The sequence below is a fragment of the Uloborus diversus genome, chromosome 5, assembly GCF_026930045.1.
Source record: "Uloborus diversus isolate 005 chromosome 5, Udiv.v.3.1, whole genome shotgun sequence".
NCBI classification, from domain to species: Eukaryota; Metazoa; Arthropoda; class Arachnida; order Araneae; family Uloboridae; genus Uloborus; species Uloborus diversus.
The window spans coordinates 98924677-99068855 of NC_072735.1; the positions used below are offsets into that span (position 1 = coordinate 98924677).

A 144179-nucleotide genomic window follows, 5' to 3' on the forward strand; every position below is an offset into this window, starting at 1 on the left:
GGTGCAGCAACTGATAACGTTTCGTGGTTTGCATAAACTTGATCTGGAATTGTAATATTTTGTATTCTTAAAATGATACTTTACTTGATTTTTGTTATTGCAAAGAACTTTTTGAGCCTCCCAAAAAAATAAAAAAAGATGAAGAAAAATGAAATGAAGACTCGCAAGAGAGTTATCAAGATAAATACATTTGAAAGAAATGAATAGTTTGGTTACCGTTCCTTAGATTAAAAAAATGATCTAATAAATTCAAAATTTATCTTCATCTTTATAAATAACAGCATTTCTGAGAAACCACATTTTTTGATTCGCTGAGACGGTGTTTTCATCTTCAAAAATATTTTTATTACAACAACGAATTCTAAAACCGTTTGTATGCTTCTTCGCATACAAAATATACCTTATAAATAATTACATTACATACTTGTAAAAAAGGTTATTAATATTAAAGTTACTTTATTTAATGCGTTTAGAAAATATCATTCAAGGTTTATTTTCTTTTAATAAAAATAATTTCAAACGTAATACATGGACGAAGAATTTTTATGCGGTAAATTTGCCTCTGCAATGCAATGCATTAATCTTGTATTCTATTTTTCAAACCATTATTTTAGAATTAACCTGTTATAAAGCTTTTTTTCAACGCAGGTAGGTTTTGTTTTGTAAACTGGTCAAAAGTAAAAAAAAAAAAATCAACTTCTTACCTTAATTACACGTAAATAATGTATTAAAATGAATGTAGCATTCTTTCTTACATGAGCTAATTTTACCCGCTTAAGCTATATATTCTACGAAAAATGTTTAAAAATTATCTTTAAAACAAAGTGGAGGAAAATCCTTCAAACAGACGTCATGATAAAATCTACTAAAAATACTCCGGCATTTGCTTCCAAAACATATTATTGAAAGAAAAATTCAGAAACTTAAAAATAATTCCGAGTAAGAAATTTCGCATGAACGTGGCAATAGTGTTGTTTACTGTAACAGGTGTTCCTAACTTCCTTTTCGTGACAGAATTCTCTCGCCGGGCAATAAAGTCGCCATTTCCCCGTCAAAACAAAATGCTGACAGAGTGGAATCGATTTTCTAGCAGCGAGTCATTGTCATAAAATGATAGATATCTATTGTTTGTTTAGGTCTGGGCACGCAATCACCCCGAGCCGCTTCAACTTCTTTTTCTCAAATTAGATTATCTCTGGAAAATTCGGATGAAGGGAAAAAAACTAGCGTTCTGAAGATTGGAATATTGCATTGTTTTGTTTTCCGCCTAATTTAATTTGCGTTTTTCCATTTTCATTCTAATTGATTTTTTGCACTAATTTTTGATTTCTACTTAAATGCAATTCACAGACTTTCATTCTATTATTTTTTTATTTCACATTCCTAAACTATTTATTGTATTTTGCTTACTCCGAATAAGAACTTATCGTTGTACAGTTGCGTAAGAAATCTTTCTGGAACCTAGGATTTTCTTAAATGAAATTTAATCGTTTCTCCTAAGCATAAATTTTTAATTGCAAAAAGTGCACAGGTTTTATAGAGGATGTGTTAGATAAATTCACACAAAAAATTATTTTGCTTTGAGTAATTTCAATTTTTTTTGAAGTATTTTTTTTATATATTCCTTTAAAGAAAAAAAAAAAGATCTTAAGTACCATTTTAAAAAGTCAAAGAATTCACTTCAGAGTATCAGCATAGAATGTAATCAAAATGGTAAAAGATTTTGCTTTTATAGTTGGTGGAATTGTTTTCATTGCTGTGGTACCTACTTCACCACTTTCTTCAGAATTCCAAGAAATATAAAGCTGAGAAAACTCCCAAAATTACTACTCTGTAAATTGGTCAAGAAAGGGGACCAATAATCGGTAAAAACATTAACTTTACTTCACAATTCTTGCATCTGGTAAACAAAGATTTCACGTTCAGAGCATTTTCAAATCAGAAATGTAAAGACAATGACTGGGTACTGAAAAAGGAAAAATGCACATCTTTGATATGCTAGTATCTTTTCCAGAAAGCATAAAGAAAACGAAAGCGTGAATACATATTTTTTATATGTTTGTGCTTTTAAGCACTCAGTACTGAGTTATAGTATGGCTAAGTTAACACGTAGCAAAAACTTTTGAAGATTAAATTTTCTTTTCTTTTAAAGTTACAGTTAAAAACAGACGTTACATCGCATTTAGGTAGGTTTTTGTATGTTGCAAACTTTACGCAAAAACAATATCCTTTAATTATTTTGGTTAGAGAGACATAGTGTTCAAACTTAAATTTGACACTTCTTGTTTTTTTAATAAAAAATATGGGAAGACTTTAACGCTTGTTTTGCGGTACTAATTTGCGAAACCATTCCTCGAACACTGTTAAATCCTTCATAAATCGCGTGAAAGAGAGTAAACATAATGTAAGTGTGGTTATTGCTCTACGCAGTACTTCTATTTATTGCTTATTTACCTATTTACATTAATGATAATGTATAAAAAAGTGTTTTTATTAAAATATCATTATAGCTCTAGTTTTTCATATTTTGGTCGCTTTAACATTGAGATTTAACAGCATCTATCTTATCAGTTACTGTTCTGGTGAGTGCAGTAATAGTTGCAAAAGATTTACAGTGCCTTTTACTTTTAACCCTCGAGCAGCCTAAAATTACATAAAGCTAGGTAATAGATCACATTGTAGTTCATATTTGGCTTTCTGTAGTATTCAGTTCATCTTCGCATTTTATTTCCTTGCATAGTGCGCAATTTGTTGATATGAATTAACAAACTGTAGTCGCATGGGCCCAAAATACTTTCTGAAAGCAACTCAGAATTGTATAAAGTAGTTAAGGAAGTATTTTTGCATATGTTATCGTGAGTTTATGCAAGCAATAAGGATGTTCATGAGTAGGTTCAACTTATCTGCACCGGGAAATCACATTGTATTATTTGCATTAGGTGTATGTTAAATCACACTTGACGAGGTTTTTATGTAACTCGTCTTGGAAATATATGTAGGACTGAAATGTCACTTCATTCAATACATTCCCCATGTTTAACAATTTACAATACGGAAACATGAAAATGTCTTCTCACTTTCGGTACGAGTCTTGATGCTTCACTCAATAGGAAATAAAAGAGCATCAATATTATACAAGAGCAAAGTAACCAGACAAGTAACAAGAATGAGTAACTACGGAGTAGGTGCTATGACATCTGGAACTTCCGCTTCGTCATCACCTTCTGCTTCTTCCTCTGGAATACCAGAACCCTCGACGAGTTCCTCAACCAATCCATCCATTCGATAACAAGAAGATTCAAAGTGCTTATTGAGGTAGGACTTAAGCGCGAAAGACTTATTGCACTTGTGGCACCTGTAGTGCTTGAACGAGGAGTGGGTCTGCATGTGGGCTCTGAGGTTTGACCTGTCCGCAAAGGCTTTCCCGCACTGCGCACAACCGAATGGTTTTTCACCAGTGTGCGAACGCATGTGTCCCTGTAGAAGCCATGGTCTGGAGAAGGCTTTGCCACAAACGTTACACTTGTGACTCAGAGAATGCGTCAACACGTGCATCGAGAGGGCTGGCATGCTGACGTAGACTTTGCCACACGTTGGGCACTTCTTCGCAAGTTGGGAGTCCGGACTGCGGTGGGTTTGCTTGTGCCTAGAGAGGTTTGAAGAGGTGGCGTACTGCTTACCACATTCGGAACACGTGTAGCGAGACCTGTCTCTTCGGGGGGCAGCCGGATCTTTCCTTCTTCTTGCCCGACCGTCGCCAATCACCAGAAAAGATGTGGCATCACCTCTTCCACAAGAAGTGTTTGAGATGGAAGAACCACAACCGGTGCTGTTGTTGGATTCGTCGGAACTTGTGGCTCCTGACGAGGAGTCTCCGGCCGGGTCCTGAAAACCTTCCGGAAGACTTTTCTTGAAAGAATCTGAAGAGCAGCTTCCTTCGTGGTCTTCTTCATCCTCCTCTTCATCTTCATCGAAGGCTATCCAAGGAGTGTCTGTCTTTTCGTTATGATGGTGGTGGAAATGGTGGTGATGATTGCAGCTTTCTACAACTGCCGGTGATTTAGGTCCTGTCTCTGCCGCATAGTCTCCAGTTGTGGTGACGTCGTACAAATAACCTTAAAAATAAAATATTTCTTTGTTAATATAGAGGATTTTCTAAAAAACACAACATCCAAATGAATACTTTTTTGCCATTAAATGAAAATATTTTTTCAGTACTAACTCTTTTTCAATTCAGAGCTAATTTATCTTATTCTTTTAAGGCATACATTGACACTTTAAGAAAATCCCAACAAGATATTTCAGTTTTCAAATACTTAAAATTTATCCCAGGAAGTCACTAGACTATGAGCACAATAGGGAGATTGAAGTAATGTATGATTTTTTTTGTCCAGCTTTCATGTCAGAGTACGCACATTAAATCAACACAAGATAAATTTTATTAGTTTCATCAAAGCTTTGTCAGTATTTTACTAAAAGTTCTTCAATTTCATCTTTGTTTTGAGTTGGAAAAAAAAGGGCACTCCTGAAGTTCCGACAGAAGTGAAAACTTAAACAATTACGTGTTTTTTTTTTTATCACCAGGAAATATTATTTGAACCTTCAGGAAAGATTTTATTGTGCAGGAAATACTTTCAAATTAATTGTTTTTTTATTCATCATTATAAACTACTACTACAGAAATTATACTACAATTTTCATGTGATACGCTATTATGCATGAAAAATAATGTATATTATTTCACATAAAAAACTGCAATCAATTGCTTAAAATATAAATTTACAAATACATGAAATATGAAATTAAATCAACTGGTATTCTTTGAAATGAATACTAATTAAAGTTATGAATTTTCATCCAAAATTTCAACAACTCTTCCATCATCATCATTAATATCATTATGTTTCAAAACTGATATCATAGGTTTATGGTAACTAAAATGAGAAACAAACAATTTTGATTCGAATCTATAATATCTTGTAAAGACTGCATCAACTGTAGTTTTATATCTCGTTACGTTAAGATTGCGATCATTGGACATCGTTGAATCAAATTCTCTATTTAAAAATTCAATTAACGGTAAATATTTATCATCTGCAAAGTTAATGTTGAAATTCCCACTCAAAATCCTTGGCAAATCATCAAACCTCTTCCCATTACATATTTTGAAATTTTCTACATTTTTTGAGAAGGGCTTTGGAAAGGAAAAGAAGAATGATTGAATGTCTGAATCTTAGGCCCGAACTCACAGTCTTAGGCCAGAACTCACAGTTAGGCCCGAACTCACAGACCGAACACACAGTCAGTACGCAGGCCCGCGCCTTAGCCATTCGACTAACTGAGCGCTCGCTTGAAGCTGTCCAACCTGCACAAAAACGTTTGCTGTTCAAAACCTGCATGCGTTGCATTCGTGGTGTTGATAACAGTGTCGCAATTGTTTTTTCCCATCTCAAAAAAGCATAACACGCCTAAGCAAATTATCACTTCAATAAAAATAATATCACTCATGATATATATGCATCTGGTAAAAAGCTTTTTAGACATGCATTATTTATTTCAATTACAAGATATTTTATAAATAATATAGCAACACATTGTTCGTAGGGACAAATAGACTAAAAATGGCGGGCTAGGTAGTAGTTATTTTCTTAACTCTAGGGGAGGGTGGCCCAAAGCGAGTAGATTTTCGAAAAATGCGCGAAAATTGTAGTTTTTGGATTTTAATCGCAACAATTTCTGTTTTATTTCCTAGCATGGTTCTTGAACTTCAAAATAAAAAGTGATTCTTGTATTAGTTCAAACCCATTATTTATTTATTATCAAACTTAACAAATATGTGATAAAACTGCTTTGCCCTACCCTTGAGCCCAAAGCGGGTAAGCTTAACTAATTGTGGTTTGGTACATTTTCCAATCAAATATGGAATATGTAATAAATTTTTCCAACCAAATCAAATATCCAACCAAATGATTAAAATAGTTGACTAGCTACCTGCCATTATATAAAACAATATAAAACAGTTGTACTTATCCAATTTAAAGTCAGTACATTTGAAATAACTGAGTTAATTAATAGACTAATTAACTGCACCATCCTAAAATATAACTTTTTAAAGTTAAACTTATCCTATTGAAAGAGAAAATCTAAGTCACCACACGAGTCAAGAAATTTTAAATAAATATATGATTAAATCCTATATCTGCCTTGCCCAAAGGAACGTTTCTTATTTCAATAATTATGACCTTAAATTAATAATTAAAAGAAACGGAATGACCATCGTAGTTTATATGTGGATAGTGTCAGAATAAGTTGATATTATTGACAGTAAAAAAATAAGCTGGTCTTCGACTAATCACAAGTTATAAAACTTCATTTTTTTTAGAAATGTATCATTTTTTTATTTTAAGTCTGGTTGCACCATGCTGCTTCGCTGCAACTGATAATAACTCGGTGGTGTTCGGGTAAACACGACATACGTATTCGTCGCCGCTAACATACTATGGGGGGGGGGGCATACGAAGGCCTACCGGCTTTGAGCGACCTACCCGCTTTGGGCGACCCTCCCTTAAGTGTTAAACTATCTTCTTTTTTCAATTTGTTGAAATTAATGCTCTTATTAAATACGTTAGTTAACTTTGGCAATACCCTATTAATAAATTGGTTCACAAAAGGATCATTTTTAATTAAAAAAATTAAAGGCGTCATTCTTTTCATGAAGCCGCTATGTGACCGGTGGCGACTCAGCAATTTTGCTTTTTTTTAATCGGATAAAAACCACTGTTTAATTAGTGAGTCTTTATAAAATCTGCGAATGAATAAGTTTCGTCAAATGAATGTCGGAAGCAACATCTGCAAGTTTTTAAAAACAGAAACATAAATCATAAATTTTTAAGCCATGTTGTTTTCTTTACTTTTCTCTAAAAAAATCATATTTCGAGAAAGAAATTTGACCTCAAAACACTGAATTCCAGAGCTCATTCATATTGAATAAAAATCTATGAGACGTCAAATCCGACGGGACATTTAAGCTCCAAAATGTAGGGGTTGCCGATGTCATTCTTTGAGAGGGGTTTGTAAAACTGTGACAGTTTGTGACAAGGGCTGGGAAGGTGAGAAATGAGGCATCACACATTGGATGAAATAATCAGTTTTTTTTTTTTTTTTTGTAACTATATGTTTATGTAATATAGCGTGACACGGGGAGGGAGGGAAGGGTTAAGGTGACGTGTAACACTTTCTGACAAGACTAATAAGGATCAAATGTGTTTAAAAAGTGTGACATCATTTATATATATGGACATCCCCACATCAATATTTTTCAAAACTAACGAGAGTTCTAAGCTAAGATACTGCTGATATGAACTGATATAAAAGTTTAATGTCTCTCTACGAGTAAAAGAAAATTTTCCCTCTAGACGCAATAATGATTCTCTTATTATAGATTGTAGATATGCTTAAATGTTTCATTAAACAAAAAAAATTAAAAAATAGGACGAACAATTTTACACACTATTTTTATCACCATAATTCCTCCCACTCCCTTTTTTTTCATCCTTTTCTTCTTATTCCTTTTTTTCCCTTTATTTTATTTTTTTACTTCATTATTCAACTCCTCTAAAAAGGCAGCTGTTATCATTTTAAAAATCTCCATTTATTAGATTGCTGGGACGTAGAAATCCGCAATTGAAAATCGTTATGAATGTCATTAGTAGAGAGAAAATCGAACCTTTTCCTTCACAACACCCATCGTACCTTAAAGCCTGTTGATGCAGGCTGAGAAATTCTTGCATTTTCAAGAAAGGAAAAAATCGCATGATACAGACGACGCATTTATTGCATTCTATTCTTTTAGGGTGTGTGTTTTTTAAATTAAAAAAGCGCGCGTTTTCCAATGCCTTTTATCTTGCATTTTATGCAAGAATTATTTCTTCCTTTCTTGCCATTTAATCACATCTGGAATATTCTATCTACAGCGCTCTAAATTTAACGAGCTGTGGAATAAAAGGGAAAGTCTTTTTAAAAACAGAAAACAATATATTTGTTTCATTTTTTCCGGCGTTTTCGGTGCTGCTGAAAACTTAAAAAATAAATAAATAAATAAAAAGATTACACAGAAATCCGAATTTACGTTGAAATGTATTCTTTCATCCAGTTTAGCAAATATTTGGAAGATGGCCACCCGGTGCCTTTTATTATTGGAGGTGTAAAAAACAAAAAAATAATAAAATGACTATTCAATTTCATTTCCAGATATTTCAAAGCTACTGAAGGAGAAAATAAAGTTAATACAGGATTCTTTCTTTTCGATGTATCTTACTCAGAAAATGCGTTATGAATATTTATTTTAAGAATGGAATAAAATTTTGTTATTAAATGAGTTCATAACGTGCTTTAAAGTGAAAAGGAAAATTAGTTGCTAAGTTTTAATTTAGTAATTTCAACTTTATAGCAATAACTTTTTTTTTAAATGTATACTTGAAATTATATTTTTTCTCCAAAGAAAAATTGAGACTGCCTAGTTGTTACGAATATTTTAATTATTTTTTTTATAGCTATGAAAGTTTTTGACGAAGAGTTACATAATTACTATATATATGTATATATAAAAATACACACACACACACACACACACACACATATATACATATATATATATATATATATATATATATATATATATATATATATATATATATATATATATATATATATATATATATATATATATATATATATATATATATATATATATATATATATATATATATATATATATATATATATATATATATATATACACATAGAGAGAGAGAGAGAGAGAGAGATGGATACATTAAATAGATATTTGCAACGAAAGTAGTTGTGTTTGAAGCTAAAAAAAGATGTAATAATCTCACATTTTCTGAAATGAAAAAGAAGTTCCTTGTAACTCCAAAAACGTGTGGCAGTAATTTACAATTAGTGTACTCCTATACCGTTTTTTATTCAAATAATCATTGTCAGAAAGTTTTACCATTGTTTATTTTTGCAGCGATTTTTGGAACATTTCACCATTGGTGATTCATCAAACCATTACTAGAAATTTTTACCGTTGCTGAATGATCTAATTATTATTCGAACGTTTTTACTGTTATTGATTCACCTTACCATTACGACAAAACTTTACCGTTGTTGGCTCATCTAACCATTATTAGAATAGTTCAACGTTGCTGAATCATATCTTAGAAAGTTTTACCGTTATTGATTCATCTATCCATAATGATAAAACTTTTGTTGATTCATCTAACCATTAGAAAGTTTTACCATTGTCGATTTATTTAACCATTATTAGAAAGTTTTACCACTGTAGGTTCATCTAACCATTGTTAGATAGTTTTAACAAGCGAATATTTCAATTAAAAAATTTGATTAAATTTGCATCGGTTGGAATGGCATTAATATATTTTTAAGGAAGAAACAGCGTCGGAATTTGAAGGGTTCGCCTTTTTATTAATTCATAGGAAAAATCTTTACGGCAGAAATATCTTTGCAATGAACAACATCAGTTGTTTTTAACTCTATTAAGGAAACACCCATTGATTGCTCTTTTTCACTCCCTAAATTGAATGCCTCGTATTTACTGTTTTCTAAACAATCTTTCTTCCAAAGAATAAAATTCAGACTACGAAGTGGGAGCGACAACTGCACGTTGATTGGCGAAGCAGCGTTGTTTTTGCGCAGCTTTAAAAGCGTGTTCTAAAACACTACCAACTTGTTGCCAGCGCCCAAATTGAATTTGCCAGTTCCTTTTTTTAGAACTCCTTTTTTCTTGCTCCTTTTATCGCTTTATTTACTCCGAGTTTAAAGTTTATCTAAAACATCAAGACAACACAACACGCCATTTCTGGGCAACAAGGAAAGTACATTTAAAATAATGCGCTAAAGTGCTTCTAAAATGGCGACGATGGAACTACTACTAAAGAGATATTAGCTACTTTTCGGTGTTGTGTGTTCTTGGGGGCTATAAGCTATTCGGATAATGGTCTCTAAGCAAATCAGCTGATAAATATTATACACGATTGTTTTATACACATACCTCTTAAAGACAAATTTGAATGAGATACATAAAAATAGGTAGTTGTTTCAAATATTGTTTTCAACATTTAGCCTAAAAAAGTTTTAAATATAAAATAATAGTGTAACTCAAGTTTACCATTAAAATCTTAAGCGAATACCAGTTAAAATAAAATATACGAGTAATATAGAACTCACTGTATTTAGAAGAAAGTTGTAGAACAAATGACACTTACTTATAAAAGTAAAATCGCTGAAAATATCAACAAAATCTGTTAGAGGATTACAAAAGCTTGAACCCAATTCAAATGTCAATAAATTTATACTTTTATAGTGTTTTAAGCTCCAGTTTTAGTGTTTTAAGGTCCAGTGTTTTATTCCCTAAAAGATTCATTTTTCCACAATGAAGTTGATTATTGTTTATATCGTAAGAGAAAAATGTGTTAATACATTAAATATAGCATCTAACTACTCATATGTCTTGCATCTGTCAACAGAGTAGTGTATAGGTTAGGTTTTGACCTTTTACGCCGAAAGGCGCAGGTTTCAACTTGGCTCCAACCGATGGACTTTCAACACACAGAAGTTGTCAACTACTACATTGTAAAGCTGTAACAGGTAAAAGACACCTTGAGTACTTGTTTGGTTTTAAGCATTCTATGCAAAGTTCTTAGGGCAGTTTCGCATCGAAACAAACCCAGGTGCCTCCATCTGTTGTGGAAACTGACGCTCAAAATTATCGTAACAATAGTATCCGCAGATAATGGTACCTCATATAAAAACGGATGCTCAATCGGGGGATCACACCAGATCTCCAAAAGGTAAAGAATCTGATGTAGTCCCATTAAAAAGAAAAAAAAAATGTTTAAGGGGGGGGGGTGAATCGGTTTTCGGCACTAAGTCAATTTTGGAAATGTTTTCCAACTGCAAAAAACTATTTTTGTTACTAACTGTTAATACCTACGTTAAAAAAAAAAAAAAAAAAAACCCACAAATAAATCGCAAAATTTCTCAAACAAAATTTCATTACTAATTGCTAAAACAATTCTGCTCGTGACCCAGAGTGGTCATAAAATGCTGAGTCAACTTTAAAGAAAGTTGGAATAAATGGTGGTTTAAAATGTCAGTCACCCAAGGTGGTTTTCTACGTTTTCATTCCCAATACCGCGCTCCTTTTTCTGCGCTGTTTTTGATTCTATTTCTTGGAAGAAAAGCAGCTCGCAATCACACAGGTTTACTAGGTGAGCAAATGGAAAGAAAGAGAGGATAAGAAGAATACAGTAAATTGTGGACATTCAGGTCCCCCTAAGAAGAAATAAATTTCAGATGTAATGTTCTTAGAATCATTACCTAGATCCATCGCTTTGTTTCCACAGGCGATTACGAGCAAAACAGAAGTCTGTTTGTTTATTACTAAACTGAAGTTTTTTTACGTTAGTCATTACACAACGCGTTAGGTGAAATATGACGGAAAAAATCATATGATATGCTGCATACTGAATGAAAAAAGAACATTTTTGAAAACATTACAAAAAATCTTTTTAAATTAAGAAGTTTTTTTTTTTAAGTTTAAAAAAACACCGAAAATCATCATTATTTATTTATTTATTTGATTTGCAAGCTTGATCGTTAACAAGCTCTCAATTTTTAAGTTTGTTTCCAATGTTACCAATACATAATTTCTCTTCCAAAAGTAAAATACCTTTCCGTTCCACTTTCCTTCTAATTAGCAGATCTCTATTAACAAAGTTGATCAGACGTTACTGAGCGTACACAATACACGCATAAACTTTTTTAATATTGGAGATTTATGTTGCCAAATATTGCACTATTTTACTGAAAAACTATTATTTATTGTGACTAAAGTACACCCGCTAAAATTACCAATATATATTTTTTCTTCCCAATATATAATACCTTTCCGCTCCACTTTCCTTATTATAAGCAGGATTCTACTAACAATGGGTTTCGGACGTTACAGAACATATACAATCCATGCATAAAGTTTTTGAATATCCTGGTATGTATAATAGCCAATGATCGAGTAACTCGAGAGTTTCAACAATGAAACTCGCGCCACGGCATGATAATTTGATAATATATTTTGGCAATGTTCAACATGCAGGAAAATGCTTTATTCGTGACAAGGCTGAACTCGATCCGGGCACTTAACTGTTTTACTGGTAAGACTCATTTCAGGGAAATGGAAAAACGAAAAAATGGTCAACAATGAACGCTACCTACTGGAGTTCAGGGTTCATACACTGGAGTTAGGGTTACAATTTCAACCACTAAAATATCACCAAACAGACAATGGCTTCATTGAAATGTAGAAGCAATTTTCACCCATCATACCTTGACGGGCGATTTTCTAGTTACCAAATGCAATATTTTTCAGAAAAACAATTGCTTAATGCAACGAAAGTACGCATGTTAATACTATATTTTTTTCTTCGAAATGCCCCGCATACCATTTTCCTGATCGTGAGTAGAAAAGTATCAACATTGTGGATCAGCCGTTGTTACATACAATCCACGGATAAAATCTTTTAAATTTCTGATTGTTATTTGAAATTAGGTTCTGAAATGTGCGATATTTGAAATGAAGTACGATTCAAGAGAACGTCTGCGTGATTACAAAAGGAAGGGCTTTTTTGAAAGCACTCATTGAGCCTTAAGTAAGCGTGTCATAACAACGGAAGAGTTAATCCCAAACATATTGAAACGTATCATTCTGAAATCTGAAATTGATTTTCCAATGAAACACTTTTCCTTGAGCACAGCTGCAAACAGGAAGATAACAGAACTGTTCGACTCTGCTTATTCATTGATTGCGTTCCCTCTCAGACTGCTATGGTGTTCTTGCACCAGAACAGCGAGGATTCGGCCGAACAGAAGTTCAATTTGTTTGAAACATGCCGATAAAGTATGGAATTCATAAATGAAATTGCCATAATCACTTTAAAAGCACTTTCGGTTGCAAAGGCACAAATCTGCGCCTTATGAAACCCTTATCTAAATGCTACGTTCTAATGAATGCTAGTTAAATACAAATTTTAAATCATTTTGAGGTGTACGTAACATTTTGAAATGACATGAATTAAGTTCTTTGACGTAATTAATTTTTCTATATCATTCTTGGGTCAGTTAGGATTCTAAGAAACGTTAGAAACGGTTTGATACAGAAAAATGAGCTACTTCTTTTCCTTTTTGCTTCAAAATACAGTATTTCTCTTTCAAATATATATTTTTTTGACGAAATGATTTAATTAAAGCAGTAGAGTAAATACTAGAACCTGAAAATATATTAGTACAACTCGAATTTATATTAAGCAGTATTTCATTAGCATATGTGCATTAGTGGAAGATTTAAACTTACAAACAACATGAGTGTTAAATTTAATCACTCGAAATTGTGTCAACCAAATTCGAAAATTAGAAAATAAGCTGGTAACACACCAGCCAGTATGTATTTCACACGAACTATTTCGGGGTTTTTTCGACTCCTCAGATTCTCCAAAAGTATTAGATCTGCATCTTTTAAATTTTGTATGTCTGATAGAGGTTCCTAAAACGAATAACTGAAAAGTGTCGCTAATTTCAGTGACATATAGACTGACATCAGAAACCAGAAGCACTTCCAAGTAACTGACATAAATGAAATTTGGCATTAAGACAGATTTTCATGCATGTATGAAGAAAAAATTTAAAAAGTTAAAACACTAAATTAATATAACAGAAAACTATTATATTTTCTTGAGCATCACACTTCACGGTACAATTTCAAAATATTTTGCCAGACAAATGAAAATAAAACGGCTATGAACTAGTCAAACATTTTTCAAAAAAAGTAGTTCAAACTTAAAATTAACTGTTTAGTTTTTAAGAAAAACAAGCCTTTAAACAAGACAAAAAGTTCAATTAAAATGAAAAGTAATCTGTCAAATTATTAAATTTGCCAATTTAGAACTTGCATATGCCATCTTGCGGTGATTTAAGAATTTACCCCAATAAGTTAAACATTCCATTCCTGTCTTGGGGTAACACATTGGCTTTAAACAGTTGGTAATGTTTAATGAAATTTCAAAGGGATAAAAAGAAAGAAAGGAAAAAAAAAAACGAATAGAGAGAGAGACACACAAAGAAAAATTTACTGTCATTCACTAAGCTTATAATGAGGTTATGAGATGTTATATTTGTTTGCTTTACCTCTTTCAACCGCCATTAACCAGATATTGCAGAGCATCCTTTAGTTAGTTTGAACTGCGAGTAGGGCCATTAAAATGGAAGGAATTCCGACAATAAATTTGTCAAGTCATTTAAAAACTTTTGAGTTCTTTTAAAATGTAAAATATGATGAACAAAAATAGCAACAACAGTTTCAGCAGTGGGGATATTTTTCTCCCTAGGGGAGGGTGGCTGAAAGCGGGTAGGTTTTCAAAGAACGCTCGAGAATTGTAGTTTTTGGATTTTAATCGCAACAATTTCGGTTTTATTTCCTAGCAGGGTTCTTGAACTTCAAAATGAAAAGTAATTTTTGTATTATTTTAAATCCAATATTAATTTATTATCAAACTTAACAATTATGTGAAAAACCCACTTTGCTCTACCATTGAGCCCAAAGGGGGTAAGCTTAACTAATTGTGGTTTGGTACATTTACCAATCAAATATGAAGTTATGAATGATTAAAATAGTTGACTAGCTACCTGCCATTTTTTAAAAAAATGTAAAACAGTTGTACTTATCCAATTTGAAATCAGCATGTTTGTTTATAAAACATAAAGAAATAACTGATTAAATCAATAGACTAATTAATTGCCATCCTAAAAAATAACTTTTTAAAGTCATACTTATCCTATTGAATTAGGAAATCTAAGTCAGCAAACGATTCAAGAAATTATAAATAAATATATGATTAAATCCTATATCCGCTTTGCCCGACCCGCATTTCTCGAAGGCATGTTTTTTAGTTCAATAATTATAACCTAAAATTTAAAAAAGAAACAAACGAAATGACTATTGTAGTTTGTAGGTGGATGGTGTCAGAACTATTGACGATCAAAAATATAAGCTGGTCTTCGACTAATCACAAATTACAAAACTTCATTTTTTTTAGAAATGTATATAATTTTTTTTATTTTAAGCTTGTTTGCGCCATGCTGCTTCGCTGGGACGGATTAAAACTCGGGGGTGTTCATGTAAGCACGACATACGTATGCATCGCTGCTTACGCACCATGGGACCACGGGGGGGGGGGGCATACGAAGGCTTACCTGCTATGGGCCGTCCTCCCCTATCTGGAATATCCTACGATATGATACTTCCCACACAGAAATTTCACCGTAAAAGCAAGGGAAAAAAAAGGAAATTAAATCTCAGTGCTTGCATTTCCATTTAAGTGTCTAAATGATACTATAACTTTTTGAAAAAATAATAATATCCCCTTCAAAACAGAAGTGTAAAAAAGGTACCTAGATTCATAGGGATCAAGGTACCAAGATCAAAAGGACCAGAGATTCATAGTATTCGGTGTCACCGAAAAAGGAGTTCAGATCTAACGGGTACCAAGTTCGTAGCTGTTGCATTGTTTAATGTTCTTCAGTTTATTTAGAAAACAATTTTACTATTTTTTTTGAAAAAATCGGATTTTATACTTGGTGAGTTATTTCATAGTTGGAGTAGTCAAATGTTTTGAATTTCAGATTATTGACGATTAAAACTTGCTGGAAGTTAAAAATCCGATATCAAAGAAAGTAAAAAATAGCTTTCTAAATGATTCGAAGAATACTAGACAATGCAACACCTAAGAGGAACTGCTACAGAATTTTGTACCTGTTTGATTTGAATTCTTATCGGTGACAAAGAATGCCCCAAATCTCATTTCGACTGAACTTAGTGCCTTTTTCCCATTCATGTTTTGTTGGGATATAATTCAGCAATTTCTTCTTAAAGCTTGCCAAATTAATGCTAAAATTCTAATTACATAGGTAGTGTTTTTTTTTTTTTTTTTGCTTTTTTGAAAGTTCAGACTTAACATAGATAATAGTTATTGTTTTCAGTTTTTCTTGATTTTTTTTTTCATAAACGTTTTGTAATATGAAAATGCAAATAATGCAAATAACGAAATATATGTCGATGTATTAAATTTCTACCCATGTAAATAAATTAACAGTTTAATTCAAATATTTAAAATGTTATACCTGGAGGTACTTTGATACATGGAGAGGGTTTTAGACGGATGAAAAATGTGTCATCTGAATCTCAATTCAAGTTAAGGAATTTGATAAAATGTCACTTTTCTATACGAAAAACTAAACGTATGGTTCCGATACCACTGGAAAGTTCGTACAAAACTGCACTGGATGAAGTTTCTCATAACACTGTATAAATATTAGAACAATTATAACAATCAGTTTTAATAAAATTAAAGGCTTTTCTCGATTTCGTTCAGGCATGTTCTAATCATCTGCGACGATTATAAACAGCTAAATGAGCTAAGTAAATTAAAGGGAGATGAATTTGAAATAATTTCTCACTTAAATTCGTTTTGGTTAAGTTAAAAAACATATATATAAATCATTCAAATTTCAATTCAAACGTTTTTCCAAAATTGAAATTAACATCGGGGAAAGTCAAAATAATTAAAAACTTAGCGGTTTATATGCTCTAACGTGCATTTGTACGCTGTGTCCAGGGGAACTATTTGCAGGGAATTGTTTAAAATTCATGAATATTAATTCTTTTGCTTCGTACAAGAAAATAATAAAAAATTGATAAAATCATGAAATATACCTTGACAGAGAATATGTTTTGCTTTTATTTCCGGTACAAAATTTATATTAAGCCAAATTAAAAAAAAAATCCTTACCCGTATGGAAAAAAAAAAAGGTTCTATCTGAATATTCTTTTTCGTAGAGTTGTACAATTTCATTAGTACATTCCTAATACAACTAAACTTTATTACTTTTTGCAGCTTTACCTTACTCGAATAGCTAAATGCAAAATGGTTAATGGCCAACAAAAAGAGCAAATACGCATAGGATCGAAAAGTTCAAAAACGAGATTGAACTAAATACGCCCACTGAAATTCCATGCAAATATGTTTCCTTCTTTTGCACTTCAAAAATTCTCAGAATTCAATTATTATTTTAGGAACATTTGAATAGTTCGTTAAAAAGTTGTTCTGGAATTAAAAGAAGCTAGGAAGATTTTAAATTCAAATTGGAGTCTGCTCTAACAAGAATTAATTGCTTCCTAACTTGACTCCCACACGCCTAAGCACGATTATTAAGAAATTCTCCCGAAAATATTTTTACTTGACTAAAATGTCAATAAATGAAATCCATTGAAATAATCCCAACATATCCAACTTGAGTGGCACTGTGTACCACTAAGAAATTTAGTAAGCTAAAACGATTTTAAAAATTCAATTATTTCTCCTAAAACAAAATCTTTATTCAAAAGCAATAGTTGCTTTGTGGTCGAATTTCAAACGAGATGAACAAAAAAACAATCTTAAAGCGCTGCAAGACGACACACAATTTGCGAAACCAATGAAGCGAAGTATTCCATTGATTGCCTCTAGATGAGATAAAGGATTTTTCTCATACATGCGAAATGCACTTATTTTTGAAAGTGGAAGCCATCATCAATTGATGAAGACTAACTTTGTTTATTCTAAAACTTAGTTTGTGCTTCGCGATATTGGATTTCCAATTTCGCCATTTTTTTATCCCTCTGATTCCATCTACTAAATATCTAGCTAGCAACATAAACAATTGGTTTTCATTCATTTTTTTCCTCCCCATAGCTGAAATTGAAGTTTATTCCACCCCCCTCCTCCTTCTCTTACCCATTCTTTTTACCCAGCAAACACAAAAACGGCAGCCGTATCGCCTTCCTATTGATTGCTGTGAGCGAAGTAAAAAAAAAAAAAAAAAAAGGGCGAAAGGAAACAAAAACAGAAAGAAATACAGATCCAACTTGTTGCCACTGAAAACTAATGGGATTGAATTCGTAATTTTTTTGTTGGCCTGCTTCTTTCCGTCATTTATCTGTATTTTTTCGATTTCACTGGTATCAGATTCCTCAGAAAAGCGTTTTTCATGCAGCCAGCGAGTTCGCATTTTTTGCCGAATGTCTGAAAAAATAATACATGGCGCACGCAACGGATATATATATATATATATATATATATATATATATATATATATATATATATATATATAACAGAACAGTAATAGAAAACGCTCCGGTATGAGATGCCACCGGAAAAAAATGTAACAAATATAAATGTATATTGCTCTTGGTTTCCTCTAGAGGCTTGTATATCAACTAGGAGATTTATATTTTGAGTTACGTAGTTATTTTCTTTCTGCTTCAATATATCTGATGGATTTGCTTTTTCGAAGCGGATATCATCTCGTTGGGGGCTACTGTCTTGACTGATCGGCTATTGAGCTTATTAGAATCACGTCCGGAGAGCACCGGTTTTAAATAAAACGCCCGTGATTTATGGTTTTATGTGACGGGACTGGATTGTTTCGGAAAATATCGGGAAACGAGGAATACGTACGATATCTTTATGCGAAGGGCCCCGTCTAGAAAGATGAGAGAAACGCTTTTGGACATTGAAGAGGTTTTCGTTTTCTTTGTCGCGCCAGAGAGCTGTTGCTTAGAAGAGAGAGTCTTGCGAAATGGATTTGAAATGAATTCTTGCAGGAAATTTCTGAAGAGATAGTCAAGTTACTTTTAGTTTAAACGGACAGATGTTTCTTCCTAGAGAAGATTTCAAAATCAATCATGCACTTATTTCAAAGTATGCCCCGTTACGCTTTGTAGGGATAAACCTGACTATTGATTTTCACTAAAAATAACGTTGCAGTCAGTTCTTTGACTTTCAGTTTAGAACGTAACTTCATTGAATTTACTAACCTTCTGATAATTTACTTTATATAAAATAAATAAATTTCTTAGAGGCCGTTATCAGTACACGTTATTTTCTGAATGACTCAACTAATCTGCTTTTAGGGGGAAAAAGCCTTTAAAAGCAAAACGAACTGAAATAAAGAAAAAAAGAAACTGGGACTACGACATCCAAACTTGATGACGTTTTAAGATGCGATAAAAAAAGATGTAAACAGTCAAAAATAACTTCCATTTTCAAAGAATCTTAATAAAATTTCTTCTCTGTAAGGATATTTTTACTTAGTACTAATAATCAATTTTATCCAGACTTTGAGTGTTAGAGTCTACCTATTATGAGTTATTTCCGAAAAAGGAAAAAAGAAAGTAAGTATGTTCTTGTGAAGGCTAAGAAAAAAACTTCCAATAACACGAACTACCGATTACTCGAAGATTTTAGCCAATATCTTGGGAATTCGAGTTATCGAGTTGACTGTATTAAGGGTCCCCACTGCCAGGTCGTCCTAATAATGATCCATTCCGTATTTATTAATAGGTGTACATTACATGGCTTTTTTATTGAATTTGTTTAATCCCCCCTTTCAGTCCCCCAAGCAGTATTTCTATACTATTCCCTATCACTCCTCGTGTGTGTGGGTGGGAGGGGAGCATGATCTTAGCCAAATATTTTTTCCGTTTACAGAAAAATAAAAATTAACCAATATTATTTGACATTAGTGCTGATTTCTAAGAATGAAACTGCGCAATAATTTTGAGCGAGTATCGAGGGAGTACCAGAAGCAGTTTGTAAGTAGGATTTCTCCCTCACTTTATTTTCATTGTATCAATTCCTCTCGGCTCTAAATAGGGCTTAAAAACAGTTTACAACTTCCCTAAATACTAATATCGCGCAGAATTTCAAGCGTCAATGCGCACAGAATCCCTTCCCCTTTCTCCAGCACAGATACGCGTATGAATTTATGCGGAAAGAGCCAGGGAGAACCTAAGCGGCAAGAAAGCATTAACAAAAACATTTGGATGAAACAGAATTTGTTTCCTGTTGATAATAAACAACACTTGCGCTGGGAGTTATAAAGAAAGCGAGAGTAAGGCATTGAGAGAGGCGAGTGCTCCAAGTGCTTTAAATCCAGGATTCGACGTTTAATAAGATGCGAAACTCTCGTCGAATTTATCATTCCCAGTGATTAACTGTAGCGTTACGCGGCTCCGCACTTCGAAACGGTGCTTATTCACGGCTTTCTGCATTCACCGCTGTAGCTATTTATTTTCCGAGGCTGTGCTCACTTTCTTTTTCGTTATTAAAGGAAGAAGCTGGATGGTGAGAGGACAGCCAGCTTCAGCCATGCGAGGATCTTCGCTGATGACTAGGGACAAGCGATCAAAAATTGCATTCTACCATGACAATTATTTTCCGGCTCAAGCTTAGCTTAGGTCTGATACAGAAAAAGGCGAAGAACTTTCTTGATATTCGAGTAAATGAAGATTAAGTACGTGTTTTTAGTGATGGCTAACGAAATAATTACTTGAAAAGTTGATCAACTCTTGAATTTGGAAAACCATTCGTATTTTATTTGTTTTAGTATTCAACAAATAACAAATAAGCAACAAAATAAGCAAAATGTTTTCATTCATTATATGTTATATCGATACAATTCTAAGTAATCGATTATCAAAAAAGGGTAAACATATTTTTTTTTTAATATCATATGGCAACAAACATGTTCGATGCTATTTAATGCGTTTTTAAAAAGGAATTTCAGCAACAGATGCATTAAAAGACGTACATCCTGACCGCAGAGCGGTAAATATTCGTGATGCTTTTAGCAACTTTGCAAAACAAAAGACATATTTAATGTCTTTCAGAAAATGTCAAAAGTTAAACCTAAACAATTAGAACGAGCGTCTTAAAATTTAAAAAAATAATAATAAATAGAGTAGAATTTATATTTTATATTGACTAAGTTAGAAACCGACCAATATATCTAAAGTTTTTAGTAGCTTAACGAAACTTCTGATGATTTAATTATTTGTTTATTTTAGTGTAAAAGATACTTTTAATGTGTTACTGGTCCGAATTAAAAAATTCCTTTTGTGTTTAATAGTCCATTTATTGAGAAAAGCTTTAGGCTATGTAACAACACGCTCTGACAAATAGGAGTGTAGCAGCAATAAACTAAAATTAAATCAATAATAATAATGATGCATTTTTTGATACATCAATAGCTCGAACTATTTTTGCCCGAATAGCTCAGTCAGTAAGGCGCTGAGTCAGCAGTCCTAGGGTCTCGGGTTCGACTCCGGCTGCGGGCGGAAGATTATCAGCTTTTATTACCCGGCTCATTAAAAAAATTAATTAATTTAGCAATAAAGGGTTTTCAATTATTTTTTATTGATTTCTTGCGATTTTCTTATTTAACGGAAAGCATCGTTGTAGATAAAGGTGTGGTGTAATTTTTTACCATACATATATCATATATATATATCATAGCGTGAAGTACTTAAAACAGTTTAATACATTGTTTTGTTAATGCGGATGAAAATGCAAAGAACAACTAAAAATAAATAAATGAAAGTATGAATTGTTTCTCATCAATATTATTACTGACCCAGGCAACGTTGGGTATGTTTGCTAGTTATATATATATATATATATATATATATATATATATATATATATATATATATATATATATATATATATATATATATATATATATATATATATAAAACATTATTCCAGATAATATTTAAACTTTTCACACATAACTGAGAAATTAAGAACGCATATGGCAAAAAGCCTTTCAAAATCTGTAAAAATCTAGAACACCATTATATATTTGGGAAAAATTTTAATTAATTTTCCTACTTAAATATTGCTATCCGCATTCTTTCAGTTTACAAGATTAAACTTTTGTACGAGAACAAGCAAAAAAGAACTTAAGCAATCGTTGCACAAGTTTTCTTTCCATATTCATCTGTGTTTTCTTTGTCTTTTATTAACTTTCTTTGAAGTTCATGAATTTTCAAGACAAAAGATTGATTAATTAAGGAAGAACTGTGTTATCTGATTAGTCCTGCATCCCACCCCATCCCTCTTTGTAGAGAATTTTCTTATTCAAACATGCAATTCATTTATTTATGAAATAATGTTATTTCATTAATGAAACTTGAAAATAACAAAAAACTATTTCGAAAAGTTTTCTTTTTTCATTCTTGTACTTTTAAAACCTTTTTACGCATTGATTATAAATTTAGGAACAAACATTATTCTTATTTCTTTTTTCAACATGTTGCAGTTTTGCCACACCAGTTGCATCTCAATTATCGGCGCTTGTCCCTGCGTACATTTTGCATATATTATTTATGGTTGAGCTTTTAAATGTTACTTTAGTTGCAGTTTATGCCTTTTTTTTCAAAAACTATTTTGCAGTCTAATAAATTATTTCATTGTGTTGTGTACAATAGTTGTTAATATTATTGCAGATAAGGTATTAAAGTAATTAAAACAGAACATCATAGTACTTTCATGCCTTAGATTTATATTAAGCCTTTCACATTCTCCGAGATTTACTCAAGAGGAAAGGTTTATCAATATTTCTTGGAAAAAACATTCGATACGTACATGACATTGCAGTACTTCTCTCCCACTCACCCACCTCTTAGTGTATAACTTATGGATATACACTATGAGGTGTGTGTACCACACGAAGGGTTCGCTAAGCGCACCAACCGCACCAGGGTTAGGCCAGTGGTACGCGGACGTGGTGCGTTGATGTGCTGGAGAAGGACCCACACTGATTTGCCCTATTAGGAAATTACCACACGGTTGCTGTAGTGCAGTTATTTTCAAAATTACGAGGAAGGACCAAACTACGTAGGCTTGGTTGATCTATAGCCATTTAAAGAATTTCAGATTCTCAAGTGGCACAAAATATTCCTCAACTTGTACAAAGTGTGACAGCAGCAATGATACAACACAACATCTTAGTTGTGTTGCCTTAAATATAGAGGATCTACTGAAAAGATCTAATTTTGCGTTGAAGGTCATGAAGACAAAGTAACTTATGTACTATACGATTTAGGTAAAAAGGATAAATAAGAAGAAGGAAAAGTGAAAAAAAGTTCATTGCAAGACAGCAATGCATAGACGTTCCCTGGATGTAGAATTAGCATACTTTACACTGATAAAAAGCTAAAAGAGTTACACTTGCGAAGACTATTAACTTTACATAGTTTCCCTGTGCTTTTTTTTTTAGCTTAATGCAAGAAGGACGACATTTCTCACAAAATAAAAATGATTCCATCAAATTTAGAAATTCATCTTTAGTGCATACAAACACTTGTATGCATTATATGCATAAAAAATCTACGCGCATGATAAAAGGTCTTCTAGTTCAAGTAAAACCTAGTGTTTTGCTTCTAGTTTTGCCTATAGTTTTCACTTTTAATATCAATAATCCGTTGCATAGTTACATGCAAGGAAACTAAGTTGTTTAGTTATTGTGCATCTTGTGCATTTTTTAATGCGTGGCAGACACAGTACTTCAGACCTTTGTCTTTTGGACTATTTGAAAGAGACAAAGTAAACGTCGATAGTAAATACACTACAGACCCAACCTTAGTGCCCAAACAAAATTGGCAATAAAGTCCGTGATGTAACCCATAAAATTTTTTTGTAAAAATTCATGCGACATGCAGTGGAAATAGCACGTTTTTGTAAAGAGTAAAATAGGCGACACCTGCGTAACGTACCTTTTCATGTATATCTTAAAATTATTCTCCATTCATGTGCTAAATTTTGATTAAATAATGTAAACAAGTTATTCAAAATTTTTTTAAAAAGTTATAACAGTTTAAACCGTAACGTTCTCCACCTTGTACACTGCTTTTGCGTCTACAGATATTTTAAAACTAATAGGCACCTTTATATAATCATTTTCAATTTTTTATTCAAAAATTTATTTAAAGAGTTAAAATTCTTATAAATGTTCTTGCATAAGGAATGTTGTAAAATTTTCCAGAGCAATGGCAAAATATAACAATCTACGATGGGTAAACTTTTTTTTTTTTGAGTTTCAGATGTCGGTAAATACCGTCAAATTATTTCAGAACAAATCATAGCAGAATGTTTTGTAGTAAGTTAGGATTGAATAACTGAGCTAACGGTGTATTTTAAGCATAGCAGAATGTATTTTAAGTTAGCTAAGTTAATCGACTACATTGATTAACAATTTGTGTTACATTGATACGTCTTCATTTAATTTTAAATACCCGTGTTACTGAACCCATTAATCAAAAATTTATCTTTCGGATTAAATTTTCGGCTGGGTTTTTCGAACATCTGGTTTTTTCCTAAAAGGAAACTAAAACAAAAATATACTTAAAATACTTCAAAAAATACAATAAAATATCAAACAGGTTAGAATTTGAGAGCAACTTTCATATACAGAAAAGAATCATAAATTTAAAGAATAAAACATCTCACGAAGTGTTTTTTACGTTTTTTCTTACTTCCCACTCTTTTTGTATGCTCATTCTTACGCACTTAGCATATAAAGAAGAGGTGTTGCCGCATTAGCATAATGCTGTTTGCGTATTTAAACATTCATGAAGCAGCGTACGCCATTTGAGCGCACTTTGGCCGTCCTTTCTTCTTTTCCCTTCTTCAGATTTTTTCACTTTTGCCTATGAGAAGAAAAAAATCCATATTCGATTTGAACTTGCATTTGCTTCTCCAAACTTCATTGGAAGTCTTTTTTTTCTCTTTTTGACTCATTCTGTATAATTTTAACGGCGCTAAAAGTTCCATATTGCAATTCAATTTTTAGAAACAAATTATACGTATATTTTAAACGTAGAAACTGCAGAGAGAATGTTTTAAGTGGCAATCATTTTGGTTATTGTAAAACGTACGTTAATATGTGGAAGTTAGGAGTTTGCATTTGTACCAGAGAAAACAATGCAGGAAATATATATGTATGTCAGGACCAACTCACAGTTGTAAAATTTGCTACACAAGTTGAAATTAGTTTCTAATAAAAACTTTTCATGTGTTTTTCGGTTCAGATCAGGGATTAACTGCTATATATTAGTCAATGATTAAAAAAAAAAATCTTCGGTTTTTTGTCCATCCGAATTAAATAAAATTTATCACCATTTTATTTATGACAAATTCATCATCAAAAATAGGGAAATTAATATATTTTTTCTGAGCGGATTTAAATTTTTTCTTCGAGTACTTCAATTTTTCTCGAAGTATGTTGATAATTTCGCTGAATATGAATTCAATGAGTAAATATTACTTATTATATTATTTCTGTACCTCAGAGCCAGAAGGACGTAAGTCAAGTTGTGGTTATTTTTAAGGAGTCAGGAAGAACTTTTTTCTGGCGATTGCAAAGGATGGGACGCGCACTCTTTTAACTTTGATTAAAATTGAAAAGGATTTTTTAAAAAGGAATTACGTTCACATGGCTCGCTGTGGAATAAGTTTCTACATATATATACAATAAACGAAAAATCGCAGTTTTTGGCTATCTGCCTTTTCTAGACAGCCTTTTCTAGAGACAGAAAGGTCCTGGTTCAAATACCGGCACGGGCATTAGAGGGATCCTCTCTCTTGTCCCTGTCCTCTCTTTGTGTGAATGTGTTGTTATACTGTGAATGGTTGCCTACCCTATAGACGGGTACTGATGGCATGTACTGTAGAAATCGGACTTCACACCAAATTACGGTACAGTTGAAAAAGTGAAGCAGCGCACCCTAGATTGCCTGCCTAGCTGGAACACGACAACAACAACAACATCGCAGTTTTTGGACTTACGTTATTCTGGCTCTGAGACACAAATTTAATTACTCTGTTTTTTACCGTACTTATAATCTATGTAATAGCATCGTCATGTAATCATATGCCTTTTTTTTTTTGGAAGATTTCTTTCCCTTTTTAATTCAACTACATTTTATATGTAGAATAAAAGAGTAGATACATAACGCAAGATTGAGTCAGATGTAATTTTTGTAATGTAGACCTCAAAAATTTCCATTTTTACCAGATTATTCAAGCTGAAAACTTAAAGCAAGACTAACTAACAATTGTAAACATCGCACTACTAATTCTACTTATTTTTTGGAAAGCTTTTATCAGAAACTCTCAGCTCAGATTTGGGAATTTCCGTTCCATTACGCTATTTGTTGAATTATTACTGTTTATTAATGTACTATTTCTTACAGAAAATATTTTTATTTTTTTTAAAGAACACTTAGAATGAAGTAACTTTTTAAACTAAGCACTAAAAAATGTATTTCAAAAATTAAAGTAGATAAAGAAGAAACATATATTTTATCGTAAAACTTGCATGGCATGTATTACATACATTTGCTTGTTGATGTATTACAAGCATTTACTGTAAATATATTATGGAAATGAACTGAATATATTGTGCACCTTTACTTTTAATTCTAATTTAAACAAAAACTTTTTTTAAAGAATAAGCAAGCCTGAACAAATAAAATTACTTCTTCTTAAATGACATGTAATATCGTTTTTGTTGAAAAAGATAGTAAAGTACACAGTAAAATATAAGGATAATTCAAAGTTTGGTAGAGCAAGTATAAGGAAATAATTAATTCTTAAAAAGAGTCTGTAAATATTGCTTCATTTATTAAATTCGCAATATTTGAAGTGGAAACTACTTAAAAAAATATATTTAATATATAACTTGCGCTATTACATCAAGAAGTTCTTTAGAAAAGCTTTTAGGCGAAAATCTTATGCAAACATTACTTTTTGCGAATAATTATTAATCGAGTAAAATTTTCGAGAAATTGTTTTTCTTCAAACTTATTTTAAATTTGAGCTGAATAAACTAAAAGGAACATCCTCGTATGAATAATCTAAAAACTTTTCTTTTTTTCCGAAAAACTAATTAATTGTCAAGCAATTGGATTCAAAAATTTTAAGTATATGAATTGAAATCAAATGCAAGAAAAACATGTGAAACTGGAAATGGCATTGAATGTTTTTATTTAAGAAACAAAACGCAAAAAGTGACCTATTATTTGGTGAAATATAGCCTTTCAGAAATACTTTAGTTTGTTTATGCATTTCCGCTGCCAAAGAGAATCCTTCTGAAATGAATATTGCCCCGATAATATCGTCGCCTCACAAGCAGTAGGACATATTATGTTATTCCTGGGTTTAGATGTCTTTCAATTGCTCCGAGGCGACGATATATAATCAGTGAAATACAACGAAGTACGCAACTCCTTCACAATTTTTTTTTAAAAAGCAGTCGTGTGATTGGCCAACATAAATTATCCTTTTATTTAATAACATAATCTAGTAGAGTTGAAGTTGATTATGTTGAATTGTAAAATTTAACTGTAATAACTGAAACTCAGTTCGATTCTTAGTCTCAATGTTGCTTTAAATTTATAAATTTATGTTATTTAATAAAAGCATAGCTTCTGTCGCCCAGTCCTGCGATTACCTTTTTTGAAAATACTAGGGGGCTTCGCCCCCTACTCGTGTACGCTCACCAACCCTCGAAGATTGCTTCGGAATCTTATTTGATTCGATATTTGATTAAATCGTCAGTAAAAAAGAATCAGATTAAAAACGCGCTACTAATTCCGTTTGGAAGAAAAATCACCCCTTTCCCGGGTTTTAAAAGAATTTGCAGACCTACAGGTGCTAAGGGGTTCCTGAGCATTGCAAAACGGCATCAGTTTTTTGTACGTCTGAAAAGTTGCTTTCAAATTCGTGGTTTCTAATAGTAATATATTTTGCTTTTTAGCTAAAATTAGCTTCAATGTTATTACAACTCATGTAATTCGAAATTAAAGAAAAACTAAACGAATTACAAATCCCATCGAATTAAATTTGTATCAAATTTTAGGGCTGTAGGTGCTATGGGGTTCCTGGACGTACGGTCGTACGTAATTTGTATGACCGTAGCAAAAGTAAATTTGAAAAGTCGTTATAAAATTCGTGCTCTCCAGTAACATTTGCTTTTTAGCTCCGTGAATTGAATTTAGCCTGGGACTTAATTTCTATTTTATCGAAAATAGAAACCCTTACATCTGTTGTTCTAATTTATTTATAAACTTGGAACAAGCTTTATATTATGCAGAAAAAAAAGCCTCTTTCGAATGTCATCGAATGTAAAGGGGTGTGGGTAATCTTCCATACCTTTAAAAGGTAACTTGTGTGAAATTTTAGCTAAATAAATTAAATCGAAAAAACTAATTCGAAATTGAAATAAACCTCCCCCAAGTGTACACCCCCAGGGTTCGAAGTAATTTTGTGCAAAATTTCAACGCCCTAAGTACTATTACGAGACCTGGAGCCAGGCCCACCACAGACTTCCTTTCACAATTTCTTTGACGTTACTTATTTTAAAAAACTAAGAGAGAGAGAGAGAAAAAAAACATATCACTCAGTTGAGTGGACTTGAGCCACTAACATTTAACCTAACAACTGAACATGGTAGCCGACTGCTAAACGGGGAGTACGCTCTAGTTGAATTGCTGAACAAGTTAACTTTGAAGAAAGCAGGTATAACATGGTTTTTTTTTCCTCTCTCTCTCTCTTTTGTACAAATTGTTCCTTTTTCTTTTCAAAAATGTCAGCTGTCTTGCAGTCGAATAATCAACTACAGTAGATCCTCATTTTGCGTGCGTTGATTTTGCACGGATTTGACCATACGCGGTTCATTATTTGAGGTACTTATTTTGTTATACGCGGATGAGTTTTGATTTTACGCGGAAGCGGCATTGCAAACAGAGAAATTTTTCTCCTCCCTCAAAGTTCAAACTCAAGTTCAAAGTTCAAGTGTATTTACAATACAAAGTGCAATACTGAAAGTATTGACGCAAAAATTGTTTAATCTCTCTCTCTCTTATTTTATGTTTTATTTTATGTTAATTTACAACGTTTTCAATCAAGGAATTCCAAAAGAAATTATTTATTTTAAGGAATTCTCATACTCCTTAGAACTTTCTGCTTCCAGCATTTTAAAGCAACTCACGTAGAATGATAAGCATGAAACGGGCGATTTAATGATTCTGAAATGAAATAAAATGGATACTCTTTATTGAATACACTGGGAATTTTAATAAATTCTTAGTAAATGAATTTAATAACTCTCTTTATGAATATCGTAAATACATCGCCGTTTTGTTCAGTTTTTGAACATTTTCCCTCTGTCTATGTATTTAATACCCACAAACGGAAAAGTCCTCTTCTAGAGGGCAGTTCTTCGTTATTTATTTTTGAATAAAAGAGCGGGGCGCATCGGAATTTGTTAATAATTCAAATTTATCATCGCTCCGGGCTCTTCGAGATGAGAATAAACAATGTGTGTTGGATTTGGAATTACTTCCACTACCTCGCGCGATGAATTTCGGATAAAGTGGTAGTCTCATTCTAATTTTAAACTTTAAACTAAAGAATGTAATAAAAGTCAAGCTCCAATAATGCGAAAGAAATTTTGCTACAGCGGATGGGTAATCATTTGTGTTTTAATCTTATTTAAATGTTTTGCATTAAAATGACTCCTGATATAGAATAAATATTATGTAGCTTATGATACATAACAATTTAGCTCTTACATGGTTTTCCAAAGTTTTTGGTAGATTGAAGTTTTGAAAATGATGATTTCAAAATTCTCTTGAAATATTGTCGCATCAAAGAGACAGCATGACATCTAATCGTAGGTAAAACAGTAGGAAATAGGGGATACTGGGATAATGGCGTCACCTAAGGGAAAATGAGTATTAAATTTTACTTTGCGTTAAACTTGAAACGCAATCACGCAAAATTGCTTTCATATAGTATATTTTCCCTATTGCAAACTCAAATTGAGACTTAATTAATCTTACCCAGTGGCGGATCCACGGGGGGGGCTAAGGGGGCTATAGCCCCCCCCATGAGGTCTGAACTTACACTAGATAAAATCGAAATTTCAGAGATTTTTAATACTGCGATATTGTAACATGTTTAAGTTTGTATTATATTTAAATAAATATAGAAGCACTATGTAGAGCGGCGTATACATGGGGGATGGGAGAGGGCATAAGGGACTGTAGCTTCTTCTCTCATTTCGTCAAAACTTACGACAGATTAAATTGTGATCTGCAATGGCACGGAACGGCTCAGAGGGAATAATTTCATTCTGCGATCGAGGTATTTTTTAATCTGAAAGTTAGCCGTAATATATTTTACATCATTCCAAGGCTAAGGGAGCTATAGCCCCCCCCTCCTCTCCCATAAGGTCAAAATTTACACTAGATAAAACCGAAATTTCGAAGATTTTAAATACGTCAATACTTCTGCGAATTACAAACATGCATTATATTTTATTAAATATGCACACTATATACGGTGGTTTATTAATGGCGAGTTTGGGGTGGGGGGGGGGGTAGTAAGGGGACTGTGACCCCTTCTCCCATTTGGCTAAAACTTACAACAGATTACAATGCGATTTGTAATTTCATGGAAAGTCTTCGAGACAATAACTTTGTTCTGCTATCGAGGTTTTTAATCTGAAGTTATTACTTTCCAATTAACGCCGTCAGTGGCGAATCTATGAGGGGGGGGGCAAGGGAGTATAGCCCCCCCCCCTACCTCCATGAGGTCAAAACTTATACTAGATAAAACTGAAATTTTATATTTTTTAATACTGCACTACTTATGGATATTTTATGTTTGTATTATATTAAATTAAATTTATACATTTCACTGGCAGATCTATGCGGGGGGGGGCTAAGGGGGTCTATAGTATCCCCTTGAGGTCAGAACTTACACTCGATAAAATTTCAGTTTTAGATATTTTTAATACTTTAATATTTTTACTAAGTTTGTAATATTTCATAAAATTTATACAGCTTCAATGGTGGATCTGTAGAGCAGTGGGGAGGAGGGGGAGGTGCTAAGGATACTATAGCAACCCTTACCATTTGGTTAAAAATTACATTCATAGAAAATGAAATTTCAGCGATTTTCATTACTGCACCACTTTTGTAAACTTAAGCTAGGATTATGTTTACTAAATTCTCTTCCTGTCAACGGACACCACTGTTCTTTCTTTGAAGCCCGCGACATCCAGAATGAAAACCTGTCGTTCACTAATCCTTTTCAAAACGTTTAGGCAGTAAATTAAGCAAGTGTACTAAGCAAGCCGGAGAGGACGATACATAATGGCTACTGACAGGTATCATCAGGAGCAGGTATGGTGCATCCCTATTTCCGCGGAAACCGATAATAGAGTCCCTCCCACTGAATTAGGAATATGCAGTCGGACTAGAAAAAAAGCAATAGTTCCTTTCTGTAATGTTGAATTGCTGACCATGTGTCTCGTTAGGACTTATGTTTATTGTAAATGAACTCTTAATAGGCTGTTTCTGCCCAGAGACAACATTGAGTACTCCTCTTTTGAACAACCAGCAATAGCACAACGAAGTAGTAATGCTCATAATATGCTAAGGTTACTGATAAGGAAACACCAAGAGCGAAAATTTAGTTAAAATAATAAAAGGTGGAAAATTGTGGAAAAGTTTTTCTGGGACGCGGCATCGGTTGTCGCAGTATTGAACTGTTGTTTTAACGAATTGCTTGTATTAAAATTCATACTTGGATTCTTGGTTTTTTCACACTTGGAAGTTTTGTTAAGAAACAAATGTGGCGATTTTGTTGGACTGGCGCTTTAAAGGGCGGGCGCAAAATTGGTGTTTGACTTGATTTATTTCGCAATTGTTTTGATATTTTAAATATAAGTATTGTCGAGTGAATATGAAGCGTCGACTTACAGATTATTTTAGTAAAAGCAATACGCATATAACTGATGATTTCCAAGGACACGATGGAGTTAGTATCGATAAAATACCATCAGATTCCAAACAGCCGTGTTCTAATAATGGACTACTACAACGCATGCCGACTACATCTAACGTTGAGAATGTGAACAACTGTACAGCTGGATGTGAGACTTCTAAAGAACAAGTAAATATATTTTCTTTAAAATTCAGCTATATTTTAAATATGTTATAACATACCAACTGTATATTGATATACAAAAATAAAATTAAAATTATCGTTTAAAGCATAAATAAGTAAAATAGTAATCATGATTGCTGGTACATGGGGGGGGGGGTCATGTTAGCAGGAACCCCCTTTTTCAATGTAAAAAAAAGTGTGAGATTATGGAGTCTAAGACGTTTAACGAATTTCTGCATCCATAAGCTTGCACTTTTTTTTTTTTGCATTGAAAAATCTTTTTTTTTTTTTTTTTTTTTTTTTTTTTACCCCAAAACATGGGCAAAAGATGAGGTGATTTCAAAGCAATCTGATAAAAATCAGGTGCCTTTGTTCAATTTTTAATTCATTTATTTATTTTTCACATGTTAAGTTTCAGCATTTTATACTGAGGGTTTTTTTTTTTTTTTTTTTGCAATACTACTATAGTTTTTTCTCTCTTCTACATTGGTACTCTCATAAGTTGAAAAAATAAAGGTGTGAATTTAGAATGTTTGCTAATGAATTAGACAAATTTTTGAAATTTACTAAAACTTTGAAAAGGAATCTTATTTGTTCATATATTATTAAATAACTATCTTTTTGCATGAGAAAGATAGTTTCGTTTTCAGAAAATTGGTTTAACCATAAAAAATAATGAAAAATTACAGTGCTTAAATTTAAGATTTTTAAATTTTTTTTCTAGAGAATAATTCTTAAAATCGTGAGTGTTCGTAAATAGAGTTTCGTAAAATTGAGTGTCAACTGCATTTTAAATGCATTTAAACCGTTTTGAACATTCAAGATTTTTTGTATCAGGTAAATTATTTCTATTTGAATGTATTTTTAAGATAGGAATATGTATTATAATTTGTAGGGAATATATTAAATTACTTAACTTATAAATGTATTTTTTTTTAAGAATCCTACTGATATAACATCTTTAACAAATTATCAATTATATGATATTGGATTAGCTGTTGGAAAGATTTTAGATGACGATAAAAAGCTGAAATATTTAAATGAAACATGGAAGCCTCCGGTGAGTTATAGCTTTCCAACAAGAGATGAAGGAAAGCAGAACCGTAAATTTAGACGAGAATGGTTGGAGCAGTACAATTGGCTTGCTTACAGTGAGCTTTCGTCTGGTGGATTTTGTAAAATGTGCGTTCTGTTTGCACCAACTGGAGCTGGAATTGGAAATCAGGTGAGAAATTCCATCAGTTCATAAGTGGCATTTTTCAGAATTGAATTGAATTTTTTTTTTAATAGTGTCAATATTCTTTATAGGCAAAATAATAGTTTAAGCGCTCTTCTCGATATTTTTTTTCTGTTTTTTTTTTTTTTGGTTTATTTCTTAGATTCTTCCATTAAGTGGTGGTCAAAAGTTCTTTTCGGCTATTTCATTTATACTGACTGTCGTTATTAAGTACATTTGAAAAATAGAAAAATTCAAGATAAGAAAGACCGCGATCTTTTAAAAAACGGGAATCGCGCAACCCCGCGCCTTAGTGCGAACTCAGCTTTAGGTTTTACGCAAATCTCATGACCCACTGAATACATTTCACGATGTCAATATCGATCAAGCTTCCATCATTCACAAGCCAAAGGAAGAAATAGACCAAAACAACCTCGTAGATAGAAAAATTATTATTAAAACAGTTCATTTAAATTAATTTTTAATTATTTTTGAAACATCAATGACAAAATATCTATGTTAACAGTTTTAACGTCGATGGCATCAATACATCATATTTTTTACATATGTTTAAGGCTTGTAAACTAAAAGTTATCATATTAGACAAGTAAATTCATAAGCTGTATTTATTCATAACAAGTTTATTTTTTTAATTGTCTAAGCAAAGTCCATAAAAATAGGAAGAATGGTAATTTTAATGAATTATTGAAATTACCTCAATTCGAAATCAAGTAATACAAAGGAATAAGCAACTCATGCATACTGTTAAAAGATAAAACCTCGAATATCAACATAAATTAGTTTGAATTATTTCGAAAGACTTTTGCTTCTAATGTTCCACCCGGTTCTTAACACCTAAATTGGGATATTAATTGAGCGTCAAATTTTTTTTTATATTGCAGTTTAATAAGATGTTTATTTATTTTCAGGTGCTTAAAACATTCGTTAAGGAGCCGTTGATTAAGTTTAAGAAAGCTACAGAAGAACTAAAATATCACCAAACTACCCAATACCATCAATTTTCTGTGGAAAAAGCCCTGCATTTTAAACAATCCATGGAGCCTATTCCTGGAAGTTCAGTAAGTCATGTTGGCCTCCTGATAGACGCTAGAAAAGCCTCTATAATAGAGCAAAATTTAAAACGCTTGAAGCCTATAGTAAAAACCGTACTGTTTTGTGCCCATAACAATCTGCCTTTGAGAGGTCATAGGGATGACGGCAATTTGAACAGCAGGGAAGAGCAAGAAAATGCATTAAGAGGAAACCAGGGTGTTTTCAAAAGTCTATTGGCTTTTAGAATTGATGCTGGTGATGAAGATTTGAAAACGCACCTTACCACTTGCAGAAAAAACAGTACACATATCAGCAAAACAATCCAAAACGACATAATCGAATGCATTGGCGATTATATCCGTTCGGAGATTACGAGTAGTATACAAAAAGCCAAATACTTCTCAATAATATGTGATGAAACCACAGATGAAAGTAAGAAGGAGCAGCTTACGTTTTGTGTGCGATATGTCGACATAGACAGTTTCACAACCAGGGAAGATTTCCTTGGATTCGTGGAACTCAAAGCGACAACTGGTTTATCGATTAAATCCGCAATAGACGAAGAACTGACAAAACTGAATTTGTCTTACAAATACCTCTGTGGACAAGGCTACGATGGAGCAAGCAACATGTCTGGGCCATTTAAGGGCGTTCAAGCTCTAATTTCCGAGGAGCAACCCCTCGCCATTTATACTCATTGTTTCAGCCATTCCCTGAATTTGTGCATCACAAAAAGCTGCCAAATTCCTGTTATAAGAAACGTAATGGGAACAGTTGAGACTGTCTCTGTGTTTCTCTCGGCTTCTGCGCACAGAACAAATGCATTAATCGATGTTGTAGAAAAGCAAGACTTTTCGGAAACTAAAAAAAAGAGATTGAAAGCACTTTGCCCTACACGGTGGGTAGAAAGGCATGACAGCCTAATAACATTTAAGGAACTACTTGTTCCTGTTGTGACTGTGCTGGAAAGTTTACATACAACTGCCTCTTCCGAAGCGTCAACAAAAGCATATATGTTAAATGCTTCAATAAAAAGGAGTGAATTTATTGTTGGCGTCGAAATATCAGTGTACTGTCTCAGTTTGACACTGAGGCTAAGTCAGCAGTTGCAAAGCCCGAAGCAGGATTTGTCTTCTGCATTAGCTAATGTGTCTCAAGTTTTGGACACTTTTCGGAGTGTAAGACAAAACGCAGAACTCGAATTTCAAACTATTTACAAAAACTGCCTTGAAATTGCTGAAGAATTGGATCTGGAGTTAGAAATACCCAGATCAGGAAAGCGTAAAAGTGCTCGAGACTGTACACCTCCAGAAAATCCAGAAGTTTATTTCAGACGAACAGTCTTTCTTCCTCTGATAGATCACTTCATTTCCGAGATTGATTGCAGATTTAGCAGAGATTTTCTTGGAGTGCTTCCCCTCGAAGGTCTAATTCCATCGAACTTGTCGAGGTATACTGACAAAAATATTATAACTGCTGCAGAAAAATACAGGAATTTTACAGATGAACTAGGAAGTTTGAGCTTGCTATTAGCAGAAATCAAGATGTGGAGGAATAAATGGCTGCCGATATGCGGTCCTCCTACAACAGCTATCGGGGCACTGAAAGAGCTAGACCCTTCGTTTTTCCCATCTATTGCTGTTCTTCTCCAAATTTTCGCAACAATCCCAGTAACGACTTCAACAGCTGAACGTAGTTTTTCTACCTTAAAAAGGATAAAAACCTATTTAAGAAGCACAATGGGAGAAGTACGGTTAAATGGACTTGCTCTAGCAAATGTGGCAAGAGATAGAGATGTATCTGTCGACAAAATAATTGAACTCTTCTGCAAAAGTAAGAAGAGGAGAATGTGCTTGGAAAACTGGGAACATGTCAAATAATGTTTAAAGTATTTTTTTTTTTGTTTTAAACTAGAGTAACAAATTAAATCATTTTATTTTCTTACAACTAATGTGCCGACTGTGTTTTTGAAAAATTGTTTCATAATCATTTTAAAAAATAAACTCTTTTGACAATTTTTTAGTGTATTTCATGTTTTACAAGTTAAAAATAAACATATGCTTATTTTAAATAACAAATGTCGTAACATTCTCGTGAAAAGGATGCTGAACGATATTATACTGGACTTTTTTTTTTTTTTTTAACAGACCTAAGTTAGCCCCCCCCCCCCTTGTCCAAGTTCTAGATCCGCCACTGATCTTACCTATTGGAAAAATAAAAAAATATTGCAAAATCAGCTTTGACTTTTATTACCCCTACCCTGGGGTAATGCAGTCAGTAATGTCAATTACTTCTTAAAGGTAGTAAAATAAGAAATATGATGACTTTCAATGACATATACGTTATGACATATACGTTAAACTCAAATCTTTATGTTTATTTTATTGAAAAGTTCCACTTTTTAGATATTACAAAAAGGAATTTAAAAGTATAAACATAATATGAAGTCAATGATTTAAAATATATACATATTTCCATGGTAAAAAAGGGTTTACAAATATAATTGCAATGCCAATATGTTTACATAAGTTTATGAGCTTTTAGAAGCTCGAGTTAATTTTAATTTCCAAAGCACATGTCGCATAAATACCTCTCGGGGAGAGGGGTCACGTTACCCCGGGTGTGGTGACCCCCATTACCCCAAACGCATGTTTTCATTCAAGGGATAAAATAACAAATACCAATGCTTAAAACGTTAGTAAAACGCTACGTGATACAACAATATGGCTTAACTTGTTCTTGTGAGATCACCCTCGTTCCAAGAAAGGTAAACAGTAAGAGCTGAGAGGGGATTAAACAATTCTCTTTCTTATAAGGCGAAACGTCAAAATAGTATTTCTTACACAACAGACAAACAACGACTGGCAAGATGGCCAGCGCTTCAGTAGCGCATCTTTAAACTGCCATGAAGTGGCAGGACCAATCAGTTTAAATCTGAGTTATTCACTTTACGAGAAATCATAGTGACCGCCATTACCCGCTGACCGTTATTACCTCAGTCTCCCCACTGCTGTTGCTTTGAGGCGACAAAAAATTCTATGGTATCGAATGTCTTTTTTTTCTCTTTTTCTTAAATTTTGTTATTCATATAAACCTAATTATAAATGAAAAAAAAAAGTAACCAGATTGCAAACCAACTAACACTTTTTTCTTTTGTCTCATAAATCCAGTCCTAGCTAAACAGGTTTATACCTTACCGGAGAACCACATGAATAGGGAACTAATGAAAAGCACTGGAATGGACACCGCTCGAAAAAACATATTGGGGAAATTTTTTAGACCACAAAATTATTTGCTGTCGTGTCCTCTTTATCGAGAAATATGGTGTTAATGTCTACCAAAATTTAAAAGGAAGGGCCAAATTTAAAGACTTGGCGATTAATTGAAGGTGCCATGGAACTTGGCCAGTTTTTTTTTTCCATTCTTACAGTATTTTATGGTTTTCTGGGTAGAACATTGCTACATACGCAAGATCGGTGCAGATGTAAATCTGTAAAAAATCGTGAGTGAGAAGAAATTGCATACGAGTAATGATTTTGCTCCTCGTTAAGTCTTAGGTGAACAACGAAGAGTTTCGTGCGCGCTTTGAAAAAAAAGTAGCCACTTCACCTATAATTATCTCATTATTTTGCAAAAACTACTGTTGAGTAATGTTTTAAGCACTGTTAAGTTTACTGTTTACGAAAAAGAAAAAAACAATACACATACAGACATACATATATAGATATAACCAGTTTCTTTGGAAATTTTTTTTTATTGACAGAAAAGTGAAATATAAATTTTGTAAAAGAAATTGAAAATATAAAAACGTAATTACAAAATGATGTCATAACAGCCAACAGATAGTTTTCCTCATCGAGAAAACTTTTTTGGTAAGGGTAGCGGATTGTTTTTCTACAGAAAACTTTTAAAAATGTGTTTTTGACAGAAAAGAAAATTTGAAAAAATGTATGGAAAAAAAATGTTATTTTAGAGCCATGTGTGAAAAAAAATTACAGAAGAAAATGAAAGGTTCCATTTCTTTCACAACATAAAAAGAGAAACACGTTTTTGAAAGAAATTAAAACGTGTTTCTGGCTAAAGCGTAGAAGAAAATAAAACCAAATAAAAATTGAGAATTCTTTTTATTAAATAATGTTATCGGCTTTTGGGTGTGCTTATTTTAAGAACTACAGCTTGATTCCAAGACTGATAAGTTTAAAACTACGTGATTAAAATAAATACTTAAAAAAAAGCCACATTAACTTCAAAAATTTTAGTCTTCTTAATTAAAATGTTCATTTTTGTTTTACCTCTATAGAGATTTTTGTAGTTCAGATGATTATCTTTTATTCAGTTCCTACGTCGGAAACGGGTGCTTAGGGTATATAAGCACTTAGTAGGTTTTTATTTATAAAATTTTAAAAATTATAGAAGAGAGATTACAAAACTTTGCAGTGCTTATCCATGAATCAATACATTTAAGCACAAACCTCTTATGTCAATGGCTTTAGTCAAAGCATAGTTCGCAAAGCTAGGATGCTCACGACCTACCTGGCACTTAAATAGTGCTATACTGCTAGCAAAATATGTAATTCAGTCGAGCGCCATCACAGTTTATCCGCTACATAACGATCTCTTAGCTGTAGCAAATCTCTTGAATATTCCGGATGAGAACATTATGTTTCAATGCATTTTTAAACGCTTCTGTGAAATCAAACACCAGAAAATCGTCTACAGTTGAGTCCCGACTTACGCGAGGAATGCGTTCCAAGACCCCTCGCGTAAGTCGAAATTTCGCGTTGTGGAAAAGTGTATGTGTAAAAACTCTTATAAACATACCCATATGATTAAAGACACTTGTAAACACCACCTCAAACTGTTGAAAACCATTTCTTAACTATACATCACTGTTTCTCACATAAAAAACTGAATTTTTATTTATATTGAAAAAAAAACGTTTTATTCAACGTAATCTTTAGCTTTTCTTTAATTGTCAGAAATTTTCTCTTTTTCATTCTATCTTCAAACTTTAAATGAAACAGCGCTCTTAGGTGTCGTTACATTTCATCAACTTCCCCATATAGAATGAAAAAAAAAATGGAAAATTGGGAGTACTTATTTGTATAAGAGATGTTCAGACTAGTATGGTGTGGGAACTTCCACTCTCAGTGATGCCAAAGGGATGAAGGTCCATTGACGAAAAAATTTGTTTAGTATCCAATAACTAAGCTGATACCTACACACCGCGATTCCCTTCGGAAAATTTTCGTGTTGCGGGCGGAGAATTCACGTTAGGTTTAAAATTCTTTACCGGGAAAAATATCGCGTTATAGAAATCGCTTAAATCGGATCGCGTTGTAGCGAGAGTCGACTGTACAGCGATCCAAAAGCATTAACTGACTTCTTTAGAGGAACGCCATCTTCTGAAATAGCTACCCCCTTTCGTCAAATTACCCATAATGCAATGATTCAAACCACACTCCTCACACATTGGTCTTGGATAAAGCAGATGCTTCTCATAAAGGAACCATTTTCAAGCTGTTTAGTAGTCGCTTTTCAACTAGTTCTAATGAAATGACGTAGTCCATCACGTGGGTTCTTCTATAGTACTGTAAAAACTAGATAAAACTAGTGTCGGCAAGCGAAATGCTTTTTCAATAATTAATGAAGTTAATTTTTTTGGAGAATAGGAAGTAACAATAAGAAATCCTCAATCCCAATGATGTTTCTTTCTTAAAATTTACCTATCCTTATTATCTGGAAGAATTCCAGTTCTAAAGCAGATATCGATGTTTTAAACAAATTTGGTAGATATATTGCAGATAAACATTTTATAATTTTGTTCAAAATAGATGACTGAAAAACTAAAGGAAATGTACATAAAATATGAAAGCTATCTGACAAAAATTGCAACATTTTTTCTCTCTATGAATGAGTAAAGAAAAAGTATTTTTATAGTTTATTCTTTAATGAACACTTATTAGTTCATACAGATATATTTCACTTTATTTTGCCATAATTACTAATAAAAATGCAGTGTAATAAAGTATTACATTCATTATAAAAGTATCATAGAAAAGTAGACTAAGAAGTTTCTTAGCAAAATCGGATATAGCGAGCTCTTGGTTATAGAAATGTCCTACGCCAATCCATTGCGACTGCTACGTCTGTCCAAATTATGGACTTTCACAAAACATAATTATACAAACTGCACAGAGAAATATCAATAAAGTGAAGAAGAGCAATTAATCGTAATAAAAGAATACGAAAGAATGGAGAATGGCTGAGAGAAACCGGGCTGTACTCCGCAGAGCTGTTTGAAAGTTGCAAGTTGGAAAATAACTAAAACTTTCATTTGCAACCGAAAACCAACAACAACAATAATAATAATAATAATAATAATAATAATAATAATAATAATAATAATAATAATAATAATAATAATAATAATAATAATAATGAACTATCCTTTATTCTGTGAATAGGATGGAAATTGAAGGAAGGCCGACAAACAATGCCAAGTGTAGGTGAATCTGAATTTAAGCCCAGTGAGGGTTATAAAAGTACATAAGTCAGAAAAAATTGAAACAAATTAGATGTCGGAAAATAAATAGTAACTAAAACAAATTAGGAGGGAAGAAAACAATTGGATATATATATATATATATATATATATATATATATATATATATATATATATATATATATTATTATTATTATTTATTTTTTGTGCATTATATGGTGTTTACACATGGATATCAGATAGATAGATGTCAGATGTGTTAGGCAAGTTATGAAAAGAAGGTTATCGCTTCTAAATTAAAATAATTGCATGAAAAAGAAAGCAATAAATGAATAAAAGATAAGAGGAACTCATTTAAATCCCCTAAACACAAAGCAGGAGGAAACTTTTCTTATTTGTAAACGGAGAGGTGTCGCCCCTAACAAGGCAAAAGCGTGTACTAAAAGAGTCTCCAACTAATTACTGTCATTCGCCAGTTGAAGCTCATCAAGCCTTAATGCCGCTATAATGATGAAATACATGCAAATACTAATTACTACTCACGAGAGGGCATAAAAAGAGAACTTCCTAACAGCATTAACACCGCTGTTGCAAAAAGCAAGATTAATAACTCATTATGAAGATACGCCCATTAGCGTTATTTAGATTCGAAAGGCTTTTCTTTTGTTCGCAGGTGAAGCTTGCCAGGCCCAACAGATAAGAAGTTAAAATTTCTCATTCATTAAATTTAAAGAATCCTCCTGAAGTGAAAAATTCCAGATACCTGAAGGACTGAGAATTTTCTCTCTGGGCGTGCTTTCTCGAGATGTAATGAGTGTGGAAAAACTCAGACTCCGCTGAGCGCTCCATCGGGTTATGGCTGGAATCAGCCTGCTTTTGAAAAGTGTTCGCCCGAATCGATTGCGATACGCGCTGAAAGAAATTTCAGTCAAGAGCGATATGCACTTAAAAACTGAAAGTACTTGATGGAAAAGTAAGACATTGGGTAACATCAATTTAGCCTAAGTCAAATCAACATTTTTCAAGTCGTTAATTCCGGCATAATATGTTCTGATGAATACAAAATTAACAAGTAAAAATGAATAAGTTTAAACTAACTGATTACCTCTTTTTCTTTGGATACCCTTCTCGATTATGGGTCATATTTAAATACACAATAATTGCTCCTTATGCAAAAAGAAGTAGCATAGTTAGAAATGTTGATTTAGACTTTAAAGATACATCTACGCGTAAAAATCAGCTGGCACAACAGTTTTATTTGTTGTCTCTTACTCGTGCAGGATCATTTCAGTGACAGTGCTGTTGATCCTTATTCTATCCTTTTCTTTCACTTCCGTATATTACGTATCACTAATACTTAAAATCTTACAACAACTAAAATCATAACTACCAATTTGATTTTTTTATTTAAACTTATATTTTCATTTTTCTACCTGTTGCAACTGAATATCTCTTTCACAGTAAGACACTAGGTAAAAAATTTTCATATTTGTTAAACATTTAATGACATGAGTTATCAATTATACGAATATTGAGTTCTATTAAAGTAGAATCTTCCGTCTACACTTTAAATTCAACAGTTGAATGTACATCAGCCACTATGGCTTTGAAATTAATAGGGTATGGTTGGTTGTAATGATGTTTGGGTCAATGTTGTTTAGTCTGTTGTTGCACTAGAGTTATTCCACAACTATGTTTCACGTAAGCATATTACACTGCATGTATATGCAATGTATGTTTACATATTCTTTCTTTATAAAAATCTACATTCTCCGTTGGATGTTAACCAAATTTTTAGCACACAGTTAGTATTTTAATAAATGGAAATTCTCTTAAAAGTACGTTGAATTTTTTCAAATTATTCGTATTTTAAGTTCAGAGCTGTAACCTTTTTTTTAATCGTGTAAAAATTAATTGATGAAAATGAATACAATCACAGCAATTGAAAGAAATGAAAAATCCAGTATTCGCGAAGATTCGCCCCAGATGATGAAATAATTCAGTAAAATAGTAATCAAAGTGAATGGCAACTTAAATTGAAATAATATTACACATAATAAAATCATCTGCTTTTGTAATCTTAGTTCTCTGCTCCACTCGATGCTACGCTTATATCGGCCATAAGAATCACCAAAAGCTGAAAACATTCTCCATTACAAAAAATTAGTCAATAATATTGTGTTCTGTTTGGTCTTGTTAGTAAAAAAAATCGACCAGCCTACTGTGATGAGACGGAGTTGGGAAATTTTTTTATAGAGAAAAACAAAATTTCTTCTGAATTGTTGTATTGTACAGTTAGCAATTCCCCCCCCCTTGGTGCATATTATTAGTTTTTATCCTAATATTTCATAATATTATTATTAACTATTAATTACTGGCTTCAACCCAGGACTTATATATTTCTTCACTAAAAAATTTAATCATTCCAAAAAGAAAAATAAAATCCCTGAAAACGGTTTTTTTCTCATCTTATCAAAAATCTTATCAAAAACAAGATTTTACATTTAAAATCTTAAAATCATTTTTCATCCATTCTCTAATGAATCAATAGAATAACATTCAATTTCGTAATCTTATCTGCTTTTCGTTTAAGAACCAAACGTCACTTCAGACCGGAAGAAGGTACAGAAAGTGAAGAGAAGGCGGCAAATGTCTGCCTTTTTCATGAATGTCTAAACGCACATATCATATTATGAAAATGCCGACTTCTCCGTTTGGATGAGACGTAAACAAATAAAACTTTGATCAGCGCTTCAGTCCCCTGAATCCTCTGAGCGTAAACACTCCGCCTAAGCAATGAAACTCATTTGAATTTCATAACAGATTACATTCCTGGCGGACGGAATTCTTCGGTTATTGTGAGGACTGCAGTTGAAGCCTAACGCATTTAGTGGAAGTGATTTAACTTTCGAGATCTATTAGAATATTATGGGAAGGGTTAAAATATTTTCTGCCAAAGGAAATTATGTCAGTTCGTAGTTTAGAGAATCTGTCTTTCTTGGTGACAGAAATCCGGGCTCTTGCATTGATTAGGGTAAGAACTTACGGACTGCTTATAAAAGTGGACTTGTTAGCTGCTTGAATGTGATCATTATGGGAGGATTATATGAGGGAATGAGAAGTAAAGGGATTTAGGTGGACGTTTTAAAGTTTTGAATAAAACGTGTTTAAATTTCAGATCTTAGGAAGGCTTTTTGAATTTCTTTCTTTTTTGTGAAACAGCCTGTATAGCAGTACCTACCAGGGCTGAAATACTATCTCTTTTTCCAAAACAGATGAAAAGTTCTCCTATCATTTGTGCTGATATTCTCCAAATTTTCAGTTTATGCCCATCAATACCTTCGCTTCTCACTGCCTCATATGAGGCAGTGAGAAGCGAAGGCATGTAAGTGGATATTTAAAGATTCGAGTAAATCACGTTTAAAGTTCAGATCTTAGGTAGGTTTAATTAAAAAAAAATCTAAATCATGCTGTACAGCAGCACATACCAGGGCTAATAGTACTATATCTTGCCCCAAAGCAGAGGTGAGGTCCACCTACCATTTGTACTGGTTGTCTCCAATTTTTTAATTTTGTCCTCTACATCCCTTTGCTTCTCACTGCCTCATATGTTGATAACTATGTATGATTATCGAGTACAGAACAATCAGCAACATTTCTTAGTCGTATTTATTTGGTATCAATAAACGCTTACATGATGAACTGTAATAAACTGTGTAAAAATAGCTTATACTTCGTTTAGAATAATTTAAGAGTAAAACAAGATAGCGAATATATGCATTTACAAAATTTGTCACGAGGGCTTGATTTCTGGTGAATTCAATAAATAATATTCTCTCGTGAGTCTCCCATCTTGTTTCAAATGTTCATGCATTTGAACTTTTAATCTCTCTAGTCCCTCAAAAGAGTGTTAATGGATAATATAATGCTCCCTTTCCCTCCAAAAAAATGGCTATGAAACTGTTAAAAATTTTTTAAAAAAAATGGAGGGCACCATTTCTAATAAGAGGGACAAGAGTGGGGAGGGGAATGCTGGTCATATATGGATTCAAGGGGTCATTTTACATAAGAACCAGCAAAGAATATGTCAGAAGCATTTCGAAAAGTTCTTTTTTTTTTTTTGGTGCGCACACGCACACACACATACGCACACACACGCACATACACACACATACACACACGCATATACAGACACTCATGCTGCACACAAATACAAACAAACACGCCTACACACACACACACAAACACAAACTCGTGATTGCAAAAAACATAATTTGAATACAAGATGTCAACATTCAAATTAATTTTCTTTTCCTTTTTTTCTGTAGCAAAGTTTCTGCTAACATCATATCACGTCAATTTTGTTTTTTTTCTCTTTTAATAACCAAACACCAGAGAAAGGAGTTTTGTTGAACTTAAGTAAATCTGTAGAATTACAGATGGAAGCATATTTTGTTGCTTATCACCAGTAAAAATTATGTTTAATTCATTAGAAAATCCTTACGTGTTATGTTTACTACAAAATGTTTTTGTCAAGTTTAATTCATAAACGTTTTGTGCCTCAGATTGAATACAAATCGTAGCAAAACATTCTAGATATTCAGTAAGCACTTGTCCTGGGATTTTTTCTCATTTGTGCAATTGTTCCATGAATAAAAGAAATTACAGGAGTTGTTAATTTAGAACTTAGTCTTGCAAGCTAAGTTTTTAATTTGAAGAATAACTATAAATTGAGTTTATTGTTTCAATTTTAAATGTGACTTTCTTTTTTGACTTAATCTTTGTGATGCTCTTCATTTCTATTTCGGCTTAAGCGGACAGTTTTTCAGGGAATATATTTGAAAAAACAACGCCAATGCAATGAGTTCAATCAACAAGTGTCAGAACTGCATTATTTCATGACTTTAGAATACTAGTCGAAGCAATGAGTATCCTTTCTTTGTTAATAGACTTCCATGGACTATGTCAACAATCGAGAATGATAATATTACATTGGCAAACAGCAAGTATAGCTCATTGATTCCTCAGCTAAATTAACGTACACATAGAATATATTAATAGATCCCTTTTGTAAGAAGAAATTTAAAGTATTTATACATCCTTCATGAAAGAGCAACTGCAATTTTAATAAGTCCATTTTGAAGCTATGTTTCAATTGCTTCAAACTGAATTTTATTTTTTGTTCTTTAAAAGTTTTCATGCCATTTATTGTATAAAATGGTTTGTAACGGATACCATTTAGCTATGTTTTTGCAGGCGAAATTATTGGAGCAGCCAATTGTTGCAAGTAGATAAATCATGCATCGCACTTTACGTATCAAATAAAGCTGTTCCATAATGAAGCTTTTGCAAACGACAAGCCTCAAGGACTTCCACAACGTTCTCAATACATCGAATCGTAACGAAGTCTCCCGATGTTTCACCACGACAGATTGTTCGCTACCATGGTTCCTCTAATGGTGCTAAAGTGAATTCTTTGACATAAGTGCGTGGAATGAATAACTCTGTATTCAGTGGCGTTCTGAATGCACTGGCCTTTAATCCAAACACTTAGAGTACCGACTCCCTGCGCTTATAAACGCGTGGGCGATCGTAGTAGAGTTCTAAAGCGAATCTACCCCATGTTAATGAGAGAGGTGTCGACGAATAATGTCGGTTGCCACGACCTTCCATTCCGCCTGAACATTCCACGCGTAGCTCGTTCGTTGCGTCTCTCTAGGAAACTGATCAAAAGGGAGTCGCTTGGGGAGAATTTCTTTCCACACCAATGTGCAGAATTAATGAAAGGGACTTTATTGAGAGCGTATTGAAACCTTTGTTACAAGTTCCTCTGGCAAACGCGGGGCGCCCTTAAATCAGGAACTGCTCCTCGTTCACTTACTGGTTGGAAACACATTAATTATCCTCGTCTGGAAATTACGGCCTACATGCAGGTTTTAGAAAAACATGACACGGTAAACAATAATTATCAACAGTAAAGCCGAGAACAGAGGTTTTTAACTTCGTTAGTGTTATTTTTCTCTTTTATGCGTAAGTCATATACAATTCATACAAAATCAAAGAAAGTTAAGAAAAAAAGAAGAATTAAAAATAAATCTCGCGGAATTATTTTTTAAAACGTTTTTTTCTCTCTCTCTCAATTTGAGTGCATATTGACGTGGGAGATAAAAAACATTTTTTTCTTTCATTTTTCATTTTTTTCATTGTTTTCATCTATTGTACGTTAGCTTTATAATAAAACCTTGCTTTTTTGGTGTCGCTGGGAAAAAATGCAAAAAAAAAAAAAAAAAAGAAAAGAAAAAAAGAAAAAACAAAAAAAAAGTCTAATTCCATCATTTCCCTTTTGCTGGTATTGAATATAAAACGCACTTCTTCAAATACCTCGAAAACTCATTTCTGCAGTTACTACCGTTAACCTGTCCACAGCACTATTTGCATACAATATATTTATTACTCTTTGTTTTGCTACAACTTTGCATGAACTTCAAACAACCATTTCATACTTTTATTCACACTTAATATGAGGCATTCCAGAAAGTATGTTCCACTTAGCAGCACAAACAAGTTAACACTCACTTGTAACTAACCGCAGTTAAATAAGGAATTACAATTAATGGTCAGACTACTTTTAAATATAGATAACCTTTGTTTAGGCATGAGTATTCGGCTGCTCTTGTCGAGGCACCATGCCGTAACTAACTGTTCGGTAACAAAGAATTTGACTTCATTACCGTCCAGGAATTGCTTGCAAGAAAAGACTTCAGGTGCTTTAAAATATGAAAGTCACTTGGTGTTAAATCCGAGTTGTAGGGATGCTGAGTCAAAGCTTTCTTCTGACCTCAGTTCGCCCCTTCTGGCCTTGAAATCGCTCATCGGATTGAGTTCATATATCTTTTAAGCGTGTCTTTACATTTCACAAGCCTAATGTTGAAACATCGGTAGACTGACTGCATGTCAGGTACGGTAAAAATGTCGATCGTTTAAAACATTTTAACCTCTCAACAAAGAAGCTGCTCATAAAAGAGCAATCTGAAAGTGCTCGCTTGTCAATGGATCAGCTGAAAGAATGCGTTTGCTTGATCATTTATTCCGGGTTAAAACGGAATTTATATTCTGGATTACCTAGTATTACACGAAGAGAGCATTAGTAAATCTAAACACTTTAAAAGCTGTACCATAATATATAAATCGGTATTGAAAATAGGGTAATCTGAAGGAAATGTGAACAATAGTACGTATATTTAAAAAAAAAATATTGTATGAAGTAGCATACAATTTTTTTAAAATAGGAAGTATGCATGTAATAAAGAAATAAAATCATTAGTGAGTAGTATAAAATAACACCTTTTCTATAGTCTTTAAACCTCAACAAAATGACCTTAAATATTATTTGTAGGAAAATCTTTATTAATAATAAAGTCTGGATGTCTGGATCTCTGTCTGGATTTGTCTCTGTCAGGATCCATGTGACGCGCATAGCGCCTAGACCGTTCGTCCGATATTAATGAAATTTAGCACAAAATTAGCTTGTAGCATGGGGGTGTGCACTTCGAAGCAATTTTTTCGAAAATTCGATTTTGTTCTTTTTCTATTCCAATTTTAAGAACATTTTCCAGAGCAAAATTATCATAAGATGGACGAGTAAATTACCAAGTTATCATTACGTAGAACAGTAACATGGGCAAGACAATTGTCGAGAAATTCACTATACATTATTTGTAAATATACAGGCGAACCAAACGACATTTTAATTTTCTGCTACGGGCAAAGCCGTGCGAGTACCACTAGTAGTGAATAAATGTGAAAAAAATTATCGTTTGCAAAAATACAGCTGCCGGCGAAAGGGAAAAATATCGTTATAACGTTTTTTTTTTTTTTATTTAAGAGCTATTCAGAACTCCTCATGCACCAGAAAAAGAAAAAGAGCTCGGAAATGATTTAAAATTGGGTAAAACTTGCCTCATTTAATTTAAATTATTTATAACTGAAAAACGAAATATTTTAGCAGTTCAAAACAACTGCTATCTTACTCAAAATGTCCGTTGTTTCGATTGATATCAAAACTTACTATGACCGATCATGTTTTCACCACCAAATTTTAAACAAATTGTTGATCGCCTTTTTAATTATCTCCATTAATTATAGTTCTATGAAAATGAGGCCGAGCTAAATGGGCACCTTCTGGGAAATTCTGAATTTTTTGATACCTAGCTTAAGTCGTAACTCCCTGTTGTCGAGGATATAAAAGTTTGCTCTATTAAAGAGTGAATTAAAAAAGAAGCGAAAGTCAGAAAGTATTGTGAATGAAAATCAAACTCGATTGTTTAAAGAAAGATTTGAAAAAAAAAAAAAAAAAAAACAGAAAAGTAAAGAAAGGGAAAAAAATAGCAATACCGTTTCCTTTTCACTAACCTTTTGTGATAGGTTTTTGTATTCTAAGTTCTTCATAGGTAAAAGGAAAGTTCCAGGGGAAGAAAATATATAAAGTTCATATATGATAGAATTTTCAAAGCTATCTAAAAATCAACTCAGCACATATGCTGCCGAATGACTATTAATTGATTGTGCATTTAAATATAATTTCGTGCAAAACTGAATTAACATCATACATGTAAATTTATGTATTTTTAAAATTTCTTCGATTGAAAACTCCAGAAGTTTCTTGCTAAGCTACCTCATTACAAATGTGTCAGGTTCTAAGTCAAATAACATCTATCTAAATTACAATAGCACAGAAATCACATTAATTCATTATCATTTCAACTGCATATAGATTTATGAGATTAAAAGTAGACTTTTGAGGAAAAAAATATGAAAAACTGCTTTTCAGACAGAAGGAAGTACAAATTATTCTTTACACCAAAAGACGGAAAATCTGTTTCTTTTTTTATTATACGTAAGTATAAATAGAATTGGAAAGAGTATTTTTTTTTCTTTTTCAGTAATGAACCAAAAAACAATTAAATTAATGTTTGGAACGCTTTAGCGAAAAAACTGATGGTACATGTATACTAAAATTTTTACATATGAAACATAATTTAGGACAATGTAACTTACATGCTCATAAGTACGAACGCAAAATGACAATTAGATTTTATGTAGCTTACATAAGCGGGTTGTTTTTCATTAAAAGTTTAAAAAATTCAGAAAAACTGCAATAGGATACATACTTTATTTATTTTTCCTTCTTAAAAACACTAAAGCGGCGACAGTAATAAATTAATAATGAACGTCATAATATGTTTATATACCAGTGCGACTTTGCAACACAGAAATACGTTTTAAACATACACGATACTGTTCTATTCTAGCCTTGAAAGAATCCCTATAAGAATTCCAATAGTTGGGCTTTGATATGACGGTGAGATATTCTGTTCTTTATTTTTCAATTTTTTCAGCGGAAAATGAAATCCACAGAAACATCTCTCGAGAATGATTTTTTTTTCTTTTGGGAAACGTGTTCCACCCTCTTCGGTATTGTGAAAGCTTGAAAAGTTTTCTTCAATAATACTGTCTGGAAAAAATACTCCAAACAGAAGGATAAAAGTAGTGGTAAATATTTGTGCTGAAATGGGGAGAAGTGTAAAAAATACTTTCCTATATTTTTATACACGTTTAGCAGAATTGAAAACTGGAAAGTTCAGGCAAGAAAGTGAGGAATATAACTGTAAACTCTGTAGAGCAATTGCACAGAAATTCTTTCTCATGAGAAAGTTTTACAAAGATACTGCAATTTTTAATATTTTGTGCGGTAATACCTGCTATTCAAAAATTTATTTAAAATTAAAATACTTTCAGAATTATGAATCAAAAGCTTGGCGAAAGAAATTGGAAATTTTTTACATGAAAAACTTTATAATGACGACTCAAATAACATGACATTTTTCTCATTTTAAAGGAAGTTTTTGTCCTGTTTAAAGGCTTGTTTTGTTTGAAATTTCACGAAATAACGTATGATATCACCAAACTAATAGTTTCTATGTAACTTTAATCAAACATGATGGAAATGCAGAAAATGAAAAATGATCGCCAATGTTAAAATGAGTCAAATGAAGTACCAGGGAAAGTGGCCAAGGCTTTGTTTATAATACTTTCATGTGCGTAAAAAATGTCTAAAAAGTTATTCATTTACGAAGTATTGCTTTTAACGTGCGTACATGAGTGCACTCACTCACCCTTTTGAGTTATCAAAAGTATCTATTGTTCAATAGACGTAAAAGGAAGTATTATGGTGTCTACATCCGATTTTTATTCAAATTCCATTGAAAAATTAGGCTTTAAAATATTTAGGCCTACCTCAAAAAAAAAAAAGTATGTAAGGTAACGCGTGTTCAAAAATTAGGCTAAGTATTAGAAAAAAAAGACTGTAAAATTTCCCGTCAAAATACTGATTCTTAAATTTCGTTAACGGCAAATCTAAAAGGCCAGAATAAATTAAACGCAATTCTCGGTTAATACAACAAAAATCCTTGATTATGTTCTGCTGGCAATTAAAAAAAAAATCAAAAAGGTAAAATTTTACCTCAAAGCAAAATCAATATACTTTCACAGTCGAGAAAAAAATGGCAACAGCGTTTATTTTTCACGCTAATTTAAACCGAGCCTGTTGGCAGACGATAAATTTCTGACTTGATATGGATGTTCCATTAGGCTTAGAAACACTTGTAACTGTCTTCCCGGAGATTTTACAGCCTTGTTTGTTTGTTTTTTCTTTTTTTCAATTTTAAGTAAGTAAATCAACTTCTGGGGTATTTTTCGCGGGCTTTTTGGGGTCCTAAAATTAAAATTCGAACCATTCGGTTCTTATTTGGCGTTCGAAAACTCCCTTACGCTTCTTCTCTTGTGCCCAAGTACCTCCCTGCCGAATTTGGTCAAGATCCGACGTAAACTGTGGATTTGTATATTGAACATACATACAAACACACATATATTATATTCTTTGTTTTATTTATATATATGTTTCATAATGACTTTGAATTGCATTACGTTGTTTTTCATTTACAGTAACATTTTTAATAATTCTGACTTAAAATTTAGTCTTGTTACTATTTTGATACGATATACCAAAAAGTATTGATATGAAAAAATGGCCTTTTTTTAAAATAATCACTACAAACAAAAAGAAAAACATAAAATTTAACATCGCAGAAGCTTTTATTGTCCTTAAATGTTTCATCATAGTGGAAACTTTCTTCTAAACACGATATTATCCACCTTCATGAAATATTCTATCACAATTTCAGAGTAAATTTACTGAATTCGAAATCATTACTTATAGAATGGATAATCATAATGAAAATGATGAGTGTTACGTGAGTAACTTCTAATAACCATGTTGTAAGCTCTGAGATTATGTTTAATGAGAATCTCCAAAAGAGTATGTTACCCTAACAGCGGCACTTAATCCTAATAAGTATGGAAGCGTTAGCAAAATTAGCCAATATATCTAGAAGCACGAAAATCGGATTTTATCTTGCTAATTAGTTACTGAAGTGCGTGACATCAATTACAATTAACGCTATAGTTTTGCTGATATTAGTTAGTAGGGGTATTATATCATTGGCACACTTAAATGGATACATAGTACACATACAATGCAGAATATTAGAAACGTTTTCTCTACGCACATATCCAGGACGATTAATAAAAAATTTTGCGTCGACGTATGTTTACGTTGATGCTACTAACTCATGAATAAGTTTCCTTTTAAATTTTCATGATTCGGTGAATTTCGTCCGGCAAGTGCTATAAAGGGATGACACTGACTTTTATTTAAAAACTAGAAAATCGCCCGTCTTGGTATGACGGGTGAAAGTGGCTTCTACATTCGAAAGAAGCAATAAAAAAAAGCAATAGTCAAAATAAAGCATTTATCTGCATGTCAAACATTACCAAAAAATATTATCAAATTATCATGCTATGGCGCGAGTTTCATTAGCGTTACTCGATCAGTTAATTGGCTTTTATGTACATGAGGATTATATATTGGACGTTTTGTACCAATTTTTCACTCAAGAGCTTCTACACTAAACGGTTGCAAAATCGAAATATAATGCACTAGATAAAGCGCCGTAAACAAATCTTGGAATCTTACATAATTAAAAACTGAGCGTATGTATCTATGTATGTACCTATGTATCTATGTCCAAGTTTTCCCGAACGACGGTGAACTGACCATCCAACCAGGTATCGATGGATTCGTAATCTTCCCGTCTTTATAATTGGTTATTTTACATAATCCTCCGATAATAATTAGCGGACATATCAACTAAAAACTATTAATTATGACACTTAGATTTCGACATAAAATCTCTATTTCTCGAAATCTTTCCTCCATTCAAATTATTATTCAGTGCGTCATCTCAACTTTCTACAACAATGCTTTTATTAAAACTTATAGCGTGAAGAAAATCATTGAGATGAAAGATCTGTCGCCATATTTTGTCTCGAATATGCGCAAATAAAATTCTGGGTTTTGTTTGAAAGGCTTCTCCTGTAATAGGAGGGTTTAAAATGTTTACTTTTTGGTTATTTATCCGAAATCTGCAGCAAAACTTTACTTTTTTGTTGTTGTTGTTGTACAACCCTGATTGTTGAACATGCGTCACTTGATATAACTTTTATTTTAAAGGTAGACCATGCAAAGCCGGGCGACGTAGCTAGTAAAAAAAAAACATCACAACCAAAATTACGTACGTATTCCTTGATGCAAAATATTTTATTTCTTTCTGTGCAAGCATTGCCCTACAATAATGGGTCGGACGCCAGAGGCTTTGCACCAAATCCGACTGTATATCAAGCTTATGCAAATCCAGTGCTCTGCAAGGTCAACTTAAAGGATTAATGTGGCATATGAAATGATAACGTCGTTAGTAATGATTGCAATAGCAGTATTCCGGTAACCAGACTACCAGTGTTTCGCTCTATTTTGCATTTTTGAAAAACCGGTTCTTGCTAAGGTAAAATACCGTTACTATTGGCATTTTTAACAAATAATAAATATTTCTTTTAAATTAGTAAATGTCTCATTTAACGTAGGGCAAGGTTACCGTCAATGTACCACATAACTGTTTTCCGTTTTTTTTAGAAAGAAAATCCAGCTCAAATTTCTCGTTAATTATAGGAAAAATTTCTCAGTGTATTTCTCTTTTAATAATAATGTTCACTTTCATGATAAATATACACAATAAAGAATGAGAATTTAAAATAAATATATTAGCATGTGGTCCATTCATGGGTACCGGTTGCTATGGATGGACCATCGAGTTTTCATCGATGAACCACATTCTCAAATTAAAAAATCACTGCGTAACCTACAAGTATTTATAACAGGTGATCAATAAACACTACAAATAACAATAATTTGTAGAAAAATAGATTTATTATCTGAAATGTTTTATTTCCGTATCAGAGGAACCTAAAAAAAACCCGATCACTCACATTACTGTTGTCATCACACCTCATTCACCACTTGATATTTTCCCAACCTGTTCAACACCGTTTTTACGTAATACCTTTTCAACCTCTTATAGAGTTTTGTTAAATCCATTTTGAAAATTTTCGTCCGATGCAAGATTGTACTTGTTCTCTAAAATGTCAAAGAACTTATTGAGATTTATCACTGAAACCAGAAGCTTGAGTCTTAAAATACCAGAGAATATAGTACTAACAGATTTTTGTCTTAATTAAATCTGTGGGAAATATTTTTTTCTCAGCCTCTTGACCGCCCATTTCCCTCCGATTTTTCGGAAGTAATTCCAAAACCATCTTCTCTAATTTCAAAATATGATTCACTAATCATATTCCTATTTCGGAGGGCTTTTCTCCTAAATTTATAATAGGTGACTACGATAACAACAAACCGGTTTTAATCTTCTATGAGACTGTTTAAAGTTGCTTTCAGGACTCTATATTGTCGACAGACTTCGTTAAGGTCCGTGCCACCATATCATTTCTGTAAGCTACTATAGCACGTTACGCACTCTCACTTGTCCACTGGCCATATTTTACTAATTTTTGCATTTTTCTGGAACAGCAAAAGTATTTGAAACTGTATTATTATGTTTTAAATTTTTAACCAATTTTATAAAAAAATTTGACTTAGAAGTATAATAAAGTATAAGAGTTTTCATGAATTACTGAAAATATTTTTTTCATTACCATATTTATTTTAAAGTAATTGAGCAATTTTCAAAGGTAATTAAGTTGAAGATACAGCAATATTAGATTTTTCATGAATAAATCACTTTGTTAGGTGGTCCATTCGTGAAAACACCTAGCGGTCCAATGATAGCAACTGCGTCATTTTGAATCTTCTTATAGGTGTTACTGTTGTGACGAATCATGATGAAACATGAAGTATGGGGAGTTTTAATTAAAAAGGCACTCTTTTAAGTCAATGCTCACGTTTAATTGATCAGTGATATTCAAAGCATGTTATAACTAAACGAAAATCTCAATAATAAGTAAAATAATGGTAGAAATCTTTTCTTTCCGATTAACAATATGATTAAATAGATTTATCTACTTGACGACTCTGCAGTAGACAGTTTTCAGACAAAGAAAGGTACTAAAACTGATTACGCGTCTGCACAAACACTAGTACATGAAATATCTTCGCGGTCTAGTCATGGAACCGGTTCATCGACGGCAACCTTCCCCTATTATGTCTATTATTTTTTTTATTACGTACTTTTTTATTTAATATGATTATTAAAATGATTTATTTGGTGTAAAATTTGGATTGAAAAGCATGGACTAACAGAAACAATGAATTAAAGCATAAATTAGGTTCATCAATATAGTATGACGAATCACATTTTCGCGAATTAAATTAAATATAAGTAGCTTATATATTTATTATTATTATTATTATTATTATTATTATTATTATTATTATTATTATTATTATTATTATTATTATTATTATATAATGCTACGGGTTTTATTTTTTTTCCGTATTGCAATTCTGTAATCGTCAATTCTATTTGTACCTTAACCTTTTCTTTCTGATTTTGTAACGTGTTATCACACTGCTCATAGTTTTATTAAAGCAGTTGTTCCATCATTTTACATCTGTTAGTGGTAAAATTGGTTGTATTTTTTATAGTTCATGCCATGCTGTATGAAATAATGTAATATCGCAATGAAACGCATACTTTCATTCCTCTTTTTTTTTTTTTTTTTTTTGCTTTCTTTCTTTCTTTTTCTTTTTTTGAAAAATTGCTAGTACCAGTAATTATACCGGAAATGACGCCAGGATTAGCTATCATTGTGTGACACTCTGGTGATATCTCATCAAAAAATTTGATGCCAAAAATTAGATACCAAAACCAGTGGAATAGCGTAATGTTAGGCTTAATGACAAAAAGATGGGGATAAGTGGACGAAACTTCGTATCGGAGATATTTAGAGAGGTTTTTTAGAGAACAAAAAGTTAAAAATTGTTGGAATATCTGTCGCCTACTTTGAAGTACTTCAACATTATATTTTTGTTCAGTTTACATTCCAAGTAGCTATTATTAATGCAGTAGAAGATATTAAACGCAAGCAAAAGTATTTAAATTCTTTTAAACTGCGTTTTTTATAATTAACTTTGTAAACACAAAAATAGGTATTTTTCATTCTTAAAATATCGATAATGTAGATATACTAATAGTTTCTGTTAACATTCAGGCGTGTAATTGAGTTATATTTTAGTTCTGTTGCTGTAAAATATTTACTTGCAACCGTTACAAATCAATATATTTGTTGCCAAAGAAACGTTCATTTTTAGTCCGTTAAAATATGAGATTTTTTTTATAAAAAGGGATTTACTATTGGTTTTAACTCTCCATAGGCTCACTGAATTCTATCACCGAATTTTTGTGGGGCCAAAAGTTCTGGCTATGAAAATTCTGGCTCGGCGAGAAGTGGCATCTGAGATGAACAAAGCATCGTGACGACTACACCGTTTGCTTGGCACTCAAAAATTTGAGACAACGACATTTTGAATAAAAATTTTAGGAGCTAACAACAGGTTTTATTTTTGCAATTTCTTCCAAAACGAACATTAAAAACCCCTTATGTTTTCAAAGCATTTGATATACTCTAAAAGAAGCATGTATAAAATTGAGTTTTGTGTAAATTTCACGGCCGTGGCAGCTTTACAAAAAGTGCTAATCAATTTTAAAAAAAACTGTCGTACTTACCGTTCTTTGATATAAACTTTTCTTCTAAATGAAAAACCGTCAATGTCGAAAATTTTTGCGACAAAATAGCAAACCTCTATGTCAATTTCTTTTATCACACCTTCATAAAAAATGCACTTACTTAATGTATACTTCTTTTCACTGTAAGGCACTTTTATTTTCGATTTCTTCTTTTTAACTTTCAATGTACGGTAAGCAAAATTGTGTCCTGTTACAGTTGAAACTAGTGAGCAAAAAAGTATCCCCCCACGACTCTAATGCCAGTTCCTTGGATGACAGCATTCCAGTTGAATATCAAGACTTAGTATCACACTCTTTAGCAGAAAAATAACATTAAAATGCCCTAGAACCAAGGGGTTGTTGCTGCCAGCAATAAAAATTCAGAGATTATTACTTCTCAAATGGTAGGAAGGACTCTCACTTTTTTTTTTTTTTTTTGAGCAATCACGATTGCTAATTGTTTACACTAGACCGTAGTTTATGTTCTATCCTTTTTAATATTCACCGGCCTCTGTGCGGTTTAAACTTGAAACTTTAAAATATCCATCTAGATCAACTTGCTTCTCACTTGCTTATTTAATCACAGTTGAGCAATCGAAGTTGTTTAGGTTAATTAAGATGTAAAATTTTATTATTACTGTTTTTTGGAAGGAAACACATTAATAGTGAAATCAGAAACATCGAAGAATAGGCATTGTTCATCCAAAAACAAAAAGTTTGATACACGTTCCAAAGATATTTCTTCAATGCAATTATTTTCTGAAAAGCATTTTGAAAGACAGCGACATTAAATTTTGGACTCGTAATGGGAAGGGAAAAAAAAGCTAACAATTTATTTTGTTAATTTTTGTGCTTCTTGTTTGACCAATAAATATCTTTAATTGCCCTAAATGAAAGTTCCTCGCGATAATTCAGGTATAATTAGATTTCCTCAGTTGTTAAAAAGAGGAAAAAGTCTTTACTGCGGTAGAAATTAAAGAAGCGTGATAAAATTTATCGCGCTCATTTTCTTAAATATACAAAATATCCCTTAATTCAATTCCGTCCAAAATGAGCTCGGAATAAACGCATTAAAAATGTATGCGGCGGAATTTTAAGGACATTCAAAACTCAGCAATTATGCTTAATATTTAATCCGGTGAATGTACAGAACGAAGCTCCACAAATACTCAGACATTCACTTCCCTCAGAATTAATATTTCCCTCCAAAACTTGTTGCTCTTAAATCACGCATAGCGTGGTAAGGCTTAAACGTGGCGTTTTTGCGGGAACCAACAATTCGTGCAGCCAACTTAAGCGAGCGGAATCTTAATTTTAAATCAGCAGTGATTCCACTTTGCGTGCTGCGATGTTTATTTACATACTTCGGCTAATGGTTTGGCTCTCGAAATCTTCAGCCCAGGAAGAGGGATTTCTGAATGAGTTCTTTTTTTCGAACGTACGTTCTTACGTTCTGAAAATTTATTCGGCTTCTAATCTCTATAAACGAACGAAGCGTTTTCTTATTTTCTTTCATGTTTTAACAAACTTGAACTCGATGTTTTTGCGGAGAGAAAAATGTCATCCAATTACAAAATGTAAATTCTTGTATACAAAGATAATTGCGTCAAAAAAGCAGCGCTCAAATATCTTTTACTTACGTATCTTCAATGAAAGCGGTTGAGGCTATGATAACGCAAACACTAAGATAAGTGGTCTTTTAGATATTCAAGCTTTTTTTTTTCTACTTTTTATGGCAAGGGTAAAAAAGGGAAAAAAAAAACAGATTTTTTTTTTTTTTTTGAAATGCTAAAAATTTAATTATTCTCTTTTACATACCGCGTTTTACTTATGGATCGGTTAAAAAATGGTTTTATGTTGAACCATTAGGATGGAGCGAAAAAAACGATTTTTTTTTCGCGATTTGCTATAGTGCGGAAAAGTTGCGGTTGGTGAAGATGTAAAAAACAAAAAAATTTTTTTGAAATTGAATAATACCTTTCAATTGCGCAACGAGGCTGAAAATTCGGAAAAATGAAAAATTTTATGTTTTTTAACGGATTTTTTAAAAATTTTGTGTCAATGTTTTTTTTTTATTGTTCTAAGACGGAAAAGTTGCGATTGTTGATGCCTTGAGAAATTAAAAAGAAATGTTGAAATCGAATAATACCATCTAATTCAGGAACAAGTCTAAAAAATCGAAAAAAAATGAGAATTTCATCTGTTCTTTGAGATTTAAAAAAACAGTTTAATTTTTTTTTCGTTTTTTCCCCAGTAATATAGGGATAACCCATTTAAAAAGCACTATATTCCACACAAACATTAATTTATTTCTTGATTTTGAAGCTATCTTCTAACCATGCAGAAATCCGAATCTTTACAGTAATTAGACATTTTAAGATAATAAAAGATTGTAAAATATTTTGCAAAATTTCTACCTTCCAGTTCAGAAGTCTTATTTTCAAGTCAAGAGCTCTCACCAACTCCTGAAAATATTTATACGGTTAATTTTAGAATGGCGGTTCAAAAAGAATCCAAAAGAGTTGCATCATGTCTGAAATTTAATTCCAAAATCACACATCTTCTGATCTTTAAAACACCCGTTTATTAAAGTTGCATGAAATAATTAGAAAAATAAAACAATAATCTTTCATGTACTGAAAAATGGGAAGGGGAAGTCTTCAACAACTCTGTACACATGGTAACTTCTATGGACCGACCAAAGGACTTTCGGACCCACGGATTTGTCAAAAATGCACTTCGCAAGCACTCGATAGAAATTCGGCGGCATCAGGCATTGATTCCGGGACATTCCGGTTCCCAGTCCAGTGCCTTATCCACAAGACTATCCACGGCTGGAGCCATTGGTACGTTGTTTAATGTCCACCGATTCTATCATTGCCCATTTGTATACTATTTTTAGAAGGCTCTTCCTAGCTCAAATAAACCTAGGAAATTGTTATGAAAAAAAATGTTTAAATGTTTAATTGGTGTAATACCTAGTAATATTTCTCCTTTGTACCAAACTAAAGAGTTAACGTAGAAAACGATTTCAAGTAACGTAGTAAACGATTTTTATGATCTGAATGAAAAATAGGACCCTTTATCGTAGACTATAACCCATTTGAAAATAGAATTCCAATCTGCGCTTAGAAAAAAGGTCCAAAAATCAATAGAGCACTGATTACATGACGGCATCAGTATTCTGTTAACACAATATCAATGCAGCGTATCTGTGTATGTAGTATGTACTTAAGTATGTATCTATGTCCAAGTTACTTCTCCCGAACGTCAGTGAATTGACCATCGAACCAGGTGTCAAGAGATTCGTAATTTTCCCATCTTTATGTTTGGCAATTTTACATAATCCTTCGATAATAACCAGCGGAGATATCAATTAAAATTATTAATTATGATATATTTCGACACAAAATCCTTATTTTTCGAAGGATTTCCTCCATTCAAATTATTATTCAGTGCTTCATATCTACTTTCCGTACCAATGATTTTTATTAAAATTTGTAGCGTGTAGAAGATCATTGGAACGAAAGATCAGTTGCCATTTTCTTCCTCGACTATGAACAAATAAAATTCTGGCTTTTGTTTTAAAGGCTTTTCCTGTAATCGGGGGAATTAAAATGTTTACTTTTTAGTTATTTTTCCGCAATCTGCCGCAAAATTTTGCTGTTTTTTTTTTTTTTTTAAGCCTGATTGTTGAACACGCGTCAGTTGACATATCTTTAAAATTCGAGGTTCTCCGTGCAAAGCCGGGCGGCGCAGCTAGTTAAAATTTAATATGCGAATTTTAAACAAAATTTTAAACAAAATAGAAGAAAAAACGCTAGTTTTTTTATTTATCAGACCAATGTTGAAAGTACAATTAAGTATTACCAACGAAATCATTTGTTACATTTTTCGTTAATATTCTAGACATTTAAAATCATGAAAATATGAGTAAGTTCATACGAAATCTATCACTACTCAAAGCTGCAGAATAACCCAGACGCAGGAGAATGATTGAGTATGCAATAACTTCAAACATTTCAACTGACGTTACATAGAGAGAAATTCTTATAAGAAAGTCATTTCCCTGCAAGTCCATCACATCTAAAATATGACAGTAAGCTCCTTCACTCTTCGAAATAACAGTTATTTGATGTATTGGCATTTCTTGAAATATTTGACGTTTTTGGAACCATACTTGTAATGATGGATGTAGAAATGTTGATGACCTTTTCTTTGATGATTGGTATTTAGTAATTTTAGAATTCCTCTGGGAGTTATGAGGAACAACTTTTAAATATTGTCCAATGACTCGTGTAAATTATTCTTCTGTTTTGAAAAACTAAACTTGCTTTTATGTTTTGCTCTTATTTTTTGGTGAACATACTGCAGAATCATTGCAAATTTACGACGTAAATAAAAAGAAATGTTTATTCTAAAATGCTTTTACTATGGTACAAATTATACGATAAATGATTTAACAGTGAAATAGGTATGACTGTGCGTGTACAGAAGAGGAGAGTGATCCAAAGCGAGTAGGCCTTCGTCTGCCCCCCCCCCCCCACGGTGGGTAAGCGACGATGCACGAGACACCCACAAGTTTTAATCGGTCTCAGCGAATCAGCAGTAAAGCGGCAGGGCGCCACCAGGCTTAAAAATGTTAAAAAATGATACATTTCTATTTTTTTAAAAATGAAGTTTTGTAATTTGTGATTAGTCGAAGACCAGCTTTTTTTTTTCATTGTGAATAATATCACATTATTTTGACACCATCCACCTACAAACTATGATAGTCATATCGTTTGTTTCATTTTTAAATTTAAGGTTATGATTATTAAAATAAAAAACTTGCCTTCGGGCAAAGCGGGTATAAGATTTAATCATCTATTTTATTTATAATTTCTTGGCTCGTGTGCTGACTTAGATTTTCTATTTCAATAGGGTAAGTATAGCTTTAAAAAGTTATTTTTTAGGATGGCAATTAATTAGTCTATAAACTTAATTAGTTATTTCTTTATGTTTTATAAACAAATGTGCTGACTTTAAATTTGATAAGTACAACTTTTTATATAATTTTTTTTTTATAATGGCAGATATCTAGTCAATTATTTTAATCATTTATAACTTCATATTTGATTGGTAAATGTACCAAATCACAATTATTTAAGCTTACCCGGTTTGGGCTCCCTGGTAGGAAAAAGCGGATTTTTCAAATGTTTGTAAAGTTAGATAATAAATAAATATTGGGAATGAAATAATACAAAAATCACATTTTATTTTGAAGTTGAAGAGCCCTGCTAGGAAATAAAATCGAAATTGTTGCGATACCAATCCAAAAACTACAATTTTCGAGCGTTCTTCGAAAACCTACCCGCTTTGGACCACCCTCCCCTAGATACTCTAATGAAGTATTTTGTTTAAGAGGTTGTGATTAATCAATGATTTAGAGATTGGAAACGATCAGTTATCTCAGAAACACTAGCTCCCATTACTCTGAATCGAACTACATTTAGGGCTAGTTTATACCGCAAAAATATATAACTAATTAATAATAAAAAAGTTTAAATTCGTATGAAATCTATTTATGTTTGATCACTTTGAATGACAATGTGCAAGTACAAGCTAGCTTATACTAGGATACACATAAAATATAACATAACTTTAAACATACTAATTTAAATTATTTTCTGCGGTAATTTTGACTTATTAAGAATCGTTGAACGGAAACTAGAACTCTCATTGATAGAAAACCACATGGAAATTTCAATTACCGGCTATCGACTAGTAATCAGACATCCATCATCGAATAAGAGAATTAAATTCGTTAAGGTAACGTAACAGCGCCTGAATTTCCTCCAATTCCAGATTCGCCATGAAGCAAATTAAATGTCCAGCCTCGATGAATAAAACAAACAGATCTGCAACAACAGCATTAATACCCATTTCCGAAGACCAATTCATCAGTATTCAAATCCAGGAGACTCCGCAATAGATCAAATTTCTAAATTATGAGGCCGGGGCAGCTCAGGGCCATGATGAAGTTGCGTTAATTAGAACAGCGATGTTATTAGCGTTCCTGGCCAGTGGCAGAAGTATCTTGTGGCTCGGAATATTTGACTTAATAACGTTCGCTCGGAGATCCCTTTGATGGTCTTAGCAAGGCCCACTCTCGAGTCAAGCGATGGCTTTTGCCAGGGACCTGTCCTAATTGAATGTTTGAGTTATATATATATATATATAAGTACTCCCGCGTCGCGTTGGGAAAGAAGTAGGAGTACGGAACGAGCTGACTCAAAGCAATGTCCGCACATCTTTCAGGACGTAATTACATCACTTGGATTCTGTTTTAAAATGAAAAATTGAAAAGCATCCAACGCCCCTTGGCATTCTCACGCAAAGGCAAAATATGCAGTATTTGTTCATTAATATTTTTAAACCATTCCATCACTTAAACTTACTAAAAACGTAGTTATGAAACAAAAAGTTTCTTTTCAGTTTAGTTCAATTATCAGTTCAAGTTAGTTACCATTTGTAGCTCGTTTTGATTTACGACAGAAGACAACATTATAGTTAGCTGTTTGTCTGTAAAAAAGAAAATCTTTGTTTTCTGTTGGAAAGTTATCTTGAGTTTAAACCTAATGACGAATTAACATTGATTTGAGATGGATAAAGGGAAATTATTTCAAATCACAATTTTAAAGCCGAAAATACTGACAGGAAATACAGTCAAAATAAAGAAAGCCAAAGCTAATGACGTTATTAATACAAAAGTAAAAGTAAATCGATACTATTTATATGTTTATTAATATATGTAATGCTTTATAGACTTTTTGAACCGTACGATCTTTTTACATTAGAAAAAAGTTAACTTTCAGCATTTTTTTAAATATTACTGCAGCAGTTTATTTCAGCAGTTGCTCCTGTTTTTACATAAAGTTGAAACAATATGCTCTGATGTTTGAAAGTGCACCAAGAAGAACATTGTTTAGAAAGCAATTTAGAACTTAAACATTGAGTCCGAGCACGATTACAAATTAAGAGAAATATATTTTTTATACCAATATTGCAATCTAACTTACTGACAGCTAAAACCATTGCCACTAAAGTCTTTAAAAAAGAAAAACTTGCCAAATACTTAATGAATCTTTCAGCTTTAAAAGTATCTTCATTTAATTTTACGTTTTTTTTTTTCATTTATTTATGCATTGAATATGAGTGTCTTTAAAATGTAGATGGGAATTTCTAAATTAATTTCAGAAAATTATGTGAAAGGAAAATAAAAGAAATACATATTTTTTATGATGTTGAAATTTGACGAGGGAAACACATTTTTGAAAGCATTAATCAAATTCAACAAAAATTCACACATGAGTTTTCAATGACTTCGACTTTAAAGCCAATGCAGCTTTCTAATACCAAGTCCAAAGCCTAATTTGAAAGCGATCTTTTTATTTTTCTTGTGCTTAAAGCTACTTCAATTCTTTTTCATTTTATTTTAAATATTTGGTAATGATTTTTTCTTCTTAAGAGCAATTTGGCGTTGACCCTTTGCTGTGAGAATCCACTTAAATTGAATAAAATACACTTCTTTGCTAATTTGATCTCGGTAAGTGAAGTAAATTTATGTCAAGCAGATAAAAATGTAATCAGAAGCTTCATATGATTAAGCTTCTTCTCAATTAAAAACCTGCAAAAACATTTTTTCAACATACGCACATTAACATTTGTCTTAAAATTTATCATTATATGTATTTCCATCACATATTTTTCTTGTATCTATTAGTATCTAAATTTTATCATAAAATTCATTAATTACGCCTCTTTTCAGAATGTATTGCTAGCTACGCATTTCATTATAGACTTCGAGAATCGGGCAGACATAATTAACGTGTGATCAATTTTAATTGTTTGAACGCTGTTTAACAGATGTTTAGTAAGGTATCCCTTCAAAAAAAAAAAACTATTATCTCGTTTTCTTAATATTATTTACTCATTAAGTTTAGTTCTCTTCCCGTTCATTACAAAAGAAATATAAGGTAAGCGTCCCAAAAAAAAAAAATCAACCTAAGGTTCAAAGCTCCATATGAAGTTCATCTCTGGATCAACTAGCTTTAATTTTAGTATATTCATCAAACGACTCATAAAAAATTAAGAAAAAAATAATTCCATGTAAAAAACTTAAGTTTATATTATGTTTGGCAGCAGTTTAACAAAAAATTGTAAATTAGCCTCATTAGGAAGAGGGGTCTCTAGAAAGGCTAACTCTGAAAAAAATCCAAAAAAGATTAGCAAACTGAAAACAAAATGAATAAAATAAAGTAAAATTTCGTTATTGTCAGTATACAGGTAACACATTTCTCACCCCCTTTGATAAATTCAAAAACATTATCGAAAATTCTACAGTTACTTCGATGGAGAAAAGCAACTAAATGGTCACATTCGGGGCACTAATAAGTAGTTATTTTCTGTGTACGTGTCTGTGTGTGTTTATTTTGTTTTTTAAATTATTTTTATCGCTCCTGCCCGCAGTTCGTGCGAATATGTGCAGCATATGCTGCACAGGATCATTAGGATGGTTAAAAAAACTTTTTCAGCTAGAGTCCAGGACACCCCCTATTTTTTTAGACTTACTAACAGTATTATGCTGTAAAAGGTTTAGGTTCTTCCTCAAATTTTAAGATGCTCAATGAACCCTTGATTAAGCATTAGCTGTATCATAGAAAATGCCACAAATCGAGAAACATTTAATTTCCCCAGCTGTTTTTTTTTTTTTTTTTTGTAAATAATTACTTATTTTATTGCAAGGAATGTATATATTACTAATGTATATTATAAAATGCAGCATTGTTTTTTCAGTTCAATTTATATTTTAACCACTAATAATATTGAAGCTTGGGGGAGGATGTAGAGCACTCTCTTTCAATTGGAATAGGAAGTTAAAATTCTTCCAGTATATTGCTATCCACAAGTCTAAAAATATTGAGGGTTGTCCCGTTATCTAGGAGAAACTTTTTTTTTACATTTATTTTTTAACCACCCTAAGGATCATATCCTCCATCTGATCCGTTGATACCTTAATACAACATCGGAGTCTTAATAATGCTAATCATGGTCTTATTGGGCCACAGTCTGTTTTATATGGTTATGAAATTACAAGAAAAAAATGACGGTATACAGCAACATTTTTCTTTTTCAATTCGGTCAATTACAACATTTAAGACTTTCTGGAACAATCAACAATATTTTCTTTTATTAAACTACAGTGCACCATAAACACACACATAAAACACAATTCGCTGCAAAAAAAAAAAAAAAAAAAAACTTGGAAATTTTGACCTTAAGACTCTTTTTTAACAGCGGTCGCTACACTTTTTTTTTTGTTTATAACAAATGACTCGTTCATAACGCACTGTCACTGGTTAGAACTTCTGATGACGAAAAAATCACGTTCTATCGAATTTTTGCGATTTTACGTTTGAAAATGGGGATTTGATCTTGTTGGGCTACATAGTCCTTTGGACGAACCCACCTTAGATAAATGTTAAAAATTTTCCGAAATTCAATATCAGGCAAGCATAAATTGTGGAGATATGTCGTGTTTAGTTGAAGCTCACGTTACAAAACAAAAGCTCTTCACGTTTCATCTCCCTGACTTTAACTGCATCAGGTATATTATCCTTCAGTAAAAGCTTAGCTTAAAAAATTAACCTAAGCAATGTTTGTAATAAGCAGTTGTTTAAAAAGAAATGTTATTCTTAATTTTGCTCCTGATGGTTTCATAATTTTGTATTGCAAATGAATTTTTAACGCCTGGGTACATACCGGTTGAAATATTCTATAATAGAATTCATATGTTTTTGGGAGAGTGAAAAGTTTGAATATTTTGCTGCGCGAAGAAATGAGTTCATACATACAGTGCTGGCCAAATTATTAGACTAAAGAGTTTTTTTTTCTTTGTTTTTGGTACACTATTTGTACTAAAATACTATTTATTTTACTGTTAAAGTACAGTATATACTGTTCACTGATTATTACGTTATTTTAGCATAATTTAATGTTTGCAGGTGGCAGCACTGTCTGTTTTGTTTATGTTCCCTGTTTATCTACCTACCAGGAACATAACCTCAATCAGCTTAAACAGTTCACTAGTTCTTTTTATTAGTGTGTTCTGTAATATTTAAAGTTAGTTTTAGGTAATTAGTGAGTATAGGTATGTGGGAATATATAATAGTGAGTATAAACAATTTTTTACCTCCATTTTTTAAAATGTTAAGAAATGGTGTAAACTTTGTGAAAAGTATGCCAAAAAGACTTAAAATGCTCATCAAGAACAAGGGAATGCATACTAAATATGAGATAATTATTTCACTGTTTGTTAATGTGTCTATAGTTATATAATCAATAAAGAATGTGCTTTTAAAACAGTCTTAGTCTAATAATTTGGCCAGCACTGTAGTCAAGGCACATTGTTCGTAAAGCTTACCACAGTTCAAAATTCCTTCAACATAACAGGCAAAATCTGTCTTGTGCCAGTATACAGAATTCCTATAATGAATTTTGGGACAAATATTAGATAAAAAAAAATAGATAGATTGGTGAACCTTTAAAAACTTTAATTTAGCTAAATATTAATAAATCTTGATTCAACAGAAGTCATAACAGCTAAGTGTTGATCCGTATGGTAGTGCTAGTTGAATAGCTGGAACATTATATGCTCATTTGTTAGACTGCAAATCTCTGTAAAGAAGTCTGATAAGCAAGATATTATGCGTTGAAATAATGATAGAAAATTTTTAGTACTGCAAAAGATCGACTTTAAAATTTTAAATGTCTTTGCAAAACTGCTACCTGTGGTTTCAAATTATAAGCTGTACTTTTGTAAGATATGCTGCATTTTTCGAGATAGGTCTGTTGAACTAAATTGTTCAATATATTGCTGAACTTAACGCTTAAAAATTATATAAACTGTTCAAAAATTTAAGTAATTAAAAGCTTGTTTCTCAATCAACTAGGTTGATAATCATTTCAAAATCATTTGCTTTTTCTTTGCCTTAATATTATAAAATTTCAATGAAGTAAAGTCATTAAATAAAGTTTTCAATCGCATAGCATTATTTCTATAATCTTTCGGTAGTTTTTATTACGCACATTTTAAAGTTACTTTATCTCTAAGTTTAAAGTAAAAGCATATAACTCAACAGTTGCTGAAACTAAAAAAATATTAATTAAATCAATTGAATACGGATTGAAAAAAAGTATTGATTAGTTCCAACATACTTGATCTCGGACTTTTCAAAAACTTATTTTATACTACTCAAAATTTTAACAAAGCATGCTACATCTATTTAGATGTTTTTTTCCCTTTCATTCAATGGAAAATTTGTTTAGAAAAAAATTCAAGTTTACGTTTTTTTTTCTGTAAACAATACTTGAAGTCATTGAATTAGAAAACTAATAGCTTTTTTTAAATAATGTGGCAAAATTTATACTAACCTATTAAGTACAATAATTTTCAATTAGAATTTTATTATGATATATTTATTGAAAAACTGTAGTCTCCTGAATTATTTCTAAACATATGAGGTAAAAACATGAGAAAATAACTCAACAAATTCTTCGATATAAGTATGAATGTTCTCTTTGGGTTTTGATGCGTTTATGTTCTTTAACAGGAGAGTTTCCACACATATTGCGAGGAAACATTTACTTTTGTGTCTCTCACTTAACGATTCAAGTTAACTATAGTTGCTCTTTCAAAAAAATAATTCATAAAATAAAATAAAAACTTTTTTTTCTTTTAGATGAGTGTAAATCTAGCAAATAAACTGATTAAATTTCAAAATTTAATTTACGCAAAAAAAGAAAAGAAAATCATTTATTGTGAGGGAACTTTTCTTCGATTATTAGAAATACATTCATGTAAAAAACATTTTGTTTCCAGAAACTTAAAATTTTAAATGCACGTTATCGCTATAGTTTTTTTTATTATACGAATTTTTTTGATCATTGAATATACTGTAATTTAAAAATGTGATATCCACATTTACTCTACTACTTTCCTCTGCCGTTACATGAGTAATGTAAATAAAAATGTATCTTTGATTTTTTTTCCCCTACGAAATTCTAAAAACTCCATTCGAGCAGAATGCCAAACACATTCTTCGGAGTTTTTCAAACTTGCAAGCATGATATTTTTCGCCTCCGAAAAATGAAATCTTTCTTCGCGAAATTGGGAAGAAATCCTGCCTACAAATTTATTTACCTAGACTACTTCTGTAGCACATTTGCCCTCCGGTTCAAGACTCCAGCAGAAGTGGATTAAATTCTAAACTTGGCAAATCGATATTCGATTACGAAGCTTCAGAGAATGCGTACCTTTCCTTCCATTCGAAAAAAGGGCGTTTACTCGTTCTTCCTCCCCCCATTCAATTTTATAAGAGGATGAACTCCTCAATATCCAAAACTGCGTCGGTGTCGAACTCAGCCACAGGTTTCCGCTGAGTCTGCAATCGGCAGATATCAACAGGTTGCACTTGTGAGGGCGCACTCAGCGAAATCGCTTACCTTCTGTGCAGTGCTGAGAAAGATCGAAGGAGATAGGGAGCGTTCACAAATTGCGAAGCGACCTACTTTTAGATCCTGCTCAGGAACAAATACGAAAATACACCCTAATTACGTCTTACGAATTTTCATGGGTTTAGATTGTTTTGGGAGTACTTCGATGTTGTTGATTTAACTCATAGATTTATTTTTCAATGCTTACATTAGTTAACAAATCGTATACGAACACTTTTAGTATCGTGTTAATGAAAATCTTACTGTTTCTCAAATCAGTGCATGATTTCCAACTTCATAGCTGATTTTATATTCTCAGGTAAAGGGACTGCATTTTTTTTTTTTCATTTTTCATTGTTTTGAATTTATTAAACAAGCTTCTTTATTTAGTTTACACGGGAAAAAAGCGCGAAAACATGTCTCAACATAGTGTTGAATCCAAAACGCGTTTCTTTAAATATCTCAGAAATTGATTTGTACAGATACTGTTTGCAAATTGTAGAATTCAAATAAGTTAGAAAACACTATGAGGTAAGTAAAGTAAAAAATTTATTTACATTGAAAGGAACTAGTAAAAATTAGGCTTGCGCCTTCATAACACACTTGAAGCAACCAACTTTCGAACGATGCAATCTGTTTTTATCTCTTGCCGTTGCCAATTTCATTTCACAATATTTTACTGCAACGGCGCCTCCTTCTGGATTAATCTGGTCGTGACACTGCCGTTTACCTGCCCGCGACAGTATACGTTCATCTTTACTAATAATAAAGCTGATAGTCTCTCTGTCTGTCAGGATCTCTTTCTGTCCGGATGTCTGTGATGCGCATAGCGTTCGGCCGATTTTCATGAAATTTGGCACTAAGTTAGTTTGTAGCATGGGGGGTGTGCACCTCAAAGCGATTTTTCGAAAATTCGATATGGTTCTTTTTCTATTCCAATTTTAAGGACAAAATTGTCATAAGATGGATGAGTAAACTACGAAATTATCATTACGTGTAACCGTAACATGGGCACTAGCCATTTGGCGAGAAAATTCAGCATACATTATTTGTAAATATGCAGGTGAACCAAAAGACCTTTTAATTATCTATTACGGGCAAAGCCATGCGGGGTACCACTAATAGTTCCTAAAATTCAGAATGCTGCCGTGCTACACGCTAAACACAAAAGTCGTATCTGCACTTATTAACAAAATTGAGTTATTGTCACCAGATGAACCTTTATGACTTCTTTTATCTAAACACAATTTTCTACGGTTATTTAAGAATGAGAAATACATTTAAAACTGTTCTGAAAAAATGGCATCTGAATCAAATATATGGAGAAAAATCTGATGGAAAAAATATGAATCAGATATGGAATAAGATCAGATGATAAAAATCAGATATGGAAAAAATCTGAATATGCTACACGCTAAACACAAAAGTCGTATCTGCACTTATTAACAAAATTGAGTTATTGTCACCAGATGAACCTTTATGACTCCTTTTATCTAAACACAATTTTCTACGGTCATTTAAGAATGAGAAATACATTTAAAACTGTTCTGAAAAAATGGCATCTGAATCAAATATATGGAGACGTAAAACAATGTCTCAGTTTGAACTCAGTTGAAACCACTTGTGTGCTTAGCACGGCAATATAGTTCTTTTTCACATTCCTTTGTCTATGTCCATGTTCAATTCCGGATAAAGCATCTAAAATTTCAGTCAGAACGCTTGGCTGTGTAATTGAGGCCTTATTATGAGGCCGCACTATTTTCTACTGATAATTACAAGGAAAGGATGAAAATATTTTAAACTTTCTACTGAAAACTGCAAAAATTTGTAACAAAAACAGTTAGAAATGTTTTGCTAGAAAATGTTCTGGAAATTTGGGTGAATAGTTTCTAGTCACTAGAAACTATTCATCCAATTTGACTTTTTCAGCCTTTATTCATTTGGCAAAAACAACAAATATTTTTTTGCGCTTGAACTTTTCACAAAAAATCTGACATATCGGCAAAACAAACTTTTTTTTTTTGAACGATTAGACCAATAAATGACTTTTACAACTGCACACCAACAACTTTTGGGAAAAAAAACACTGAAGAAAATTTCACTTTATACATAACAACGCATTTTATGTGTAGTAAGAAAATAAAACACTCATGCTGACAAAAATTATTTCTTTCTTCAAAAAAAAAAAAAAAAACAACCGAGTAGTTTAGGCGTTTCCAAATGATTTTTTTTTTCACATAAGTATTTACTTTTTTATATAAACTAGTATATTCACAAAAAAAATTTTTTTGAAAATAAATGTAAACATAAGGGCTTTCTTAACTGAAATGTAACCTGCGAAGCATTTAAACATTTTATTGATAGAGTGGTTTAGTAAATTTAACTATTTGTGTTAAGTTAAATGTCCTATTTTCAGAACATATTTCTGTAATATGTTATGTCTGTTTCAGTGATTTGCATAAAGAAAGTTTAATTCGATATTTTATGGCTTATTTAGTTTTTATTTCGCCAATAAACTTCAATTAAAACAAGTGTTTCTCAAGTAATACGTTAATGAAAAGGTTATTTTTTGTGCTGTAATAATTAAATGATTTTTATTGTTCAAATCGATGTTATTATGAGTCAAATAAATTGAATTGTTTTTCTTAAAACAAAATGTTACTCTCTATTGAACCTTAACGTTGGTTCAAATAAAATCTATGAGTTTTGCAATAAATATTTTTTCATATTTAACGGAAACTGAAAGCAACATACATTGCTTGTTACGCACAACGTACAAAACTTTAATTTGTATCCAATGAATAAAACGTACAGTAAAACTAATTCGATCTTTAAGCAAATCGTATGTTTGTTTGAAATTTTTGGTTCACTCAGATCTGATCATTTTCCCACCAAACTCTGCTTTATTCAACTTCTGATTAGTAATAAAATGTTTCATTGATACATTATACTCCCTTTCTCTCTCTCTCTCTCTCTCTCTCTCAATCTTTTTCTCATGCTTACGTTTAAACTGGCTTTTTTTTAAACCGATTTATGGGGAAAAATCTCAAGCATTAAAATACAGTTGGAGTAGAAATATATAAATATTCTGGGGTGGTTTTAAACGTTAATAAACTATTTTATCTATTCTTGCGGATCAATATCACTAAAAAATAAAATTGTATGACACATTAACGATTTTCGTAAGCTTCAGCTCCCTTAAATTTAACAACTTAGAGCGCAGAAAAGTCTTCTCAATTAAAAAATACCTGCAATCACTAAAATAAAAATATAACTAATTTGTAGCTTCATTTTTTAAAACCACTACGAAGATACACAAGAAATTAAAAATAATAAAGTTTTTTAGTGCATTATTGAAAATGGGACTCAATAAATACAAAACGGGTTTTAAAAAAAATGTTAAAAACTTAACTATTGATTTAAAATGATTTGAATAAGTGAGTGCAAAATTTATATAAATTATTTCTTTTTGATGAAAGTAATACCATTTTTTAGTTTAAAATATGAAATATCCGTGGTAAACCTCAGAGCACTATTTGGCACATATGAAATCTATTTGGTCTAGTTAATCTTCTCCTAGGTATAATTGACAATTATAGCGAATTTGGTTGAGTAAGTTCAACAAACTAAGCTCCAATGCTCCGCTACTATATTAAATACATTTACCTCCTTCGTAAATAGGAGCTTATTTCGGTGTTGCATTGAAGAACACTTCGGCACACAAAAGGCGAACGAACTATCGCAATGTGTTCTTCTCGGAATGTTCAAACCGGATCGATATTGACACCTGACTTCTCGCATCTCTGACGCCCAAAAACTTGCTCCATCAATCAAGTGTTGCCATGACAACGAGCCAACCGTTGTTGCCACAGCCACGTTTTAAAACAGAACAACTTTTGTTCCTTACTCGTACTTAAGAATGAAGAATGTAAGAAAAAGGGTAAAAGGATGTTTTCAGAATTTAAATTCTTCGAAAATTTTGTAATTTTTGGAGAAGAAGTTTCTTGTGAGCGTGGAGGTAAGGAAGGTCGATTTCTGTGTGAAATAAAAATTTCGTCTGCATTAGATAAATTAAGATTCTTTGCTTTTTTCTTCCTTGATATTACGACTTTAAAAGCATTGCCTGTAATTATTTCATTAGTAAAGTTGACGCTTTTGAATATTTTTATCACATTTGCAATCAGTATTATTTTCTGATGTTCTGATTTTTTTATTAATGAGATCGCCAATTTTATAATTAAAACACTACTTACTTTGATATAAATGAATGATTATACTTAATTTAATTTTTAAAGTAGAAGCGTATTGTTTGTTTGCTTTTTAAAGAATATTTCGCATTTAGTTTAATTTATTGAGCTAGTTCATATTTTAATAAATCATTAATTATGTTTGCAGTTGAATTGTGTAAAGATATTTAAAAAGGAAAAGTTTTAATTGAGGAACAAGAAAAAAAATCGTTAATATAATTTCAGTTAAAAGGAAAGGTCTTCTTGTCATAAAAAAGATAGAAATTATGCATTTCATCTTTCAAGTTGAAATACCTTCGGTTTAAAACCTTTGCAATCTTCTACTCTTTAATTAAGCACTAATGTCTTGCTGAAGTCTACAAAAGCTGCGAAAAAACGACTGTTTATAGACAAAATTATTTTCTCATATCCAAGTAATGTTTGATTTTCGAAGCATCGAAATAAAATTCAAACACACACCCACACACACACCCACAAAAAGAAAAAAAAAGAAAACTCCGCTAATTTAAAAGAAAAAAACAATAATATTGAAATGGTTAGCAATTCAATGTTTCCCCTAAGTATTGAATAATTCAACCGTCGTACTTCCTTCCTCATGTTATAATTTTCTAACGTAAATATATATTGAAACGGGGGACAAACCATAAAATTTAACGTGAAAACTAAAAATTTAAAATTTATTTGAAGACGAAATTCAGCAAGTTGAGATTAAATTACTGCTCAAGTTCTATTTTGCTCTGTGCTTAGTATTTTAAACATAGTTTGTTTCCTTTTTTTTATTCAATAAAAAAGAGCAAGTGCACAACATAAGATATTAGCACGTAAGTGCACGTATCGTACACGAAACGAGTTTTTCGTGAGACACCATTAGGTTCAAAGAAAAAAAAAAACATGCATAGTACATTGCTTCATTATTATTATATTTTTTTATATCTTGTAAAACATTTCCCTTACAAATGATACATTTTGTAGAATGTAGATTTTGGGCTTAATTTCACTATATTCCACGTTACATCTGTTTTACGATCATATGTTTTATAACTATGTTCAGTAAATCAGAGAAATGAGCTTTTACTTTTTTTCCTAAAAACCATTTGTATTGACAAAAAATTGGAAGCAAGCAAAAAAGAAAGAATTTATATTTATCAGCTTTGAAGATAAATATATGTGTATAGAAATATTTAAGAAACATAAAACAGTAAGAAGAAAAATTCCTGCACAGCAGCAAGTTCTTTTTTGTGCAAATGAATAATTCAAAGATTCTTTTTGCTCTAAGTTAAAATTTTGAGCACATTTTTGGAGGTAACTTATCATACTCTTTCATAAATACATTTTAAAAATGTCTAAATGAAGAGAGCATCTTTCAAGCTGTTTACGTTTTTTAAATGTTTTAGTATAATTATTTCAATCCATAGTGTGATTACTGCTAATTTGAGTAATAAAAAGCTAATTTCAACGAATCTTTCTCCGAAAATCTCAGATTATGGACCTAGCTTAAATAAATAGCTAATTGTTCAACTTTAATTAAGTATTTTTAAGAAATGTTTGTCTTTATTTGAGTTGTTTAATACCAAAACCAGCCTAATCCATGAATTATCAAAGGTTTTTCTTTCAACACTTGATACTTTTTGTTGATACCATCACGCCACAAAGCGCTTTGGAATACATAAATCTCAACCCAGGTCGAAAACTGCTGCCAGAAAAACACTTTTTTAACAGCTCATTCCATGCTTCTACCATATGACCGCTGTAAAAACGTACGGTTAACATCCGCAGCATTGTTTAAATAAACTACTCAAACAATTCACATTTTTGATTGCACAGGCTAGTACATGCCATAAAACTGAGATCCTGCCTGAATATAATTGGAATTTAAAGCGAAAGTTTTGGGGGGGGGGGGGAAACGACGGGCGATTTATTTTAAAACAAGCTCAGTACAAATTGTTTTATCTGCAAATAATTAGACAGTACTACCCTTTTAAAGAAGAAAACAAAAATGAAGTTGCACAACGCATGTGTTTCAAACGAAGCAAAAACCTTTTGCAGAAAATTTTTTGGGGGGGAGTATGAAATACTTTTTTTCTTTCCAGGAAAGTTTTTAGAAATAAATAGAGCGGGTTTTGATGCTAAGCGCGTCATGAGACATTAAATTGCTAAACAAATATTTTAGCAAATGCTACTGAATTGAATTATTTTAAAGCTGCTAGAAAAGCAAATGCGAAAATAAAACATAAACGCATTTTATAAATGCCAAAACTTTCTCCTACATCTGCGAAACGATCTCTAAGCATTGTTGCTAAACTCAGAAATTGAAGAGAGGCTTAAAATCAGATCTCGAAAAGCACTTCCGAAGTCACATTTTCCCATGGCACTTCAACACCCTTTTGCCAAACCTCATTTCCTTGCTAGACCCCATCCACATCCAGATTAGAAGCTGTGGCGGTTTCTCTCTCTCTCTCTTTTTTCTCCCTCTTCCCCTTTTCCGAATATTTCCCCCTCCCTGTCATTCATCTCGAGAAGTTTTTGTATCGGAATGCAATTCCGCGGGAAAAGGAAAGCTTTTTATTGTGATATCCATCTCTTCCCTAGCACACGCCCAATCTAATTCTATTTACTTTGCATTTTTTCGAGGACGGTGCACGTCGCTCGGATAGGCTTCGGCGAGAGGTAATTGATTTCTCCGCCGTTTCTTTTGCTTATTTTTGTTACCTGCAAGGAGATTCCCTTCATATTCGAATAATTTATAGAGGAATAATGTGGAATGTTTTCATTTCGCCACCTAGGTTTTTCTAATCGAAATAGCAATAACTGATGAGCTGTGTTTTAGTTTTTTCTTCCAGGCATTATTACCCTTTCCGTTGCATCAGGAACTCGCATATAATATTATTTCTTCATTATTTTTTCTTGTAAATGAATTGTAGAAAAATATTGAACATTTTTATTTCAAATTTTTACACTTTATGTCGATGCAAAAACAGCCTATTATCTTTGTATATCTAATACATTTTAGTGCGGTTTTCGCGAAACAGAAACTCTCTGCTTTCTTTCTATTTTATTTCATATACTTTGAGCGTAACAGCTGGCCGCGGCGTCTCATAAAATTATGATGTCACGTTTGCTTGGAAGTCCTGGGCTTGGTGAGACATTGAAGGAATATCGTTAAGTTGGCATCATTTTCAATGACTTATTTTCGGCACCAAATTTGGCGAGAAATGGCCAAATGTCACTGAGTTAGAAGACTTGTCGAATCTCTATGAACATCACTCATATGACCACCATCAAGGTGACACGACGTCATCCACCCTACATCCAACCAGAACTGATCTTTAGGCGGACATAACTCCATACATATATACGATTGGAATTTAATAATTTAGATTAACTTGAGGGTATTCTGAGCTCCAACAAACCGTATTAGATTCATTTTTGTCAACACTTCCTCCTCAATAATTTGAACGTAAGATAATGGAATAGTTCATGCATCATGACAGTTTGATGTATTGCTTTGGAAAAATGCGAGGTAATTGTTTTATGAGGAAAAATTCGGAAAAAAAGTTCTATATGCATTGCATATATCTCATTTATTAGATGATTACAAAACTGTTCATATGCACGTACAGCAGAATACAGTGGTGGCAAATGAAGTGTTAGCCTATAAAGATATATTGTGTATCGTAAGGGTTTATAAAATCAGACAACTTCGTGAATTAATTTTTGTGTTATTTCTTGGAAAGGACTGTTCTGGATTTTTATCAAAAACATTTTTTCCCTTCATTATGGGTTTTTTTTAAGTATTATTATTATTTCTTTTTACTTGAAAACGAACATGGCTGGTTCAGGTACGCTAAAAACACTATTTTATAGTGTATAAGCATCTTATTACCAAGTCCTATAACCTTGAGCGTAAATATATTAATATCACTTCTTAGTAAGCATTGTTTCAAAATATGTAGCCTTCGTGTTCTAACCTTGGTTTTATTTTACTTGCTTTCAGTACTCAAACTTCCACGCAATTTGAAAATGATTAAAATTATCGCCTCATACTCTAAAGCCTTTTCACTAATAAAAGGCAACCGATTTATGTATGACTGTAATTTTGTAAATTTAGCAACAGCTTCAATTTTGGCAGTGGTCCGATGCAGACGGTTTTAGCCAGCGTACATGAACATTCGGTGAAATATAAAAAAAACTTAAATTTTCGGCAAAGAGGAGAACAGATGCAGAAAACGCGCATAAAAACTACTACCCCTCCCCTTAAAAACGATAGAATGTGTTAATAGTAGTGCCATTTTACTACAAAAGAGCTATTTTAACGTCATTTGACTGAAGCATTTCTTGACCGTGTGTTAAAAAAACAAAAAAAAAAAAGGGGGGGGGGGAATTCAACGAAAAATAGCAAACTCGCTCGACTTACTTTTTCAAGTGGGTAAAAATAACATTTGCTACTGGAAAGATTTTTAAAGGATATTTTTAGCTTTAACAGAGATTTTTCTTCCCTTTCAAACTTTTCTTTTGTTCCGTCACTTATTAGCATTCCTATATGCAACTCAGGAGCATTGTGAATTCTGTATTCAAACACACTGTTATGATTATTGCCATATTAGTTGAACTTACCATTAATTCTTCTAATTCATTTTCAATATGAGCTAAATAGAAAAACAAAATACGTCGCAACTTAAATCGTAACATGAAAGAGAAATATGCGTCGGATAATGGTATAACCCGGTTTTAGGGCATTTATTGCAACGTTAACTTACATAACGCTTTAAAATTGTTACATGAATCAGGGTTGCCAACTGCTCCGCCTTTTGCGGAGTAGTTCTAATAAAAATCTATGAAAATTAAATTTATTTTTGTCATACTTTGCTAATTTATGACATATATATTATGACAGGCATGCAAATATGGGAAAATAATGATGCTAATACTCAAAGAATGACATCGTGTTTAAAGTTATTTTATTAATTCAAAAATAATTATTTTTTGCCACTATTTAAAATGATTAATATTAAACATATCAAAGTCAATATTAGATAAGAGGTTTAAATTTTTTATATTGATTTTTATAGAAAATACTGAGCAGCTCCGCAATTTTTCCAAATGTCCTCAAAATCACCACGGATGCTCCTCAAATAGTTCCTGCAACGTTGGCAACGCTGCGATGCTAAGCGTGTTAAATTAAATATGCTGAAAAAATTCTTTGTTTTTAACATGTATACAATTTTTGCAATCCTTGTTTCTTCGGTAATAGCACCACGAATGTCGCTTCCAAATTCGAACTGAAAAAATTGAACCATTTTTATCGGAGTCAAAATCAATGAAAGCCTTTTTCCTCTTTGAATGTTTGAAAAGGAAGAAAAAAAGTCGCGCAAAGAACAGCGCTTCAATTGCAACTTCACAGCGAGCGTCGATCGTTTCACGTCCTCCGAATCCCCCTTCGCATTCATGTGTTCGGTATGCGGAAGGCTGCTGCAAAGAAACGATTGCATTCTGAACAGACAGCGTGAGCTGGCACGGGGGAATTCTAAAGAGATGGTTTCCACATAAAATGGATATGCAAATTCACCACTACCTGCTAGGAATTTAATTTAACTCCAGCTTCTTCCAACACACAGCGTTCGATAGAGTTTTCTTACGAAAACATCGTACCTTGTCCGATGGCATTTTATTGGTCAGTCTGCACAAACTGAGAGATATTGTCATCGCGAATGCTATTTGACATTAGATTCCCATTATAGTGTGCGATCTGGTGGTTTTGGCCCCTAGTCTGCTTAATTTCGAATTTTAGGTACTACTCTGTTATAAGCGTTATTCTTGGCGCATTTTAAATCTTGTCGATTTTGTTTCATTTCACTTACTCTTGCCATATGTGGTCAAAGTTGTGAAAGAACTACCTTTTTGGAGTAAAATACATTATTTCGTCTTTTTAAATTACGTGGCTGTAAAAACGTGGAATTAAACAAGAGCAAAACTTGTAATGAAATGAAAAGTAATCCCCGAAATAATTAATTTTTCGTCATTCAGAAGTAAAATAATAGCAAAATTTAAAAAAATCATTTAATCACGTGAAAAATTACAATTTAAGTAGTCTGCCATCTGTTAAAAACAACATTAAAAGCTATTTTAAAATGCAAAATGGTAATTAGAATTTCTCATAAAAATTTTGCACTTTGAGGGAGGTCAAATGTTATGCATGAAATAATAAACATTATTGAAGCTATTTCGAGATTTGTATAGAATACATTGTGCAACTTTTTAAAGCTTTGTTTTATTGTTGCTAATAATAATATTGTCAATTGTCATATTTTTTTAGAATTTCATTATAACCATAAATAAAAATTCCTAGTTAATAATGCTAAAGAGTTTTATTTTCCTAATGTGTACTAATGATGAAGTAAACGAATGCCGTCAATTAAAACTCACTGTTTTCCCTAAAATTTTCAATTTTTTTAAAAATAATATTTCAAAATAATATTTAACTGTTCTCACATACTTCGTATTACAATACTGCATTTATGACTGCTTGCAGCATTAAAGTGTTTTGATGTGAATTTTAATACTCTTCTGAAATAGTTTATTTTTTCTAAAAAAAGTATTAATCTAAAAACACCGCCTTAGTCACAAACTACTACAGGGCATTTAAAACGCTTACTTTGTCACTTTCCATCATTTTTAAAATGTAATTAATATTGATTCTTCAACTCAAAGTAAAATATTAGCAAATAAATTTTTGTACTTTTCACTAAAACATTTTTTATCACTTGTGTGCTCATTTAAACTCATTAAGTACGAGCATTGCTGTTTTTAATACAAACACAGCAACAATATTTTTTTTTCTTAAAAGCTTTGGAATTAAACTTGATAACGAAACAATGGATAAATACAGCCACCGCAGGCGACGAATCGTGGTTGGCGAACGAAAATCGCAGGGAATGGAGAGCTCCTAGATATTTATTTAGTGTAAGATTTTAAACTTTTTTAAAACAAAAACGTTGGCTTTTTATCTATATCTTTTATGTTACCTTAAAAAAGACAGTTTTTGAAGCTCTATCTTTTTATAAGAACTTACAACCATGAGAAGTGCTACAAATTTTTTAAGAAAACGATGCACATATATTATTCTTTTAACATTAAATTGTTTTTAAGATGTAAATCAGTGCTACTCTTCCGATTTAATCAAAAGTAAAGTAGAAGAATGTGAGGTAAAGTGAAATGGTAAATTGATTTTAGTTTGCAGCGCCACCTATTAAATACTATTTTAGCAACTTTCTTAAATATATTTGATTCCAGTCAAAAAATAAATAGCTCTAAAGATCCACGGAAATAAAAAATATGTCATTTAAAAAATGTGAGATAAATATTGTAATACTTTACGGTTTTCCAAAAATAGTTTTTATCATCATAAAACTATGAAGTTTTTGTAATTAATAGTTTTAAGAACTGATTGAGATCTAATGATGTTCAGCGCAGTACTTTTTTAGGTTATATTCGACGTGTTTTTGATTTTAATTGTTTAATATAATTTGTTGAGTACATGGGGCAAGTAAATGTAGCAAAGTGAAACAGGTCAGCTCGTTTCCTTTTTCTTTTAACGAACGATAATTTTTCTTATTATCCCTCGTTTAAATTAAAACACTTACGTATTCATTCATTAATGTATCTATTTATATCCTTTCCTTTATAAATTTACTTATTTATTCATTCATTCACTTATTTTCTTATAAATTAACTATTTTATTTAATCATTTATTTTTTCTCATACATTAATTAATTTATTTATTTACTCATTTATTGTTTAATAATCTATTCGATAAATTATTCATTCTTTTATTTTATACATTCAATGGATCAAAAATATTTTCAGTAATCAAATAAAAATATTTTATTTTTCACTTTACCCCATGCTAAAACAAAAGAACATTTTCCACTTTTTTTAAGAACATAATTTAGTGCTAAATATGAAAAATAATATTTCCTTACAGGTTTTATTGCAAAATTAACTGTTCTTTCTTAATGTAATTTTCAAAAGAAATTTCCAAATTGTTCATTTTGAAAGAAGTAAGTTATCTTTACTATTTCACTTTGTACCACATTCCCCGACTATATTTCACGAAAGTAGCATTGACTTTTTTGTCGATTAATGACGTGAAGTAAAGAAAACTCTAAAATCAAGCTTTCACAATGCTTTTGAAAGACTTCCCAACAAAACACGTCCCTACTCAATGTGATGGGAATTTAAGATCTTTTATCAGAGCGCAGAAGCATTTTGAAGAAGATAAGACACGTATCTTGGACAAAAAAAAATTCAGTTTTCTTTTTGTTTTGAATACGCTGAACTAAAAATTGAGGAAAAAAATGGTTCTGCTTTGTGTTTGGATAATTTGAATTGTTTCGAATAAATCTATAATGGAATCTAAATTAGGACAATGACCTTAAAATTTATAATAGGAAAAAATTACGAAGCTGAATCAGATGCTTACAAGATGCATATTGACTCATCAAATTAGAGTACATGCGAAACGGCAGTGATGTAGTTTGTGTCAGCCCAAATTTATTTAAAAAAAAAAACAGGATAGTTTTTTTTGAGGGGGGGGGAGGGATGTTCTTAGAGAAAAGAACAACGATCTTATTTTCCAAATTTCTCATCGAATTGTAAGAATCTAATAGTACCAGGTTTAAATTTATTTTAACAGTACTAATCTATCACTTTATATTTAAAGTCACGTATTTTATACAAAATTAGTTATTTTCTGAATAGTTATTGATACTTTTTTCATTTAGCATCATTAAGCCATATTTTATGTTATCGACACTTGTAGCGTAAAAAATGTTTGACATTTTCGTTACAAAATTGGAGTCGCAATAATCCGTAATTATTAAAAAACTTTTGAAGACAACTTTCTCTTAAACGGACCACCTGCATTTTAACCGGTCGGTTTATCCCCTCTTTCACCGACATTTCAAATTTCCTCCCTACCTTTACTATATCAAAAGGTATGATTGAAACTAAAAAACTAGGGGGGGGGGGGTTGATCAGCGAAACTGGGGAGGCATCAACCGGTCAATAATGGGAGCAAACGAAATAATCTCACATTTGTAGGAACCCTTTCCTCTAACAAGAAAAAAAAATTAAGTTACCCATTGTTGTTTGAGGTCGACAAATAATTCTATGAAATAGTACTGAAAACGGCTATCTCCTGTCAGTCCTAACAGAATTTTTGAGAAACAACTTTTACCTTTAAAAGTCATTTTGTTAAAAATATCGGAAAAATTATTTTAATCACATACGTTTAGAAACTTTATGAAACATGCAATTGTCTATAAGTGATGCTTGTAAACAGGTTTATTTTAGGATCATGCAAAGAATTATCCATAATGAGAAAAAAACGAACGTAATCTCCCTGGGAATTGTTTAGATGCATTTGTTAATTGTAAAATTGTTAAAGATAATAAATTAAATACTTGATAGATAAAGTAAGTAAAGAAAAAACTGTAAAATGTTGCAAAAAGAAAACAAATGTAAAAATTAATTACTAATTAGTCAACAAGCAGACAAAATTAAAAAATTGAATTTCTCAAATGCAACAAAATTCAGCCAGACGGAAAACATCAGATGGCTGTTTGAGACCGATTTTATACATACAGTAGGCTCTCTGTTAAACGACTTTGAAGGGAAAACAAAAAATCGTCCTTAATTAGAAAGCGTCCTTAAACAAAATGCTTTTAAAACTATAGTGGACCATCTGGGACCGTGAAAAACCGTCTTTAAATAGAGAAAGTCATTCAATAGAACGTCATTAATCAGAGAGCCAACTGTATATGTATGTATGTATACACACACACACACACACACACACACACACACACACACACACACATATATATATATATATATATATATATATATATAGAGAGAGAGAGAGAGAGAGAGAGAGAGATGAATTACACCTCGTATCACTTGTTAGATATAATTCATTATGATATAATACATAATCTATAATACATAAGAGACAACATTGACTAACATTTGAAAACAAATGCAAAATGCGAAAATCAAAGTTATCTTCCAGTTTTTTTTTTGATTAAAATATTAAATTAAAGAACATTTTCTTTCACCTGAATCGATAATCTGGGAGTGGTAACATTTCAATAATTATAGAAATGCTGCTGTTTGAATAATTAGAACAATAGAAACAGGATCAATTCTTCTGCTACGGAGCGTTCAAACTGTTAGCGGTGGTTTCAAAGTGTTTTAAATGAGTTTTACCAGTGTTTTTAGCCTACTTTCCCAGTAAAAGTCAGAAAAAGAAGAAGAAGGCTTAATGCATCTTAATAATGTCGCGAAAAACAAAAAAACAAAAATCAAAAATAAATAAAATAATTAAATAAATATCGAAAAATTAAAAATTGGAAAGTAGGGTATTGAGATGGGGAAAAATGTCTGTCAGTCTGTCTGTCGGAATGTCAATCCGTCGGTCTGTCTGTCTGTCTGTCTGTCCCCCTCCCTAATAACTTTTGAATTAATAGTCCGATTCGAACAAACTTTTTTTTGTTCGAAAGATCTCGGCGAGGACACCTCATTCCCATATTTCACTTTTTGATTTGAACTATTTTTTGTTCAATTTTGAACAGTTCAAAAAAACTTAACATTACCGCCTACGGGGAAACTGAAAGTCAATGTAGATTCCGTACTTGAAGGCGGATTTATTTCAAACAAATTTTGTTGGAAATAGCTCTTGAAGCCAAACTCCAGACTCCAACTCCGATAATTTAGAGGCACCTGACTCCGACTCCGACTCCTGTGCCCGACAGTTAATCGGACTCCGACTCCCCGACTTCGACTCTGACTTCGTAGCTTTGGCAAATATTTATACACAGAGGACAAATGACTCACTCCGATTCTTGGATATTCGTCTCCGTCTTCTTTATCCCAAAAGGAGATTGACTCCGACTCCGACTCCGCAGCTATGCTTTTCACTGTGAAATAATTATTGTTGATATGACTCGTTTTTATTTTCACGCTAAAGTTTTAATTTAGGTATTCAGTTTTCGGCGAATAAACACTCATTTATATTTCCACATAACGATATGCGCAGACGATTTTTTTTTTTTTTTTGACAATGAAAAGTATTTTTTTAAGTTGACATTTCATTGTTTTTATTTATTTTGGTAAGTGCATTAATTCAAAAAAAAAATTATTTTTGGCAACAGGGGAAAAAGAAACGTTTTTTTTTTTTTTTTGATATGATGTATTTATTTTAATAAGCTTATTACTTTTAATTATTATTTTTTCGTTTTGAAAACTGTTAAAGAATTATTTTTTAAAGGGAAAAAAGTGAATTAGCTGCTTTGTTTAAAAGGTGCTGTTTTTTTTACGCATTAATTTTTTTATATGTGTGAGGAATACTTTATTCCTAGAAATTACCACAAATATGTTTGAAACAATTTGCGATTTTAGCTATTTTTGAGAATATTGATCAGGTACTAGAAAGTAGTGTGGGTATACGGGAAAGTAGGCTCGTATAGTTCTAGACGGAACTTCTTGTTAATTGCGAGAGTAATACCATCAAAGAAATATGTATTATGCCATTGAAAAAAATTTAAAATGTTACGAAAATCTTTACATTTTAAGTGTACTTGCCGCAAAAAAAAAAGGAAATGGTTTCTCAGCCCCTGTGTATGTCGCTTTTCTACAGGTAACAGTGAAAATGTAGTACGCACAGCGTGTACCGTATAAAGTAAGCAATGTTTCTTAAAGGTTGCAAAAAAAACTATATATATATATATATATATATATATATATATATATATATATATATATATATATATATATATATATATATATATATATATATATATATATATATATATATATATATATATATATATATATATATATATATATATATATATATATATATATATATATATATATATTAATTTGAATTTTAAAATTTTGAATTCAAATTATGTTTTTCGCAATCACGACAGGACCCTATTTATTGGAGTTATTGTTTCTAGAAACTGCTTCTGTCCTCCCAAACCTGCCCCTTCTCCTGGGCAGTTCCGTGTGTATAGTTGTGTGTGTGTGAGCAAGCGTGGTGCATGTGTAGGTTTGTGTGTGTGCGTAGAACTGTGTTTATGCATTTGTGTATGTGTGTAACGGCGCGTTTGTGTGAGTGTGTGTACGTGTGTGAGCATGTATATGTGTGAGCGTGTATATGTGTGATCGTGTTTATTTGTGAGCGTGTATATTTGTGAGCGTGTATATGTGTGAGCGTGTATATGTGTGAGCGTGCTTGTGTGTGGGACATGGGCGCCACCGACCAGGAAAATCGGATTCCGGGGGACAGTGCTCAGGACCGAAGGAGCCGGTGGGCGGCGGTGCTGCAGATGCCTCTGGTCCAAGCTGAAAAAGGAACCACAACGCCAAGGACGGTCAAATGAGAACAATAAGCAATCGTGATTGCTAAAAAAAAAAAAACCTTCCTCATTCTCTGAACGAGTCGCTTTTTTTTTTTTTTTGGTTGTTTCTATCCTCAGTAAAAAACATGACCTTTAACCCCCCTCCCTCCTCATATCCTCAAATAAATAAATATATAATAAAATGCTATTGTAATTACGGAGAGAACGAGACGTCCAAAGCCCCTGTAAATATCTCTTTGCAGCACGTAGTGTCTGCTTGCAGTGAAAAGCTTGTACAAAGTGCATATAAAAGTTGTTCTTGTTTATTTCAAATATGAGAAGATTTTTCCTGAATGTAATTGAAAAAATTTTTACATTGTGGATGAAAAAAAAGGTGAGGAAATACGCTATGCATATTTCAAAATAAACTGCTGCCATGGGTTACAAGGACTCGTTTAAATGCTTATAAGGTTCGGGAGTGAAGTAGCAGTGAATATTATTTTTAAAACTAGAAAATCGCCCGTCAGAGAATGACGGATGAAAATCGCTTCTACATTTGAACGAAACAATTGCCTGTTTGATGATATTTTGAAAGTTGAAATTGCAACTCTAAATCCAGTGGATTAACTCTAAATTCCAGCAAATAGTGTTCATTGTTGACCTTGTTTTTTCTTTTCTTGATTCTCCTAAAATTACAGTTTTACCAGCAAAACAGTTAAGTTACCGGAATTAGTTCAGTCTTGTCAAAATCAAGCATTTCCCTGCGTGTCAAACATTACCAAAAATATTATCAAATTATTAATAGCTTACTAAAATTTTGGAACTTCAACTATGAAATAATGACGTCAACCATGCTATGGCGCGAGTTTCATTGTTGGTGACGTCAGAGGGTTACTCGATTAGTGATTTTCGCTAATATATACGTATGTATGTATTCGTTTGCCATAACGTTTGTATATCTTCTTTACTACTCCTACATTTTAGAGTAATACGCTCATAGATACCGTTTTTCATTTTTATAGGTTATTAATTTTAAAAGATCATTTTGCAGTCTAACTCTCGAACAAACTTCATGTGAAAAAATATTTTAATAATGTTCAAATTTTCCTTTAATAATATTTTCTACCGATTATTCTTTTCCGTTTCTCATTGTCATATCTTTACCTTTGACTAAAATTATGCGACCATCTTTCCGCTAAATTTTCAATACATTACTGAATTCCATTTTCCAGTCTTGTAAGATGGCATAAGATGACCTCCGTTTGCACACTTGACATAGTACAGGGTTTGCTCAAAAGAATATCCTGGTTTTAAAAAAATATTTCATAAACTATTACACTTAGCCCTGTAAATGATACATAAAAATAAATTCTAAACTGTGAGAGTTTTTTTTCCACCCACAATTGTTCAATGTGTGCGCCTTTCGTAACGCGACGCACACCTATAACATACATTTTGGAATGTTTCACTCAATTTTTCGTAATGCTACACATATGGGATCTTTCAGTTTCTGCAATGTTGTAGCCAATAGTGGTGTCTAAAAAGTCTTTGACGAAGCCTCATAAAAAAAAAAAAAAAAAAAAAAACAGTTGGAGTTAGGTTTGGGGGTTTGTCCGGCCAACGTATAAAGGAAAAATTAGCATCACCTGATCGGCCAATTCATTTTTACGGAATGTCAGTGGCACGGCAAAGTGGGAGGATTGGGGATAAAAACACCCCGTCCTAGAGGTCTTGGTTTTAACATTGTTGCCAATCCTAATACTGTAGTTAACACACGTGTAGGGACTGTTGTGAACAAAAAAACTCCTTCCAGGAGGAATTTCTGGCTGCGCTAGTGCGAAACGTGCACGTTTAAGTAGTTACATACGTTCAAAAAAAACTTTCACAGTTTATCTTTGTTTTTGTATCATTGGTAGTGGTAAGTATAATAGTTTATAAAATATAAACTTTTAAAATCAGGATATTCTTTTATGCAAATCTTGCACATTATCCGATATCAAACTCACAGAGGGAAAATTGTAGTCATAACACTCTCAAAGAGTATAATGGAAAAATCAGAAAGAATTACTTCGTAGTACAGTAAAACCTTTAAATTTGACCACCCTTGTAAGTTGAGCATCTGTCTAAGTTTACCGCTTTTTAGCCTACTTTCCCAGTAAAAGTCAGAAAAAGAAGAAAAAAGCATGAAAAAAGGCTTAATGCATCTTAAAAATATCGCAAAAAACAAAAATAAAGTCAAAAATAAATAAAATAATAGAATAAATATCGAAAAATTAAAAATTGGAAAGTAGGGTATTGAGATGGGGGAAAATGTCTGTCGGTCTGTCTGTCTGTCTGTCCCCCCCCCCTAATAACTTTTGAATGAATAGTCCGATTCGAACAAACTTTTTTTTTGTTCGAAAGATCTCGGCGAGGACATCTCATTCCCATATTTTACTTTTAGATTTGAACTATTTTTTGTTCAATTTTGAACAGTTCAAAAAAACTTAACATTAGCGCCTACGGGGAAATTGAAGACAATTCTGAACCATGAGGCGAATTTGCTTCAAACAAACTTTGTAGGAAAAAGCGTTTGATGAAAAACTTGTATATAAAATATCTTTCTGATTTGAACACTTTTCCGTTCAATTTTGAACAGTTCAAATCCCTTAACATTAGCGCCTACGGGAAAACTGAAAGTCAATGCAGATTCCGTACTTGAAGGCGGATTTACTTCAAACAAATTTTGTTGGAAATAGCTCTTGACTCCAAACTCCAGACTTCGACTCCGAGAATTTAGGGGCACTTGACCCCCGACTCCAACTCCTGTGCCCAACAATTAATCGGATTACGACTCGCCGACTTCGACTCTGACTTTGTAGCTTTGGCAAAAATTTATACACGGAAGCCAAATGACTGACTCCAATTCTTAGATATTCGACTCCGATTCCTTTACCCCAAAATGAGATTGACTCCGACTCCGACTCCGCAGCTATGGTTTTGACTATGAAATAATTATTGTTGATATGACTTGTTTTTATTTTCACGCTAAAGTTTTAATTTAGGTATTCAGTTTTCGGCGAGTAAACTCGAAGATATTTATGTTTCTACATAAAGATATGCGCAGACGATTTTTTTTTTTTTTGACAATGAAAATTATTTCTTTAAGTTGACATTTTATGGTTTTTATTTATTTTGGTAAGTGCATTAATTCATTTAAAAAATTGTTCTTGGCAACAGGGGAAAAAGAAACTTTTTTTTTTTGATATGATGAATTTATTTTAATGAGCTTATTAATTTTAATTAATATTTTTTTCGTTTTGAAAGCTGTTAAAGATTTTTTTAATTGAAAAAAGTGTATTAGCTGCTTTGTTTAAATGTTCATACTTTTTTTTACGCATCTAATTTTTTTAGATGAGTGAGGAATATTTTATTCCCAGAAATCAGTTTTTAGTGTTTTAAAAATATGTTTAAGAAAATTTGCGATTTTAGCTATTTTTGAGAATGTTGATCAGGTACTAGAAAGTAGTATGGGTATACGGGAAAGTAGGCTCGTATAGTTCTAGACGGAACTTCTTGTTAATTGCGAGAGTAATACCATCAAAGAAATATGTATTATGCCATTAAAAAAAAATTTAAAATGTTTCGTAAAATACGTTGCTGTTTATCACGTGACACAAAACAATATTTTTATTTAGTTTACAAAATACATGCAAACTATTGAGTTTGATTATAATAGAAGTTCACTATATACACACAAAATGGAAAAAAGCTGTATTTAGGAGGGGAAAATATTTAGTGGATTCTATAATTAGTTTGAATGTACGATAGGATTAGTACATATTTTGCACTCATGCATAATATTTTTCTCTATTTATTAAGGTTCTTATTTTTTATTAGTAATGTAATTACCCAAAACTGCATGTTGTATGTCTGTTATATTTACAACAGACCACAGATTTTTTAGCTTAGTGATAGCTAATTTATTGCTAAAGTTACTTAGTGACTCATCTACACTACTTACTTATCCAACTTTTCAACATGTAAAGTAAAATGAGCACCAATTTTTAGACTTGCGTCGATGAAACTTTTAAATCTGAGCGTACGAACTAAACATGATATCATTAAAAGTACAATTAAAGGGATAATTTTGCAGTTAGAGAAAAAGTACATGGTAACAAAATTATTCAGCTAAGGTTTCGTGCTCGAACAAATAATAACTTCAATGCAATCAACACTGTCATAAATCTTTGTTATCTGCAAATAAAATAATAAGAAACATAGTCGGTTAATTCTTAATATTATTGCTAATCAGTACACTTTTTAATTTTTGTCAGCTTGTTGTGCAGTATACCGTTAAAGAAGACGAATAGCAACAAAGAATATTGATAGAACCTTTTTCAGGGGAGTCGGTATTGCAGTGCGGGTACCATTTTCTCAAAAAGTTTTGACTATAGAAGCTTTTAATTTTCGCTGTGTTTTCAGGAAATACCTAAGAGTTTACTGAAAGGAAATTTCAAGTAAACTCTGAGCATTTCATAGTTTGTTAAGTATTAACCGATAGTCACTTTTTAAATTAAAAAAAAGGACATTTCTGACCATAAAAACAGTTGTTTAGGAAAAAGTATGAGTCCTAAAACAAAAAAACTTCGCATCAGAATGATTATAAACATGTAAAGAGAATGGTGAAAATCGCAAAGTAATGTGTAAAGCTGTTTTCTAGAAAAAGGAGCATGCGTTGTTAAAGTTGACGTCTTGAGAAAATCGCGTTTGTAAATTAAATTGTACTTACATTTTAATAAATTTCTGCAACATTAATATTTATGTAGAGTTACTTTTTATTAACATAAAACATGAAATCGGAGTTACTTGAAAGCTTTCAATTTGAATATTTTGAATGTACTTGTGTATATTTTTGTGGTCATATTTTAGATTTTCAATGCGTAAAGAACACCTCTAGGGGTGCTAAAAATATCCTTTAGTCGCGTATTAGTCTAATTTAAACGTTCCATCTGTCGCATATTCTGTACTGCTTTCTGTACAGATGTTAACATTATTCATGTACCCGTTTCTACGAATTTAAAATCGAGAAGATCCTTTTGAAAGCTATAATCAGTCATTTTGATTTGCTTTTTAGTTTTTGAAACTAAACTTTAAAAATCTTAATGCCCAGTTTTAACAAATAAAAATCCGTTCAAAACAAAAAATTATTTACAACTTAGTTTTTTTTTACAAAAATACGCTTATGATTGCAACAGTAGGTAACTATATTTTACGGAACGTGATATCACATTAATGTCCACCCGCGTTATATATTCATATATTCTCAAGTAAGAATTTATATTCATATATTCCAGTAGTCTACTTAATAAAATACTTCATCTTTTTCACTTTCCAAATTGGATAAAGTTAGCAATCTAATTTCATCGCTTAAATATATTATTTTAACATTTGATTGAAGTAGTGTTTGTTCTTTGACAGACAAAATGTTAGATAAAAAGGTTCATTTATGAATTTTCTAATTTACAGGTGTCGGACGTATACTCATTTATATACTTAATGTATTTTTCTAAAAAGTTACATCGTTCAAGTCAGATTTCTCAAACATATATTTTGCAATCGACAGGTTGATTGCGATGCATTAATATAATTTTTGTTAACAATTGATAACAATTGCTTTGTAATAAAAAAAACCCTCTCCGTTTTTAGTTAAAAAAAATTCTATCACAAATTAAATCGATTCACCAGAGTTCCGTTACTTTGAACAATGCGAGACAAAGTCAAGGGAATAAAACTTAATAATGAAAGATATTAAACGATTATAGAAGTTATAAAACCAAAGATGGCTCGTTCTTTTTTTTTTTTAATATTAAGTTTTTACACAATTGATGCTTTAAATTTAATGGAACAAACGATGGTAATGAGTATGAAAGACTTTTTACTCTTTCAAAGATGGGAATATAAATTGAAACATTTTCACGTACGATTATTAGATCCATTTATAAATTAAGATTGAAAAAGTTTAAACTTTTAAATTAGTTTTTGTAGGATTTTCGAAACACATCAAGTGATTCGTCATTCAATTAATCTTCTCTCAGTTGTGAGAAGAATAAAATGTAGCACACAAATTTCTCTGCCAGCTCTGACCTTGTCTAAACATAATTTCTTTAACTTCAAAATGATACAAATTTAATTTCACTAAAACTTACGTTCATATAAAATTTTACCTACCGTTACTATAATGGATGGTGAACCCCGGTGGTGGAGTCTCCGCCTCTGTAGGACTAGCCGGTTCATGGTATGGCCACCGGTTGCTATGATCAACAGGATGTTTCACTTTCTTCACTAGGAAAGAACGAGGCATCGCGGACGCTCAACACCCCTTTTGATCGACCCGAAAAGATCAATCTCTCGTTCGCTCCTTTTCGTTCACTCCCTGAAAGGTTAAGAAAATCTCGGTTTTGGATAAGTCAATCAATGGGGATAGCCTTCGTCAAAAGCTCCACGATAAAAGGCTCAGCAAATAAAGGATGTTATTCGATGAAATGAAGAATAATCCATCCACATCCATCCATTAAAGGGAACAGACGTCGAGTTTTATCAAAGCACTGCATATCAATTTCACTGTTTCAAGTGTGAAAATCTTTATGTGGACAGTACTGGAAAACACGTTTCTTGCATTAAAGGCGGAGCCTATTGAAGCATCTCAAAAGTCCTCTTGGATGGATTAAATGTTGTGTGGAGATATGACCTTAAAAATATTCAACTTTCAAGAATAATGTAGTGTATTGCTTTTAGAATGATGATATCACACTTCTTACGTGCTGCTATCTCAAATCCATAAAAACTACATTTAATGACATTACTTTTTTTATTGCTTCATTCGATGCTTCGTTTCCTTGAAACCAGTCACGAGTTTCTTTTTAAAACAAATATCAAAGCAAAAATATGCGCGAGAGAAGTTCTTACTATTCAACTTTTCAAAGCACAACTCTATTTACACTATTCCACAAGTTACTTTTATCTTAGATAGACCACAGATTAGAAACTTACGCACCTGACCTAAGCCGATGCTTGTCCATCCAATTCTCTTTTGAAGAAATTCACATCGCATGAAATATGCTTATTGCTATATTAATGAACATTGGAAATGTAGGTCACGAAAAATTACCTCTTTATATCTTCTTCTTTTCGGAAAGTCATGGCGTTCAAGAGAAACTTCAAACACCAACAAGTAAAAATTTAATCACATTGCATTATTGCTTCATATTATTAAACTTCATCAACAGTTCTTTTCGCTGAGTTAGTTACATATTCACTTATGACAAAAAGAAAAGTGAAGTTCCAGCTTCTCATGCAGCCATATCAAGGATACCAGTGATTCTACGTAAGTCATCTGCATAATTACCATACCACGCATGTTAGGTATAAATAATCATTATTTCTACTAGAGAATTCTTTTAAGTGCAATGAGAGATTATGATGATTCTTTGGAATCTAACTACTCATCTCTTGTTTCAAAGAGAAACCTCTTAAATGAGTTGACGACTGAAAAAAGCTCTAGAATTATTGCTGTAGTTTTAGTTCAGGTAGATAATCAGTACTTTTCCAAGAAGCTACAGTTGGTTGAGGAAATTATTGTACTTGTTTCAAACTCCAAAATGTCTTCCAAGTTTGAAAACTCTTTCGATTAATAGTGCCATCGAATTCAATGTAGAGTTTTAGTACCACTTCGAAGCTTCAAAACTCGGTGCATCTCAGCCACAGAGTGTTCCTCCTCTTGCATTAGGAACGTTCATTCGCGTCCGAAACCACCTGTTACTCTATCGACTTCAGAAAGGGGGTGAGCGTTACGTGCTGCATGGCGTATTATTTCGGGCCCGAGTGCACGTGAGGAGCGTACGAATCTTGGTGATGCATTCCCTGCATGTAATCCCAGAGGCGGCTGTAAATAGTTCGTCCAAGCACAGGCGACCATAGCGACAGGGTGGGAGCAGTCTGGAAGCTCGACGCTTACTGAATCCCGAGTTCTCCCCTCCAGCAGCTGGAGGAGTACAATCGCTCATTGCGCAACGGTGACGCGCATGCCCCTCTTCCTCCAACGTTTCACCCCGTGGACCCCCACCATTCGACAATAGGCTTAATTACCCGAGGGAAAGTGGCAAATTTTTGCCGTGTTTCCTTTTCACGCTTTTCTCTGTAAATCGTAAATTTATTTTAATTGCTCATTCTTTATTTTCAGTTGCATCGGTTACCCTAAGACATCTCGCGAATGAATAGGAATTTAGAAATAACATGATTTTTTGAGAAATGAGTTTGGTGATGTTTTAACTCTTTATAATGTCTTCCTAATAAGTGATAATCCGCATTGCAAAATCTAACAAACTTCCGATTTTCTGAAGAAGAAAAATTAAACATTTTAAGAATAAAGTAAGCAATAACAGTACGAATCAAGTGATGATTTTTTTTTTCAAATAACGTAGCTAAATCTTTGGCTAAGTGAAATTTTTCGTTTTCAACTTATTTCAACTTCATTATTCCTTAACGAGGCTTAACTTTGTTTAAAAAAAATACTAAAAATATTATTATTATTATTATTATTATTTGTTATAATGTGTAGTAGAGCTCCAACTATTCCATTCACGAGCTATCCGAATAGTTTTCTGAATTTCAGCAAACAAATTATGGCGATTGCACTTGCTGTAATTTGCAAAATAATGATTCTTTCGACGCACACTATTATCCTTCTCTCCGCGAAGCTAGTCAAACAGCTTACTCTGACCGAGATGTGCAGCAAGCAATGACTTTCATTTACAGTACGGAATATACATAGTACAAATTGCACTAATGTAAAGCACTTGTAAGTACGCTTAGTATGAAAACCGTGACCTTTTTATGAGATTGGTTAAAAGCTCTATTTTTCTAAGTAGGTTTTTTTCTCATTTTCAACAGACATACAGTAATGTTTTAAATAGATCTCATTTCGAAGAAGTCCAATTATCCGAATGGAATCAATTGATTCGAATAATTGGAAATCTCCTGTGTTTAAAATGATCTTTGCGCATTGTTTATGAAAAACTGAATTCTTGAATATAAATTTTTGCAGTAGGTGTATTTCTTAAGCTTTTAAATACAGTTGGCTCTCTGTTTAACGACTTTCAAGGGACCACAAAAAATCGTCCTTAAGTAGAAATCGTCCTTAAATAGAATGCTTTTAACACTATAGTGGACCATCTGGGACCGTGAAAAGCCGTCGTTAAATAGAGAAACTCGTTAAATAGAGCGTCGTTAAACAGAGATCCAACTGTAATCAGCAAAAATCTGTTTTTTTTCTTATTACAAATCTTCAACTTAGTTCGTTGTTTTACATACCTTAATATATAAAAACAAAAACCTTCTCAGAAATATGTTACATTAGAAATATTACCAACGTAAAAAATATGAATTGAATATTTGGAAGATTGATTATTTGTTCATGTTCTAATTATATTAGCAAATATTCTAAATAATCAAAAGAATACTAATAATAATGAAAGTTCGTGAAGGAAAAAAATACTAGACTCGCAGATTTTTTTGTTGTGAAAAAGTGTTTTAAAATGTTTTTATCTCTTGAGTTTTCAGTAAACAGAAACTATTCTGTAGAAATCCAGAAATTGCATTATTAAAATCTACATATTTTGATTAAAACTTTAGAATTTTTGTAGTCTGCAAAATTTCTTTTTTAACATGTTCAAAAATACATGCAAAAAATGTTGATAACAGTCTCGCGTCGTTCAACCTTTCATTTGCTCTGTAAATATGTTTTTGTAGCAGAGAGAAGTACCCGTCAAAGAAAACAACATTGCGAGCTTTATCTCATTATTTCGCGTAAATGAATAACGAAATGTAAGTAAAAAATGAATAAATTAATAAAGGGACTTAACTACAAAAATAATTATGTTTGCGCAATTTTTCTAAATAATGATTTAAATGAAAAATAAAATATAGTAATGCATTAATTATATTGAAATTAAAAGCTTTAAATTAAGCTAAGATGAAGAATCAACGTTGAACAATGACACTCTATAGATCTTAATGGGAATTTATTCTACAGTTATCTGCGTTTTCATTTCAAATAATAATCTATTCTAGACTGTCTACTGTTGCAAATCCTTAGGTTAGGCTAAAGACCAAAAAAAAAAACCTGCTGCCGGACAACTCGTGAGGGCAAGGTCTACTGTGACCAACTCAAAATAGACTACCGTTATAGTAAAAATTACCTTTAAAATTGGAACTTCTGTAAGCTGAGGGTTGGTATCAAATTTGGCAATTTATCGCCAAGATGCAGCCACATGTTTCACAAAATTCAGCAATATATAGTCAGGTCAATCGCGAAAAGTGAAGCAGACGCCGAAGTGGGATATTCTTGTTAGTAGCAAGAAGTACGAAAATTTATCCATATGCAAAGCCCCCGCCACTGGGCAGTTCAACTCCCGTTCTGGCTTAGTAAATACAGGGGTTGGCGAGCGAAACAAGCTCGGGCAAAACTAATTACTACAATTTAAATTGGCAACAAAATGTGTGTTTAAAAAAAAAATTTAAAATATGAAGAAACAGAACATGCTCTTAACTTCACACGAAGGAAAATGTAATTTATGTAGTTAATTTTACTATTTAAGATGAGACAAAATTTCCAGAAATTCAAGTCTAAAAAATTAATACATAAAAGGGTAAAACTATTCATATGAAGAAGAAAAAGTAGTTTGTGACTTACCGAGTGTTTTATAAAAATTCTCATTAAGAAATCTTTTCCACCTCTCTGAGATATACTTTTTATCATGTCAATTTTGTTTTGTTTAGTCATAACAATTTTACGATACTTGTTAAATAACAAATTTAAAATATTAATTACTACGTCAGCTTTAATTTCCAATTTTTTCCATGCAAACTTTTTTACATTTTGCCGCTCATAACAAGGCTATTTTCACAAGCATCATCTGAAATTGGAAATACTTTCCTCGTATATCTGCAGGAAGAGAAGGAAAAACTTTGCCTCATATTAATGAACAGTGGATTTGATGTTTAAAAGCACAATAAAAATTTAGTATTATATTTTTCTGAAAACGAATTGGTATTCTCATTCGAAGTTTCAGTTTTCATACGTTCAGCAATTGAGAAAACGCGCAAAAATTAACCGTCACTAAAATTTAAAATCCAGAAAAATAAGGCTTAGAAAAAATTAGGAAAGTGTATTAGAGATTGCTAAACTTGCTCGGAGTACTCTGATTGCAACGTTGGAACACTATCGTAAGCTTAAGGATCGCACTGAAAACCTTTAACTTACAAAAAGTGCACAATATTTTTTCTCTAGAGAAGAAAGTTATGTAAAACCTGAGATTATTTATATATTCGACTCTAAAAGAGGCGACAGAAACTTATACGTCACAGCTTGACTCGCATGACAGTGCAGAAAGTTTAGCTGCCCAAGTTTTTGAATGTACCATTAAGGTTTCAGGAAACATTAACGAAATCATCCAAAAACTTTCACTGACACTGCGACTTGGCGAAACCAAACAGCGCTCACCCCTAACGCCTTGTTGTAATGAATCAAGTGCTTTGGTGTAACGTTTATGAAGCAACAAGGGCAAGCAAGCAAGTTAATCTTGATACAGCAAAACACATATCCAATAGATATGATTTTTTTTTCAAAAATTTGTAGTTCTTGAGCAAAAACCAAGCATAAAATAGAAAAATCTGTTTCAGATGGTGATGAAGTAAATGAAGATCTTCTGCTACATGTCCACAATTATTTAATCTCGGTAAAATTAACTGCATTGGTGCCACAGAACCTGTTTCCATCAAGTGCAATATTATTTGAGTAAAATTCTTTTCTCATCCAATGCGAGCGATGCTTTCTTAAGATGAATTGGACATTTTTAGGGCGAACTTTTGCATATACCTAACAATAATATAATGATTGTTAAATGGGAACTGACTTTGTAATGCTCTACAATTGGTGTACGAAATTCAAAAACAACTAGTTCAAGTAAGAAAGGTAGTCTTTCTTAAGAAGTATCAACTTTTTTTATTTTTAAGAGAATAAAGTCAATCCCACGAGACTGACTCATTACAATCCCTCAAGACTGAAAACCCTACAACCAAGGCTTGAATTTCTCCAAAAACAGGAAAAATGGTAAATTTTCCTAAAATTTTATAAAAGTACAAATATTTAACATTTTTGTTCTAGTACCATTCTAATCATTTTATCTCTTTTCACATATCTTCAAAATTATTCACATTCTTCAAAATTTTCAGTTAGCACATAAGCCATGAAATTTCGTAAAAATAACTAAAAATTGACTTATTTAAGCTTTTTTTTTTGCTCATTGCAATTTTTTTTCTTTTTATAGTGTAGTTATTGCTTTTATTATTGTTATTATTATTATTATTATTGAAATTAATGTGCATATTGCAGCTTTTAGTTGGAAATACAATTATATTTTATTTCATTAACAGTACAGAGCTAACCACAAAAACGTTGCTGCATTTTGTGTTCCATTATGCTCTTCCTATCCTTCCCCAGTCACGCCATCTACTAATTTACAATTACTATATGATTTTAAAATGGTTTCTACTATAGAATAGGTATTGAAGTTTAACTTATGACTCAGTCGCCAATATAAAAATTTTCTTATAAATCAATACCTTGCCTCTCTCTTCGCTAGGAACAGAAAGCAAAATTATGTTGTTTTCCCTTCTTTTTTTTATTTATTTTTTAATTTTTCATTTTAATTCTATTTCATAATTCGGTCTCTCTCTCTCTCTTTTTTTATATTTAAATAGAAGTAGCATTTAAAAAAATACGTGACAACCTTTCAGTGGCAATTTGTAAACTTGTGACCATTTTATTAAAAATTGCCCCTTTCAGGGATGATATCCCATTAGTTTAACAATTGGGACACTTGTATTTTAAATCTATTGCATCTATTATCATATTTCTGTTGTGAATAAGTTAGTGTTTTTGCTATGGGTTAAGATGCTACTTCATTATTACTATTTGAATCTCGTTCTTTGGTAAGAAATGGGCTAAGAGTAGAAGTTGTTTATTCATTTCAAAGTTTTGTATATAATGTTAAATCTTCCATACATTTTTTTAAAAAAAAACAATGAAAATAATAATGAAGCAATCGACAACTCTTTTGATTTTTTTCCACGTTTTACGGCACGCTTTCATTATGATATTACTCTCTAGTATATTAATAGAACATAACACAATGCAAGAATGTTTCTGAAAATATCAATACAAGGCAATAAGAAACATTTTTGGCATCACGTTATTAAAATATCAGTTGTCTACATATTTTTACATGATTTACTTCATTTCTTTAAAATTTACATGTTTTTTTTTCTTAATGTTTATTTTTTTTTTTACTTTCCTTAATTCATTTTATCTCCTTATTTAAGTTTAAACTGCAATCTGTATTTTTTGTTGTTCCTTAAATTCAAAACATAGCACGCTATGGGTTCTTCACAATAGAATACTTCTCTTTAAGTTGAAAGCTATTTCACGTGTTTTCAAATCTGTAACTTCTTAAAGCAAGCAAAAATAAACGCGCAGGATAAAATGCCAAACGCGTCAAATGATCTCACGGACATTTTTCTCTAAGCACTCTTCAACGAATTCAAATGTTATAATTAAACCTTGTGTGACATTTGCAATGTTTACGAATGTAATATTCGAGTAAAAAGCTCTCGCACTCGTTTAAACTCTTACGGCAATAGAAAAATCTCTCTAGAACAATTGCTTCGAAATTCTAAAACTCCTTCCAATAAGAATGCTAATTTCTTTCGGCCCTCTTTTTTATTGAATTCTCTACGTGTCTTCTAATTACAGAAAGTTTTATTGTCCTAGTGCTCCGCTTTAAGCCATAAATATTTCGATCTGTAGGAAAGCGTTTCTTCGGGCAATTAGGAACCGAAACTTTTTTTCCCCGTCGAGTTGTAAAATAAACTAAAAATACGTATGCGGTATATCTTATTTAATGGCATTCGCGCCTGTGACGCAAAAAAAAAAAAAAAAAAAAAGAGTTTAAAGCATTTTGGAGGAAACTCGTTATGTATGTTTGCCGAATTTAAATTACGTTTCGCCAAAGAAGGTTCAAATGCTTTTTAATCTTAAAAACTTTGCCTTGCTATTTAGATTATAAATAAGGCTTCATGTTTAGGGAAAGACTACAGATGCCGATTTGCTTTTAAAATCGATCGTAATAGCAGGTGGGAAATTATGCCCCATAGACTATAAAATAAGCAGACGTATTTTTACAATGAAATGTTTAAAAAGAACACTTTTTTAAGTGTTGGTAATTCTAATGTGTTTATCTCATTTAACAAGTGTAGAAAAGTTTGTTAAATTGGTTTTTTTATTTTAGTTCCTAAATTTTCAAAGGAATGCAAGAGCACAAGAGTATTTTTTCCTGACAAAATTTTTTTGTACTATTTTAAACTTTTTTAATGTATAATAAGTAATAATATAAGAGGCATCACTAATGTGGGGGGGGGGGGAGTCTTGCTAGAAACAAACGGGCCGCCATTCCAGTTCGCTATCACCTTTTCTGTCACATTATTTTCACCTCCTAAATTCAACACAAAAAAAGCTACAAACTATACTTTTCATCCATGCAACTATAATTTTAAATGATAAAAAATTTCTTCCTAAGTAAATTTAAAAAAATAATTTTTGCACAACTTAGCAAAACTATACTCTTGTACTTTTAATAAAAGACCAGGAAAATTCTTCAGCACTCAAAAAATTAATGTACGCAGTATACTCTTATAATGGGTATACCAAAAAGGTAAAAACATGAAAAAAGTTCAGATGATAATCGGAAATTATAGCCCCATAAACTCCTTGCCTCCCAATGTCTAAATGTCTCAGTCTTTCCATGAAGGGCACAATATTAACACTGGAAGTTTATATCCAAATTTAATTTTTGTTACGCATTGAGCACGTAGCCATATCAAGAATGCCGAGGCGGTTAAGATGAACGGCAAGGCAATCATGTCTTGTTGATAGACGGAACAAAGCTATTGCCTGTCTTCCAGGTTTATCGGGAATATTCTGAAGCCAATATTTTCGGTATTTGTGATTCACTTTACTGAGGAGTTCCTACTGATGTGTTAATCTCATTAGCAGTTTTATAGGCTGCTTCGCAGTGCGGTAGGAGGTCTTTTAGTTTTTTTGGGCTATTAGCTTAGCCCCCTTTTTGGCAAGAAAATCTGCTTGGACAATGCCTTATAGGTCACAACGCCCAGAAAGACACTGCAATACTACGCGGTGACTATTGTATTGAATTATTTAAAAATTATCTAATGTGCATTTTTAAAATATATGATCATATAAGTTTAAAGTTACATATACACATATATATATATATATATGGTTTTAGTCACAGGCAGGGTAAACAATGAGATGTTTCGTGAGTGTTGCAGACTTGTTGTAGTGTTTAATGAAACATATTACATAAACTGTCTTTTCACAACATCATACCCGCATCAGACTTAACTCGATTTTCAATCTATTGGCTAATGAAGGCTTCATGTTTCAAGGCGTTGACTAATACACATATTTTTCTTTTTTCAATAGTTAATTCCTTTTTAAATTCAGGTTTTTTTCTACACTTTAACACGTTATCTTCTGCAAAGCAACAACTCTCCAATGTCGTTTATGTTTAATTGTGTCATTGTAAAGCTTTTATGCATTGGTTTTGTCTACTTTATTACATATATTAATGTTAAACTACCAAAATTTTTGTCAAGAGCAAATCAAAGTTGTAACAGATAATAATGTATTTTTTCTGTATTTTTATGTATTTAAATAATGTTCCTCAGAGACCTACTTGCTCAAATTTATCTGAGCATTTAAAACCGATAAACCGAGCAATTGGTAGGTGCGGGTGGTCTCCGAGCGCGTCAAGTGTCAAATGTAGTGTTTAATGTTAAATTTCTTTAACACTGTGGATTTAGGTAAATTCCCACTAGATATGAGCCCATAGCGGTTTGACGGCATAGGTCCTAGTTTGGCCGTAATAGGGACCCAAAGTTTCTAGTTTAGCTCCAGAATTCAATGGTTTTTCCATCAAAATTAACCTTTTTTTACTTTTTTCTTGATATTGCATGGCAGCATCACCCAACTGAATGCAGTCACGGTATAGAATAAATTCCACCGCCCCTACATTATACTAACAAGAGACGCGACAGATGTTAGGAAAGCAAATATTGTTCCAAAATTTCAAATTCCAAAGAAAACGCTATTGCAGTTCCGGGGCCAAACCAGCAAAGTTAGACCCTCTTTACAGCCGAAATAAAGCCTAGGCACTCAAACTATTTTACCTGGGATCATATCTTGTACGAATTGACCTCAATCCAGAAGTTTATCCAAATTCCTGAACCTCAAGTTTCTGCCGCCTGAACTACACTGATTTGCAGGACTCCAGAATTGCAATGGCGTCTTTATTGTAATTGGAAACTTTGGGACAATATCTATCCTCTGAAGACATTCGACGTCTCTTGTCAGTATAACGAGGGCGGGGGGATGGAAATGCAAATCAAGAAAAGGGTAAAGAAATTTTAATTTTAAAGGAAAAACCAATGCTTTTCTGGATTTAAACAGCAACTTTGGAACCCCGTTGCAACCGAACTAGGGGCTATGCAGTCAAACCGCTTTATCTGGCTTCATCTTTAGTTCGAACTGACCAAAATCTAGAATTTCATCTGTGACCCTCAAGGTCGTGCCGTTTGGTAGTAAGTTAAATAAAATTCTGCTATTATTAATGTTACTTTGTATATGAATATTTACCGCAATACATTTTCTCAATACGTTTTATAACACATGAAAAGGTTTGAAAATAATGAGTTCGGTGGAGAAAAAAAATGACAAATGAAACAAATACTTTCCGGGAGTAAACGCTCTCAAAACCTGTAGCTGCACAATACCTTCTTGAATCAAGGCTTTCAAAAGTCGCTTTCGTTTTAAATGCACTAAGAACCGATTTTTATTCTTTCCTTTGAAAAGAGCGATCTTTTCCAGAAGGAGCTTAAAAGCGCCGATTTAATATATTGCAAGTTTCGATATTGGTGTGTTTTGGGCTGCAAATTCCGCGCGATTTTTACACTCGCTTGTGTTCTCAATTTCAGTGGTGGTCCCCCAGGGCTGCCGTCTCGTCCGTTAAAAAGATCGGACTGGGCCTTTCCAGTCAGAATTCGCCGACTGAGCAGTAATCGAAAGCCCCCCCCCCCTCTCCCGCCTGGGGTGGAAGACAAAGGACCCAGTCTCGCGCGTCGAAGAGAGAATCCCGGCGGAGATTAAAGTTTAGAGACACCGGACTCGGTCGGAAGGGCTTTCGGTTCGAAATTTCGCTTGACGCGGTTCGATGCGCCCTTTGATCGCCCTTCTTCGATCCAAGATCGGTTAGGGAGCATACCCATACTGCGCGTGGACGAACAGAATGCGAATAATGACTCTTGGCTCTAAGTTTTATGTTTGAAGCTGTGCACAAGATGTAAGTTACCTATTTTGTCACGATAAGAATTATTGAGCTATAGGATGAATAAAAAGTCTCGGCAGAGTACTTGTCCAAACAATGCAATATCAATCAAAAGTTTGAAGAATGACGATTTTTTTTTTTTTTTTTTGGATCAATCACGAATTGCTTTTCATCCTCATTTGGTCAAAGTTGATGTTACTCTGACTTTTCATACAACCATGATAATGAGTTTAAGTTTCTTTCATTGTTTTAGAATTCATTAAGAGGACAAAATTTCCTTTCCATGTTCACAAATCATTTGCGTTCATTCAAGGCTTAACTTAAGATTAAAACTTCACTATACGAACTTTACTGTCCACCAGCCCCCGCGAGTGGGACCACTCCAGTGAGATGCCCTACACACACTCACACACACGCTCATTTATTTTTCTTCATATCGCTCATTTAGAAGAAGAATGCCACAATACGAAAAAATAAAATTTTACAGGAGAAGCGTTTGAAGTTAAACTCTTCTGGTAATTTGCATTAAGAAAAGTACGTTGTTGTGCTCTACAGTGGTTAATATTCGAACAAAAAAATCTGTCATTATTTTTCAAAGAAGATAACGTCTTTTGAAGGCCTTTCAGCAAAGAAAAAAAGAAAAAAAAATCGTATTGTTGCACTCTTTTTCCAAACGAGCAATATATTATATGATTTATTCATTTAACTATTCGTTTATTGTTTTATTATATTTTCATTTATTCATTCAACCTTTTATTTACCGATTCTTTTTGTCAAAAATATGTTTCATAAGCGAATAGAAAATATTTCATTAGAAAATTATTTTACTTTTCACTTTGCCCTACAAAAAAATGTGATTTTTTTAAGACTTAAATTTACTGTCAAAAAACTTAAAAATACTGTTTCAACGCAAGTTTTATTATAAAATATAATGTTCTTTCTTTATGTACTGTAATTTTTAAAACAAATTTCCAATTTGCTCAGTTTGAAAAAACTCAGTCCTCTTAACAATTTCACTTTGTCCCACATTCCCCTATATTTAATCTCTCAAAATAAATTGTCAATAAAAAAAATCACTCTTCTATATGTATCAAAAAGGAGTACAATAGAAGTTATCGTCTTCGCAAGATGAATCGCTACTGAAAGTCATGATGTCAAAGATCCTAACATTGGCGAGTAACCATATTCATTTCTTCTGGAATCCACCAATGACTTAATCGAGTTGTTTTTAATATTGCTCTTAAGCAGTAAATTATTAAACTTTTATTTAGAAGTAACCAAATCAATTTTAGCTTTTTGTAACATTAACAACTTTTTTCTTTAGAATTGAAAGAGAAATATAATTTGCAATTGTTGTTTCAATTACAAGTACGAAGCAAAACAATTTAATAAAGCACCAATCGAATGTAATCATTCCAATAAAGCAGTGTTCAAACTAAATAAAAATACATATTCGTACAAGATATCTCCCAAAATAAGTGTTGTCTATAAAAAAAATCATGCTTCCATATGTAATCAAAAAAAAGAGTACAATAGGAGTTATCGTCTTCGAAAGATAAATCGCCATTGGATGTCATTATGTCAAAGATCCTAACGCGGGCGAGTAATCATATTTATTACTTCTGGAATCCACCAATGACGTATGATTGTTTTTGATAGAGTTCTCAAACAGTAAATTATTAAGTTTTTACTAGGAGTAACGAAATAAATTTTAGCTTTTTGTTTTATTTTAGAATTGAATAAGAAATATGACTTACAAGTGCTGTTTCAATTAAATATATAAAACAAACTAATTCACTAAATTCACTAAAAAAACCAATCATATGTTATAAATCCGATAAAACACAGTGCTCAACTAAATGGAAAAAAAATATTTTTACAAGATATCTGATGTAGTATATTTAACCTCGCGAAATAAATTGTTAATAAAAGATCACGCTTTTATATGTAATCAAAAAGAGTACAATAGAAGTTATCATCTTTGCAAGATCAATCGCCACTGGAAGTCGTCATGTCAAAGATCCTAACACGGGCGAGTAACCATATTATTTCTTCTGGAATCCACCAATGACGTAATAGAGTTGTTTTTGATAGTGTTCTCAAACAGCATTTTTGTTTCTTTTTTTAATTTATAAGTTTTTTCTTCCACATACGTAACTTTACGTTTTAGATTTGAAAGAGAAATTTGACTTAAAATTGTTGTTCATGAAAGAAATTATTTCACTAAAGCATCAATGGAATGTAATCATTCCAATAAAACATTGTGTTCAAACTAAATGAAAATAAATATTTATACAAGATATCTAAGGTAGTATATTTGATCTCCCAAAATAAATTGTCAATAAAAAGATCACGCTTCCATATGTAATCAAAAAAGAGTACAATAGAAGTTATCGTCTTCGCAAGATAAATCGCCACTGGAAGTCATCATGTCAAAGATCCTAACACGGGCAAGTAACCATATTCATTTCTTCTGGAATCCACCAATGACGTAATAGAGTTGTTTTTGATAGTGTTCTCAAACAGCTGGGGGAGGGGAGAATGGAATCACGAACGCTTCACATCACGCGATGTCATTCTCATCTGACAAGCGGTCCATTATATATAAGGAATGACAACATAAAAGTATGAAATAAATTAGGCTGAACTTCCATCGTGTTTGTCCTGTATCGGAGGACTGATGCAGATAAGAGCTGTTGGGAATAAGGAAACTCTGAAATCTTCCTTGTTTGAAGGGGGAAACTGATTAAAACTGTGGCAAAATAAAACTGATCTATGAAGTCAGAAGTAATATTTTGGGGATACAATTTTCAACTAATAAACTTATATTAAAACAAGCTATAAATGCATCACGTCAATTCTACGGTAAATTATGTATCTATTTTTAACAACCCCGTTAATTAAAAAAACCCCGTTCAAATACTTCAATTATGTCAGATAATTGTTTAATTGCATGAACTTTAAGAAGAACATGAACTCTACTTCCGTATAATGCAATTAAATTTTGAAGATTTCCAGAAACAGCATTTCATTTTTCTCTCACTATTTCTTAAGATACGTACGATACTAAGACAAAAAAAAACGTAAAAATTTTATTTTTGGATTTTTTTCAAAAATGTATCACATTATATGAAAGTAGAATCCACGTTCTTAATATAGTTACATTTTTCATGTAAAAAGTTTCTCATAAGATGCGTCTGTTACTGTGGCAAAAAAATATTATTTAAATATTGTTTCTGGATTTTTTAAAAACATTTTACATTATATAGAAGTAGAGTACATGATCGCCATATAGTTAATGCAATGAAACAAGGATGTAACATATTTGGAGCCTTTATTGTGTGTTTTCTGAAACAAATGATATTTATATTAAAATTGAATACTCCATCTGTTTATCTTTGCTAATCATAAATAAAACGAAGTATGTTTTTTCACATGACACATTACTGGGCATATGCAACGTCAAGTATTGAGGAATGAGTATAAGTTCTCCCTCGCAGGAGGCAACAGAGTTGAATCAACTTTTGAGCCAGTGGTAATAAGCATGTGCAACCCTGAAGTAAAATCAAAAGAAATTCCAAGCATCCTTCACACGAGCTTCAACATCAGGCACATATGCCGCTAGAACTCTCATCCCAAGGAGTTGAATCAACTTTTTAGTTGATTCAACAAAGCGTTCGTTCTAGACACGAGTAAACTAGTTGAGTCAACTCGGTTCAGTTTTAACAGCGTTGTGGCGCAGCTGTTCGAATAAATGTGGCTTACTGGAAGAAAAGTTGATTCAACTTAGTTGCATCGTATGAAGACAATGCAAAATGCCATTCTATTGCCAACTATATTTAGGGTAAGATTGACACGGAAGCATCTCATTGCTGTGATTAGGATCTGCTTAGCCTTCGCAATTCTGCCAGGTTTGGTTTGCCCCGACTATAGTTGACAGGTAACCTTTGAGAAAAGTTGATTCAACTAACCATCTGGTGCGTAGGAGGTCTTAGCCTTTGCAATTTTATTTATCGTATAAGGTGTTCAGAGGCTGTTCTATAAATTTTCAGCACTGTCATAGAAATTTATATTTTACGTTCGTTAAAATCTGATACTAATGACGTATTAAAAAAACCCTTTGGAATACCCATATTTACATGTGTGGTTTAGTTCCTCCGTTCTTATCGTACAAATATTCAATTCGCACAATTACAACAACGTACATAATAGTTACGTGACTTGACTTTATGGAATATCATAAATGTATGTATGTAACAAGCAGTTCATTTTAAAACATAAATAAGAGAGAACTTAGAGTTTCTTTTTTCTTTTGACAAGCTCAAAATGTATTTTAACGCTTTTCAAATTAAAAAAAAAAAATCACTATTTTTCTCATATTCAGGTCAAAAGTTTTTCCCTTAGTGTTTGTACTCAACAACCACCTTTCAGTTCGGAATTTCTCTTTGTCTTAAGTTTCCTTGCGGGATTCTTTTTAAATTTGTTCGGTCTGTTGACTTTTTTTAAAGTTTAAACGAAACAAAAAATAGTTCAAATCAAAAAACTAATTTGAGAATAAGATGCCCTGATCAATATTTTTCGAACAAAAAAAAAATTGTTCGTATAAAAAACGCGGTATCACAACACGCGGAGTATTCCTCAAAAGTTGTTAGGAGACGACTGGTAGACCAACAGAAAAACAAATTTTCATCTCAAAACCCTTCTTCCAAACTTTTGCATTTTTCAATATTTATTTGAATTATTTAAACTTTTTTTTCTTCATAGCGATATTTTTACGATATTTTTAAGCCTTCTTTCATGTCTTTCATGGAAAAATGGCCAAAAAGGAGAGAAGCATAATTTTTTCCTGAATTTGCTCTGAAGCAACATGTGGCTCGCTCTCATGGACTGATATATTATGAATAACAAAACTCTATGACTTGAGTCTAGACGCAGCAATAACGACGAAGGTTTTCATCTTTACTTGAAGACCTTTTACTTTAATTTTGTCATGTTTTTATTTCTTTACTTCTATGTCACACGATTCAACACGTGATTCATTGACACTAAACAATCTTTGTCAAACTAAAAGTAAAGAAACCAAAAATATGGAAAATTATCTATTATTTTGAGAAAAATAATTACAACGAAACAAATTACATTGCTCACAAAACTGGGTTGTATTTGAAACCTGATATACTCCAGTAACGATAAAATATTACTAGTATTAATATTTTGCCAAGAGAATATACTCAACTGTGATTAAAAAAAAATAAATTTGAAATGAAAATATTAAATACGATTAACTATCTAGATAGTTTTCGGTAAACTTCTAAGTTATTGTACTTCCGAAATTTTCTTTTCTACATTAAGCACTTAAGAGTTGTATCCCAACACCATAATTCACACAACTACTTCTATGGGATACAATAGTTAAATTTTAAGAGGTCGAGGCTCATTATTTCGCATTGATAATGAAATAACTTTCAACTATAAATAAACTCATCCAATTTTAAATGAATAAATACCTTTGTGCAGAAAAGTAAAATTAAAAATAACAACTTTTTTTTTAAAAAATGCATTTTAGGGTTTGCAAACACGCGTTTCAGCGTGAATAAGATCACCTTTTTCTATACGAAAGAAGTGAGCTTATGGATGAAAAAAACACTTTTGCCGGATATCTTTTTATTCATGAACTCACTTCTTTGCGTTGACTAAGGCGTTCTTTTTAACTCAGAAACACGTGTCTGGAGCAATCTACAGGTTTTATGCAATAAAACGTAGTTATTTTGAAATTTTACATCAAATGTTGTCACTAAACTATCACTCCAGTAACAGTTCTGATACAGGAATGTACTGTAAGCTAAATATCTGTACCTCAGAGCCAGAGGAACGTGTCACATTATGATAAGCTTACAGTAGAGAGGAAAAACTTTTTTCTGGCCCATGAAAAGGATGGGACGCGTGGTAAAAAATTGAAAAAGGATTTTTTTTAAAGACTTGTGTTCACATGGCTCGATGTGGAATAGGCTTCTACATACAATGCACCAATAAACAGAAAATCGCAACTTTTAGACTTACGTCCTTCTGACTCTGAGGTACAGATATTGTTATGTGCAATGTTTGATTACAATTACATTATAGATTAAATATTTCAAAAATGATTCGTGCAAACTGCAGCTTATCATTTATAAAATAATCCTAAGCTCGATGTAAAATTCAAAAAAAAAAAAAAATTGCAACAGCACGTGATTTTTGCTCACACTTTTAAGTAATATACAAGAAACTGCATCTAAAACGGAAATAATTTGAATAAAAAATACGAAATTTTCACGAGTTTAATACGTTTTCAAATCAATTTACTTTGTATCTTATTCTAATGCTTATCTTCAATGTAATTTAGTGCGAACGTACGAAGTAGCGTTTTATATCTATTATTCAATGAAACCAAACTAAAATTTTCGACTTAAAATAACCCTCCGGGGCTCAAGATACATAATTTCCAGCGTTTTGCATTTTACGTTTAAGAAACGAAGAAACGAAAAGATTACTGGACGTAATATCTTACTCTCATTGATTTTCCTGAAAGTATTCTGGCTTATCCTACCTGGTTAAAAATATTTTTCTATCTCCACCACCAAGTACCTGGTGTGATATGTAGCAATTATGTTATGTGTGCAAGTTCAATGTTATGCATGTATGTAAGTATGTAAGAGGAATGAATCAATTAATTAATGAATATATAATATAAAATGTACGTGGGTAGTCATATTTTATAAATTTATGTTCTACGTCGGACCTTTTTTGAATCAGGCAAGGAGCTGACACAGATATATTCATAAAATTACTGACAAAATTTAAAACAGCTCCGTAGCGATTGAAATTTTAAACATACAACAAATTTTACTTCTTATTAAAGCTCATAAAAATTGCACTGGATAAAGCTTATTCCAAGCTTTTGTAGCAACTGAAACAATAGCAATTAATGATTTTGAATTTTTTTAAACCAAGACTTACGCTACCAGTAAGGGGTAGATTATAGTGATGGACTTTGAAACATATTGAAAATGTTTGCGTTTTGTAATCCTCCCTCTTCTCTCATGATGCTTCAGTACATCATGGCAGCATTGAAAAATACCCTCCCCAATCTCCCATCATGCCCTATCATCAGAACAGAAAAATTAGAAGCCTACTGCGCGTAGTGAATGGTAACTTCTTCCTCTATTTCATAGTTTCTTTTCCAGACGTATTGGCATGATATTTTATTTAACAAGAATGAATATTCAATCATCTTCGTCTTCATGTTTTGTTTTTCGGATCTGTATTCGCAGTTCTCGAGCGCTAATATGCCATTTTGCGGTGATTTAAGAAATTAGCCAAAGAGGTAAAACTTTTCATTCCGTGTGGACAAGGCAGATGTATCATGGGACAGATCATCTGCTACGTAGTTGTGTCGGCCTTGGTTTTACCCCTTTCAGTCACCATTTGCCAGAAATTGCCACAAATTTATTGAAATTGCCCACACCATTAGCCTACAAATTATTCGGATATCATATGCGTTTGAACTACGCATACTACGAAGGTACTTTATAGCTATCGTTTTTAATGATGTGCAATCTTGCAATTTGTTAACATTGGTAACATTCTTGCAATAAATTATAACTATACGTGGAGATGAACTATGCGTACAAGCAAGGTACCAAGAATGAATAGAAAAATAATAATAATAATAATAATAATAATAACAGGGAGAGAGAAAAAACTTTCATTTTCCAAACGCTTAATTTTTAATTAATTTTTTTAAATGTCCGATTTTGAAAATAAAGCGTGATCTTTATGACGTCACTCATGATGTACTTTGACTCATCTGTCTACCGCGTCTCCACGTTGTGAAAATCAAGAAGCGAATTAAATATTGCGCTCTAAGCTTGCTCTCAACTATATCTTTGACATTACATGTGAGTAAAGAAGCGAATTAAATATTGCGCTCTGTAAATAGCATCAGTGAATGGCATTTTATCATTTGTAATGTCATCGGCAGAAACGTAAGCAGTGAAATGGTCCCGAAAAAAAAAATTTTTTTTAATATTAAACTTAGTCAAATTATTTAAACAATGGTCAGATCCTATATTTTTTTTAAGCACGCTCTTTCAGAATAAAACACTTTTAAAATTTCAGAAACGACCCCATTGTTAGGTTTTGCAAGTGATCGTTTTTCGCTTTGAACCTGTTTTGGCACTGTATTAATGTACACACCCGTTACATTTCATGCACTTAACCATTTCTTAAATATCATCATTGCAACAAAGATTTCAATTTCAGGTATTCTGAAAATAGCAACAGGTTCTTTGGCAAATTCTTATGCTCTATATCTGCTGCAGAAAAGTCCCTGCGAATGTAAGATGTGAACTGTAAGATGTAAAGTACATAGCTATTCACTGACCTAACTTCTGTTCTTGAAAAAAATCACTCACAAAATCGGCCATGCTTGCAGTCTACATCCATAAGATCTGCTCAACAGTCCTGCTATTTAGTATTGAATTATGAATCGCATTACATATTCTCGTATAAGAGCATCGGATGTTCGATTGCACTCTAATACTAATACCTGTTGTTTTTGATATATTAAAGAATTTCAGTACTTTCTCTCATTTACCAATTTCAACTCGGGTGCAATAAATCTGAAAAATAAATTACTTGCAATTCTCATTACATTCGGAAAATAGTGTTTTCCAACTGTCTACTATCTAAGCATTAAATTAGACATCATTAAGTCTCCGTCGTAGTTTTAGAGTTATCATATGCACGACTTGTCAGATTCGGTCCCCTATTACCTTTCGTGCAAGCAAATAAGACTCATTCCGTCACTCCTTTTCCCGGTAACATTATTTCCCCCTTTTGACATCTTCTAAAATCCAGAAATATCGAAACTAGTATATCTTCAAGAAATAAAAATAATCGGTTAACAAGTCTTGTTAGCAAAAAAAAAAAAAAAAAAAATGTCAATCAAAAAAAAGAAATTTGACTTAACAATACTTCAATTAAAACTCCTGTGTCCCCTCCCCCCTTTCTCAACCTGAAAAAAAAATTGCATTGAAATTCTAGAAAAATCTCCTTGATAAAAATCCTAAATATGATGTATTTCAGTTGCACCAGTATTATTTTTCAACGAGAAAACTGAAAAATTATGCATTTTGTTCATGTTCTTAAATTCGACCACCATTCCAATATAGGAAAAAATTGCCAGTCCAATAAAGGAAAATAGGCCATCTTTCATTCTTCTACTTATACCTTGTTAACAAGGTTCATAATCTCGCGTATAAATACATTGTATATTGGCGTCCCTATGGGGGGGGGGGGGAGAGTTCGCCCCGGAAGTCACGCTGCTGGGGGGTGACACCCAAATTGGAATAGCAAGTTTTGAGAAATATGGAATTAAAATGTATTTTTAAGATTACAAATTTGAAAAATTTCCAGGGGGGGACTCGACTCCTTCCTTCCCACCGCACATCATGGAGTGAATACTGTACTCAGGATTAGGTTCCTATTGTCAATACTTAGACCTAGTAGTGATTTTTCTCTTACACCAAATAACTGAACCTCATTCTCTTTCCCTGTGTTTGAGATAGGTTAGAAATAATTAAGGAGCCATCAATTTTATAGAGGCCCTTACTTTTTTGACCTCTCGACGACCTGCGCATCCACGTTTAAGGCAAGTTACAGAAAAAGTGTTCATAGTTTTTCTTTGTCTTTTGTACATTAGCCAATTTAAAATTTTGTTGTAACATAAATTTCGTTGTTTCCGAAAATTGTAGGAATTTAATGTTTTTATACTTACATAGAATATTAAAACTTTTTTTTTCTGTATTTGTAAGGGAGGGGGTGGTGACACCATAACACCATAAATTACCGCCCAGGGTGTCACCTATGTTAGGTACACCACTGCATTATCGTAATGCCTAATAAAGACCGTTTATTACATTATAACAACATTTTCTTCAGTTTTAAATCCCATAAGAGATAGAAGTACTCAAAATAAATGTTTTCAAGCGTTAAACACAAATTACGTTGTAACACAAGCTATAGGATTCTAAGACTGATGGCACTTCATCTTCATAGGCTGCAGATCTAAATATTTGTTTTTCCCCTAATAAAAAGTAGCACAAGGCTTTGTGACAGTTTTTATGACTGAGGTTCAATTTAGACAGTGGTCCAGTATAAGCGTTCTTCCCTTATTTTTTGTAGTAGAGTAATACTTCACTTTAATATTTAGTGCCTCGAATAGAGGGGCTCGTCCAATATATTGAAGGTAGGAAATATGTTGCTTCAATTCATCTTGTGTTGTCCTAATATGTCGGAGTTAATACATTTCGACGAAGCCCAATGAAATTTACTATGTCATTTCAATATTGGTTTAATAGCAGTTAATATAGTGAGGGCTGGCAAAACACTGCTACACGGTAGGAAGGAAAATTGTATAGTAATTACTAATTAACCTAACAGTTTACAAAGAGAAATATCCACACTTCTTTAAAACTTATTAAAAAGAGCCCTGTAAATAGTAGAATTATTGTTATGCATTGGATGATTATTTGTTAGTATAGTAATCACACCGCAAATAAACCTGCACAATTTGGAACACTTTGTTTCAGAAAAGTGATCCTAATATGTGAATGTGCGCTATGAAGTATTCTGAATAAGCTCCGTCAAAAGGAAAGTGTTCCGAATGTGTTCTGGATACTGAACCTCTAGTGCCAACACACGAGTCCATGCAGCAGATGGTTCGTCAACACATTTGAAAACATGTTTGGTCACATTTGGGCACACTTGTAAAATCATTGCTTTCTTTGCTGCAATGAGAATGGCTAGATGAAGATTGGTTGGTTGTACTATATACTGTATGTATCCACTATTAAATTAAATGGCGTTGTTTTTACTGTAAATTTCGTTATATTTTTTCAATACTCTCACTCATAAACTTAATTGAAAGAACTTTGTGCTACGAAATTGTGACGTATTTCATCACGTGTGCCAAATTCTGCGAAACTACACAGAAAGTATTAGTAAACATTGATGTCGATTTCAGAATTTTCATCTGTAACTGCTTTGGTCTGGTTTGGAATAATTTAACGCAAGTTACTTATTTCCATTACTATTCATTACATTATGCTTAAACATTTGAAAATTGATTTAGCACTTGCAGATCGTTGAGCTCCATATTTTGTGTACATTATGCGTTAGCATTTGTACATTAAGCACTTGTTAATCTCTGAGCATTCACATTTTGTTTTAAATAAATTTTTATTCATGATACTGTTTAAGTTGTAGAAGAATCTAAATAACTAAATTTAAAAATTATATAATTTTAATCCAGATGTTTGACCATTGATTATGCTTGGAACAAGGATCCCTAACCTTTATTGTTATTTGTTACACTTTATAAATTTCTGAAATTCGAGTCTCACAATTTAAATTTAACACAAATGCATAGTAAAGCAAAAAAAAAAAAAAAAATGATTTTTCAATTTCTACTCTGAGCTCGAAATATATGCAAAAAGTTATATCAGCTATGTTGATCTGATTTCTGAAACTACTAAAGCTTATATAGGCTTGTATAAATGTATGTGTGTCTCAGTACATATATCGGGCCTGGAATTGTTAAAAAAAGGACTGGGAAACAAAATGTTTAAAATCACCGGTTTAGAAGATAATTCTGAGAAATTTACCTTTTTTTGCCTTATTTAAATAAATTTTTCAATTTGCTGTTCGACACGTTAATAAAAAATTTTATATTTTGAAAAATGACCGCGTCCTTTTTAAGTAAAATGTACAACTTGATGAACTAAAATTAAATAACATATGATGAAAATTTTGACGAAAAACGTGTAATTATTGGATAAGTAAAAAGTTTATTCTGTTGCAAATATTAAAGGAATATTTCAATATTATACATATATTTCGTGCAAACTATTTAACACTATAAAAGAGAGGCTCAGGGGGCCACAGACTGGAATACTCGGAATTTCAGGGCTTTTAATTAAAAAAAAAATTAATTTTAGCTTTAGTAACGCAATTTTAGGCCATCTTTTTCATAAAGTCAGAACAAACAACGTAAGTAGAAGCACAAATTTGTAAATTACAGCAGACACGTGTTTCGGCGTTACAGGGAACGCCTTTTTCAATGCAAAAAATAATGAGCTTATGGATGAAAAGACATCCGACAAAATCCTTTTGTCGGATTCTGCAATACAACTGTCCAGCAATGTGACATAAATTTTAAAATCTGTACATGAGTCAAATAAATTAATTAAAAAGTAAATGACTGTTAAGTAGTAAAACTGTAAACGATTTCTGCAGATGCATTTCAAGATTTCCTTTTATTGAAAAGAAATGAACATACTTTTGTTCAAGCTCGAGTTATGTAAGACTTTTTGCTGACGTCGTGTGTATTTAAATTTCCAGATATTTGAAACTGAAATTCATTTTTTTCGCATTTTTAAAAGCTATGAAACAATGAACCTACCACACTAAATTAAATTAAACGTTCGACTGAAACAAAATAAGTCAAATTTGACCAACACTGAATTAATTAAACTTTTGCCCAAAGACGATGAGGATTCTGCAATACTACTTTCAGCAATGGGATGTAAATTTTAAAATGTGTGTTTATGTCAACTAGGTTAATTTTAAAAATACTTTGTTTTAGGACAAGATGTGTTTAGTCAACATCAAAATAGGAGTTCAGAGGTTCTAAGTGCATCAGTTTAAAATGTGCTTTAATTTTTAGCTGCATTAGGGATCTTGTTTCTTCCTTGAGACAATTTAACTTTTTAAACAGCACTCTGTATTTCAAAGTATAACTAAGCGAGTTTGACCAGGAATTTCAGTGAACTCGTGTTTTTATTTAAAGAAAAATGCACTATTTAAAAAATTCAAGTGCAACTGAACCTTTTTAAGTTGAAGTGGTCCATTCAACTCAAACATAATTCGATCCAATCGAATAAGATTGTATCTACCAATAGCACAGCCAAAAACTTGCATTGCCTCATCCAGTTGAAATTTTGCACTACGCTACTGGTAGATAGCATTCCATCGAGTTGAACACAATCGAGTTCAATGTGACATTAAAAAAAAAAGGTAAGTTACGTTTCATAACTTTTGATCAACCTAATAATCGGATTTTCACAAAATTTTATTCCAGAAGTTATTTTCCCAAAAAATCATACTGAAATAACAATTTAGAAACAGTACCTAGTGAAATGTTTGTCGCTCAATTTTTCACCAAGTGGGCGTCCATTCATAACATGATTTCAGGGGTACATTCAACCAACATAATTGATGATTCGATTCGAACGAATTCTAACAACCAAAAGTGAAGCCAGAAATTTCCTTTACTCCACCCAGAAGAAAATGTCTCGCTACGTGTCTGGTAGATACTATTCGATCGAATTGAACATAATCGAGAAAAATATGTTTCTTAGTCGTCATTGAAATTTCGACCGATTTGGCTCAAAAAAAGAAAAAGTGTAAACGCTTCTTTTGGAACCTCTGTGCACACCAAAACGGAGGTGCACAACCAGACTCCACTCAGTCTACACACAAAATTTTAACTTAATACGGCATACAGTTTTTCAGTTATGCGAGATACATTAAAACCAGGGGTGAATTTGTGCTTGGTCTTACTGGAACGTCGTTACTTTTCAAGAAAAATAATTCCGCTTCCACACAAAACTGGCCAAAAATCGTCATTAAATCATTTATCATTAGCGTTTCTGGTACTGGAACATTTAGGAATTCACCTCTGATACATATGTACTTACTGACGTCACGAGAAAACTCGTGATAATGAATTCAGTAATTATCAAAAATGGGCATTTCGATTATCCGTACATTCATATGCACTTGCAGACGGGTCGAAAACACTAAACATACATCTGGGAATGAGTTAAATGGAATTTTTTGGCCTAATTCAAATGAAATTGGTTTTCTTTAATTTAATGCATTTACTCCTATACTTTGCACAAGGAAGAAAAAATAAATACTAACAAATTTTTAAGTCCATCTTTGCAGTGAAGTTTCACAGAAATGATTAGTTATTAAAGAATTCCATTGCATTTCAATGGTATAAAAAACACTGCTTTCTTTAATGGTAATTGATCATAAACCAAGCAGTAGAACTACTGAGTATCTAAGTAATCTAAGTAGTAGGAACGTAAACAAATTAGATTTATAGACAGTAATAAAAAAGTTTTTGTTCTTTAGGAACTTTTTTTTTAAATTATTTTATATAACCATTTGTTTTTGACACATTTTTGTTTACTTTTTACACTATTGATTGGATTTGAAAATTTATTTATGGAAATTTATATTTCAAACTTAGTTGTCATTTCTGTAGTAAATATGATTTTGTACGACAATTTCCTGCTACTTTTTTTGCTCGTTTGTCATTTTGCTGTAAACTATTCAGTTGGTTTTGAGATGCTATTAGATTTTAAATTTTCATACTAATAATGCAGATTAATAATCATATTCGCTCAAAGTCTAAACCCATCATCAAGCCTGCAGTCTCAACAAAAATGAATTTAGTGAGTATTTTTTCTTTTTATAAGCTTCTTTTATACTTGGTTAGCACACATTCCGGGAGGATATTAGTGATTGGTAATTGTTCCGAAACATATCCTAAAAACTGTACTAAAACGTGTGCCACAAAATGCTTAGCGCAAGTGTTCAAAAACCATCCATTATCCATGAAATGTATAAAAAGTGCGCTAAAAAGTATATACATGTTCCGAACAGTGTTTCTATAAGTGTTTTGAAAACTGACCGGAAAAAGTGTTCTAAAAAAGAGGCCAAGTGTACGTGTTCAAAAAGTATCATGACATGTGTTCACAAAACGGTTCTAATAACTATTACAAAAATAGTGTTCTTAAAAAGGGGACAAGTGCACGTGTGCAAATAGTGTTCAAAAAGTGTTTGATTATTTGCAGTGCATATAGAACATTTATTACATAAAACATATAATAGAACATTTCTCACTATTTTTTTTTTCCTTTTGAAGGTAAAAATTTACTGCCAAGTTTAAAAAACAGTTTTCCAATGCAAGTTATGTAAAAAGTATATTGGCCTTTCTTTATGTATTATGATTTTCAAACATTTCCAATTGCTCATTCTGAAAATAGGTAAATATAGTTAACTATTTCACTTTGCCCCACATTCGTCTAATTGTACCTCAAGTTTATGAGTATGTTTTCTTCGATCATAATGTTACTTTAGTATCAAAAACCCATTTACAGTCAAGGACAGATGGCCAAAAACGAAATTTAAAATCAAATTACTTGCGTATGTAAAAATTACTGCGTCCTTTTTACTTAAAGTGTTTTCTTCAGTCATGATGCTATTTTGGTAACAAAAACCCATTTACAGTAAAGAAGAAGCTGAAAAACAAGCATTAAGGATTAAATTGAACTGATGTAAAAATTCAAACGCCGTTAAACTTAAAGTGTTTTTTTCAGTCACAATGCAATATTAGAAACAAAGACACATTTACAGTTGTGGAAAGCCCGAAAACAAACATAAGAGCTTATAACGTGTTTTACATGGAGTGTTAGTAATGTTATTTCAGTTACAAAAACTCATTTATAGTAAAGGAATGTCACAAAAACATTTTCTTCAAATACATTTTTATTTTCTCCTTTTCGGTGTTGTTGAAAACAGGCTTTCATCATAGAGAAAATACACATCTGCTGTCTGATCGTCCAACTCCATCTTGTTTTAATAGAGATTTTTTTTTACTTACTTTTACAAAAAAGGAAGTATTGCATTCGCGAAAAAATTTTCACTCAAAAATCGGCCTTAATTTCCATTTTGCCCGCCACCGAATGAATATTGATTTTTTTTCAACCCGACCACACGTAGATACATGCCTAAGAACGCATAGACACTTGAAGAATCCATTTTGACGATCCCCGAGTTAACTGCAACGAGTTTTCTCGTGACGTCTTTATGTACGTATGTATGTGCGTATGTGCGTATGTGTGTATGTGAGTATGTATCTCGCATAACTCAAGAACGGTATGTCCTAGATAGTTGAAATTTGGTACATAGACTCCAAATGGGATCTAGTTGTGCACCTTCTGTTTTGGTTGCATTCGGATGTTCCGAAGGGGGTCTTTTACACCTTTTTGGGGTAATATCATTGTTAATTTCAATGTAAACTCAAGTGGTGCTATAATTTGACCAACACTTGGCAATATATCGCCAAGCTGTTGGTCGTCAAGTTTTGTCGCCAATTTGGCGACGAATTTGGCGTTTTTTTTATTTGGTTTTAATTTGGCCATATTTAGAGAGTTAACCATTGAATCACATTAAAACTGCCAATATTGGGAAAAATTATCTGTATAAAACGTTTTCTTTGCTTCGGTTCTCAACAGACTTGGAATGAAAGTATTTAAAGTGTTTTTTTGCTCACTCTGAGGCACTATTATCTTTAAATTGGAGTAAAAGGAAGTCGTGTGATGCACACATCAGCTCGTTTTTTTCCGAAAGCAATATCAATGGCTTGTACGAAACCTATTTTATCTTTTTGAAATATTAAAGACTGGTAAGTTGACAATTCCCAGTTTGATCTTTTACTTATTGCTATAAAAAAAATTGTATTGGCAGTGCATAAACGAAAGTTTTTTTTTAGATTTGATTGTCCCTAAGATTGATTAAAATAACAAATGCTAAATCTTAGCTCACGCGAGTAGTGAATTTAAAACGTTTTGTTTGTAAAACAAACGACATTAAGAGTAACTCCTTTTAAACTTTAAACAAAACAATAACTGCCTTATAATTAAAACTGTATCTTACTCAATCAAACCAATTTTCAAAGATATATAGAAATTAATTAGAGTTTCAAAAGTGAATACAATGCTTAACATTTAAAACAAATTATTTTTTTCCTTAGTATTTGTTCGAGTTGCTTAGGTTAATATTTTAATTTGATTCTGTATACATTCTTCGTGATTTCTTGAATTTACTTTTTTTATAAAACGGCTGAAATAGATCTTGTTTTGTACTAATAGCAAAGCAAAGCGTTAGAAAAAATAAACGAAAAATCAATTACGTATGTTGTTGTAATAAAATAACTTTCGGTTTGCAAACTTTTCTAAATCTTACGGAAAACTAGTTGTTTTATTCCGTTAAAACAATATTAATAAAAAGGTTAGAAATTTTGTAGAATTAATATAATTCAAATCTAGTCATCAGTTTAAAGCATAATCCACACTGTTTACGTTCAGCTTTGAAATTAGTTTGTTATGTTTTATTATTAAAATCAACTTTATAATTATTAATATTTTTCATCGTGCTTGGCAATAACTACAAAGCGGATTTCGAATATTGCTTAGTTTTCTCGTTGTTTATAATTACTTACTGTTTTCTTCATTAAAATATAGAAATTTGTTGTGAATATGCCTCAGTCAAGCGCAAAAAGAACAAGAGCGTGACGTGAGAGAAAACGAGCGGCTGAAGAGACAGTTCAGAATGTAAAAAGATGAAAGTTTCACTTTTATTGTATGCCTTAATAACACACACTTCGTTTTGTTTTTTTAATTTTAGTATTAAGATCTTTTTCGAATATTTCAAACACCACTATTACATGCGAGCTCTAAAGTTGAGACATTCATATAGACCAGATCAATTTTCTGTCCTGGGTTGCATAAATACGGGAAAAAGCAATTTCCGCTTTACTAAGAACAAATTGGTTCGATAGCGGAGGCCAAGCAATAAAACGTCCCCGAAGATGCAAGACGCAATCTTATCCTCGTACGTGTGATTCGAATGAAGCTGTGGATAATCTTTATTGCAATCGGCGTGTATGAGCCATAAACAGCTCTTCACAGATTTACAAGCCCGGCAAAGCAGCCGCCGAAGCTCGCGTGTCCCGACTTTCGGTCACGCCCTTAACGGTCACATCGCGATCACGCTAAGGTCCATGTCGACACCATCAATAATTCCCCTTTCATCGAGCTGGATGCTATTTCGTATTCCGTAGTGTCGAGTTGACCCGTGGGCTCCATTTTGGAGGTTTTCATTCTGTAGTCCTTCAAAACCAGATTTGAACGAAAATAAAGGAAGTTGAATTCATTTCTGACAAATTCAAGTTATCTGTTTCTCAATCAAAACTTACTGATTGAGGTAGGAACTTTTCAAAGAAACAAAAAAGGAAGAATAAAAATGCACACAATTAATTTTACTTTTACGCGAACTGTATGCCACTTAGTTAAATGTAACAAAATAGCGTAAATAATGCTTCCAAAATAAACAGAAAAATAGAAAATAACATAGTAAAAGGCAACAACCCTCGAAAATTCCATTAGAAAATAACATTTGTTCAGAAAAAGAAAGTACTGCTTTTATTTGCTTGAAACAAGCAAAAATGTTTTAATTAAAACTTTTTTAACTGTATACTACAACAAAGCCAAAGCTCTCGTAAATGGTGTGTGCTTCCTAATAATAATATTAATAATAATAATAATAATAATAATAATAATAATAATAATAATAATAATAATAATAATAATAATAATAATAATAATAATAATAATAATAATAATAATAATAATAATAATAACTAATAATAATAATAATAATAAAACGAAACAAAAACCATTGATACGAAAAAACATTTATCGTCTACAAAAAGAAAGAGCAATAAGATGAGAAAAGATTAATAGTCTGAAAAAATAAAATAAAAGTAAAGGATCACGTGACTATCACAAAAACAATAGGAGGTAAAATGTCAAACTATGGCGAAGTAAAATCAATAACCAATCTTGACCATTTAAAAATATGCTTCACAGTTAATAAAACAAAAAAAAAAAAAAAAAACCACACAGTTACTTAACAAAAGCGACTAGATCCCAGAAGTGTGACACTGTTTAAAACAATTATTCCACTTAAAATGCAATACACATAAACGGTTGTTGTGGAAAGTTTCAATCTTTACCTTACGCTTCAATATTTTTGGTTCGGTTTCCAAGCAATACCTTTTAACTACAATCCATAACAAAGGATATATACTATATTGGAACATATTTTTAATGAGCACTGCAGGCGTCTATTTCGGACTTCTCAGAAAATAATTCTAGTAGAGGAAAGTGGGGTAAGATTGGGAAACTAATTTTTTACACCTTACAAAGTAGGTAAAACTAAACAAATAAGAAAAATAATTACATTGCTTTTGATAAACAACTATGCATGCAATTTCATACAAAGTAAAAGAAAAGTATATTTTCCTTATTTTGCCTATTTCCCCTTTATTGCTATGGGCGGGGTAAGATGGAAAACGAAAATTCATACAACTTTAAAACTCCCTTATCATTTCATTACGATCTAATCGAATCTTATTTATGACTTTCGATGACTACTCGAAGCCCACATCCCGAATCCCAATCTTCCTCAGAGAACTTTTAGCTCTGTTCGTCGTCATCTTCTACATGTCACTAGACCTTGTATTATGGCCTTTTGAGTATTAGGATTCTTTATTTCGTCATAACTCTTTGAAAATAAATTTTGTTTTGATATAAAAGTTTTAGTTGACATTTTTTTTCCATTTGTCAGACAATGAACTCATAAAAATGGTTCAGTCAAAATATCAGTCGTTCTTTTCGTTTTACCGGGGTTTTGTTTTGCTTTATATATCCACTTTTGGAATAGTTAAAATGAATTCAGTTCTGGTAACTCGAAAGTTGGAAAAAATGGCCACTTGGTGGTATTTCTGGTATTTTACACACAGTTGTTTTATTTCTATTGTATAAGTTTAATTAAGCATTTTGGGAAAGACGGGGAGCTTTCCATTTTTGCCTCTCCCCATCATGCTCAAACATGCTAGTTAAATTAGAGACAGAGGAAAATTGCGCAGTAAAAGTAGAATAGATGTGCTCCATTTTTTTTCTAATAAGTAGTACTATTATTGGTAAATATAACACTTGAAAAAAGAGCCAAAATGCAGCATGTAAGAGTCTTAACTGCAATAAAATATAGCAAGTCAGTAAGAAAATAACATGCACCTTAAAAATCTCGCCAAATCCGTTATGAAAATACAGTCGGGAGAAAGTAGTACTATGTGTTGATAAAATTGATCTACTTATTAAAGTTTCTGCTAAATAACAGCACTTTAACTATGATTTACGATCCTTCCCCGCCTTACCGTCTAACTCATCTTTACACAAAAAAAGTTTTTAAAAAGAGAGAGAGTGGGTGAAACATAATCTTGCCTTTCGCTGCGCAGGTATTGTTTTATCAGGACCTTAGAAAAAAAAAGGTGAACTCGAAAAATCGGAATGTATTTTTATATTTTATCCAGCACTATAGACAGGTCTAGATACCACATGGATACCGCGTTTTACCCTGATTTTCCTTTAGCTTTCCCATATTTTCCAGATAAAGTGAATGTTACTATTTTCTATGAAGAACTCGTGGTATGGTTTTTCTAACGCAGCAAAGACAAACCAAGGGTCTGAAACTATCTTCCAACATTGATTTTCCTCAAAAATCTCTCTTATTTGCCATTGTTCTTCTGTAGAAATATATTCGCCCTTGCTGTCTTGAAACTCGTCTTTCAGCTTGATTTCCCAACACCCCAATTTCGAGAGTCCCCCTTTCTCTTCCTTGATCCTGATATTATATTGATGCATTGAAAAAAAGACAACTTAAAACTGGGTCTGATCAAGTTTTATTTAAAACTCGAACCGTATGGTCAAAGATCTCACTTTAAAAGTTTACCTAAATCCGTTTTTAAACAAAACGCATTTTTTATGCATAATTATAATTAGAGAAATGTATTTCTTCTGGGCTGACTTTCAAAATATGAGCGCAAATAGGTGGGTCATCTTGAATTTTCATTTCTCAAAAACTATTTACTTGTGAGTAAAATCACTAATTCAAAAATTATAAGCATGGTATTATCTTTAAGAAGGTGTTATAAAATTTTATTTCAGCTGTAAGTGGTACGGAGATATTTATCTTCAAATATCGTTAATTTTGAACCAGAGTCCGATCTAAAAGGGATTTGTGAAAGTCCTAAAAATGAACAAGTAGGAACGTAAACAGTCAGTTTTTATAAAAATTCAAGAAAGTTAAAATCAACAACCTGAGCACCTACTATAGCTACAGTAAAATTAAGACACTTTTTTTAAAGATAATTTTATGCTGTTTAATTTATCGTTTAATGATTTCCCTTGCAAGTAAAAAATTTTGAAATATGATCAGAAAACTGAAAACGCGCACCTGAAATCCAAGAAGGCGGAACAAATTCCTGCTACTCCGGCCGCATTTCGATAGGCAACCTAGCAGAAGCATAAGCCTATAATGATAATTATATGTTGAATGAAATTTGTGTTTTGTTTCAAAAACAGTCGGGGATTGAAATTTGCTATGGAATCCTGTAGGAAAGGGATCAGCAAACGAAAGCATCAGTAACAAAATGGCTGCTGATTCGGTTCAGACTTATAAAAGCCTGTGATGCTGGTGCTCAAAATGTCTCTTAACAACGCCCCAGATTCTGATGGACAGACCCGTCAGGCAGTGATACTTGTGGCCGGATATTACGTCCTGCCGCCACTTACAAGGATTGAGGGGAGCTTTCAAGGGAGGGTGATGCAATGTGCACGATATCGTTAATGCACCTGATATCGTTTCTCTAACTCAACAAGTTGGTTGTCAAAGCATAGAAAGTAGTCAACCCTTAAATAATAAATAATTAATAACGCTCGTAATGTTTACCCGTTGAAAATTGCATTAATTCGGGGAAATGAAAGTTTCCTAATGTTAACATGATTTTGGTTTGATTGGTTCACGCATTAAATTTATTCTGAAAACAAAATTTTTTCAAAGAAATTTATTTTGAGGTTAACTTTTGCTATACTAAACTGGTATTCGCAATGTGAAAACAAAAATCTAAAATTATCTACTGGTATCGTATTAAAGGTGTGTAAAAATAAGAATTATGAACAGAAAATCAATCTCAACACATTAATCGGAGCGAAAACTTTTAAAATATTACTGGGCGTAGTTTTTGTTTTATTTATGTATTATTTTTTTGATTCTATTATTTTATTTTTTATATATAATAATGCTTTTAAAGGATAGTTTCACTTGTAATAACTCTATTTTCAAACTAAACTCAGCAGCTTGCAAATGAAAGCATAAAAGAATTCTCAAATCCAGCGAAAGGAGCAAAAATCCAGCGAGAATCCTTTCAGATTTTTTAACGCCAATCAGTTACGTTTAAGCCCCAATTACCAATAAGTGTCTGATTTTCTGACTATCACATATGAATTTATCTATGATTTAAAATAACTATACAAATATCCTTCCGAAAAAGAACAGCATGAAATTTGGAACCTATAGCATCTATTTTTACCTCGTTCAACGCTGTAGCGGGAATACTTTTTGTGTTCATATTCGCTTAATAAATAGAACGCGCAACGTTTTTTCTTTGCTGATTTTAAATTCTACCAAGAGAATTCTTTTTTGTCTCCTCAGGTAATATGAGTAGTTTTTGCGTGTAATTTAATTTCATAAATAAAATGCGAGTTTTCTATTTTGTTGCTTTTAGATTCCATCGCCGTCATTGTCAACTTATTTTATATTTACTCTTGATTCGCTTAGGAACCAGATGCTCGCTGAGGGCGGCGAGTGTTTTATTAATAGCGCAATTAATTCTATTTTCAGTAAGTTACCGCCCTAGAGCCAGGGCTAAGGCAGAAATACATGAAATACACCGCCAGCTCAGTCATTTCATCCGAGGGCTGCAGCTTCGTGCTTATTAGCACTCATCCGCCCGGAACAAGAAGTGACTGAGCTGGATTCCGGGCTAATGAGTGCTAACAAGCACGAAACTGAAGTCCTCGGGTGGAATGACTGAGCTGGCGGTGTATTTTATGACTTAGTTCTGTATTTTAATGTTAACCACTAAACATTGCGAACGAAGAAGCATTTTTTTGGTTTGAGTTTTTATAAGAACACAGAACTATCTTTTACGTTTAAATTTCACAGTATGTTACTAGAATTCTAGCTATAAAAAGAAATATGAATCTACAATCCACTTGTCCCTTTACACCTAAATTACATTTTTTATTCTTCAGTTGAAGCAATAAATCTATTCTTTCCACTTTCTAAAGTTATGATTGGAAGAAAAAAAGTCGAAGATTTTTTTTTTTTTTTTTTGCATATAAATTCACAGAATAAATGTAAGAGGAAGAGCGTAGATTTTTGTTATTGGTATGATTTAAAATGCAGTGCAGCATGAATGCTTTATTTTCTACTGTAAACATTCAACTTTCATTTGAATTCAGCTCACTAATGATTGTTCCAAAATCCTATTCCTTCCCGTAACATTACCACTGAGCTTTAAAAAAACTTTACCTCTGAAACATTTTTACCATTCTCTTTCTAAAACACGATTCAAAAAAACATATCATCTAGCACGACTGAACTGAGCGTTAAAAAATGTTCCTCTCAAAACCAAGCGCTTATCTCTATTTGAATATAAATATACCTGGATACTTTTATTTTAATTTACACTGCGGAAAATCTCAATACAATCTTCCATCCATCTTGTTTCCGGAGAAATGTGAAAGGGAAAAAAAGCAAACAAACCATCGGAATATTGGCCGTCAGCAGCCTACAAATCTCTGTTTTTATGACCCACAGTATCGTATTAACCTAAAGAATCATAACCATTTATTAAATCGCGGATCCCAAAAAAGCGCCTATCGCTAAGCAATGCGCTTTTATTACCTTCCATAAATCAAAGTTTACGATAAGGGAGAACAGAAAAAAATAACGGACTGGAAGAGGGGGAGAGAGAAATTGGCCCAACGGCGTCTACGATAATAAAAGATCTTTCTCTGCAAATCCTGGACAACAGGTATCGACTTCTTAGCTGGTGTAAGGGGTTGGACATTCGTTGAGGATCCTTCAGAACTTGCCTTCGTCATTAGAACACTCACTTTTTTTTCTTCCAGCAGGGAGCAATTTTTCTGTATTTTAGGAGATTTAAAAGCAATTCAAAGAATATTGGGGCATTGAGGAGTTTATAAGGCGTTATAAATCCATTTGTTTAGAGTTTGGTACTTCTTTCTTAATAAATTTCTTTCTCAGGTGGTATATTTTTATAATACTTTTGAAAAAGTGATGTATTTAAATATATCTCTAATAAATATCTTTTGTTTATATACGAAACCACAAGAAGTTCTTACAGTATTTTTTTAGACTAGTGGTACCCGCACGGCTTTGCCCGTAATAGAAAATTAAAAGGTCTTTTGGTTCACCTGTATATTTACAAATAATGTATGGTGAATTTTCTCGATAATTGGCTTGTGCCCATGTTACGGTTCCACGTTATGATAATTTCGTAATTTACTCGTTCATCTTATGATAATTTTGTTCTTAAAATTGGAATAGAAAAAGAACCACATCTAATTTTCTAAAAATCGCTTCGAGGTGCACACTCCCATGCTACAAACTCACTTTGTGCCAAATGTCATGAAAATTGGCTGAACGGTCTAGGCGCTGTGCGCGTCACGGAGATCCGGACAGAGAGACTTTCAGCTTTATTATTAATAATAAAGATTACAGGCAGGAATGGGTCACAGGACACCTCAGTTCCGTGATTCATGTAACTTTTAGCAATTAGGAAATTAGCATTATTAGATTCTACGGGTAAAGTTCATTAAATATTAATTAATTCACTACCGGGCATATTTTTTTCTTATGAACTTTATCAGGCACTCGTGGGGTGCCAAACATGTGTATAGAATAGTTCTTGCTTTGTTTTGTTAATTTTCTGCATACTTTAAATAAATTAACTTTAGCTTCCTCAGTCGAAATTGAAACTTTTCTGTATACACTGGAAACACTGCGAAAGTATTTTAAGCCAAATAATTGTGCAATGTGAAGAGTAACGAAATGTTAGTATGATGCTATTCAGAGTGTCTAGAAAAAAAACAGACGTCAACTAACTGCATTTGAAATGTGTCCATTGAAGCATCAAAACGGTACATTGAATAATGTTTAAAAATTAAATGAAAGAAAAACAAGTAATTAATACAGCAGCAATATTTATGATTTCCGTTAATGCAAATATTTAGTGCAACATTTTTCTTTGCACAATGAAGCTTTTAAAATGAAGATCAATTGAGAATTTTCTGCTGTCAAATCTGTGCATGTCTCTTAGTTAAGCTGCAGCAAAAAGTTTTACTTATGCTGCTTAAAATCAGAATTTCTACTTAAATGCTTACCTTTTTTGGATATTGAAGAAATTTTAAGAATGTATCGTCGAAATTGAAACGCAAAAAGAGGTGCCATAAAGAGAGGAAATTGATGTTGTTGTTTGATTTAAAACCTCTCACAATTTTAAAGAATAATTTTAAAAAATCAAGTTAAAATACAAACGCTTACACTAAGAGTTTAAAGTAGTGACTGATAATAGATGCGGTTCAACAGCGAACAAATGAGTGGAGAGATTTCTTGATAAGGGAACACAATTTCCTGCATTGTTCAAGGGTTTGTTTGTTCAAATTCCACCGAAAAAAATATGTTCGTGTAATAAAAACAAATATTCTTTGAAAGTGTATTTATTGACATTGTATTTATCTTCAGGATTACATTTCTGAAAATGTAAGATGAAATATCCCAACTTGAATGTTAAAATTATGTAGAATTTTAATGATAAAGATACAAGTACGGCATCTATCACGAAAAATCCACATTTCAAATCGTTAATTAGCTCTGTACTATTAGAAATGAATTAATTACTTCGAAAAAGAAACAGACATTTTTTTTTCTTTTTCGAAGTAACTTTTTTTAACATACATTTCTCCAATTGCAAAAAAACTGCAACACAATCTCTATGAAATAATATATATAAATCAAGTTTTAAAATTTAGTATTTAAATACTAAACAATAATTTACAACTAAGTAAAAAGCAGTTAAATATTTTACACAATTATAAATTATAGAATTTTCTTCAAACTTTTTTTCAGTTTATAAATATCGGTTTTTGTTCTGAATAGATCTATGTCTTTATTTTTTACATAAAAAAGATCGCTTAGACTTAAAAAATTACATTATAGTAAAAATTGTGTCCCATAATTGTTCCTGAAAATAAATTAGATTGCAAAACACCTCACAGGCTCTCAAGAAATAGCTCATAGCTCAAAAAATATAATTTGTAATTTCTTTTTTACTGCTTAAATCTGAACCAATTTATCGCAACATACATTACCGCATTCAGCAACGTTTCATTAACCCTGTATTGACAAGCTGAAAAAACATTTTATACGTTTCTACACCTTTCTGTATCTCCATTTCATTTTAATATATTTAAATCAATTATTTCAGAAAGGGCGTAAGTTGAATGGATTCCCGTAGACTTACGCCCTTTCAGAAACAATCGATTAATTTGTGATTTCATTTATTCAACCATTTTTATTGCAAAAATTAATCTTCAAATTATGCTTCAACCTTATTTTAAAGTTTACAAATATATGTAATCATTTCCTAAATTTTTTAATTCGTTAATGATAAAAAAAAAAATTAGGTTCTTGTATGCATTACCGAAGGATAATTAAGCATTCTCATAATATGCATTCTCATTCAAAACCATAAATTTTGCAAAAATTAACTTGTGAGCTGATAATAAACGTTGTATTCATGATTGATACATCATGGAATGGAAGTTTCGTCATCGGTATGCACAGCACGCCACAATCCTATAAAGACTGCCATTGTATGTGCGAGATTCCCTGCGGAATAATTTGCAGCACAAACACAGTAGAGAAAAGATTAAATACGTCCCATTTATCCACCTAATACTAATGAAGCATTCACTTTCTGTTGAAAGCGTCATTATTCTTAGTTTCGTGAACTCTTATCTTTCTTTTAAAAGAGGCAGAATTCATCACCGACGATCGAAATTGCGATAAAATATTTTTCAAACGTTCCTTGCAAAAATATGGTACATTAGAAATATAAAAGACCATAAACTAAGAACTAAAAATAAAATAAGATGTGAACTTTAAGAAAAAATAAAAATAATTTTATTCAAATGCTAATTTAATTTAAAACAAAAGTTTTCTACTTTCGATTATTACAAATTTAATTTTAGAATTTCATCTTACGCAAGCTCTTTTATATGTAATAAGGAAAAAGAACTTAACAGCCTTCTGCAAAAAAGTTCTTGGTATTTCCATTGTAAACCTGTGCGTTTATAACAATCCATCAGCAAAATAACAACTCATTTCTTTTTTTTTCTTCTAAATTAGTTGCTTTGTTTATTTGCTCTTATTTCATTATTATTATTATTATTAATTATAACTTTTTAATTTTACTTTCTTCTTTGAGTAATTTGAAGTTAAATTCAAATAAAATGAAAAAACTTTATTTTCATGGCTTCGAATTTATTGATAATTGTTATTTTAGTTAAAGAAAAAAATTCCAGCACACAGTAAATTTAGTAAAGGTTTAAGAAAAATGCATCGTGATTGACTTTCAAAAAAAGTTAGTTGTATAAAATATGAAATATCCTCCATATTTCTATTAATCAAAACGTTAAATAGTAACGGGAAAACCTTGCGACCGCTGTTCATTTAAGATGGTAATGAATTTTAAAAGTAAGATGTAATAGTTTAATGTTTTATTGCATTATATATCAAATAAATGTTTAAGAATTTCTTTCGTTATGCGTAATAAATCGGGAAAGCAAGTATTTATAACCACGAAAATTAAAACCGAAGTACTGAACTTTAAAAATGAAGAACAATAATTTTGTTTTATCCTTTACATTTCTAAGTATGAGAATTGGCTATTTTTAGGCTGGACAAACCCCCTTGGAGAATTTTTTACTACTCGCTGGTGAGTGTAAAATTCACCATTATTATCAACCAAATGTAGCAGATTTTTTTTTTTTTTTTTTGAATTTAAACTATCTCAGGAAGGAAAAAAGTCCTATAGAGACAAATTCGTTGGCATTATTTTACCCGAATAAAAACTCATAAGAAATATTGTAGCTTCAAAACAAAAAAAAAATCTTGTTTTTGACAGAATAAAAACGTTCTTAAAGTTTTTATTTGTGCTTTTGTTAATTTCTAGTTAGCAATGTCCTTTGATCAAAATGAATTGTGACTACTATGCAAAAATTTATGAAGTAAGTAGTAACAATACACTCACCAGTGAGTAGTAAAAAATTCTCCAAGGGGGTTTGTCCAGCCTAAAAATAGCCAATTCTCATACTTAGAAATGTAAAGGATAAACCAAAATTAACGCCAGATTTGAATTTGCAGTCGTCTTTGCAGTACAATGTTAGAAACTTTGAAAAAATAACAATGACCAATTCTGATCACTGAAACGAGAGGGCACATGGCCAGGAAATGTCTCATGCAGTATGTGAATTGTTTCGCTTGCTGTATGACATGTGCCACCGTCTTATTGAGACCACATATTAGATATATCAATAGCACCCAATTTTGGCAGAAAGAATTGCGCAATCATGGCACGAAACCAAGCAGCAGTAACAGTTTCTACTTGAAAAACTTCAACTTTTATTATTTTCAATATATTGTTCAATAATGAAAGCACGTTGTTGTATCGCACAAAGTTAAATTTTTACTAGACTCTCAGCCGTCAAAGATCATAAATTTAATTTTTCATCAACAGAATTTCATCCTGAGGTACGTAGAATAAGTCCGAACCAGGGAACTAGAAGAGAGTCTACTGTGGAAATCTGTCTTAATTTTTGAGCCCATATCCCGAATTTTTTAGAGAAGGTCGTTTAACCAAAAATAAAGTTAAGTATTTGAAGTCTAATAAAATCTTATTTTCTAAAAAAGAAAAAAGTCAGTTTTAGTGGCATCGCCCAAATACACCCCCTTCGCATCTTCTTTGACCTCCCCCTCCTCTCTTTTTTTTTTTTTTTTTTTTTTTTTTTGAAGTGCCAACCGACCATGCCCGGGTATCACCCCCTTTCCTAAGCCCCTACCAAGTAGATGTAACGCAGAAAAAGAAGAAAAATCTTGCTTTCATTGCTTAACAGTGGAGGTTAAATTAACTTTCTAGGAAGTTCTGAAAATGTACGGAAGCCCGAAAATAGGTTAGTAAATTTGGTCCAAATATTAGAAACAGGTATCACGAGGCAATCGATCCCAAATGTGTACTTGTTCCCCATTCCGCCGAAGTAGCCGTTCGCCTGTTGCTGGTAATGTCCATCGAATGGTGGACAAATAGCCTGAGGCCGGCCATTGGTCCTCATTGAGTATCGCTGGCGGGAAATTGCTCTCTTCTCCCTTCCCGCGCTATCTCTTATACTCCCCCCCCCCACCAGAACCGATACTTCTGCCCACTTTTCCGCCATTTCGACTTCAAAACCCTTCTTTTCTTCATCTCGAGTTTTATTTCTGTCCATATGCGGAGGATAGCAATTTTCTAGCAAATCACTTGCGGGCCAGCAGGTAGGAATGCATTTCTGAAATGTCGATAAGTGATAAAATCTAAATCACGTCTCGTATACGATTTCTGAATTTTTTTATGTCCGGTTTCATCTTACTTTCATAAGAAACAGATTCTGAAACGTTCAACTACATTCTAGACGATGCTAAATGTTATTAAAATGTTTTTAATAGTATAGTTACTTTCATAACGTTTTTATGAGCAAAATATGTTTTTATTTATATTATCATGAAAAAGATAATTTTTTCGTTTTAAATAAAAAAAATTAACTCAGGAGACGTGTTCCAGTTGCTTGAATGTACACTAACATGCGTTTTGAATGTGCTCCGCTAAAAAGGAAGCGCACTGAAATATGCTCCGAATATGTCCCGCCCAAGATATTTGTTAAATTTAAACTTGGGAACACATTTGGGCACTCTTGGAAAATTAGCGTTTTCTTTTCTTCAAATATAATTTCAACAGCTTTCTTTAACTGCCACTTAATAGAATCTCTCAATGTGATTGATCCTACTTAAAGCTTTATTGCAATGAGTTTCTGTCAGTAGCAGTAGTGAATTGTACCAAAAAGTTGACCTACACCAGCTGAAGACAGTCAATGATCCAGTGGCGGCTGACAACTGCCTCATGAGATTGCTTCAAAATTATCAATCAAAACTACTTGTACAACCAAAAGATTGTCCCTCAAGAGCTGTAAAAAATATGCAACAAAGTGTTCTAAACGCATTTCAAAATATTCGCAAATGAACTCCCTAAAGTGACAAAAATATGTGCTTAACCAAATAGGTGACCTGAAAAGTGTTTTTAGAAGTGTTTAGAAAACTTGTAATAAGTGTGCTTCGCTGGTTCTCTGAATAAAAAGAACACTTGTCCATGTTCAAATTCGTCTGAAGATTTGCAATGTACTTTTCTCAAATAGATTCGATCTCAGTCTTCAAAAACCAAATGTCTTGGTACACCACAAATAATTAACGATTTTTTTTAATTAGGAACTAACCTAATAAGATTAACAAGCCCTCAATCTAATGTCTGTGTCAGTCTAGGTGTTTAGAAAACTGTTGCAAGAAGTATGCTTCAAAGTGGTCTAAAAAAGGGAAAAATTTTAAATGTTCAAATTCGTCTGAAGATTTACTGTGTACACTTCCCAAATGACTAATTCTTGGTAAGAGAAAGCTACTGGTCAATATTTTGCTAATCAGCTAAAGCAATTCACATTCTTTATACGATTTTGAGAACACTACCCGATTTTATGTAGCACATGTACTGAAATTGGAAATTGTCATTGCAGATAAATACTAGAGGGATGCACGTTTGCTGTAAATTTGTTTTCACAAAGTTATATTTACATGCTGACAAAGGGTTCTGGGTAATTCTGAAAGTCATGTATGCCATGAACATATTCATGCATTTTTTGTTTGAATGCAAGCATAAAAATCAGAATATTTAGGGAGCACAGAAATCAACAAATGAGTTTTGTTTATTTACGACATCATTTTTCAAAAGTCAAACGTTGCTAAGATTTGATAAACGACAAATAATGACCGAAAATTCTTAAAATGAGGGCTAACCTGTTTAAATAAACAAACCTTCAATCTAATATCCAAAAAGTAGGTGTTCATTAGTTATTTAAACTGTTATTTGAAGTTCAAAAAATCAGTCAAATTTATTAAGCAAACCTTGCTACTAATCTATAATTTCCTATAATGAAAATAACAGAACAGGGGAAATATATTTTGTATTTCATATATCTTCATATCTCAATTCTTGAATTTTGACAGGACTTACCGATAATTAAAGTAAATTTAAACTAATATGTACTCAATTTTTGTCATTTACTTTTAGGTTACTGTCTGACCATGGATTGTATGGAAAGGCAGACATCCGGAAATTGCCGCATCTATTATTTTTAGGGATGTCAGCTTTTGCAGATACAGCATAGGGATGTCAGCTTTTGTATGTTAACCTCTAAATTAAGCAGAGTCTCATTCAAATCAGCGGAACACACACATCAAATTTTTACTTTTTCCCCTCATTCAAATTGAGCTGGACGTTTGCCAATTCCATACAATCCGTAGTTAGACAATACTTTAAACCTACTCTTTATTCATTAAATCATTTTATCTAACATATTGATGTGCGTATATGCATGACACATTGTTTTATGCAACTTTCAAACACATAAAATAAGCAAAATTGAGCGTTTGAGCCAGTAATGCAATTCCTTGCGTTCTTTCAAAGTTGTCTATTTCATAAAATCGCTCGATTATACCAGGAAAAAAAAACCGCAACAGATCTTGTTTTTCTCTACGTAGAAAAACAAAAGACAGCATTTCTATGTGAGAAGGAATTGGAAGAAAATGGCAGAGGCGAGCGTAAGCAGCCTGCCCAATTACCATCGAAATCTCTCGAGAGTCCCATGAAAGTCGATTTCGGAGTTTCGAGACCCACTAGGGTCCCCTGAGCTGTTTTCTTATTGGTCATGGACTGATTCCCTACAGAAACAAAGGGGCCGAGAATAAATACCCCAAAGGATAAAATTATGCTTTTGCTTTCCAAAAAGTGACTTCCAATTTGATGAGCATTTCCAGCGTTTCTCTTACTTTTGATGCCAAAAAAGAAATAAAAATAAAATTGTACATTTACAGTTTTTGCCATGTTAAGAGTATATTTCCTAGAATTTCATGAAAAGCGGTGAAAAGGCTTTCTGAAAGGTAAGATTGAACAACGTATATAAAAGTTTTATGATCAGATAGATTTTATGCATAGATCATTTACTGTATCAAGTAAGATTTTTGACATTCACCGAAACTGTGTCTATGAACTTTGGAATATCATAATAATAAATGAAAAAAATAAATAAATATAAAATAACTATAGTTGAACCAAAGCTAACCTGAAGGCTACGCAAATCCTAATAACATAATTACGTGCGCTGGCAGATTAGGTTTGCCTTAACTATAGTTTATTCCAAACACTACTTATAAAATTAGAGAAATCAATCTCAAGAGTGTTTTATTTATTTATTTACTTATTTATTTATTTATTTTGGACCACTTAAAGTACGTGTAAACTGAATGAAGCTGAATATGGACTAACGCATGCAACACAATCTTATGGAATTCGCGTATTTTATTATAAATTAAACGAATAAACTAATTCTGAAAAAATGGAAACACGTCATTACGTTGAATTATATTTTTAGTCTCTAAAATGTGGAGATATATGATTAAAAACAATGAAAATTAATGAGGATCACCATTTTTAATGCAGATAATTTTAAAAGAAGTTTTTTTCAAATCGGATATGGATGATTGAATAATTCTTCTGACTGATTTTTTGAAAAGACATTTCGATTTCAACTTCTATTTCTTTACGGAAATATTTTCTTTGAGTTTGTCTGGTTCTTCAATAATCTAACTTGCAAAACAAAAACGCCATCAGCACTTCTTTTCATTATTTCTACCCAATAAAAGTTTAAAAGGGAAAAAAACGCACTGCAGGCAACAGCTTGTGCGCGTTATTTAAAAAAAGTTGACATTTCTTCCCTTTTCACTACATCCTAACCCGGTGTCACTGACAGTTTAAATTTAATTTTCTTTTGACTTCTGATTAATTATTTCAGCAGTCGCTCGACTTATTATGTTCGTTAGTCAACACGTCGTTTCATTTTTATGTTAAAAAAAAGCATTTCTCCCTGTTTTACTAACTTCAAAAAACGTGATTATCTGCGAGAAGTTAGCAAAAACATTAATGCAAGTAAAAGTAATTGGATAGATTCGATGAACGCTATATAAAAACAAATTATTCTGTGCAGATGCAGAAAATTAAAAATTTATTTCTGTTTATTATTTTTAGTAGTGCTTCAATGTATGGAGTACTGATGTCAGAAGACTTTGTTTTAAGATAAAAAGCTGTTGCAGTTTTTTAGTACATTTGTCATGAGTCTACACTAGTGGACTTAATTCTGGACACTTTGTAACTTTTTAAAGATTTCAACATTTAGCATTGTATGTAACCATAAAATTAAAAATTTATTTATGCTTATTATTTTTAACATTGCTTCGATAGATTAAATGCTGATGCCAAAAGGCTTAGTAATAAAGATAAAAGGTTTCTACAATTTTTTAATAAATTTGTCATGAGTCTGCAATTCTAGACTTAATTCTAGGCACTTTTCAGTTTTTTAAAGATTTCATTATATAACATTGTATAATAGATTTATTTATTTCGATTAAATCATTTTTTATAACTTCTCTAATATATATGTATTCATTTCATGTGAATGTTATACATATTTTTAATTATTAAACAATAGCAAATGTTACTATAGCATAATATATTTTCACAATACTAAATCAATAGTTAATAACCAATATTAAATCAAATATTAGATCAATATTTTGTAGGAAAACTATTAATTTTTATTCCTTTTTATTTACCAAAGCTAATTATCAAGTAAATCAAAATTAATTTGAAGACGATTTATAATTTGCATGAAAAAAAAATATAGGTGATACTCACCTAAATCAAACATATACATATTAAAGAAACTATTAATAAATGATTTAGGGGAAATAAAAAAAAATTTAAATATTCCTTATACAATTTTAAATGAGGAAATCTTTATTAAAAAAGGGGGGGGGGGGAGTGTCTTGAATTAAGCTTAACGAAAGGAAAAATGGCATTCGATTGACTTTCACGTTCATTTCTATAAAAGGAATATTTCACGTGGTTTAATAATACGATATAGTGTGGTTTTGACATGTTGAGCTTTGAAATTTTTACCTCTTTTAAGAGGGTTCGGTGAAAAGGGGGACTCGTTGTTCGCGCCGATTTGAGTAGGAAAATGTTTTCAAAACTACTGCAAAAGAAAACCAACTCAACGCAGCGTCAGTTACCTTGCCTATCACCCCAAAAAGAGGTGAATATGTAAAGATCGTCAAGGTCATAGCTCAACTTATTAGAGTCACACTAAATGAATATCAGTTTAAGCGACTGATATTAAAATGTAGGGTACATCCGAGCAAAGTGCCCGAGCTAAGGCTTAGTGATTCTTGAACAAACTTGAAATCGATATAGAGACATTAAACTATTTTTCTACTGTAATTCAACTACGTTAGAAAATAACAGTTTTTCAATTACCGTAGGAATAAGTTATGCTTCTGAAAAAAAAAAAATGTTTGGCATAAAGTACCTAATGGACCATTTTTCTCGTTTAAGATTCTCGTTTAGTTCGGGTACAGTAGCCAACATAAGCCACGCAGTAAGTGCATTCAGAACTAAATGAACTGACTCAGTTGGCTAAGAATGCAAACTATTTTAAATGTAAATTGTAAAAAAGCAGCCGAAAACTTTGTACTGTGGAATAAGTAAAATGACACAATGTGTATAAAGTACAAATAAAAGCATTTAAAAAAGAGTTAAAAACACAACAAACAGCTGTTTTCGAGGCTATCAAATGCAATTCCCTTCATCAGTGCATAAAAAGAATGAATGCACCTACGCAAACCAAATGGTTTCCGCAAAATGCAAACGAGACAGCAAAATGATTCTGCTGTTTGGTTTGCATTGGTGAGCCATTCATTATTTTCATGCACCGATAAAGGGGCTTGCATTTGAGTTTTTAACTCTTTTTTAAATCTTTTATTTGTACTTTATACACCTTGTGTCATTTTTATTAATTTTAAATGCACCTTTTTTACAATTATAAATTGTATTTTCAACACCATGTAATATTTTAATGTAAAGCGCTATACTGCCATGTACAGGCAAACGGAAGCATCTGCAGAAATGGGTTTTTAACACAGATGAAGAAATGCGTTTTAGATTCATTACTAACACAATAGATTTTTTTTCCAGCGGAAACTAAATAAGCAAGCTTATGCAAAATAGCTAACGTTCAATGGATGACAAAGATGCAAAAAAAAAAAAAAAGAAAGAAAAATTTGCAGTTGCTGCGCATGAGAGTAAATTATTTAATATAAACAAATGTAATACAAAATTCATTTTTACAAACCTTCATGATTTATATACAGTTCCCTCAAACCTTATTTGTGGAAGACAATTGAATCAGATACTGTTTTTAAGTCAATAAATTTTCTTGGCTCAAATTCGTCTTGGTCAGGCAACTGAATTTTCAAAATTATACAGCAACACTAAATAACAACACACGGAATTCCGTGTAACTTTCTCTCAGCATAAGAGCGCGAAAACTTACTTTCAAAGAAATATATTATATTTTTTTTACCAAGAAACAATTTTATGAGTCACATATTAAGGTTAACTCTTACAGATATTAACTCATGAGTTTTGTTTCGATAAAATTAATTTAACTGGAAAACCAGCAAGTTAAAATTAAAAACGTGAAACTCAAAAGAATTAAAAGAAGAAAAAAACGATAACTAAACGAGAAGGCTAAAAGCTATAAATTCACATAAACCTCCTTAAGCACCCTACTTAAAATTTAAAAACATCATCCTGTGGCTATATTCATTTTCTAAGTGTTTTAATTTAATAGCGAAAAAAGAGAGCAGCGAGACATTAAAATTTATATCCGTTTTAATGTCTCGAGATTACTTAATTACAATAGAATTAAAAGAAAATATTTAAAAAAATATTGCTCACTCCGTAAAGATAACAAAATAAAAGGCAATATAAAGTATGGTAGCTGACGTCATTTGCACCAGCAAGGAAAACGAAAAGTCGCCGTTAAATTTTATTACAAGTGAAGCGAAAGCTATTAATTGCCAGTGAATATAATAAGTACGCAGGGTGCGAAATAACAAGAGAATCACGGCAATAAAGTGCTCTTGTACTCCGTGGCAGTGTTATGTAATTATGCAAATCAACGCCGAGACCTCGCGGCGAAATGTCCGAAGATTTTCACCGAGGTAGATGAGTGTGAGGAAAAAAACCGCTCCTCTCTCTTCCGTTGTCTTTATTAGTAATGAACTGATAACGGCAGGAAATAATGTCTTTGTTTTAGCGACAGCACAAATAAAGATAATGACTAGCTAATAATGAATGATAGCAACGAGTTTATAAGATGCCTCTGGGTTCCTGAGTTTGCTATAATTTGTCTGATTTGTTTGTAAAATTTGTCTCTCGCAGAGGTGGGGAATTGAAACCCTCGGCTTTTCATGGTATTTGTTTAGATAATATTAATCTTAGTGCCGTGAATAAATATGAAAAGAAATTAGATTTTCCATTTCTTTTTCTTGCATTCCATTGTTTGGAAGTATTGATTCCTGTTCTCTGGTTCATGGGCATGACATTTCTTTACGTTTATGCAAATTCGTCGGAACTCTTTATATATTGCGTACATTTTATCTATTTAAATGTCGGCGAGAAAGAAACGCTTTTGTTGTTCCCGAACAAAGAATGTGCAATAATTGGCTTTATAAAACATAAATCGATTTAGTTCTTTGTGAAATTCAGCTTGGTATGCTGAATGGGATAAACAGCTAGTTGATTTGAGGCAGCTGTCTTTACATTGGACTTTTCTTAAATACTTTGAATTCGTATCGTTTTTGATTTTATTTTTTTTTTCTATTTGAAGCTTCTTACATAAAAGACAATACTGTATTTATAACTATTATTAATTTTTCTTGTATTACTGTCAAACACACTGAAGCCTTGAAAAATACATTTCTAAGAAGCTCAAGCAGAATTTAACAATAGAGAAAGGTTAATGGGTCATTTTCGTGAAAATAGTGCGAAACTTATCCGATGCTTTTGATTTTCTTCTTCTTTTTCTTCTTCTTCTTTTTTTTATCGCTATTAATGATCATTACTAATTTGTCTTTTTGTTTGTTTGTTTGTTTCTCCAGTTATTTGTTGCATACAACCAAGTATCAATATGAATTCTAACACTGCCGTGGGAAGATGAACGGCAGTATCTGCGGAAATGAGTTTTCGAGATATTTGAAGAAACGCGTTTTGGATTCAATACTAACAATAGCAAAATGTTGGAATTAGACGTTTTTTCCTGCCTTTTTTTGGCAATAATCAAATAAGCAACCATGTACAGTAAAGCTAACGTACAATCGACGACTACGCGTTTTGGATTCAATACTAACAATACCAAAATGTTGGAATTAGACGTTTTTTCCTGCATTTTTTTGGCAATAATCAAATAAGCAACCATGTACAGTAAAGCTAACGTACAATCAATGACTAAAATGAAAAAAAAAAATGAAAAATGTAAAATTATCAGTTATTGTCCTTTACCTATCCTCGGCATGACAGTGTGAATTGATTACAGAGTGACAAATAAACCTTTAAAAACATCGCTTTAATCATCAAAAAAAATTACCAGAGTAAGATAAATTGGAGCATTTATTCCAAAACCGTTATTCCGTTTGAAATCTGAAGGGGAAAACAACCTTTTTCTATTGTCATTAGCATAAATTTAGCATAGTGCACATTTAAAAACTCAAAAATTAACCATCGGAAAAAAGAATTACTTTTTTTGCTGGGGGTGGAATTCAAAGTGACTAACTGAGCACAGAAGCTATACCATTTGTTCGTTTTTGAAATATTACCACTTTCAATGTATTTAGTTTATATATTTTCGAAATAGCTGTAATTCAGTGGACAAAATGAACTATAGAAAATGCTGAGAGATAAATAAAAAAATGCTGAACGTTGTTTTCCAGTCGTATTTTGAAATTGTTTAAATGTGAAAGAAATATTTCAACATATAATTTTATACTGTAGTTTCATTGCATCACGATGTTATATCACACTTTAACTCCAGGCACCTAATGTTCTTCTTCTTGTTCCAAAACAAAATAATTTTTACTCTTTATTAAAGTATACACAAAGGATATGGAGGAGTGGGTACAAAGAGAACAGTGAGACAGCAGCAATTTATTTTCTGTTTAGCTATTTCCAGAACTCTTTTGCAATGTCAAATCAATGTGCTGTGAACATTAATTCGGAAAGAAAGTTGCGTTCAGATCTAAGGTGAAAAAAATAATTACGTCATCTTAATTTAACCAATCCATCAAAACCAACCATCATTTTTGCATTGCTTGTTGTATCGTTTCTTGCCTTGTTTGATATACTTAATGTTATTAATGTTATAGTACCTTATTATTTAACTTTTTTTTAGCAGTAAAATGATTTTGTTATTTTTCTTTGTATGAAAATGGCGCATACTTAGTTCAAATATAGCAATGAGGGAACAGTGAGACAGCATGAGTTCGTATCTCACTGTTCCCGTGGTACTTATTTATAAGTATTGGAGACATTATGTGTAGAATGGAATTTTAATTACAACTGTTGAGGAAAATAGTAACAAGATCACTTTCAAAACCTTGCACCAACACAACAAAGTGTTGAATGGAGTTATGGCCATTATATCGAAGTAATACAGATGTATTTGCTAGATTTTATATAAATTACACGGCGTATTCATTTCGGTTTCGTCTTTCACCTATGAAACTTAACTTTTTGACCCTGACGAAGAAAGGAGTTGGATTATAAATGCAAGGTGTGTGTGTATGTGTTTGACAAGGAAAATAGGGGCATCGCAGCCCCTATTTTCTTTCATTTTATTTTAACTAATGATACCTATTTTGATAGTTCTTCTTTATTTGAAATGTACTTTATCAAAAGTGTTGCCCAACCCACGGCCTTCGAGTCATATGGGACACGCTAATTTCGTCAAGTACATCGAAGCCCCTAAACGGAAAACCATATGCTGACATTTGTTTGCTTGAAATGTGACTTGATCAAGCCCGTAACCCAAGGTAAAACCAAACGGGAACAAGCATCCATATGTTTTCTGGTCAATATTGATGCTTTCAATGTTCGCTAGCTAGATAAATAAGTGTCTCACTGTTCCCACTTACTGCGTCTCACTGTTCCCACTTACTGCGTCTCACTGTTCCCACTTACTGCGTCTCACTGTTCCCACTTACTGCGTCTCACTGTTCCCACTTACTGCGTCTCACTGTTCCCACTTACTGTGTCTCACTGCTTCCACGCACTGGGGGAACAGTGGCGGAAAACTTTTCATTTTGTGTGAATTCGTAGATTTTTTTAAATCAACTTTTATAATACCTATTACAGTAACACATAGGGGAGAGTGTTGTAACTTGGGACACTGCTAATTTCTAAGAATCTATTTTTATCAGCTATATTTTTGTCATCTCTAATGATAATCTTCACCACTAAATAGTTCCATAGTAAAAATCAGCATCAAATGAGTAAAATTTATGATTTTGTGAGAGAAAGAAAATTTTATGACTCCAAAGTAAATATGTTCTTAATTTTTATTTCATTTTCCGCCTTTGTATTTGCAAAACTAATCAACTGAATTTTATTTTGTTATAAAAGTAAAGTACTTTAAACATTTTAGTTAGGAGAAAATAATGATAGTGCATCTCGATTAATCACCATTTTGGTTTTTCTTAAACCGCGTGATTATTGTACCTAGGGACAGCCAAACATATTGTACCTTAGGATACGTTTCTAGGTACAACATATGCTTGGTTCTTAATAACTAAGATATGTTTAGGAACATGGAACAATGTTCTAATCCTATGTAGTCTTTTAAAAATGCATTTAATGTGTTAGATAATAATTCATTAATTCATTTTTCATTATTCATGAATTAATTCATAACCAAGAAAAAAAATTTTTTTTTTTTTTTTTTTTTTGGCGCAAAATTGGTTCAAGTATATGGCTGTTTCCTGAATCATGACTTTCTTATAGTACAAGAGGATGTGTCCCAAGGTACAATAGGATGTTGTAACTTGGGACAGCTTGGAGCTCTTACAGATGGGGGACAAAGTAATATGAACACCTATTCAAAAGTATGCCGTATTTCACACTTATAGTACAGCCACGCCACCTGCAACAGAAGTCTGCCACCTGGTGAGCGTGAAGAGGAACCTATCAGTGTCTCAACAATAGTCACAAATGTTGCGTGCTTGGTTCTAAATTTCTGTAATAAATAGAGATGTCTGACGATACAGAGTTCCAAAGAGGAATGATTGTTGGGGCGCCTTTAAGTGGAGCATCGGTTACGGAAACAGCAAAGCTTTTGGGGTGTGCAAGAGGTACGGTGTCAGA

General features: G+C 32.2%; 1 protein-coding gene across 1 annotated transcript; it reads right to left on the reverse strand.

Annotated features, from left to right (window-relative positions):
• Positions 1–3174: 3174 nt before the first annotated feature.
• On the reverse strand, positions 3175–92469 carry LOC129223040 (transcriptional repressor scratch 2-like). Its single transcript, XM_054857603.1, has 2 exons — positions 92337–92469; positions 3175–4115 (listed from the first exon to the last, which is right to left on the reverse strand). Exons 1-2 carry the CDS (start codon positions 92467–92469, stop codon positions 3175–3177), a joined length of 1074 nt encoding a protein of 357 aa, XP_054713578.1.
• Positions 92470–144179: the final 51710 nt, after the last annotated feature.

Excerpts from the sequence above, each read along its gene's own strand:
- LOC129223040 (XM_054857603.1), bottom strand. The coding sequence starts at position 92,469 with ATGCCTCGTTCTTTCCTAGTGAAGAAAGTGAAACATCCTGTTGATCAT. Across the intron at positions 4,116-92,336 it reads CACCATCCATTATAGTAACG|GTTATTTGTACGACGTCACC; the intron begins GTAGGTAAAATT and ends TTTATTTTTAAG.